Source organism: Hibiscus syriacus, unplaced genomic scaffold (genome assembly GCF_006381635.1).
Source record: "Hibiscus syriacus cultivar Baekdansim isolate YM2019G1 unplaced genomic scaffold, ASM638163v2 tig00110833_pilon, whole genome shotgun sequence".
In the NCBI taxonomy this organism is placed as follows: Eukaryota; Viridiplantae; Streptophyta; class Magnoliopsida; order Malvales; family Malvaceae; genus Hibiscus; species Hibiscus syriacus.
Window position 1 is genome coordinate 1,522,024 of NW_024062884.1, and position 113,722 is coordinate 1,635,745.

Here is a 113,722-nt window from a genome sequence, read left to right on the forward strand (position 1 = left end):
AATATGATGATGTACTTCATTCAAGCAAGTGACATGGGAGCATGGAATGTCGTAGAAGAATGATACTTCAAGCCTCTCACTCATCCAAGATTATGGAGTGAAGGAGAGACAAAAATGTTCCAGCTCAACTCCAAAGCCATCCATATCATATTTTATGCTCTTGGACTAGATGAATACGAAAGAGTTTCATCTTGTACAACCGCCAAAGAAATATGGGACAAACTTTAAGTCACTCATGAAGGTACAGATGAGGTAAAGAAATCTAAAATTAGTATTCTAACGCATAGCTATGAAAATTTCAGGATGAAACCAAATGAAGATATCAAAGCTATGACGGATAGATTCTCAACGATTGTCAATGGTCTCAAATCATATGGAGAGATCATTTCAAATGAAAAGCTTATGAGGAAGTTAGTCTACTCCTCTCAAAATCGTGGCAATCAAAGAAGACGGCAATCATCGAGTCTAAGGATCTAATGTCCTTAACTCTTGAAGAGCTAATCGGTTCACTCCTCACTCATGAAATGATGCTTGAAGATGAAGTGGACCTTGATAAGATTGAAGAGACACCAAAGGAGAAGGAGAAGAAGACGATGACGGGGAAATGACATTGTTTGCCAAACGGTTCAAAAAAATGATGAGACCTTACCGAGGAAGAAAATTCAAACGAAATGAAGGCCTCAAAAACGAACTAAAAGAGAAAGACCCGATCATTTGCTATGAATGCAAAAAGTCGGGGCATGTCAAATCAAAGAATAAGCACAAGGCTCATGTGGCTACATGGAGCGATGAAGAAGGTTCCGATGAAGAGGAAAAGAAGTAGCAAACTTGTGCTTGATGGCATTCGGGAAGATTCTAAGGTAACCTCTAACTCATCTGATTTTGATGATTTATCCTATGATGAGTTATTAGATGAATATAATAGGTTGGCTTCGGATTATAAGAAATTGTTTTTAAAATATAAAAATGATGTTTCAAAATTGAAAAATGAAAATAAACTCATATCCAAAACCAACAACGATCTTGAAAGTAAAATCAAAGATTTGCAAATCAAACTAGAAGAGTTTAAAAAGAAAATTTTGGATTTGCAAAATTTACTTTCAAATGTCAATGATGATCATCAAAAGAAAATTGATGATCTTAAAACTTCTTTTAATAAAGTTGGAACAAAATATTTTGAAAATGGAGAAAATTCAAAATCCAACTTTGTTAGAAAAAGTTTTAAAAACTACAATCATAGAGGTCCCCAAAGAACCTCTAATGGAAAAATCGTTAGAAGTATATGGGTTCCTAAAGAACTCATCACTACTAAAGATAAGGATATCCTACACAAATGGATACCTAAGGGGACTAGGATTTTGGAAACTAATGAATATGGACCCAAAAGAATTTGGGTACCAAAAATTATAAATTAATCTATGTTTGTAGGAAAAGGAGCATTGCTACAAGGCACGGGAAACAAATCCAAATTCATGGTACCTTGATAGTGGATGCTCGAGACACATGACCGGAGACAAAAACCGGTTAATTGAGCTTAACGCCAAAAATGGAGGAGAAGTGACTTTTGGTGATGATTCAAAAGGTCACATTGAAGGTATTGGTACTATTGGTAATACCTCTTCCATACAAATTAAGAATGCTTTATATGTGAATGGATTAAAGCATAATCTATTGAGTATTAGTCAATTTTGTGATAAGGGATTCAATGTCATGTTTGATATTAATGGTTGTAAAGTCATTGACATTGCATCTAATCGGATTATGCTTATTGGTCATAAAATAGGAAACATATACATGGTGCATTTAGATTCTATTGATATGACTAATTTGTGCCTAGTTGCTAAGGATGAACATGATAGTTGGTTATGGCATAGGATACTAGGATATGCTAGTATGAGTGTTTTGCAACGGCTAATTCGAGGTGATTTAGTTCGAGGGTTGCCTAAGCTTAAATTTGATAATGATAAAATCTATGATGCTTGTGCTAAAGGAAAACAAAAGCGAGTTTCTTTTAAATCCATTAATGACGTATCAACTAGTAGAGTATTACAATTGATCCATATAGAGCTTGGGTGGAAAACAATATGCATTTGTCTTGGTAGATGATTATTCTAGATATACTTGGGTTCTATTCTTAAGTACTAAAGATGAAGCATTAGAAAAATTCATCACATTTTCAAAAGTAATCCAAAACGATAAAGGTTACTCTATAACTAGTGTTTGGAGTGATCATGGCACTGAATTTGAAAATCTTGGATTTATTGAGTTTTGTAATTCTAATGGTATTAGTCACAATTTTTCAGCACCTAGAACCCATCAACAAAATGGAGTTGTTGAGAGGAAAAATATAACTTTAGAAGAAATGGCTAGAATCATGCTTTGTGAAAATAATTTGCCAAAATATTTTTGGGCGGAAGCCACAAATACCGCTTGTTATGTTGTAAATCGAGTAATGATTAGGCCAATTTTAAAGAAAACTCCATATGAAATTTTCAAAAATAAAAGCCTAACATTAGCTATTTTCATCCTTTTGGATGTAAATGTTTTGTTTTGAACAACGGTAAATAAAACCTTGGCAAATTTGATGCTAAAAGTGATGAAGGAATTTTTCTGGTTATTCCTTAAATTCTAAAGCTTATCGAGTATTTAATAAAAGAACTTTAGTTGTAGAAGAGTCTATACATGTTGTTTTCGATGATAATCCCCTTCCGAGGAAGGATTCTTGTGTTAACGATAATGTAGGGATTATAAATATAAATGACGTTGGAGAATCATCATCAAAGGAAAAAACGAAAGATGAGGAAACTCATGATTCCCTCGAGAATCCAACCATTGAAGAAAGGGAAGTATCTTATCCAAGAGAGTACAACTATGTCAATGATGGTGAGATTATAGGGGATTCATCCAAAGGGGTAACAACTCGATCTTCTCTTAGAAATATTTGTAATTATGTTGCATTTATTTCATGCATAGAGCCTAAGAATATTAAAGAAGCATTAAATGATGAACATTGGATTATGGTTATGCAAGAAGAATTAAATCAATTTGAGAGAAGTAAAGTATGGACATTAGTTGAAAGGCCTAGTAATAAATCTATTGTATGTACTAGATGGAAGCTTGATGAGAGTGGTAATATAGTGAGAAACAAGGCTAGACTTGTTGCTCAAGGGTATACTCAAGAAGAGGGCATAGACTATGATGAAACATACGCTCCCGTAGCTAGAATGGAAGCAATTAGAATGTTATTAGCATTTGCATGTTTTCATGAATTTAAATTATATCAAATGGATGTTAAAATTGCATTTTTAAATGGGTTTATAAATGAAGAAGTGTATGTGGAACAACCTCCAGGTTTTGAAGATTCAAAATTTCCGGATCATGTTCTTAAATTGACAAAAGCGCTTTATGGTTTAAAACAAGCTCCTAGAGCTTGGTATGAAAGATTGTCAAATTTTTTAATTGAAAAAGGTTTTTCAAAAGGGAAGGTTGACACTACATTGTTTTTAAAGCATAAAGGTAAAGATTTATTAGTAGTTCAAATTTATGTTGATGATATAATATTTGGTTCTACTAATGATGTTCTTTGCCAATAATTTTCTAAGCTAATGCAAAGTGAGTTTGAGATGAGCATGATGGGGGAGCTCTCATTTTTCTTGGGACTTCAAATCAAGCAAATAAGAGATGTCATCTTCATCAATCAAGCTAAGTACGTCAAAGATATGCTCAAAAAGTTTGGACTGGAAATGGCAAACCTCACGACACTCCAATGAGCTCTTCAACAAAGCTTGACTTAGATGAAGGAGGTAAATGTGTAGATGTTAAATTATATAGGTCAATGATTGACTCTTTGCTTTATCTAACTGCAAGTAGACCGGAAATTATGTTTAGTGTTTGCTTATGTGTTAGATTTCAATCATGCCCTAAGGAATCACATTTACTAGCTGTTAAGAGAATCTTTAGATACCTTAAGGACACTCCTAGTTTAGGACTTTGGTATCCTAGAGACTCTAGCTTTAGCTTGCATGCTTTTTTTGATGCGGATTATGGAGGATGCAAATTAGATAGGAAAAGCACCTCCGGTATTTGCCAATTCCTTGGAAATATGCTGATTTCTTGGTTTTCAAATAAACAAAATTGTGTTTCATTATCTACCACAGAAGCCGAATACATTTCAGCTGGTAGTTATTGTGCACAAGTTTTATGGATAAAACAACAACTTTTTGATTATGGAATTGAAGTTGGTACCATTCTTATCAAGTGTGACAATACTAGTGTTATTTGTCTCACTAAAAATCTCATCCAACACTCTAGAACTAAGCACATTGAAATAAGACATCACTTCATTAGAGACCATGTCACTAAGGAATATGTAGTTCTAGAATTTGTTAATACTTTGCACCAATTAGCGAATATCTTTACAAAACCTTTAGACAAGGAAAGATTTTGGACACTTAGGAGAGAATTAAGTTTGACCAACCTATCTTCACTTAGTGTTTAAAATAATTTTAGCACTTTTAAGACTAAATAAAAAAAAGCTAATTTTTATTGCATTCTTTGCTATTAGTTAGGGAGAGTTTATTATTCTTGATGAAAAATTAATTTTATGTTCAAATATCATTTAAAGATTAATTTGATTGTTTGGACATAATTAATTTTCAATATATGAGTTGCTAATACCACTAGAGAAAGTTAATTTAGCATTTTGTGTGTTTAAAATTGGATTTTAGCATTTTGGTACAGAGGGAATCGATACCCTCATGAGGGAACCGATTCCCCCTTTGAAGGGGAACCGATTCCCCCTAGGGGAATCGATACCCCCCTAGGGTTTTGGAATTTAACACAGGCAGAACACCCAAAAATCCTAAAACCCTCTTCTTTCCCTCATTGCCACCGTTCTTCCTCTCTACTCTCTCAAATCAACGTTTTTAATCAAAATTCACTTCAAATATCATCTTCTAAACCTGCTAGCATCATTAAAATCGTGCAAACAACATCAAAATCCACTCAATCTCATATTTCAAGGTAATTTTTTCTAAACTCTCTATTTAATTGATTTTGAACATAGAACTAGTTTTAATTAGTTCTAGATAGAAATAGTGATCGGGCATTGATTGTTTAGTGATTAGAAATTAGATATTACAACTAATTTCATCAAAAACACAAGAATTTTCCAAAAATTTAGAAATTTTCGAAAAAAAATGTTTTTCAAATTATTGTGTTTTAATTAATTATGTTGTTATGAAAACTATACATATATTGTTTTTCAAAATCTTATTTTTCAATAGTTTTCAAAAACTTTGCCCATTAGGATTGATTTAGAGAACCTTGAAATATTGAGGACTCAATTGAGTTTTGGGATTGATTGAATTGCATACATGTGTTTTCTAAATTACAGGTTATCCATTCTATTCCGATTTCCTAAACCATGTCTAATCCTAAACGTGCTGGGTCATCATCGAATCGCTCACACCATCAACCAAATCCACCTCATATTCCTGAAATTCCAATTCCTAATCCTAATCCAGTTGATCCCAATTTAACTATTCAAAATTCATGCTTCAATCATCCTGGTCCCAGAAATCATCATTTTTGGTATTATCAATATTTCTGCTCTTACAAAATTAGAGAAGAACGTATCCCTTCTCGTCAAGCTATGTTAGATATTAATTTTAAATATCTTCCTCTTTTACAAGAGTGGAAATTCGATAAACTTTGCGACCTTGAACCTATAGTTTACCATCAACTTGTTCGCATCTTTTATTCTAATGCCGTTTGTGTCAAAAACCAAGCTCAAATTGAGACCATAGAAGTTCGTTCCTACCTCCTAGGACAATTCTTACACATTAACTCGTCTTACATAGCCAAGGCATTAGGATTAGATAACGATGATATTTCAAATGAAAAATAAATTTTAGGTTCTCGTTATAAAAGAAGGGATAATGCGAGTGTCTTAGACCTTCATGAACGTTTTCTTCATCTAATGATTTCTTGGTGGTTTCGACCATCCGGAGGTCGTTATTCTACTCTTAGAGCCTTGGATCTTTGGTGGTTACATTGTTTCGAAAACAATATTAAAATAAACCTACCTCATATCATTTTTGCTGAAATTGTTGAAACCGTAAACCTTGTTTCTAACAAGAAACTTTGTTCATCTCTTGTTTACGGTTGCATTTTAAGTAATCTATTTTCTAAAACTGGGCTTAGAGTTGGTCTAGATGCTCCTTTCATCTAAAGAAACAAATTAATCTTCTTTCCTTAACGAGAGTGGGATGGATAAAGGATAAGGAAACCGGTGAATGGGTTCGATCTTCTGAAAATACTCCGGGAGCTAGTTCTTCACGAGCTCCACCAGAAGCTGACAACGATCCCGAGCTTGAACAATTAATGCGAGACATCGATGAAGCCAAAGATGAGCCTGAACAACCCGAGGAGCAGCCCGAGGAGCAAGCACAACAAACGTATCAAATGCCTCTATATTTTCAATCTTTTATGGAGACATTCGATTTCCGATATGCTACCATGGATTCGCGCTTTACTTCTATAGAGTCTCATTTATCCACAATGGGAGCTCAACAATTAGAAATGCTCCGAGAGATGCGCACAAACAACGCTTCGATGAATGAACGTATTGATGCACTCTCACATGAGATGGCCGCTATGTGAGCTCGTTTTCCTCCTCCCGATCCGGATATTTGATTCTGTGTTTAACTTTAGAACTTTGAACTAAAAGATTATTGTTTCAACATTTTGAATGTTTTGGAATGTTTGATTTTGTGGATTGTTAGACTTTGGATTTGTTTGGATGTTTGAACTTATATATTTGGTGTGGTTAAATTTATTCATTATTGCATCATTTACATCATGTTAAATATATGACCAATTTTGCCATGTCACATTAATTATGAATATTGATTATGAAACTAATGACTAACATTTCTCTTGATTGTGATCTTAGCAGCTTAAACTATATATATTCAAATTGGTTAAATGATTTGAAAACATTGTTTAAATTCTTTTAAACTGTCTTTTTGATTTAACAAAAAGGGGGAGAAATGTTAAATATTTTAAATGGGATAAGTGTTAAAGTAAGGGGGAGTAATTTCAAAACTTGATTTCAAAATCTTAAAATTACTAAAATGTTTTGTTATATCAAAAAGGGGGAGATTGTTGAAAACATTTTGATATTTCGATATAACAAATTAAGTTAAATGAATTTTAAGATTTTCCAAAATGATTTTCTAAGTATATTTGATATAATTATTCGAATATCAAAACATTACTCTAAATCTTTCAAAAGTCATTTTTAATCCTTACTCAAGTGTAAAATTAAGTTTTAATCTTAAAAAAATTTCAAAATAATTTTACAAAGTATTTTTAACCGTTTCAAAGCCAAAAATTCCAGATTGCTCAGAGGGAACCGATTTCTCCATGAATGGTTTGGCTCCGAGAATTCCAGTATGCTCGAAGGGAACCGATTTCCCCCAGGGGGTACCGATTCCCCTCACTGTTCAACGGCCGAAATATTTGAATTTTACACTTAGGGAATTCTATTCCCCTCGAGGGGTACCGATTCCCCCACGCTCCAAACTGTTTTATTAATTGATTTCACACTAAGATGGCTATATTATCTTCATTAATGATCCCCAACGTTCAGAAGTGATTCAAAGTGTATTTAAGCAAGCTTATAAGCCATTGATCAATAACAATAAAAATCAAGCAACTAAAATCAAGAGAGAATCAAAGAGAAAGCATCAAACCTCAAATTTGAGCATTTCAAGCCCATTTGTCATTCAATATTCATTTTGCTTTCAAGAACACTTATTGTGCTCAATTGTATTCATTTTTTAGTGTTCTTTTATTTGTTATAGAATTGTGCAAACAATCTACCTTGTGAGGATTTCCTTGTAAGTTTGCAAATTTGTATTGTTCTATTTGGGAGAGAGTGTTCTCAAGAATTTGGGGTATAATTATTGAGGGTTTGTAAGGTTACTCTTTGTCCTCAAAAGAAAGACAAATTAGTGAATTTGTGGAAAATCCTTAGTGTGGATAGCTAAGGTAGTGGACGTAGACTTTGGTTGAGAAAGTCGAACCACTCTAAATCGATGTGCAATTTCTTTCAATTTTCTGCAAAAGCTTCCACCAAATTTTTTATTGCCAATTCACTCCCTCTTGGCCGATTCCGTCAATCGATTAACTCAGCAGGGACATTGTATATCTTTTACATATTATATTCAAATAATGTTTAATGTCATTTTAAATATTTTTCTTAGAATTTATTAAAAAAATAGTTGTTTTCTTTGAGTTTACATAACTGAAATATTTGAAAATTTTCAAAAAAATTATTGAAATTATTAATTAAATACAATTTAATAATGAAAAATAAGTTTAGTCAAAGTATTAATTTTAGTTTCTCCGTATAATTATTTGCTAGTATAATTTATCAATAATATGAAAATTCTACACCACACGTTGTATCTTGTAACATACTACTAAAGCGCCGTACTGAAACGTACTATTAATAAAATTGTCCTTATTAAGTAAATATTAAAAAGATAAATTACAATTATGTACCTAAATTATTATTTTTGTTTAAATTTAGCATTTAAAATTTTATTTTTTAAAATCGTTGATGGTAATACTTATGTAGCATAAATGTCAAATTTTTTTATTTTTTTAATTACCTCACCACTTTTTTTATTTGTTAGTATTTTTTAATTAATTTTATTCAATCGATATGTCACCACCTAATGCAACTAGTATGAATTGATTCTGAGAATCTTACATGAGAAACAAATCACTCAACCATTGAGTTAAACTAGTCATTTAGGTAAATTTCACAACATTTTGAATTTAACTTATATAGCAATTAAAGTGAACTGGTGTTAATTTTCTCCGTTAAGTGAAACGTGTCACATTCTGGTAATTTTAAAAATTTTATTTAAAATTAAAAAATAAAAATTATATACTTTAAAAAAAACTAAAAAAAATAAGATAGCCCCAAAGCTTTGAAAACCTTCATTTCAACCCATAAACCTGCGCCGATCACCACCCTTTGCCGTAAACGAAGCTCCACTCGACCTTACATCCCCTACTGATTAATACCCATATGAAATCACAACTAATTGGCATCTAATCGATGTTTTATACCAGACGGAACCTATGATGAAAATCACGACCCAACGCAATTTTGACAGTCAATCGGCGATAATTATGGCTATGTATGATTAGCAAGATGGTATGGACTACATAGAGAACGATGGTCGTGACTAGAAAGGGCAACATTGATAGCGAGTTAGGGTTAGAATTTGGGGATTTTTGGGCTTTTTATAATTTAAGAGAAATTAAAGTTTTTTAATAAATATAATAATTTTTTATTTTTTTAAAAAATTCATAATTACCCAAATGTGACATGTGATGCGTGTCACTTAATAGAGGAAAATAACGTTGTTTACGGCCTAGACACCTAAAGTGATAACGTTAGGCACGAGATAATTCAAAAAGAATTTAGGCATATATTCGTAAACATTGTTATAGTTTGGGCATTTTTTTTATAATTAAGTCATTTAAAAACATTATTGGATTGGATGTTGGGTTAAAGGGCTTGTGCATTTTATTTTAGTCTTAATATAAAAATAAGTACCTAAACTATATCTCGAAAATGTTTTAGTGCCTAAAGAATTTTTCATTTAAAATAAGTATTCAACTTTTTATCAGTTATACTTTTATGTGTCCACATTTATTTTTTTTTACTTTTTTAGTATTAAAAATATTATTTTAAATTAAAAAGAAAAAAATTATTTTAAAAACTCAATTTTTTAAAATTATAAAAAACCCCTAAAAAACTAAAATTTCTCATTTTAACCCATTAAAAACGTCGTTGACCATCTCCGACCTCCATCATTATCGCTAAACTGACAAAAAATCTCTAAATCTAAAACCCCAAAATTCAAATCTCTAATTCTCAAATTCAATTTTCTAACCTAAAAGATCGTCGATCATATCCGACCGTCATCGTCAATGTCAAACGGTTGGGTTTTGATCGAAATTGCACGGTAGTTCAAATGATGGCTTGTGAACGCCAAAATCAACGAAAAACAATTACGGTATCTGATGAACCTTTGAACGCTTCTTCACTACAAACGGTGACATATTACGATAAAATGTCAATAGGAGTTTGATTGGAGGTCAACACCAGTTACGATTACGGTCACCACTAATTGACCGACAACTATGAGAATGGGGAAGGATGAAAGGGAAAGGGGCACTAAAGGTTCTGTTTTTTTTTCTACAAAAAATATTTTTATTTTTTTTAATTTATAAAAGATTCTCAAAATCACTATATCACACACGTGTTACTTAACGAAAATTTTTAATTATGGTTAATATCCTGACACATAAAAATATAATATTTTTAACATTAGACACATATTTTTAACGAAAATTTTTAAGTGTTAAAATATTTTTTGATGTATAGTTCGAGCAATTTTTTATATTAAACCAGTGCGGAATTTAGAAATAAAACTAAATTTGAAATAAAAATTATTTTTAAAAGTGTAAGGAAAAGCCCCTTCTTAAACCCTTACCTTCAACTTTCTCTCAGTCGCACTTCTCCTAGACGCCGCTCTCTCTATAACATATCGCCTTTTCCGTCTCCGTTTTGTTTCATCTCACAGCTGACCGGAAACATGGCTCAAATCACGGAGGTCTCTTTCTCTTCCTTTTCTGAATTTTTCATTCTTCCGAATACTTTTTGGTTAATAAATTTTTCTCGATTAATGTTAGTTTCTTTTCCAATATAAGATTAGCAAGGTTTTTTTTATGAAGTTTTCTGAGTCCATCTTTTTGTAATGAATTTTTACAGGGAGCTACGGATTCAGTGGATGCGATAAGGTTCGAATTCATGTCAACAGAAGAGGTTCGGAAACACAGCGTTTTGAAGGTCACCAACGCCAATTTGCTCGACTTCATGGACCGCCCTATGCCCGGTGGATTATACGATCCCGTTTTAGGCCCCCTTGAGGACCGAACTCCGTATGTTCTTTAACTTTTCCTCAAGAAAGAATTTCTCTGTGTAATTCGGTAAACATGTTGACTGCATTCTATATAGACCGTTTTGCTTCCAGAAACAACTGAATGCAACTTCATCAACTGTAGATTAAATTGCATTTGTTTTGTTTTGTTATGATGTTTATTTTTTATTTTATCGCAGTTGTAAAAGCTGTGGTCTCTTGAAATTAAATTGCCCAGGTCACTGTGGCCACGTTGATTTGGTGTCTCCAATTTATAATCCTTTACTCTTCAATTTTCTTCATACAATTATCCAAAGGGCTTGTTTCTTCTGCTATCATTTTAGGGCAGACAGGACTGAGGTAAATTGTTTTCTAATGTTCTTGGATTCTTTTGTTTACTTCTCTAATATATATTTTCTTTTGGATTTAAATTAATTTAAGGTTGAGAGATGTGTTTCTCAATTGAAACTCATTGGAAAAGGTGATATTGTTGGTGCCAAAAGGTTAGATTCAGACTCAAAAGATGCATCTTCATATCCAGAGAATAGGGAAGGGAGCCAAGATCTAGGTTCTAGACTGCATGATTCCGAGTCTGTAAAGGCGAAAGAATGGACATCTCTTCAGCTTACAGAGGCAATGTCGGTTTTAAATAATTTTCTGAAAGTGAGGTTCAAAAAATGTAAGAACTGTGATGCGAAGAATCCTGCTATTTCAAAGCCCACTTTTGGTTGGTTTCACACGGTATATCTCTTATTTTCCTTTTATATTTTCTCTTGAAAAAATAAAGTTAAATTTCCCACTATACAAATTAGTAAATGTTGAATCGATTGCCGAAACAATTTTGCTTCAGTATTAGTACATATACAACACTTTGGTTTTACTTTCGTTTATCCAATATAGTAGTTCATATATGTATATTCATGTCGCCTATTTCCAAAATTCCTAATAAAATATATATTATATGTTTAGAAAGATACCTCTACGTATATACTCGCATTTTCATATATAAATTTCAAAATTATAAATATTTAACATAACAAAATTAAAAATCAAATAAATAAAAATAGAATATGAGAATTTTGTAAACAATTTTAGTTAGGTTCAACTATCCAATTTAATGAAAATATTTGATTTTTAAATGAAATTGTGAAAAAAATAATTAAAAATGATCATGACTAAGAAAAGTTAATAAAGTAAAACGTGTGAAAAATAGAAAACATCTTGTACTGATAGTTACTAATCAATGTAGGCTGGTATGATCAGAACTAACCATTATGACAACTTAAACAGTGTGATATTAGTAGTATTTTGGTTTATCTCAAAACTGGCACTACTAGTTTTTACAAACACATTGATCGTAGCTCAAGGATTTATGTGTGTGCAGATGATGTATGTGGTTAATTATGTTTTTCTCTTCTGTTCTAGTTCCTTGTTTTGTGTATGCATTACTATAAATATTTCATTCAGGATGAACATGCAAAGCGATCCCATGGTGGTTTCATTTAATTTGTGTAATTGAGGTGGTTGCTGTAGTCTTCTTTTCCAACTTGGAGAACTTCTGGGCATCAGTGGTTCAATTCTTATATGTTCTTAAATTTCCTTGTTTCTAACTTCAGAATGGCATGTCTGGTTCGCAAATGAGGGAAAACGTTATCAGAGGGTGCAAAATGGCAGATGCTTTTTCTGGTGAAGCTGGATCTGAGATAGCAGATGGCAGCGATGCATCTGGCTCTGAGGATGGTGTTGAGATAACAAAAATGAGGACTTCTGAAACTGGAAAAGCTAGTAAAAAGAAGGATAAAGTACCTCTTGAGTTCATGAAGCAGAAGAATTTGTTTTCAGGACCGCTTTTGCCATCAGAGGTATGATTCTTATTTATGGAAAATTTTCTGGCATTGTTCTTGTACTTGATTTCATGAGTAAATTATTCATTTTAGAATTCTTAATCTGCTACAGGTTATAAAAGTTATAAAACTTTTATGGGAAAATGAGATTGAACTTTGCTTGTTGATCAATGATATCCAGCAGCAAGGGTTTGGAGAGAAAGTGGGTTATTCTATGTTCTTTTTGGACTCCATTCTTGTACCTCCTATTAAGTTTCGCGCTCCAACTAAGGGAGGTGATTCTGTAAGTATCTATATTTGATAGAATTTCCTTATTTCTTTTCAAGGGGGAGGGAGGTTTTGATAAAGCTTGGTTAGCTCATTGATCCTTATTACATGTTGATAAGGTGACTGATGGCTGGCTTTTGTTAAATTATACTAGTGCACGTAGAAGAACAGGAATGGAGAATTGGGATGGGTTGTTGGACATACATAAGATTGGAAATGGGATTTTTAATTATCTTTCATTTCCTTTCTTTTATTACTTTTAGCTATCCGAACAACCTTTCTATTCCTTTAATAACTTTAATCAAAACATAGCCTAGTATTCTGAGAGGCTCTTATAGATGCCATTTTTTCACTTTCAGTTAGCTTTGATTGTTGAATATTTGAAATTTATATTTTGGAATTTGGATTGCCTAGCTTTCTTTACAATTTTCTGTTTCTTTGCTATTGCTGTTGCATCACATGGAGTAGGGCTTTACTTTCAGGAATGAAAATCTGCTAACATCGTTTTCCATTCCCCACCCCCTGTAGGTGATGGAGCATCCTCAAACTGTTTTACTAAGTAAGGTGTTGCAGGCTAATATATCACTGGGAAATGCTTATAACAACAATTTGCAGAGTTCAAAGGTTATAATTAGACTATGGATGGATCTGCAACAATCAGTAAATTTATTGTTTGATAGCAAAACTGCAATGAGTAAGTACAGTTTCTTCCTGTGTCTCAAGGTTCACTTTTTTTAGGTGAGAAGATCTATATAAACTGCTAGTTGCTTGAACTTTATTAGCAAAGTGTATTGAACCTATAGTAGTTGATGCCGTACTGGTACCAGTGATAGTGGCTGGTATGTCTTTTTTTTAAGAAAAGAAAACTGTGTTAACATTGTAACATTTCAGATATTGTATCTGGCTGTATCAGTTTTACCGGTCCATACTAGCTTGTACCATCTTGTATTGGCCTATGCGGGTACATACTGATTTGAATTGTCGCTATAAGATTTATATTTATTTGTTTTTCAATTTTTTACTTATTTGATTCTTTTAACCAATTTCTTGTACGTTTCTAGTTGTTATAATTTTATTTTCATATTTTCTTTCAAAAAGAAGATATATTTAATTATTTAGACATTGAATCTAATTAATAATAAATATTATAGTTTTCAAATATTTATATACTTATTTTATTTATTTATCATTTAACTATTTAGATATCAAAGATTTTTATATTTGAAAATTTGTATTTGTATATAAATATATATTTTTATGTAGTTTAAATGTATGCCTGTGCATAAAAAATGTTGGAAAATTTGGAAATGAGCTATTTATCTCGGACAGGGTGCACTCAATTAGACTGATTCCAAGGGTGTGTAATGGGGAGACTGATAGTTTAGCAAAGATGGGAATTGGTTGATGTTTAGTCGTTTCCAGTGCATTGTATCGTTTGAGTTTAGGTTTTTGGTTGTCTGTTGAGTAGCTTAGTCTGTTGTGTTTTTTCAGTATGGTGTTTATGTTAAATCTTATGTAATTCGAAGGGTAATAAAGTTTCTAAGGCACTCTTTTCCTCCTTCTTTAATCAAGAAGGAGGTTTTTAAGGAGGCCTGTCATTCTTATCAAAAAAAAAAATTTATATATATGAAAAATATTTTAGAAATTCAGAAAACCGAAACAGTGTGCCAAAATGCATCGGGTGCTAATACCAAAAGAAAAAGGTTATGCTCACCGTTATAGTGCTGCCTAATTTGACTGACCATAGTGTTGGCTGGTGGGTCTCTTGAGGATGCTTTGAGCTGAAGTTTACTCTGCAATTGCGAGGTCTAAATGTAGGCTGGTGTATCAGTTTTGTTCATCTGGGAAAAGGGTTCATTGAAAGCTAATTTAGATTGTGAATTGGTATATATCCCTAGCTGTATGCTGCAATTGAAGACACATGACTGCACCGTCCTTTTGCTTCCGCTTCTTTTCATGTTGTACATCCATGGGAGAGGATGACTGAGGATATTCTGCTTGCATCTGAATTATGTGTGCAATACACGGCATGCACATGTGGCCTTTTGCTTTAGACTAATTATACTGCTGTTAGATTGAGATCTTTTATATCTTTTATATGTAGTTAGGATATATGTCACTTTTTTTTTGATAAGATTAGAAGGCCTCATTAAAAACCTCCTTCTTGATTAATGTAGTTAGGATATATGTCACTTAAGTAGTGAACTCTCTATTCTTTACGGCAGGTCAAAGGAGAGATGCGAGCTCAGGAATATGCCAGTTGCTGGAGAAGAAGGAAGGCATGTTCCGTCAGAAAATGATGGGGAAAAGAGTTAATTTTGCATGCCGATCTGTTATATCCCCTGACCCTTATCTGGCGGTTAACGAGATCGGTATTCCTCCGTATTTTGCTTTAAGGTTAACATATCCTGAGGTAAAATCATTGTACCATTTTAGTCCATCTTGTAGATTATTGTATATTTAGGATTTCTCTTAGAATTATAAATTATTGCAATGGAGTTTAATATGTGCAATTTAGATTATTAGGTTCCCTTTTTCATGTATTTTGCTTGGTCTTAAATCTTGAGATTGGCTCACGCTTGCCTATCAGAGATACTATAATTTTTTTTTTCTGTTAATCTTACAATGGCTGCTTTTCTTGTAGCCATTTACAACCTTTTGTTTAATATGAGCCTTATTTGATAGGAGAACTTTTGCAATCATAGGATAAGCTAGAAATTTTCAGTTTCCATTATTGTAGAGACAACTGTTATGCGAAGATAACGTGAGTAGATAACAAGAAGGCTTAATTAGGACATGAAACCAAATTATTGAACTTGTATGTCAGTTTTATGTGGAAAATGTTCATGGCTTGTAGCTCTGCATATGAAGATGTATATGTATTTTTGGACTGACAATAGGGGATTAACACCAGGTTAACCCAGTTTGATGTATGGAAGTTGCTCTAAATGAAAAAACAAGTATTTACTTCGAAACACCTTAAGACTTGTTAAGTTCCGGTCAAACTCTTTTGTCTATGCATTGTTGATAGACAAATGAAATACTTCTCTCTCTCTCTCTCTCTCTCGCTTGTAAAACATCAAAGAGAAGTAACTATTGTTCTTACAAAATCATGAATCATATTTACTGATTGTTTTCCAAATACATATAAAGAAGTCTTAAGGGTGGGGATTGTTTTCCAACCTTGATACTCTATAAAGAAGTCTTAAGGGTGGAGATTGTTTTCCAACCTTGATACTCTCTGGGCTAAAGTGATTTTAAACTTTAAATTGCCTTTGCTACCATTTAAAATGCACAATTGAATTATGCGTAGAATTTCCTATTAGTAGCCATGTTACCAAATTAAAATATTGGTAAGTTTATTTTGACAATGATGCTTAGTTTCAGATGTTTATGAAATTTCTCTGTACTGCTTTTCTGGTTTTGGAAGTAAATCCCCTTGGAAGTGTACTTGAAAACCATTGCATTCGGGTTTTTATTATTGCTTTCCCCCCCACTTTAACTGTTGATGTTTTTGCAGAGAGTGACTCCTTGGAATATTGTGAAGTTGAGGGAAGCAATTGTAAATGGCTCTGAAGTTCATCCTGGGGCTACACATTATGTTGATAAGTTGTCCACCCAAAGACTGCCACCTAAGAGAAAAGCACGTATTTCCATATCTAGAAAATTACCATCATCAAGAGGAGCTATTTCCCAACCTGGAAAGAATTTTGACTATGAATTTGAAGGAAAAATCGTTCTCCGGCACTTACAAGATGGAGATGTTGTGTTAGTTAACCGACAGGTACATGGACCTTATCAATTACTTTTAGTGCTGATCCATTCAGGTTGTCAGCTCTCTTAAAAATATTGAAATTTGCTTGGTGCAGTGAAAAATATAGGGAACTGGAATCCTCTGCATTTTTTCATGTTCATCTCTGAATATATGAGAAAAGAATATGCAAAATGATAATTGTAGTTCCATTTTAAATAAAAGACTTTCACCTGTTGTGGGAAAGTTTTGGTGTCCAATCCTCTCATGTAGTCCATCTTATTTTGTCCAAGGACTTTCCGTTCCCATTCTTCATTTTATTATCTCGCTCCTAATGTGCATCTGGTTAAAGGATAACATAAAATTTCTGGCAAGCATTTTTTTTATAGGAAGGGTAGGCCTCGTTAAAAACCCCCTTCATGATTAATGGATCACAAGGTGCTCCTTAATCAGCGGAAGGAGGAAAAGAGTGCCTTATAATTCATTAATAACCGAAAGTTACAAAATTCTTAAAAAAACAAACATACAGACTCCCTTTACAATGACCAACAAACAAAACACAAGAACATCCTTAGCAAGACAGTAGAACTAACCAATACCAGCCTTAGCTAAGCAATCAGTCTCAATATTGGCTTACCTAGCAACCCATCTAATAACACCCTCCAAATCCCTTAACCTAGCCACAATATCTTTCACTAGATCTATATATACATAGGGACAGCAATTGTTATTCTTAACCCAATCCACTGCTAGTTTACTGTCACTTTCCACAATATCTGGCAAGCATTTTGATATTAGCTTTTATAATATTTATTTTGCTTCGAAGGTTCTTAATCCCATTCAACATTTCTGGTTAGACACTAATCCTTGATAGACTTGTTTGTGGTCACTGCTTTTTATTTTTGGTCAATACTGTCTATTACTCCTAATTTACTGGCAGTAGGTGCACACACTAATGCCTGTTTTGGGACAGTGTTGCTGTTGTTTTTGGGTGTTGTACTCTGTAAAGAAATGAAATTAGACCTTTTATGTTGTGTAAGGTAATGTAGATCTTCATGAGCTAGTGGATCGTGGTGTTTAATTATTTCATAGCATACTAGTTGTGTTCTATCTTGTTAAACATCTTATTTATCTCCTTTGTGGCTTTATGTTTTAGTGTAATTTGCTCAAGAAAAAAGATATAACAATGTTCTATAAAATTGCAAAGTATTTGCATTTTATTGAATGAAGGATTGCACTTTTCTTTGAGGTTTTCTACATAGCGTGAATCACGTCTAATTAAATACATCTTTTGTTGCGTTGTTGTTCCTTGAGTTTGAGTTTGATTCGAACTTTTTTCTTGCAGCCTACGCTTCACAAGCCGAGTATAATGGCACATGTAGTTCGTGTGTTGAAAGGGGAGAAGACAATTCGTATGCATTATGCAAATTGCAGGTTGGTATTTTATGAATTATGAATGATACACGCATGTTTGAGTAAGAACTATAAGAGATGATAGCATATACATGCAGTACTCTATGTATATGAGGGGTGTGTGGACTCCGCACCCAGTATACCTGATCTATGTGGCTCACTCAAATGAGTTTGAGGTGTCTTTTTTGTTTGGCACAATGGTGCTATGCCACACTCCGGCACTCCTTAACATGGAGTACACCTACATGTACATTACATTCATGTAATTTGTTAGTAGTTAATGTTTTTCTAGTAGGACTAATGAATCATTTTTTTTCTTCTGATTTCAGTACGTACAATGCTGATTTTGATGGTGATGAAATAAATGTACATTTCCCACAAGATGAAATTTCTCGTGCTGAAGCATATAACCTCGTTAATGCAAATAACCAGTATGTCAGGCCCTCGAATGGCGAACCACTTAGAGCCTTAATTCAGGTTCTGGATGCATATATTGATTTTGCTTGACAATGACTTTTTTTGCTCCACCTCTTGATATATAATTGTTACCTCTCTTTATATTCTTATTTTTTTTTTTAAATTTAGGATCATATTGTAAGTGCTGTTCTTCTCACGAAGAGGGATACTTTCTTAAGCCGTGATGAGTTTAATCAGCTTTTGTATAGCTCTGGTGTTTCTGGTTTTACCCAAAGTTTCCTCTCTGGGAAACCCGGTCAGAAAGTATTAATTTCAAGTTCTGAAGAAGGGATGATGGACATTCTACCTGCAATATTGAAACCAAAACCTTTGTGGACAGGGAAACAGGTTGGTAAACAGGCTAGGAAGCTTTTTATCTATAACTTATTTTTCTGTGCATGAAACTAAAATTGTAGTAAATATTGCTGGGAGTTGGCGGATGTAAATTAGGGTTATATAGATGCATTTCCTTCATTTAAAGTTGAGAAATGAGTTAATATGTATAGATATATTACCCTTGGCATATGGTCCCTAACGTTTTAGTCTATGCTCTCTTTTCTATGGTATCAAGAAAATCTTACATTTGGCTACATATTACTGATTGTTTTTTTAGAAAAAGATTTCTATCCCTTTACCTTTTCCTCATTTCTTTTGACTATATTTATCCATTTTTCTAGGTCATAACTGCTGTGCTAAATCATATTACGAGTGGTTGCCCACCATTTACAGTGGAAAAAGCTGGGAAAACCCCACATGATTTTTTTAAGAACAGATCAAATGATAAACCAAACAATGGCGGAGCAAGCAAAGATGCTGGAAAAAAGTCAAAAAAAGAACCTGATGAAGAAAAGATATTGATTTTCAAAAATCACTTGGTTCGTGGTGTGATTGATAAGGCCCAGTTTGCTGATTTTGGTCTAGTTCATACAGTTCAGGAGCTATATGGCTCAAACACTGCAGGCTTTCTGCTGTCAGTATTCAGTCGTCTATTTACAGTTTTCTTGCAGGTAAGCTTGCTTTAATCTCTATGAGTGTGTTTGGATGAAGGATTTCAAGGGGGATATTTATTTTCATCAAGATATTTAACATCCCCACAATGATTTTTATTGTTTGGGTAAAGTTAATGGAGATTTTTAAAATTTACAATGATTTTAAAAGTGGATTTTGTTATCCCAAATCCTACCCAAAGAGGTGATTTTTTAAACTTCCCCCTAATTTTATTTCATTTAATGCATCGGGTCCCACTATGGAATAAAAAAAATAAACTTCAAAATACTATTTTTATGTTTTATATTATTATAATTATTTGTATATTTTTGCAAATATAAAGATATACATATTGCATATTTTTTATGTTATTTATTGTTAATATCATTACTTTTCTTTTATAATTATTTTTAAACATATATTTCTAATAGCCTAGTTTATCTAAGACAATTATTTGTCCAAACTAAATAATTATAAATGCTAGCATTCTAAATATCTCCAAAATTTTAAAATTCCTCATTGAAATGCACCCAAAAATTCAATGCTTAATATAACAGTATGTGGAATTTGTTGTTCAAACTTGCTTGATATAACATGGATGACGCAGATGCATGGTTTCACATGTGGAGTAGATGACCTTTTGATAATGAATGATAAAGACGTTGAAAGGAAAAAGCAACTTGAAGAATGTGAAAAGAAAGTAACAGAGGCACATTATGAGTTATGTGGAGTCAAGGTGGATACTGATATAGGTATGTTTAGATTTTGAATGCTTCTTAATGTATCCCGTTTTTGTTGTAGGTTAATGTCAAGTTTGTCCTATTTATGTAAAAGTTTAAATTTTGCCTTCGTTCGAGGTTAACTTTACTGAATTTTTGCTTTCATGTGTTTGTAATATTGAGTTTGGGTCTTTCTTAGATAGTCATATCTTCTTTTATTGGTTTAAGCAAATGATATTTGGGTTGGTGTAGCATTTTGGTGCTACATAGTAGCTTACAACAAGGAATTATTGAAAAAAGATCTTGCTCGACTTATTTAGGGGTTATTCTGAATGTTCGAGTTATAATTTTTTTGGTTGTAAATTTTTATATATTTACATTAGAGAACCTTTAAGAAATACTCTGCTGGTTCCTTAAATTTTTTGTTAATATAATAGATGTTCTATTTTGGGTGTATGTCTAATGGGGAGTGGGTGTGGGATTAATAACTAAGGAGGAATTTAATGGATAGTGAGTTTGAACATTGGATGGAAATGATGGTATTGTTGGATAATTTTCGTCCTCTGATGAAGGGTGAAGACCGTTTTGCGTGGAAAGGTAGTGGGGATGGTGTGTTCTCGGTTCAATCTTGCTCTAGATTATTTTCAAGTTTATCAGACTCAGATAATTCATGGTTGGAGATTGTGTGGAAGGGTTTAGTTCCACCAAAAGTGGAGATATTCCTTTGGCAAATTATTCATCAGAAGTTGGCTGTCAAAACTGTTTTACTGAGAAGAGGAGTCAAAGATATCGAAAACCCACTATGTGTGTTCTGTGGAGTGGAACCAGAATCAGTCAGTCATTTATTTTTTTCTTGCGTCCAGGTTTGACAGATTTGGGTCAAACTCCTCCGTCTGTGGAAAGTTATTTCAGTTCTACCTAATAATCCGAAAGGCTTCTTGCTTTCATGGTTGCAATTAAGACCTAACTCAGGTATTTGGAGATTTATTCCAGGAACTGTTTTGTGGTCTGTCTGGTTGTGCAGGAACCAGATTGTATTTGAGAAAGGCAAGATGGATAAAGCTAATCTGTTTTTTTGGTGAGGTATAGGGTGGCGTCATGGTTTTTAGCTAAAAACAAGGATGTGTCTATTCAAGTGGACAACCTTGTGGGAGATCTTGCTTTGGCGGATTTTTTTTTTGATAGGAATGAAAGGCCTCGTTAAAAACCCCCTTCTTAAATTAAAGACCTTGAAGAAAGGTCTTTAATCATAGGAAGGAGGAAAAGAGTGCCTTAGAATTTTTATTAATATTGAACATTACATAAAGGTTAAAAATAGCACTAAATTGCTTGACATAAGACTTAAACACTCCTCCTCCCACCATAAAAACCTACACACTTGGTCAAGAAAACCACAAATAGACTCTTACAATCAACCTATCCCGTTCTTTGCTAAGCTATCTGCCTCTCCGTTACACTCCCTTGGAATCAACCTTACTGAATAAACCTTTCCACAGATAAGACTCGAAATCTGATAAACAATAGGCGAGAAAAAAATAGGTGCCAGAGTCAGGGACTGAATCCATTCCACTGCAGACGAGCAATCACTTTCAACGATCAACCTACCAACTGAAGCCCACCGAGAATACAGAAAAATATCCATGCCTCTTTTTATAGCTTTTAATTCAGCAAGTGGGGGGATTGCTTGACCAATACTCTCTGAGAAAATCAAAAGAGTGCAACCATTCCAATCTCTTAATAAGCCTCCTATACCTCCACCCGAATCGTTCTGCCTAACAGCTCCATCGACATTCATCTTTAGGAAGTCTACTGGGGGGGTAACCACCGAAAGACAATACGATCTTTAACATTACAAGATGAAGCACCATCTGCAAGAGATGGATTACCAATCAGCACATCCTCTTGTATATTAATACCCGGAAATTTGGCATGGAACCATTTAGCAAGCCTGAATCTAACAATGAAGAACAGTGACACTCTGTCTAAAAGAATTCCTTCGAACACCATTGCGTTCCTATGTTTCCATATAGACCAGAAAATGACTCCCGGAATAAACTTCCAAATTGTAGATTTCTCCCTCAACTCACCCCAGGAACAATGCTTTGGCGGATATGAATAAGTCCCCCTCTAACTTTCGACTGTCAAGATTAAAATGGTGCCCTCCTCCTACCGGTTATTTTAAGATGAATGTTGATGGGGCTGTTAACTTTGACTGGAGAAGAAGAAGTGTTGGTGGAGTTCTTAAAGATGCTGATAATAATAAGATGGTTTCCTTCTCTAGAGCATTAGGACCTTGTTCTCCTATTCTTGTTGAGATTTTTGCGATCAAAGCGGGGTTAGCAGTGTTTTTTATTCAGTTTGGAGGGACAAAGGAATTCTGATTTTAGAAAGTGACTCGTTTCTTGCTGTGAAGTGGATCAACAGCCTGGAACTTTGCCCGGTTCACCTTCTTGATTTGATTACAGAAATTTAGAAGACAGTTGTGCATTCTAATGTTATTATTAGGCATATCAGCAGATGTATTAATGAGGAAGCTGATTGTCTAGCTAAGTCAGGAATTGGTTAGTGAGTGAGGTTCTTGCCCGATTCACCTTCTTGATTTGATTACAGAAATTTAGAAGACAGTTGTGCATTCTAATGTTATTATTAGGCATATCAGCAGATGTATTAATGAGGAAGCTGATTGTCTAGCTAAGTCAGGAATTGGTTAGTGAGTGAGGTTGTTGTTGTTATGAGTTGTGGTTCTGGTGTATTATTTTGGTTATGTTTCTATGTCAGGTAATTGTAACACCCCCAACCCGTACCCGACCCGGATACGAGTCTGAGGTGTCACATTGACTTTTCAAACTTTGACTCTTGACAAAATTCAAAGAAAATTTAAATATTTCATTAAAGTAAAAGCGGTTTAGTTACATAAATTGATCACAATACCCAAAATCAATCAGAGCATAACTAATTCAACCAATTAGTACTTGCCAACTATACTCAAAATAACCAAAAACATTTAAATTCTCTATTTTCTGATCTGAAATTTTGTAAGGGAGGTGCTGACCTGTCTTACTATTCTTCTATTCTCTTCTCGCTTCTGTAACCTACGTGTGAAACAATAACACGCTAAGTCGATGACTTAGTGAGGCATAAAAAAACACATATAATGAAATTCATACCCAATAATCATGCATGACTGCTTTATGCTATCAAATCATATAGCTCATTTACATATACATCAACATATATATGCACTTGTACCATGTCACGAGAAACACACATATCATTATATCAAAACATACATATTTATGTACAATCATATTATTATCAATTTGTATATTAGTCCTTATTTTTATACTCTTATCCATAATATCCTTAATTATCACATCATAGCACATATATCAGTTCACAACGAAATAAACATATAATCATACCAAGTTTATTATCTTATTATTTTTATAGCCCATGAACACATGTGAGAACTATAGATATGAGTCTATAGAGGTTGTGCACTAATGCTGTCACCACAGCTCGTATAAATGCACCGAAGTGCCACGTAGAATTGCACCGTAGTGCCGCGTAGAAATGCACCGAAGTGCCGCGTAGAAAAGCACCGAAGTGCCATATAATAATGTCCATAAGGACCACATATCATTCCTTAAGAATCATATATATATACTAGGGATCAAGTATGTGCCTCACAAGACTTCACACATGTTCCAAAGAATATATATATGTCCCGAAGGATCGCGTAGACCCTCGACTCTTGGCATGCCAACTATACTCCTAGCTCTCATGACACATAACATGGGCATTATCATTTATGTCATTTCACATGTTCAAATATTCATATTACCTGGGCACGTAGTCTCATAGTTTTTGAACATAACTCATTATCATATTTTCATATAATCACATAGTCACATAGTTCACTTACACATAGATCATTTCCATATAATTCACATGTTACATATCTCAGGTTCTTGTATTCATATAACATATAATCACATAGATTACTTTACATATACATGTTCTCTATAGTTTCTATCATTTCTCACACAATCACATTTATTCATGTATAGTATTTTTATCTAAACCGTATAATAATATACTCATCTCACCGAATAACTTCACCTGAATATCTTTTGTTCTTTCAATGCTTAAATCATATAACACATAAGTTTTCCTTATGTCATTTATGCTACTTATTCATATATCTTATGTTCTCTTAGGTAAATGCTACCTAACTTATCTCATTTTCCATTTATACCAGTTTAATCTATTTATTTAGTTAAATTTTACTTGAATCCTATACCATAATTCTCTTTAAATATACTTCTTCTCTATAACACTTATCTTATAGTTTGGCATCATCATTTATAATCAATTCCCTTCACTAATATATTATTCTCATATTACTCTATAGTCTAATCTTATTTAACTCATCACCCTTCTCCTGTAGTCATATAATCTATTATATTGATTCTTATAATTGATCACATTTACTATGTAACATGTATGATCACCTATCATATAACCTATTTCACATTCTCATGTAATCATATAGATCATTCATATTAATTCCTATAACTTATCACACTGCATGCATTCACACAAATCATTTAATACATACTATAATATATATATCACATATACCCAAATCAAACATATGCCTATGATCATACATTCAGGCCTTCTAATATAGGAAATAGACTTGTCGCAAGTCTTATTTCCGTTAAACATTATAAACATACTTGTATGCACTCACCTGGCCTCACTAGTCAATTTCAATCTCTTATCTTTCCCCTTGATCGATCTTACTTGTCAATGATTCCGGAACTTGATTAGGCTCTGAATCTACATAATTATACATTTTAAGACAATTATTAGATACCTACACCTTGTAATTTGATACTAACAACTTAAACGAACTTATTAACCAATATTCACACTTTTCATTTAGGGGGTTCCCTACTATGGGGGTATCGATTCCCTCATGACATTCTGGAAATTTTTGTTCGTTTGAAGGGGTATCGGTTCCCCTTGAATGGGTACCGATTCCCCTAGCCCAGAAATCATATTTTTAGCTCGAAAATCACTTCATTTTCAGCTCAACACTTCATACTTCACTCCCTTTAATATTCCTAACTTTCATACACATAATTAAACTCATTTCTACTCCATAATCACGGTTTAAACTCAAAATTCTATCATTTACATGGCATTCAGAATCACACTAATTTCCATGTTCTAAAACCCATTCTATTACTTCATATCTCTTAATTTAATCCTTGACAAGTCAAATTAAACTTCAAAATCTATTAACTCATTCTATTTCAAAAATTCACTTAAAAACTCATTTTTCTTAATTTCTCATAACTTGCTAAACTTTGAGTTTTAAGCCACCTAAAGCTTTCCTTAATCTTTCTTAACATCCCAAGAATCAAAACAAGTTTTAAAACGAAAGAATTAACCAATTGAAGACCCACTTACCTTATACAAGGCTTCACGGTGGAGAGGAGGAAGAAGAAGACTGAAGAATACTCTGGAGAAATTATCTCCTTTCCCACGTTTTTATATCCCTTAAAAAGAGAATAAAAATCTTCTCTTAGAAAAGACCATAATACCCTTGTTATTTCCAAATTTTACCATTAAATCCAACATCAACTTTCCTCAATTACAGAGGAATGATCATTTAATGAAGTTTGTGGACAACTTTCATAGAGGAATGAGTTGGGAGCATGGGGTCAACCATGCTTTCATTACTTTGATTCCTAAAAAACTCAACCCTGAAGTTATTGAAGATTACAGACCAATTAGTCTTGTTGGAAGTTTGTACAAAATTATCTCTAGAATCTTATCGAGGAGATTGGTTTCTGTTATTAAAGTTTTGATCAGCCTATTGCAATTCGCCTTATTTCGGGTAGGCAGCTCATTGATGCGCTTTTAGGCAAAGACTCAGTGGAATGGCCAATTATTTTGAGGTTATTGAAGATAATGGGTTTTGGAGACAAATGGATTTCTTGGATGGATTATTGTATCTTTTCTGCTTCAATTTCAGTCCTAATTAATGGTTCCCCTACTCAAGAATTTCAGATTGGCAAAGGGCTGAGACAAGGTTGTAGTCTATCTCCTGTTCTGTTTAATATTGTTGGTGAGCTATTGAGCTTAATGTTGAGTAAGGCTGCTACCCTTGGTCTTTTTGAAGGATTCAATATTGGTATTGAAGAGAATCTTTTTAAGTTGACTCATCTGCAGTTTGCAGACGACCTAATCTTATTTTGCAGAGATTCCTCAACTCAAATTCTGAATTTAAAGAGAGTATTGAGGGTATTCAGTTTAATTTCAGGGCTTCATCTTAATCTATCCAAGAGTAAATTGTTTGGTTGTTAATGTGGCAGAGGACAAATTAAAAGATTTAGCACTGGAAGCAGGTTGTGGGGTGAGATCTTTTCCTATGACTTATCTAGGTCTTCCGATAGGAACAAAGAAAAATTCAGAGTTATTGTGGGAACCAGTTTTACATAAAGTTTTCACCAGATTAGCAGGTTGGAAAGCTGCTTCTTTATCGTTGGCTAGAAGATTGGTGTTGATAAAATCGGTATTGTCCTCCTTACCTATTTTTTACCTCTCTATTTTCAAAATTCCGTTTAAGGTCAATCAGAAAATTAACTTAGTATTGGCAAGATTTCTTTGGGGTGAAGAATTTGACAAGAAGAGGGTTCATTGGGTGAATTGGAGTACGGTTTGTCAACCATTGGAAGAAGGAGGCTTAGGAGTATTGGACTTAAGTATGATTAATAGAGTTTGCTAGGGAAATGGGTTTGGAAGTATGCAATGACAAAGACTCTCAATGGAAAAAACTGATTTGTTGTATTCATAATGTCAGTATGGACTCTCTGTCTATAGGCAAGGTTGTTTCTCTTCAAGATTCATGGGTGTGGAGAGGTATTCGGAGTAACTATGAGAAAAAGGACGAGATTGGGGATTGTTTGAGATCCAATTCGAAGATCCAAGTGGGGAATGGTAGGTCAATTGATTTTTGGAATGATATTTGGGTTAATGGATCTACTCTTAAGATTCAATTTCCTAGAATCTATGCTCTGTCGACTAACAAAAGGGGAAAATTGGTTGAATTTGGTGGATTTGTAGCTAATGGTTGGGTTTGGAACATTCAGCTAAGGAGAAATTTGTGACTGAGAATTGGATCAGTGGCTTTCCTTAATGCTTTGATTGACAACATAACACCGAATGAATCAGTGGATGATTTTCTGGGGTGGTCGGGGAAAGGGGATGGTTGTTCTCGGTAAAATCTTGTAGAACTATCTCAAGCTGAACTGGAGGACATTTTCAATGGTAGAAATGGGTGTGGTCCGGATTAACTCCTCCTCGAGTGGAAACATTTCTATGGCAGTTTACTCATCAGAAATTGGCGGTTAGAGTGGAATTGAAGAAAAGAGGGGTCAATCTTGAAGATGTTTTGTGCCCTTTTTGCCACAAACATGAGGAATCAATTCGTCATCTGTTTTTTTCATGCTCGGTTGCAGAGGAGTTGTGGTATAGATTTTAAGGTTTGGGACATCTCTTCGGTCATGCCCCAAGATCCTCCTTCCTTTCTTTGCTCTTGGTCTTATCTAAGGGAGTGTTCTAATATTTGGAAGTTCATTCCAGGTGTTGTTCTATTGTCTATTTGGAAAGCTACGAATGCAGTGGTTTTTGAAAACTGGACATTAGATAATTCATCCCTATTCTTCATTTCCAGGTTTAGGTTGGCTAAATGGTTTTTAGCGAAATTTCCTCATGTTAATATTCAAGTTGACCTACTAGTAGGGGATCCATCGCTTGCAGACAATTTGCCTATAAAATCCTACAATAAGGAGAAGGTCTTAACTGGTCTCCGCCTCCTTCGAATTTCTTTAAATTCAATGTTGATGGAGCGTAAGAGGGTGATGGGCTGAGGGAGGTATTGGAGGAGTCTTGAAAGATTCGGAATGTTCTACTTTATACCTTTTCTTTTGCGGTGGGACCTGGTCCTCCTATGTTAGCTGAGCTAAAAGCTATTAAACAAGGGATTGATCTATTCATCGAATTTCTTTAAATTCAATGTTGATGGAGCGGTAAGAGGTGATGGGCTGCAGGGAGGTATTGGAGGAGTCTTGAAAGATTCGGAATGTTCTACTTTATATACCTTTTCTTTTGCGGTGGGACCTGGTCCTCCTATGTTAGTGAGCTAAAAGCTATTAAACAAGGGATTGATCTATTCATTTCTTCCGAATGGGCTCTGAAGGGAAGACTAATCCTTGAGACAGATTGTAAAATAGCAGTTGACTGGATTTTGATTCCATTTTCTGCCCCTACTTTTTTCAATACTTTAGTTGGGGAAATTGAGGCCTTAGTTTCTGCTAGGGGTATTATTGTTAGATGGATTCCTAGGACATGCAATTGGGAGGCTGATAAGCTAGCTAAAGAGGGTATTGGTTGATGTTTGAGCTTTATGGTTGTTTTGGTTTGTATTTTATTTCGGACAGTTTATTTAGTAAGCTGTAATCTTATGTAAACATGGTTTTTTAATATAATGAGGTACTCTTTTCCTCCTTCCGCTAGTTGCCTCTTTCACAAGAGCCAACTATGAGGGAGGTTTTTAATGAGACCTCCTTTTCCTATAAAAAAAATGAACTTTTAACTTATTTCGAAATCGAGCACATAGTTTTTAAAATTTGCAATTTAGTCACTGACCCTGATTTGGGATGTTACAGTAATCTTATGTAATGTTTGGTAATCTTATGTAATTATGGGTTATTAATATATTAAGGCACTCTTTTCCTCCTTCTGCTATTTGTCTCCACACAAGAGGCAACTATGAGGGAGGTTTTTAATGAGGCCTTCTATTCCTATCAAAAAAAAATATGGTGCGATATATTGTATGTTTTGAAGCCTGAAAGTTCCTGTTCAACTTCCCTTTTTGTTCTGAAATTTGAAATCATTCGTGTGATGCCATTGTGGGTAAAGTCTTAAAGAGATAATCCATTGGTGAAACACCAATGCAAGCTAAACAGTTGAGAAGTTCTCTGAACGAAGACCTAGAGTAGGATCAAGAAACATTCTTTTCCATGAATACAAAAGCAAACCTGGCACTTGCTCCTGACTACGAACATTTCTCAATTTGATCATTTACAGAGAACAATAAATTTGAAAGAGTTTATCACTCAGACTAAGATACTAATGTGAGCACTAACTTTAGTGTGTAAGGTGGAGTCCAAGCCAATATTTTGATACAATTGGAGGTTTCTAGTAATGGCATCACAATAGATAAATCATTTGTACAAGAATTAGATGGGTATCTGGAAAATCTGTTTACTCTTTGAGCTGGTGGTTAACTTTGATTGAAAGTGAGGTTGGGAAAGGGAAAGATGAGTATGAATGTCAACAGATGTTAATTGGAAACAATGATTTTAGAGGAGAGAAATCTGCTTTCTTATAAGATGGGTAAAGTGAAAGTGAACCAAGGAGAAACTAAATATCAAACTTATGCTGTGGCTGCAAGTCCTTTTTGGACGGAAACAAAAAATGATAAAATCTTTACACCATTTGATTTTTTTCTTTTTCTCATTTATGACAGAAATCTTTCTAATGCATGGAAGGTTATAAAAGTCTGTGCGGCCCTTTTATGTTTCTTTGATAGAATAATGGTTCGTTGTCTTTAATTTTTTCATATAATAGTGAATCACATTCAGGGAGTCACAGCCTTTTTAACAACAGTTATAATTTGTGTGGTTGATCCCTTTCATCTTTCTTGACTTCTTCATATGTCAGCAGTTGCATATGCATGCTAGTTTCGATTAATATCGTAACAAATATGTAATGTGTTGATGTGTTTCAGCTCTAATGGAATTGCAATTGAAAATTGAGAAAATGATACGTAGAGATGGAGAGGCTGCACTCGCAGCCTTGGATAGAAAGATGATTAGCGTGCTTAACAAGAACTCAAGCCAAGGTGTTCTTACTGACCTGTTGTCTGAAGGTTTAGTAAAACCTATGGGAAAGAACTGTATTTCTCTAATGACTACAACTGGGGCTAAAGGTAGCAAGGTAATTTTCTTCTTTTGACATAGTACTGGCTTTATCATATATTTTTTTGGTATCACTGACTTTTTCATGGTTGTTGTAGCACAATATGGTATTCTATGCACATGCATGTGTTCAGTAAGTAGCAGAGTTCTGTAGGAATCATTCACTGGCATCTGTCGCCAAGATTGGAATTTATCTTTGACTAGTTCTATGAATCCTCTGCGTACTTTAGTTGTTTGAGTTCAGGCCTGCATTCATAAGTGCACGTGGTTTTAACTTTATATTTATTTTCTATAAAATTATAAAGACTTTAATTGTACATACATTTATGAATATTATAAATGCCACATTTGGATCCTAGGACCTTCAAATTGTTTCCGGCTTTTAATTATGTTGTTCGATTGTGAAGATTTTAGAATTTCTGGCAGATGCTAAAGTTATTGGTGATTATATAGGAATTCATTATGGATAAGGTGTCCAAAGATAATTGTTGTAAAGCAAACGAAGTGTAACCTCATTCTATTGTCAAAAGAGGATAGCAAAGAGAACTTGTTGGTTGACTAACTATTTGCATTATGCTCCAAACAGGTTAATTTTCAGCAAATTTCATCTTTCCTTGGTCAACAAGAATTAGAAGGGAAGCGAGTACCGCGGATGGTTTCTGGGAAAACGTTGCCCTGTTTCCATCCGTGGGATTGGGCAGCTAGAGCTGGTGGGTTCATAAGTGATCGTTTTCTTAGTGGTCTTCGGCCGCAAGAATATTATTTCCATTGTATGGCTGGACGTGAAGGGTAAACCAAACTTGTTCTTCTATTTATCTTTGTTTCTTTTAGTGGGATAAATGCTTTTTCTTTTCTTTAAACTAATATTGAAATTTTACTAAAATTGTTAATTTGTGCTTGTTATGATCATATGTTGATTTGAAGTAAAGGTGGTACCTGAATATATTTATCTTATGTCATTAGAAGTCTTAGCTTTGATGGAAACTGGCTTTTAATTATTTTGACAAGTTCTTTATTTGACCCAGTGTAACATCTATTTAAGAGGCCAACTTGGAGGAAATAAACAAACTTTTACAGGATTTAAAATTCTCTTTAGCACGCCTAAGGTCTAAAAGTCGTTCGACAGGTTCCACTATCAATCTCCAAATACACAATCATTACAATTTAGTACAATTACATGGTTGAAGGTTTATTGTCATAAAGTTGTTTGGAATTTTCAATTTTGCTTCATGTATGAGGAGGCCAACTTGGAGGAAATAAACAAACTTTTACAGGATTTAAAAATTCTCTTTAGCACGTCTAAGGTCTGAAAGTCCGTTCGACAGGTTCCACTACCAATCTCCAAATAGACAATCGTTACAATTTGATACAATTGTTACATGGTTGAAGGTTTATTGTCATAAAGTTGTTTGGAATTTTCAATTTTGCCTCATGTATGAGGATCTTCTGTTTTATCATAGAGGTTGTGTTCCTGTTATTGTGCATAACTTTTATCTTTTGTTTTACAGTCTAGTTGATACAGCAGTCAAAACATCTCGCAGTGGGTACCTTCAGAGATGCCTCATAAAGAATCTGGAGTGTTTGAAAATCAGTTATGATCATACTGTTCGTGATGCTGATGGCTCAATTGTTCAATTTAACTATGGGGAAGATGGTATTGATGTCCATCAGACCAGCTTCGTTGAAAAGTTCGAAGCACTGGCATTAGTGAGAACTTCTACCTGATTTTTGTGTCTGAAGTGAACTCTAGTTAAAACTAGTTTCTTAGTGTCTTTCACTCTCCTTGTTTTCAGAATCGTGATGTGATGTCAGAAAAGCTTAGTTCTCAGCTTGGTGAACCTGATGATTCTGGAAAAATATTGCCTGATGGTCTTAAAGACAAAGCTGTGCAGTTTATAAAGAATAATCGGCACATGAAGATAAAGACCAAAAACTTCTTAAAATTATTGAATCTTAAATTTCTTTCTAGTCTTGCCCAGCCAGGAGAACCTGTTGGTGTGCTTGCCGCTCAATCTGTTGGAGAACCTTCAACACAGATGACGTAAGATTCTTTTTTTTTTAACTTCCAGGAAAACAGAAGTGAATGCTTTATTTGATATAGTGTAGTATAAATGACTTTATTATCAGTATGATAGTCAAGTGATGGCCATGGCACTAATGCTTGTATTTCTGAAGTTGTTTCTGATTGATAAGATGACACTAGTATGGGAAATTTTGCAACTGAGCTGAGGCATGCTTGCCATCGTCACTATTTTCCATAAATTTTAACATTGAAACAATTTGTCGTGCTAGTTCATGTTCTTCCTTAAGTAATTAAGTTTATTCCTCTTATAGTCCTTTGTTTAATAGCACGATTTTTCTGAAGCAAACTTCTTTATATTCTTGCATGCTACGTTTTTTTCACTTGGCGTGAGGATATATGCATCACACAAGAGTTTACTTTTATTTTTTAGGTTAAGCATGCATTATATGCTATTTGTGTATTTTCCTTCTTTTTCTTTGTCGATTACCTTTGGATATACTGTTCTTAGGCTGAATACTTTCCATCTTGCGGGGAGAGGTGAAATGAATGTTACACTGGGTATTCCACGTTTACAAGAGATCTTAATGACTGCTTCAGTTGATATCAAGACTCCAGTAATGACGTGCCCTTTGCATAAGGGGAAAACAAAGTAAGTTCCCAGGCACTTGCAATTTAAGTATCTCTTGATCATTTTTATAAATTGCTAGTAAGTTGAGCCTTGGTTGACCAATATTTATGAAGATTCCTGGGCTACTTATGAACCTACTAGAACCAGGATGCATAAGATCATTAGAAACCGGACTAAGACTGAGGTTCCCTAAAACCGTTAACCACCTGAAGATCCTAATAGCTCAAGTCAATTCAGACATTCACCTTCAGCTCTTGGCTGGACTGAGATATTCACTTTTATTAATTTAGTTAATTGGAATGAAGTTTGGGTTCAAATACAAGTTATCTGAAACTCAAGTTGTAATGAAAATAAAAGCACAAATCAATGCCCCTATTCCTTTTCCTTTCTTTTCCACCATTTCCTTCACAATTACATCTTCTCTTTCCCTTCACAATTGCTGCGATTAAGGAGAAAAGAACTTCGGGGGGTTTTGACTGTATGTGTATACCTTCAAATCCCAAAAGAAATTGTTTCCTAAACGAGGGATTGGAGATTGTACCTTTCTCCCTCGTTCCCCTTCCATGAATCCAATTTTCCCCCTCTTTACTGTAGTATTATGGTGTCTTTCAGGTGCTCTTTCTGCACCAGCTGCTAAGTTTCCCGGCTTTAGAGTAATAACTTCTTCAATGTATTTTGCATGTATAGGGAGGATGCCTTGCGTCTTGCTGATAAGATGAAGAAAATCACAGTAGCAGATATGTTGGAGAGTATGGGAGTATCTGTCACACCATTTGCTCTTGAAAATGGTGATGTTTGTAGTATCTATAAACTCAAAATGAGGCTTGGCAAACCCGATCGATATTTTAAGAACAATGATATAAAAACGAGCGATTGTCAGCACATCTTAGGGGTAGTGTTTTTGAGGGAGTTAGAGGATGCCATACAGAACCATCTGGCTTTGCTGTCCAGAATTTGTGGTATAAAAAATTTTGTGCCAGATTCACGACCGAATGCTTCAAATGAAACCGATGAAGACGTTCCTGAAAGCACTCGTGGGACTGAGAACGATGATACCGATGACGAGGAAAGGGCTGAGGATCTTGGTCTGGATGCACAAAAACAGAAACAACAAGTGACAGATGAGATGGATTATGAAGATGGTTCCGATGAGGAACAAAACGAAGGGCCCACTTTGGCTGGGTTGGAAAGTGAAATCGATATGTCCGAGGATGATAATGGAACTATTGAGAACGATGTGAATGGATCAGATAATGAAAAGGATGAGATTCCTGAAAACAGATCAAAGGAGGAAAAGACCAAATCAGAACCCAAAAGAAGAAAGTTTGTTAGGAAGGAGACCGACAGGGCGATATTTAGTGAGACAAAAGGATTGCACTTAGAGGTCCATTTTAAGTTTTCAAATGAACCTCACATTTTACTGGCTCAGGTGCTTCACTTTTTCCGAGTCGTTCATCGCAGCATTGTTTCATGTGTATATAATTGTATTAAGACCATTGCTTCTAGAAAATATACCGATTCGGGTTAAATATTATCTTTTCTTGCATTCTATTTCCTATCCTTGCACAAAGTTTAGTATTCGTTTAACTGATGCACACTTTTGGGTCTTCTGGTATAATCTTCTGCAGATAGCTGAGAAAACTGCAAAGAAGGTTTACATCCAGAGGTTCGGAAAGATCGACCAATGTCGAGTGACGGACTGTAGTGAGAATCAAGTGTTTTACTACGGTGAAGATCCGAAACGCAGGAAGAGTCTGTCCGACAAGGGAAACATACCAGCTCTTCACACAGCCGGAGTGGATTTCGGTGCTCTTTGGAAGATGGAAGATCACCTTGATGTTAGGTATTTATATTCCAACAACATCCATGCAATGCTCAATACGTATGGAGTGGAAGCTGCCAGAGAAACCATTATTAGCGAGATCAGTAACGTTTTCACGTCTTACGGGATAGCCGTGAATATCCGCCACCTAACGCTCATCGCTGATTTTATGACCCATTCCGGAAGGTATCGACCTATGAGCCGGCTCGGTGGTATAGCGGAATCTATATCACCTTTCAGCAAGATGACTTTCGAGACCGCCTCGAGATTTATCGTCGAGGCGGCAAGACACGGGCTGGTGGACAACCTGGAGACACCATCCTCCAGAATATGCCTCGGACTGCCTGTGAAAATGGGCACTGGATCCTTTGGTTTGATGCAGAAAGTGGACATCTGATATATTAAAAGCAGGGGAAATGTTTTTCATGTCCCGACTCAGTGAGTTGTTTATTAGGCCTGTAAGTTAAGAGCATTTGTAAGGTACCACATTAAATTTCTGGTTACTAGAGGCTTAAATTTTGAGGAAACGAATTATTTATTTAAATATTTTATTTTTATGGTTCGTGTTTATTCATTCATGGTGGAATTTATATCTCGGGTGTAGGGCCGTAAACTAGTCGAGTTGAACTCGAGTGTAGTTGAGTTTGACTCGATTTAAAAGTTTGAGTTTAAAACTATTTTGATCCGAACTTGAAATCAAATATCGAAACAAAAACAACATTAAACAAACAATGAGTGATGGAAGCTAATTGCCATCTCCATTTTCTCCCTTAGTTCTAAAAACTCGAAATTTTTAATAATTAGTAAATTGATTTTTAAACTTGGTTAGAGTTTTTCGATTTTGTAGGATATATGTAAATTACATATGAAAAAAATATTAAAAAAATAATTTAAATTGGAATCAAATTAGATTATAATATTAAAATATTTACAATTAAAATCGAATAGAAACTTGAAAATTCGACTCTGTTCAACTTGAAATTTATAAACTTGACTTGGAAAAATTTTAAGTCAACTTCGAATTGTAAAATAGGATTCGTCAATTCAATTAACTCGAAATCTTTTAACTCAACTCGATCGAATATTCACCTCTTATAAGAGCCAGCGGAACTTTTAAATTAGGCCTTTGGGTTGGCTTTTGTGTACTTGGGAAGCCCCACTTTCTCCACGTCATCATCATCTGTGGGCCCAAATGTCTCTGGCGTGGGATCAATTATAAGCCCAAACCCTAATCTCAGCCCCAAAATTAAATTATATATTTTATTTTTCCATTCTAATGAACTCTTTAAGGATAAGTATTCCATTAACTCGATTACATTTTAAAAAATTTAAATTATTATATATTTTAATTTTTTATAGTTTTTATATAATTTATTTTTACCTCTTTAGGATTTTATATGTTCACCCTTTTAAATTTTAGAAGTTCACTCATGACATAAGATCATAAATTAAAGTGACTACTAAAAATTATAAAAAAAGAAGCATTAATGAACCGTTCGTAAACTTATCAAGTCAAGTTGAGTTTTATTCGACTCAACTTGTTAAGATCTCGAATCGAGTCAATCCCAGTCAAATATTAATTGAGTTTTGATCGAGTCGAGTTTAAAAAACTCACAAATTGCTCAACTTATTAAAAACTCGTAGGCAGAGCTTTTAACTCTACAAGCAGGGCACAAACTAAGAGACCTTAATAGTTAAAAGATGAGAAAATAACTTCAGTGACCAAAAACCTCAGATAATATACGATTTTGACCAACTTTTTTTGGATTTGCGAAAATGACCAACAAAATCGCAATTCGATTTCTAATTCGCATTGCGATTTCCAGTATCGCAAATTCGCGTTGCATTTCGCGTTGCGATAGTTGGAAATCGCGTTGCGATTTTTCATTTCGCGTTGCGATAGTTGAAAATCGCGTTGCGATTTTCCATTTCGCGTTGCTATAGTTGCAAATCGCGTTGCGATTTTTTATTTCGCATTGCGATAGTCTACAATGTCGTTGCGATTTTCCAAATTCGTTGCGATAGTCTACAGTTGTTGTTGCGAAAGTCTACAGTTTTCGTTGCGATTTTTCAAATTCGTTGCGATAGTTAAAAAAAAAGATTTTGTTTCTTAAGAATTTTCTCTAAAAAGATAGTATCCGCGCGGACGTGTCGAAGACACGTATTACCACGACCACGACCACGACCACGACCCGACCCGACCCGAGACGGACGGACGGCGGCGGCAGCGCGCGAGAGTCTCCCTTATTCTCTATCACTCAACAAGAAAGTGGGAAAACCAAGCCTTAAATACCATTCTCAATAGTGTTTCCAATACTATGTACGATTTGAGCATTACCAACACTTGTTCCCAATACTATGTGGGATTGAGCCTTAAATAGTGATATTATTTTTGAATGTTTTGCTTAAAATTGCAATAATCGCGATTAATTGTAGATTGACTTTTAATTATGACATATTTAATCGTATAATACTAATGCAATTGGTTGCTGATTCAGTTGTTTTAAGGTGCATGATTGTTAATTGTTTCCTGAATAATCACATTGTATTGGAAACAAGTGTTGGTAATGCTCAATCCCACATAGTATTGGAAACACTATTGAGAATGGTATTTAAGGCTTGGCTTTCCCACTTCCTTGTTGAGTGATAGAGAACAAGGGAGACTCTTGCGCGCCGTCGCCGCCGTCCGTCTCGGGTCGTGGTCGTGGTAATACGTGTCTTCGACACGTCCGCGCGGATACTATCTTTTTAGAGAAAATTCTTAAGAAACAAAATCTTTTTTTTAACTATCATAACGAATTTGGAAAATCGCAACGATAACTATAGACTATTGCAATGAACGACAACTGTAGACTATCGCAACGCGATTTTCAACTATCGCAACGCGAACTGGAAAATCGCAACGAATTTGGAAAATCGCAACGACAACTGTAGACTATCGCAACGCGAACTGGAAAATCGCAACGCGAAATGGAAAATCGCAACGCGATTTTCAACTACCGCAACGCGATTTTCAATTATCGCAACGCGAAATGCAACGCGAATTTGCGATAGTGGAGATCGCAATGCGAATTAGAGATCGCATTGCGATTTTGTTGGTCATTTTCGTAAATCCAAAAAAAGTTGATCAAAATCGTATATTATCTGGGATTTTTGGTCACTGAGGTTATTTTCTCTTAAAAGATTTGTTGTTATCTTTTGAGGTCCTTAGTTCGAACACCGTATATGCAGATGCAACAGAGAGATTATAAAATTGGGTAAATAGATGTGATATCTCAAATTCATCGTGAGTTTTCATCGAACTTTAGATACCATATTAATCAAATTGACATTATAAAATGGGATAAATTACGTATTTAATACCTAAACTATCAATTTTGATTCATTTTAGTACTTAAACTTTCAATTTTTTCAGACTCATACTTAACGTTTAGTTTTCTATTCATTTTATTATCCCGCCGTTAAAAACTTAATGCGTTTAGCACCTAAATTATATATTTTGGTCCGTTTTAGTACCTAAACTTTTAGTTTTTTTTCAAAACTTAATGTTAAATTTTGAACAGGAGTACTAAAATGAAACAAAATTAAATTTCAATTATAATTTTTAAAAAATTAAAAGTTTATGTACTAAAACGAACCAAATCTAATAGTATATGTACTAAATGCGCAATCTACCCTATAAAATCTCACATTTAAACTAAAACTTTCACTACAAACAAAACACATACTGGTCAACTAATTATACTTCAAAAATCAACTAAATTTATTTTTGAAACACACTTATATTTTAGAATTAAATATTAATATTGGATAATCGGGTGTCAATATTATTCTTTGAGAAATTAAAATCAGACATCAAATTTCAGTAACAAAAAATAGTATTGATATATCTTGTTCGTATCGATACTTGTATGTTGATATCGATATTCGATAGCGAATATTGAAACTTTCCATCCACTTATCCGTACTTGTTCTTATGATATCGATACTTAAATCTAGAATCTTATATTTAAATATAAATTTTAGAGTAAAATAACTCTAAACTATTCCTAATATACTCTAAAATACCTCTAAACACTTATTAACATAATGAAATAATATCATCGTTCATTCTATTAGGGCGATAAACAAGCTGAGTTACTGAATTCGACTCAACTCAAAAACTATAAAATAAAGCTTAACTTAAACTCAAAATCATAAATTAAAACTTGACAAAACTCGTAACGAAAAAAAAATCTTAAATTTAACTTGACTAATCCTCAAACTTGACCTGAACCTTAAATACATGAAAAACCTTATATTATGTTTAAAAAAAATCAACACATAGATGATAATATTATTAATAATTTATTTTTAAAAAAATAAAATCTTAATGTCATATTTTTGAGTTGTTGACGAGCTTTTCAAGTCAAGTATCAAGTAGCATGTTTCGATTCGTTAAGAACTCAAATCAAGCTCGAACTCGAGTATTTATCGAACATTGATTGAATCGATCTCGAGTAACTCACGATCTGTCTCGTTTACAATCCTATATTTTATGTTATCTGAATGAAAATGTTGGGATAATTATGGATTAATAGATTGTGCAAAAGGTAATAAAAAAAGTGTTTTCTTCCCCAAAAAAATAACAATAAATGCATAGGAATACTCTCATTTACAGTAAGACTATGCTTTCAGTAGAAACAAAATTGAATCACGAAATGATGAAAGCCAAGAAATCACCATAATACTCATTTATTTGCTTCAATGAATTCTCTGTATTCGCTCTTCATTTTCACCCCGGATACGGTCCTGCAAAATCGACAAAAGATGTAAGCAGGGGTGTATCGAGGGGATGTCAAATTCTCGTATAGTTTAGATATTTTCTATCGATAATCTGTTTTCGCCCATAACGTAAAATTTTGCTGCATCGTAAAGTAAGGACCTTTTGCAACACAAGTTTGTTTTGCATATACATGAAAAGAACCAAGTTTAGCCAACCTGAGCATCTCTTTATTTTTGAAAAACTGCACACATGGGGTACCCATAATTCCGGCAGCTTCGGCAATCTCCGGATCTTCCTCGATATCTATTTCGATAAAATGTACATTCTGATCGAATTCTTCAATCACCTGCATATGCACCAAATCAGCAAAATCAAAGTCATTTTTATATGACATAATCTACAACATAGAAAAGATAAGCTGTCACGATACATTAAACACGACCGATATATACATTAAGCATGCTCCCTACTCGTCCCAGGGCTATCGGTCGACCTGGAAGAGAATGTTTTCTAGTTGCCTTTTAAAATGCAAATGAGATATTGAATCTTTGTACTCAGCAGCATCCGCTTTCTGGTTTCACCGTATTTTCCTTGACAGCTGGGGATGCATGCCGAGCTTTTAGTGAAGAAATATGATATAATTTTTAACTACCAGCATAATCGCATTATAAACGATTCGAATGAGATTTAAACAAGCTTAGAAGTCTAATCTATGTGAGCTTGTATCACACAAAATCACTAACAAATCGCCGTTGAAGATTTCACCAAGTCTAACAGCATGAAGTGTCGAGCCGATTAGAACTAATATACCTTGCTAAGAATTGGCTTCAAAGTCCGACACGGACCGCAAGTTGGTGAAGTGTATAATACACATATAAGCCTCGGGCTCCCATGATACAACTTTCTCAAAGAATACTGAAATAAGGAGGGGGGGAAACCGGGTTTAGAGGTGCGATTATACCGAAAACCGAAAACAAAATTAAATCTAAGCAGATAATGTACAAACCTGGCCCTTATGTTTTGTGAGTGTAATGTCAAAGCCTTCTTGAACATCTCTATCAGACAGTTCTTTCTTGACCTCTTCAGTTTGAGGCTGTAAGATATATGATCATGATAAAGATTAATAAAAGCATCTGTGATATAAATGGCAGATGATCGAGTATGGTATACAAGCACTTGCAAAATATAAACAAGAACGACAGAGTCGGCATTTTTTAGAAGAAAAAAAAATACCTGATGAAACTCTACAAGAAGATCGTTTCTAACAAGGTATCGTTCAACGGATAAAGCTGCAATGCATCCAGATCCAGCAGCAGTTACAGCTTGTCTCCACTCATGATCCTGTTAATGAAATAAACCAATGGAGTTGCATGACAAATTCGTTATAATACGGACTTCTTCACAGATGTGAAGCCAGATGATAGTTTGTATTTACCAGGCAACTCGAGCACCATCATTTTCAGGAAGAGAATGCAGTAAGCTTTCAAGAACTCATTAATGTTCTTTTTCATGCATGAAAACCATCAAAAGAAAATATGTAATCTTCCATGGTTATATGTATGTTTATTTGAATCATCACTCATCAGTAAGATCACGTGTCGTACGGGCATACCCATACTAGACACCACAAAGTGAATATGGATGAATGGGAGGGAGGCTGACTCCAAACATAAGGGAAAAACTTGGGAAATAGGAACATGCTCATGTCGGACAAATGTCCGTGCACAACATTTATCCTAACATAAATATAGATTATGAATTATCTGTCCCACAACATATATTAACAGAAGCAACATCCTACACCGAAAAACACTATTTCTGAATCTAATACTTTGTACACTGATATACATGTCAGATGGAACCCCTTAGAAAGAACTTTATACTATAAATAATCACCCAGATTGATAGTATTTGTCTAGGATCAATCCAAATAAATCATAATTCTTTATTATAAAAATTAGAACTATACGTTATTGTTTTCACAATTCCGAAATCTAAAAGCAGCATATGAGAGCACTGCATTATCATTTTCCTTGATCCTATATTGTACCTACTTCAACTGATGATGCTAGAGCTATTCTTAGACTATTTAGATGCTCGTACGAAGGTATTACGAATTACTCCAAAAAAAAGAATTTATGTTGTCTGAATAATATACTTTTGAAATTATAATTTGAACATGCCATAAATTATGGCATTGCTGACACACATTTCAAGGTTTTGAGGAGACGAGATATTTGCTAACTGGTCCCAAACAAATATGATATCAGAGAAAGATTACCTGCACATCTCCGGCCGCAAAGACACCTTCAACCGAAGTTTTAGCAGTGCCCTCCTCAACTAGCACATATCCTGAGCTATCAAGTTTTACTTGACCTTGCAAAAGCTGGCTATTCGGTGAATGTCCTATACCATAAAACAAGCCCTTTGCCTCCAGCACAGATTCCTCCCCCGTATCAATTCTTCTGGTTCGTATGCCTGACATTTGACCTTTCGTATTGCTAACAACATCCACAGCCTCTGTATTGAAGTGCAAGGTGATATTTGGATTGTTGTAAACTCTGAAACATTCGCGATAATTAACCTGTTAAACAAACATTCAGGGAGTTGAAAACTCGACAAACAAACAGTTCATTAGTACACAATGCACCACAATCAAGGTAGCAATTAGAATGACCACGAGAAATTTCAGCTAACATTAAGCAACTGACTTCATTTAAATATAAGAACAAAAGGTGATGTAAAAATCAGTCACGACAAATTCCATTAAATCATAGACTTAAGGTTTTAGATAATTCACTCTTGAAAAATTTCAAATAGTATAAAATGAGATACATAAACTTCTATGATGATGATAATGATTATAAAACGATAGAAGCAGCTTCCTTGTATTAGCTAGCATTTCCCCACCAAATTAGCATAACAAGCCATGATCCTATTTTGTGAGTTTGTTTACTTGCTAAACATCACCGATCTCTTTTCCAACAAAAAGAAAATCAATATTCTACTCCATTCAATTTGATTCATTCAGACATATTGGGTAGATTTTTTTTTTCGTAGAATTTCTTGGGTTCAAAACATGTCAGATATAGAATGGGAAGGAAAAATGTCAGGTGTCAAGAATACCACCACCTTCCACAAACATTACACATACAAATCAAAGCAACTTCGGAAACCAATCATTTAACTACAATGTAAAACATTGTCCATAAAATTTTAAACATAATACGAGTTTGTAAAGCTCACCTATCTTGCATTGCTCTTGATGATCTTAGTTGGTCCTTACGAACAAGCAAGTGAACATGACGAGCGTATTTAGTTAAATATATTGCTTCTTCAGTAGCTGTATCACCTCCTCCAACCACAGCAAGTACTTGTCCTTTAAACAATGGTGATGCTCCATCACAAATTGCACAAGCACTAATCCCCCTACTCCAAAATTCATCTTCACGAGGTAATCTGAGCCTTTTTGCTGTGGCTCCAGTAGCAAAAATCACGCTATGACACTTAAACTGGAATACAAATGTAGGGAACAAATATGATAAAGTGAATAAGCATCATAATAATGTTGTTTAAGGACTAATGATAATTGAGTTCCAAATGTTCAAGGGAAGAAAGAAAATGTTAAACAAATAAACATTGAAAAACTTATCTTATGGTCACCATAACAAGAAAGTACAAGTTTCCAACTCCAAATGGTTTTCCAAAGAAAAAATCCGATATCACATTCACATCAACTAACATGGCACTCAAGCAGAAAATTAATTAGACGAGTTCGACAAAAGGGCCATTACCAAGCATAATGACGCAATTCAAGTTATAGATCATAATTGAATATGTCCGATAACCCATTATAGTAAAAATTTAACCACGTCAACAAAACAACAAAAAAGTAGCCAACAGAAAATTGTATCACCTCGCGTTCACTACTTCGTATTGTAAAAGGATTGCTTTTAACATCAATGTGCTCCACATCTTCTAGGAACAATTCCGCTCCCCAACGCTCAGCTTGCCGTCGCATCCTAGCCAAAGCACAATCAAGACTCTAATTATACAATTTTAGTTGAAAGTGTGTCGATACAATCAACAAACAAGAAAGACAGACTTCTATTTTCTTTCAAATACCTATCCATCAAATCTGGACCAGTTATTCCATCAGGAAAACCAGGGAAGTTTTCGACTTCAGTGGTAGTCATCAACTGGCCACCAGGAACACCACCAACCTGATATCCCTCAAACACTACAGGCTTCAAATTAGCACGAGCTGCATATATTGCTGCCGTATATCCAGCAGGACCAGAACCTATGATCACCACATTCTCGACTGATTTACCTGCAAGAAGAAAAACAAAACCATTACTCATGCCCCCAAAAGTAATTTGGTTATAAAGATGAAGAAAAACATAAACTTGCCCTGAATGTACACTTTTGCAATTCATATAATGCCAACGGCTGATAATGAAGACACCATTCACAAATTATATGCGTCGTAAACTTAAGTTCCATCCGATTGCTAGTCTCACTAATTGCTTTTGCTTTCTTAGGTTCCGGTTGGTATTTTTGCTTCTCTTTTTTATTATTCATCTTTTTTTTCCCGTTCTTTTTGTATTTCGCTTTCATATCATTTTTCAACGACGGATCATGAAACTCGAGCTTTGGGGAGATTAAATATATTTCCAAAGCAAGAGCATGGCTCATAAATCAACTAATCAAAAGCTTAAAGCTATGAACGAAATACACATATAACTAAGTATATATTCAAGGCGTTTTCACTTTCTATTGAGAAATGAAAAGACAAATAGCAAAGCATCAACCAGAAGGAGCCTTAAAAATTACAAAAAGAAAATATTAAAAAGTAAAGCTACATTTATTTCATATACAGTAAGTAAATGGTACACATTCAAATATATATATATATATAAAGATGACATATTTGGCTACTCATAAGTCATAAAACTATTTTTAAATTTATAAAAAAGAACCATTTCCATTTATCCGAACACTTGAATAATTTTTTGCTTACATTTTCTATTGAGAAATGACAAGGAAAATGATAATGGAAATCAAGTACTAGAATACCACAGCTTTGTCTCCACATTCTACAAGCACCTTCACTTGCTTGTTAGAATCTATTTGAAAAGAAGAATAAAATCTGCAGTATTTTCATTTTAGCTTAGAGTTCAAAATTCCTAACTAGACATACACATAAGCAAAGTAAACAAAAAAAAGCTGTAAGTGAGTCACGACCCGAAGCGGCGGAGGGTTCGGCGGAGGCCCTGGGGCGGAGAGAGAGAAGACGGGGGCGCGTGGGGGGAGAGTGGAAACGGAGAGAGCGCAGGGGGGAGGAGTAGAAGAAGAAGAAGAAAGGGTAGGAGAGGGTGGACATGGGGAGGCGGTGGTGGTGGGCGGAGTAGGGGATTGGGGTCCCGATTCGGAGGTTGGGGGAAATAGCCATCGGAATTCAGACCGTACAAGAGAGACCAAAGCCCGTTGTCTTAACAACTGAAGTTCACTCCCAATTTATCTCTCTATAGCCTCATGCCTTCCAGATAAGGACCCTACTTTATTTTCTTTTCTTCTTTATATGTCATTATTTTATAACGTAAACTACGATTTAGTATTTAAACTATTAATTTTAATTCTTTTTAGTATTTAAGCTTTTTATTTTTTTTAAATCATATATAAAATTTAGTTTCTTTTTCATTTTAGTATCATCCATTAAAAACTTTAATTTTTATTCATTTTAGAACACATTTCAAAATTTAATGTTAAGTTTTGAAAATACTGAAAGTTTGGATACTAAAACGGATTAAAAATGATTGTTTAGGTACTAATTGCGTTAAGTTTTTAACAACGGTTACTAAAATGAACTGAAAACTAAACGTTAGGTATGATTTAAAAAATTGAAAGTTTAGGTACTAAAACGGATCGAAACTAATAATTTAGGTACTAGATGTGTAGTTTACCATTATTTTAGAATAAATTTTGAACTATTAAATGAAACAAAAACTCAATTTTACGTATAATTTTAAAAAAATTAAAAATTTAGGTACTAAAATAAATTAAAACTAATAGTTTAAGTATTAAATATATAATTTACCCAAATATATAATCATCTAATTTTTTTCTCTTAAGGATACATTATGTATCTAATATTTTTTATGCAATTCGGCATTTAACTTTTTGATGCAATTAAATACTAAATATTTTTATATAATTAGATATCTAATATTTTTATATAAATATAGAGTGAATACAATATAATATTTGTTTGAAGACTCTTGATCAATTGATAATAAATGCTCATATTCTCATCGATGCTCGAATTCGAAACTTCTAAAGAGAAATAATAATTCTCTTAACCAATAAAATCGTTTGGTTCGTGCCTAATATCTTTTAAATTATGTGTCCATACTTTGATTTTTAACTCTAATTTTTGAATATATAACACGTTATCATTTTGGTTAAACTATGCTTTTAGTCACCAACTATCAATTTGATTGTTCTGTCACTCAATTATTTTTTTCAAAATCATACCTAATGTTATATTTTAATTCTGTTTTGGTCACCTGCTATTAAAAAATGAATAAAACTACTTACGTGGTCATTTTTTTTTATTTTTTTCATCAATGACTTGACATTATCTTACGGTAGCATATCAACATCGCCATTAATTTTTTAATAGTGAGTAACTTTAGGTATATTTTTGAAAAAAAATAATATATTTTAACGTGGGTTATTAAAACGAAACCAAAACTATATGTTAGGTTTAATTTTGAAAAAATAAATAATTAGATAACCAAAACGGAATAAAAACGATAGTTAGGATACTAAATGTATAGTTTACCGTACTTTCCTATTGTCATGGAGAAATGAGAATCACTGAACCAAAAAATGTCCCACGTACATGAAAATGAAATGGGGAACATGCCTTCTGGAACAAAGCTTGCTGAGAATGTTAGTCGTACCATATGGGGTCGAAAAGTGAGAAACGACGAAAATGACTACAGTTCTACGACTCCGAGCCCGATCTTGATGAGTCTTCGACTTCCCTCGATGATATCCGATGACTAAAAGGTGGTGGAGGAAGATCAACGGGAAGGGTGCCTTCCAACAACTTCACTACCTCTCCCATCAAAGGTTTCACACATTCATCCGTTTGAAGGCACCAAAACGCAATTCTCAATGTTTGTTCCACTTCGTCGGAATCTGCTTCATCCTTCAGTCTTTTATCGACTACGTTCTCCGGACGACCTTCCACACATTCCTTGTAAGCCCAATCGAGAACATCGTCCACTTCTTTAATACCACTAACTAATGTCAAAACCATCTTGCCAAAATCTTCGACATCTTTTTGTGTCGAAGCCCGATGGGAGGATGCTTCGCCATAAAACGTCCCCGACCCGAACTCATTCACTCTGGCCTCAAAGTTTTCATTAAGTAGTACATTTTCGCATTTCAAGTTTCCATGGCATAAAAATTCTCTACACTCTGTGTGCAAATAAAGTATGGCCTTACCAACGCTTAAGCTAATCTCCTTTCTTCTTCTCCAAGTAAGTCTCTCGGCTAGTGTCGGATTTTCTATGTATTTCTCCAAAGAGCCATTCTCAGCGTATTCATAAACTAGATACCTGTGATCGAACTCGCAACAATAGCCCTCGAGCTTGACGAGACCTTTGTGATAAATGCTTCCGACCTTTGATACGGCAGCTCGGAATTTTCTTGCTTCAATAGTTGCTTCAAGTTCTTTGACTGCTACTGGTTGTTTATCAGGCAAGGCACCTTTGAACATTTTCGGCCCGAGTTGTTCGCTGAAATTCCCAGTAAGCTCCTTGATCTCGGAGAAGGATAACATGATTAAACATTTCGAACTAGGACTCGAATAAGCTAAAGAAGACAGACTCGAGTAAGAGTTTCTTCTTTTGTAAAGATAAAACCCCATTCCCAACTGAGTCAGAATAAACACGAAAATAGTGCCCGAGGCTGCTCCAACCAGACAAGGAATACAAATATTATAAGACTTCTTACGTGCTCGTGGTGATGACTTCAATGGGAAGACGAGATCAGTGGCTAAGGAGCCCGAACACCTCTTAACAAACGAGGTCGCCCTAAGAGACGGATCTGAATAACCGCTGACATACCGAGTTCTCATCGTCCTGCATTTTGCACTTCCATCGTTCGTGAAGGTTACTGCAGTGCAACTTGGGTCACTTAGGCACAAGCTCTTGCATTTGTCTTGACTTGTTAGGGAGATAAAATCATGAACCGGGTAAATTCCATAAAGAAACATGTTTGCGTGCTCGATCATGACGGATCCCGACTTGCATTCATGCTGATATGAAACCAGGCATTTTGAATTCGGCTGCACCGTGTGATGAAATGGGCAAGCACAAACACGGGTGCCGGACACATTAAACACGCAGATGCCTTGCTGATCGCAAGTTGCGAAGACATTACACTGATTCTCAACGGCTTGCCAAACTGATCTCCATGTTTGCAAACCCTCCATCCACGAATATAACCGCAAATTACCATCGACATCAAGCCGGAGGAATCTAAACCGCACGGTATCATTATGATCTTCTCCGAACACGGACCAAACAGGCCTTGAATTAGGGGCCTGAAGTTGCAGGCTTCCATCAGAAGTAACAACAACACTGAGATTTAAATGAGAAAGCCTTTCAGTACTCCAATAGATTATACTGCTTTCCCACCTTAGCTGCAGCTGACCAGAAACATTCATGTAGAGGCTATATAAACTCGAAACATAATTCCGACTAGCAGCTCGCAATGTTTTAAAAGTAGAAAGTCTCTGGCCAGGAAGGAGCGTATCCATCGGATTATCGAAGCTCTGCCAAATGACATCTTTCTTCTCATTCAGTAACACTAGATTGCCGTCGTCGCGAAGAACAGAAAACGCCACGGATAACCGGCTCGTCTTGCTGGTCCACACTTGTTGACCCTGCAATCCATCAAAAAGAACCAACTCCCCATTCTCCTGAAGCTGGAAATAGGAATTGTTACCAACGGTAACATCACCTCCGGCAACCCAAACCACCGTCCGTTTATCGACCGGAATCGACTCCGAATCGAAACGAATGCCAACACTAAACTGTTTTGGCTGATCAGGACAGTTATAGAATCCGATTGCAAAATCACCATTAGAAGAAAACCATGAATCATTCTTCCCTGCAGAAAGTTTGACCCAATGGAATCTCTGAAACAGCAATCCCAAATAGCAAAGACCCAAGAGAGATACATAGCACAAGTTCAAGCATATTGCACATGCTTTAAAGATTCAACATAAGATAATCAGTAAAACAAGCACCAAAAGAAGGCACTATAAACTGCCATTTAATCTCATTTAGCATATAATTAGGCTATGATAAAGGAGGAAAGTACGCAAAGTACATCATTTTCAAGACCATAATGCAGCTCATAGAAAACTATACACATAAGAGGTCCTTCTACTTTTGGAAAAAAAAAATCAATGTTTTGAAAATAATCTCTCAATATAGCCCTTTGACCCACGTTTTTTCATATTTGACTGTTAAAGTACCGATATGACAGTATAAGGTGATAGATTAACGTGACAGATGACATAATAAATTAACTAAATTAATAACTTAAATACGACGGATGTATCGTTATGTCACATTTCAATGTTTATTAGGTATAGCATCTATGTTCAGTCAAAGCTAAGGAAACCGCATTTCAATGTTTATTACGTAAAAGCCGGCTGAAAACCTAACATTTCAATGGATTAGCAACAAAAAATCAAACAAAAACAGAAACTTTAACAGCTTATTACCTTCAAAGGATAAGTGAAGAGCGAAGAAATTCAAATGGCTGGCATAAAATCCCACCTTGAATTGACCATAACCCCCAAAAGGGAAGAATTCGAGGGTACCCTTTTGGGGCCCTTATCAACGAATGAACCCTAAAAATTTGACAAAAACAACAAGAATTGGGGAGTGGTTGAATGAATATCAGAATAATAGAAAAGAATGGCTTAATAATCAAAAACTATTAATTTTGATCTATTTTAATATATATATATATATATTTTTGAATTATATTTAAAATTTAATTTTTATTTTATTTTAATATTAATTTTTGGAGGTTTGAGTATAAATTTGATAACTTAACTCTTTCTCATACTTCACTCGTTGTATTTTAAATATTTTCAATTTTTTCACTGAATTTAATACGTTAAGTTTTTTTATCACTCAATCATTTCTTCACTAGGTTTTATAACGATTTATTTTATTTTATTTTTTGATAGGTAAATTATAATTTTAGTTATTAAACTTTATTATCTTTCTTATTTTACTCATTATACTTTTAATCTTTTCAATTTAACCACCGAATATATGCATTGGATTTTTGTCACTTCTGTGATAACAACAAAAAAGCCACGTCATAACGCTGTCAGTGAGAAAACGACTGAGTGACTAAAAAACTCAATATATTAAGTACAATGAGGAAATTAAAAATATCTAAAATATAGTGAGTGGAATGTGAGAGAAAGTAAAGTTCAGTTATTAAATTTGTAGTTTGTTTAATTTTGAAAAAATTAAAAGTTTAGGTACTAATCAAAATTGATAGTTTAAGTATTAAATGCGTTATTAAAATAAAATAATGACTAAACATTAAGTATGATTTTTTTTTAAAATAAAAATTTAAGTACTAATTTAAACTTATAATTAATATATTAAATACATAATTCACTCTTTTTTTAGCTTAATTTTTTTTTGGGAGGGGAGAGACATTTGAAAACAAGTAAATGTAGTCAAAGTTGAAATAGGTTAAGTTGTGATATTGATTTTTGAGTTAGACATGTAAAAAAAAAAAAGGAAAAGGAAAATATTTTTTTTTCATGGAAAAAATACAATAGAAAATTATAAAGGATATATGTGACATGCCAAAAAAAAAATTGCAATAGAAAATTATAAAGGGTATATGTTTTTTTATTAATCAAAATTCATCGTAAAAAATTATTAAAGATATTGTTAAATTTTCGTTTACAATTTTCTCTGTCATTTTTTCCGAAGATCAAACAAAAAGTTGATTTTACTTTCGAACGGAAATATCATTGATGCATAAATATTATACATAGACGGGCCTATACAAAAAATCATAAATTTTTATCCCTCTATTGGTTGAGTTTTGTTCAGAGCAGGGCGATGAACTCAATGATGACGATCGTGTAACGTACGACTAACTACAGTTTTCAGAATTGTCGGAAACCAATGAAGGAAAACTTAGAAAACTTATGATCGTTCGCGACGCTTTTCACGACTATTGATTCAGTTTCACAGTAGGTGGTGGTCTTATTTTAGTCATGGTGGCTAAAAGATTCTGATGGCATCGACGGTGACGGCCACATACCGACGGTGACTTATCAATAATGAAATTTTGAGTTTTTTTATTTTTATTTTTAATTCTAATATTAACTTTTTAAAAATATTTTTTTTAAATTTTATATGCGTGACACGTGTCAAAAAACGGTAAAATTTAACAGTCATTACGATCTAAGAACCCAAAACGTTTACACTAGGGGTGTATTCGGTTCGGTTCGGTTCGGTTTTTTACCAAAAATTGAACCGAACCGAAATAAACGGTTTTTCAATATTTAAATCGAAACCGAATAGTTAAAAAACCAAAAAAACTGAAACCGGTTTTATCGGTTCGGTTTGGTTTTTTTAACGGTTCGGGTTTTTCGGTTCGGTTCGGTTTTTCGGTTTTTCAATAAAAAAATCACTTGAAACTATAATTTTTTTTACAAAAATTGCCTATTCGGTTCAATATGGAACAAATGAGTTCCATATGGAAAACCCGAACCGAACCGAATCAAAAAAATAAAGCCTTTAAACCGAACCGAAAATTGAACCGTTTAAAGCCAAACCGAACCAAACCGAACTATTTTACTCGATTCGTGTCGGTTTTTCAATTTTCTCAATTTCGTTGTTCAGCCCTAGTTTACACCCTTAATTATCCTAGTACTTGAAATCGAAAAATCAAAATTTCAAAGAATAATAATTCTTTACTACTGACATCACTTAGTTAGTTCGTGTTAAAAAAAAATTCAATAAACTTTCAGATTTGTAATATAAATCTCTCTGCCCCCCCCCCCTCACAATTCAAACAACGTCGTTCATTCTCGAAGATCTGCAAAACAAAACTCATATTGGAAAAAAAAGGCTATCCTCCTCTCTTTGTAAACCAAAGCGATGAGCAACCCCATTGAACCAGCAACGTCAACGAGCGACCCGAATTCGGCTCCGAGCCCGACCATTCTCCTCCATCCGCGGCGCGAGCCTTTCGAGCACGGCCTCCTACCCATCCAGAAGCTTGTATTCACCGACCCGGTTCAAGCCCTAACACCTCTCAAGCAACGGTTCTCATCCTCCTCAACTCCCCGAGTCGGCTTGGCGGTCCTCTCCGACGCACTTCATATCTCAACCGACCATGCGCGTCTCATCCTCGAAACTCTCTCCTCGGTTCTCCACTCTGAATCCGACCCGCTCGTTACTGCCAGCCCCGACGATGTCGACTCCGTTGGTGCCGACTTGCGTGATCTGATATTGTTTTTGTACATTCAATCCTATAAGAGACTTTTGCCTCGCTCGCACAAGGACTTTGCTGCGGTTGCCGATGTTTGGCCTTCGACGTCGGCTTTCGACGGTTTCTTGTCAGCCCTTTCGCCTTTGCAGGTAAGGATTTTGTTCAATTCGCCATCCTCCTTGATGAAATGTGTGTGTGTGTGTTTTAATGGATTTGTGATTGTTTAAAGTTCGGTGGTTAATTGGTTATGATTTAATTTCAATTATCATTTGAACAATTGCATCAGATTCATGGCTACTTTTAGGAAAAATGAACATCTTCATTGCCGGGTTGATAAAATTCACTGGCAATTAACTCTTGATTGGCATCTGGGAGAGAATCATATGCTTCTGTTCATGTTTTTTTAATATTGGACGATGTTTTTTTAGGAGGATTGTGTTAATCTTTTTTATAATTGAGGCTATTTTCTTGGCGTTCTTCATTTTACTCATTTGATTTTGGAAATGTAGCGTAAATGTATTTTATGATACAAAAGCCAAGAATATTGTTGAAGAATTAAAAGCTTAGTCTTTAACTGGTCAATACCAAAAATGCAAGATTATACTTTTATATAAACAATTGTGTTGGAGTACATGTTATATTTTAACAAAATATAATATTGCCCTATTTTTGGGAGAATATTTCTAATATTATTTATTTAGTTGTTTTGCTCCTTGAATTTTTTTATTAAAGGCGGAAAGGACAAAAATGAAATAGCGCATCTAAGAAAAAAGCCATATACAAAAAAGAAAAAAAAACCTACCATACAATTCTTTTGGAATACCAAATGCATGATTACAAGTTTTTACTATTACATTTTAATCAGCATTGGTGTTACTGGCGTATTTTAGTTTTCTACTCTTTTTAATCAATTTTTATTTTTGTTTCAATTATTTAATCTCCCCTTTCTATTAACTGTTTAGGAGGTAGAAAGAAAATAACATAGATATGCCATTTAATTTTGCCTACTGCTTTAAGATGGCTGTCAAATGTGATTAATGCCGCTGGCACATGTTATTTGGGATATTGTAAAATTTTATGATGTCATTTAACTTCAATATCTTAGACAACAGGATTTTCTATCATAATTCATTCTTGTCCCACCTTTTTCTTTTGCTAAGTATCTCTTTGATATGGATTTAACCTTGTGTATGATCATTTACGATTATTATGGTTCTATTTGCTGTTAGAAGTTAGTGACTGGAGTCTTTTAGTTTATGTGAGCACTTGGGCTTAACCTTTGCACTCATTGCAGCTTGTCCGCAGCAACACCCGCCGGTTTATGCCATCACAGGCTGATGAAGAGGCCCACCAATTGTCATATCTACAAAAGCACTTGGCTAACATCCTTTCTCTTTTGTCAGAGCCTGTGGAAGGGGAAGGCGAAGAGTCTATGGTTTGTTTCTTGCTATCTGAACTCTTATTATGTTTGATGGAGTGTTCTTTTTCTGTTTTGGGGTTTTGTTTTGTTTTTCTTAATTCAAGAAAAACCAAAAATTTGAAAACTCAATGATTTCCATTTTCTTTGTTTCTCGGTTGTTTTTTGTTTTATTTTGATTATTTGTGTTTTTTGTTGTTCATTTATGAAATGTAATATTGTTAACTCCATATCTGATAACTTATGTTTTAAAAGGTAAAAGAACAGATGAATTATTTCAGTGAGTAGATCCAAATATTGATACTGAATGCTAATGAGCTGAGATGTAAATCTTGTTGTCTATAAAATGTCTTCACATGATTTATATTCTAGTATTTGAAGGCATAACCTGGTTCATCTTAATAGATAACTTGACAAGACCATTTGTTTGGATAGTTAAAATTAGTTAGGGAAAGTAATGTAAAGGAATTTTCACAAACTTTGTTTGGCTAAACAGTTGAAAGGAAAGGAAAGGAAATGATTTATTTTAATGACTTTATCTTTTTATATCCTTTTTTTAAATGATTTATGTAAAAGATTTAGGGATAAAAAATATTTCACATTTATTTTAAGAAGTTACTTTCCTTTCCCTAGCTTTCCCCCCAATTTGGGGTAAATAAAATCTGTTTTTAAGGGAAAGCAACGGATATTCAGCTCCATTTCCTTTCCCTTTAAATAAAAAATATTATCCAAACAAGGGAAGGGTTATTATTTTCCTTTACTTTCCGTTCCTTTCCCTTATTTTGGTACAATCCAAACATGAGGTTAGGAAACAATGGAGTCATCATTGTGTACTTTATCTTGTGCATTTTTAGCTTTGGATTGGTTTGCAACCAAAAATTAGGTTTTTAGTGCTAAACAGGGTTTTACCTTGGAGGAAAAATCAGTGGCATCATTTGCATGACTAAAATAACTAGTATGAGCACTTTTTACCAAAGGAGGGCAAAAGAACTCATTGCCAGCTTTTCAGCAATTAATCACTGATTTTTAGCTGAAATTTTCTATGTAAAAGTTCAGAATATAGATTGGAGATTTTATGAACATTTTGTTATCATTTTAATCTATCTCTCCAATCTTGTGTGAATTTCCTTTGATTTGTTCTGTTCTGTTCTCTTTATCGTTCTTTTATCTGCCAGACGATCATCACTCTTACTATTCATTCTTGATTGTTCTTTCTAGCCATTGTATATGCAACTCAGTTTTTTTTGCGCTCGTGTGTCTGCGCGTGCGTGCTTGCCATTCACTTCTATGGCTTGGTTTGCTTATGTAAGTGCAATTCCTTCAGGTTTTAACCATGGAAGGATTTGAACACCTTGGATTTCTGATTCAGTTTGGTGATAAGGGATCTGAAGGAGTTCCTTTAAGCCAAGCTTCTCCATTTTTTGCTAATTCAGATCCTGACATGCCTGCTGTTCCTGTTCCGTCATCACAAGTTCATGATTGGCTTCTAGAGATCATAGCTTCATCTTTGGAGCATGTTTCCGAAAAAAATTCTGCAAAAGAAAGTGATTCTGCAAGCAGCTCTGATCAGGATGTTGCTATGGATGACGCTAGTCCAAGTTCAGCCAAAGCCTCACAAAGTGCAAGAAGTCCTTTTTTCATTGAGGGAATCTCTAAATCATCTTATGTAAAGCAGGCATCAAATCTTAACAATTCTTCTGTGAAGGTTGGTTGGCATATATTTGCACTTAGATTTAATGAAACCTGGAAATGTATGGGTTATTTTTATGTGGTGCTTTTCATGATTCTCATTTAAATGCAGCAAGTAACCTGCACCTCTGAAGGTAGTTTACTGAATTCTTTTCTTAATCTCCATCTTATAGTGATTTGACTACCATATAGCATCCGTTGAGGGGGAAAAAAGAAAATAGAAACACATATTAGGTTATATCAATACGACCATCTTTAGATTGGGATGGATGTCTGTTGAGGGGGGGGGGGAAAGAAAATAGAAACACATATTAGGTTATATCAATGCAACCATCATTAGATTGGGATGGATGTCTCTTCAGTGCATGTTTTCTGGATGACATAAGATGAAGATGCCAGTTTAGGTTGGAATATTTTCTGTTGTGCTACTTATAATCCAATAATGGGAAGAATGAGAATAGTTTGTAAATTGTAGTTGATGTCGATTATCGATACTGTAATCCTTTTTCTATGTGTGGAATGATGTACATACGGAGAGAAGAAGTCATTATGGTGCAAGGCTTGACTGGTACTCTCTTACACTATCTTACTTTGAAGTACCCATCTCCAACTCATTCGTAGTTGGTAGGAGGGAATGATCATCCAAATACATGAAATAACTAAGAAATATTAACCATACCCGTGTAAGACACATACTTGTCTGGTTCTACTCCCAAGTTTGAAGTTCGAACAACACAAGTCTTATATAATATGACTTGAAACAAGAAAGATGAGGGTAGAGCATTTTTATTTTCATGTATGGTGCAATTAGTCCTATCTTTTTAGTGTCAACGACCTTGGGGGTTTTTGTATTGCAAAGTTCTCAGCATTTTATGATAAATTCTTCCTAGATTGACTATGTTTTAAACAGTTTTTCAGATGTTGTCTATAGTCTGCTTGAATTCCAATCATCATCTGCAATCTGATGAATATTAGCACTTCTTCAGAATTTGTGTTTTCTTGTAACCCACTAAGTAGGATAAGAGCCTTCACTTGCTTGAAGCTAAACACTTTTGTCCTTTTACATTTTGGCCACCTTCCTTTCAGTAAAGTTTTCCTTCTACCCATTATATTTTTCATAGAATAGGCACAAGAATATACGCACAAACAATAGCTTATCTTAGGAAACTTCTATGCTAGGTAAGTGGCCTATTCTAGGTAAGAACTAAATCCTTTAAAGTTAGGGATTGTAAGACAATCTATAAGATTCTACTTAATTACATAATCTTCCCTTAATTAAGATTCTACTTTTTGACACTCCTCCTCAAGCTGGGAATGGATATCCTCCATTTTCAACTTGCTTATTAATTTCTGGAAATACTTCCCAGGTCAATATGCTTCGTTTTATCGTGTTGAACTGGGTTATGTGCTATGTTGATGGCTGATTTATTATCACAGTATAACTTCATTGGGCCTTCCCACTTGATCTTCAAGTCTTCCAGAATTATTCTTAGCCATAATAGTTCACAAATTCTGAGAGCCATTGCTCTAGACTCAGCCTCTGCACTTGATCTAGCCACCACATTTTGTTTTTTGCTCCTCCAAGTCACAAGGTTTCCAGGTGCAATATCCAGAGGTTGACCTCCTTTGCACCATTGACCCTGCATAGTCAGCATCAATATAAGCTTCCAGAGTTAAATTTCCTCCTTTTTTAAAACATAATTCCTCTGCTTGGTGTGCCCTTTAAGTACTGCAGAATCTGATTAACAACCCTCAAGTGTGACTTTAGGATTGTGCATAAACTGGCTCACTACAACTGCATAGGCAATGTCTGGTCTGGCGTGTGACAAATATATAAGTTTTCCTATCAGTCTTTGATAGGAACCTAGGCAGATTCAACACCTGGTGGAGTCTGCATATACACTTCCTCCTCGAGATCTCCATGCAGGAAGACGTTTTTAATGTCAAATTGTTGAAGTTTCCACCCTTGATTGGCAGCTAAAGACTGCAGAATTCTCTTAGTATTCATTTTGGCAATTGGAGCAAACGTCTCGAGATAATCTATCCATACGTTTGAGAATACCCTTGGCTACCAACCTTGCTTTGTACCTTTCAAGTATACCATCTGATTTGTACTTCACTGTAAATACCCATCTACACCCATCTGTCTTCTTTCCTTTTGGCAATGTTACTAAGTCCCATGTCCTGTTTTTCTCAAGAGCTTCCTTCTCCACCTTCATGGCATTTTCCAATTCATCCTCTAACGTCTTTGATACATCTTTAGGAATGGTAATCGTGTTTAGGCTGGTAAGAAAAGTCTTGTGGTTATGAGAAAAATTCTAGTAAGACATGAATAGGTACATCGGGTTTTGTGTGCTGGCTCTTTTCCCTTTTCTAATTGCAATAGGAAACACGAAATCCCTTTGATCGGTAGGTTCATTAGAAGTTCCAGTAACAATATTTTGATCAAGTATGAGTTCTTTATTTACCTCACTTTGGATAGGAGGGGGGGTGATTGAACTTGCATTGGCGTCTTCGTCCTCGAGTAGATCAATAAGGGACGATTAGTATCTTGATCCCTTTGCTGAAGTGTATTAGGAGTAGTTTCAGTGGATTTTGTGGGACTGTTTTTGGGAGTATGTAGGGACGAAACAGAATCTGGCTGCTGGTTACTGTTTTGGGTGGCTGGAGTGGGAGAAGGAAGGTCAAGAAGTGGCTGGATAATGAACAAATCTTTGTCCTTATCTTCCTTGAAAGATATCTCCCCCTGAAGATAAGGATGAATAAAGTAGCTTTCATGTTCTACAAAGATAACATCGGAAAAAACGAAATACCTTCTTGTAGTCGGATGGTAGCATTTATATCCCTTTTGAGTAGAGGAGTAGTCCTTGTTGTTTGCTGCCTATTATCCTCATTTATTATCTGTTCTAAGCCAGATTTCCTCTCGGTTACAGCCCTTGTGACCTGTGTGAACTTTCCACTTGAGTGGTTTTGAGCATCACCCTCTTCTTCCTTCTTCAGCACATATGATTGCAATTACCTATTTAGTGTGGGCATATCCTCCTTTCCAAGAATTGGACTCTTACTGCATCAAACTCAATATTAGTCCAGCAAGGAAATCATACATACGATCTTTTTCTACAAACCTTTTTAAAATGGTTGCATCTTCACTGCATCTCATTTGGATACATTAATAGTGATCCATTTCTTGCCGTAGATTTTGCAATAAGTTGGAATATTCTGTGATTGATCTGTTTCCTTGCTTAGTAGACGAGATCTTGGTCTTGATTTCATAAACCTGGGCTGCATCTCGAACCTTTGAATATGTCTGTTTCACTGCCTCCATATCTCTTGTGCTGTGTTTAAGAACATGCACGTATCACTGACTTCTGGAATCATGGAATTCCACAACCATGACATTACAGGAGAATCTTGTTCATCCCAGCTTCGAACCTAGGATCTTTTGCCTTAGGTCCAGATCTAGTAGATGGCTTAACTTCCCTCTCCTTTTTGGGGACATTCGAATTAGTTGAGACCACTTAAGATAATTTTTTCATTTAGTCTATACGCTGATTTTATGTTCTGCAAGTCCCTTGTGAACTAGAGTAGTTCCCCTCATTCACCTGACTTCTTGAGCAGTTTCAAAACTGCTGGTGTCGACTACTTGCACCATTTCGTACTAGGTACTTAAAGGATTGTTTTGAGACAAATAGGAGGCTGCTAGGGAAAAAAAACAGTGCTTAGGATTGAACTACTTGCTCTGATACCATGTAAAAAATGGAGTAATTCCATTATATTTTTTCATAGAATAGGTACAAGAATATATACACAAACAATAGCTTATCTTAGGAAACTTCTATGGTAGGTAAATGGCCTATTCTAGGTAAGAACTAAATCCCATAAAGTTAGGGATTGTAAGACAATCTATAAGATCCTACTTAATTACATAATCTTCCCTTAATTAGGATTCTACTTTCTGACACCATCATTTGGTGAATACCTAGCTTGCTTTTATACTAAAACATAATCATATTGGGGTATGCCAAAAACTTCCGATTCTTATTATGTTTGTATTTATGTATTTAGTGGCTTAAAATACCTCAAACTTTACATGATTTATAATTTCAGGTCATTAATTGCCATGATTCAGTCGTTTATGTTCTAGCACCTTTAAGATATGCCACCATTTATGGATGCTCTGATGCTACCATAGTTCTTGGAGCTGTTGGCAAGGTATTTGCCTTTATGCTGAAAATTTTGGATTAGTGGAACTACTAAAATGTGGAATTTTGACACAAAGTTGTTTTCTATCTTTTAACTTTGTATGATGCACGCAATTGCTGAAAACATTCTTTGATATTTAGAATTGCATCCTGGAAGTAGATTTATTTTGATGTCTCTTCATCTCTATTCCATTTCCTGGCAATGCCAAAATTACTAAAAGAATTGTATGAAAAATATGGCCATTCATTGTGCAAATCAGTTTCTATTGCTAAGGTTGTTAAATCAGCTGTAGATGTTTTCCTGCCCTACATGATATTTGTTATTTTAACTTTGTGTTAAGTCGTTTATTAAATCTTGACTTTGGTTCCGCTTAGTGTTTTCCATCTTGTATTCTTGTTTGCTATAGTTCTTTCGTTATGGAAATGGTTTATCTGCTCCTCTACAGATACTCGTAAAACAATCAACCTAATGCTTTTACCCCTTAACAAATGGTCCATTTTCTAATTCAATTAATGATTTGCTATTGCCAACAAACATAATATGATTTTTTGGTTGTCATTATTGCAGGCAGTAAGAGTTGAACACTGTGAACGAGTTCATGTGATTATAGCTTCAAAACGAGTTTGCATTGTCAATTGCCGTGAGTGTCTATTCTATTTGGGAGTGAACCAACGACCTCTTATTGTTGGCGATAACCACAAGCTACAGGTGAGTGATCCTCAAGCATCCCTTTTGGGCAGTGCAATGAGAATTTAATGTGATTACATAGTGACACTTGAGTTTGAGATGAGATTGGTAGAGAACCTGTTTCTATGTAAATGCCAACTAGTCTTAGTATTAAAGAAGAGATAATTGACAGGGGAAAGGAATTCAACATAGTGTTCGAGCTTAGCTTGATTTTATACGTCAAATTATTATTATTATTATTATTATTATTATTATTATTATTATTATTATTATTATTATTATTATTTTACGAAGATATTTGTTTCTTATTATTAGGATCAGTTTATTATTTTATTAGAAGTATTTGGAGATTTTATTTGAGTATTTTATATCTCTAAGAGTCATTTCTATTATGTTTATCTTTTAGCTTAATTCATTTATTTGAGGTAAACTATATAACCTCTATTTAAAGAGGCTAATTGGCATGAATAATAGTTAATATTTTATCAAAACCCTAAAAATCTTGGTCTCTCTTCTAATGATTCATAAAGGCTTCAATCTCCATTTGACAAGCTGAGTTATCAAACATATTATGTTGTTCCAAGAATTCAGGAAGGCAACTACATCTAGTGTTCTTTTTTTTTTATAAGAATAGTAGGCCTCATTAAAAACCCCCTTCATGATTAGAGGAACTTGATAACAGTTCCTTAATCAGTGGAAGGAGGAAAAGAGTGCCTTGGGATTTCATTAACCTCAAATAATTATATAGGAATACAAGACTTAAACTCCCTTAAGGAGATAGAAGACCAAAAAGAAACAGCCCGTAACAGAACAAAATGATCAACCAATTCCAGCCTTAGCTAGGGCGTCCTCCTCTATATTAGATGTCCTGTTAACCCATCTAATAAGACCTTCACAATCTCGAAGCTTATGAATAATGTCTTTAACAATTTGAACATAAACAACAGGACATAAAACAACATCCTTAACCCAATCAACTGCCACCCTACTATCACTCTCAATAATCAAACGATCCATAAATCTATGACGAATAGATTCAAAAAAATCTAAACTCTTTAGGATAGCTTTCAATTCCATCATTGTTGGAGGCCCCGGACCAGCAGCCTCTTTGAAAGAGCCAAGGATCGAACCAGACATGTTCTTTAGAACACCACCTAATCCACTCCTCTTCCAATCACAAGAAATAGCAGCATCCACATTGAGTTTAATAAAGCCCTTTGGAGGAGGGGACCATGGAAACTTAGTTACAACCAGATTAGAATGGGGCGAGTAAGAATCCCCTAAGGAAGGGTCAGCAATAAGAGCATCCTTGTCGATAGAAACCCGAGTTTTCTTAGCTAAAAACCACTAGAAAGAAGATTTCAGCTCGATCAAGCTTCCCTCCTTCAAACACAATAGAATTCCTAGTTTTCCAAACTGTCCATAAAACCACTCCAGGAATAAGTGTCCATAAAACTACATCTAGTGTTCTCATTTGTCGCCCGGGGAATAGATCACAAACAAGGGGCCATAAGACTCGGCTATGTTAGCTAACCTCCAAGCTGAAGGCAAGCTTTATCGAGCTTCAATCAGAAGTCATAGATTCCTTAAAGGCTTAAATCATAAACTATGATGGTCTTAAAGATATACTTGAAGGCAAAATCCACTAAGCTCTATAAAATAGGCCATTTTTATCCCAATGGCTATTAACTTGGGCTCTGCGTGTGATAATGTGCATAGATGATTGCAAAAGGAGACAACTTACAGGGTATCAACAGACTATATCCCTTCCCTGCCTTGCTTATTTGAGTGATGTCGGATTCTAGTAAAACACTGAAACAAAAAATTTCTTCTCCTGCTTACATTGTTTATTTCCACTTTTAGGGACATAAAAAATCTATCTATTTGTGTTTTTAAAAAAAATATTATGTAAGATTTTTCAACATATTTTGTGTACTTTCTCAATAATATCAAGATTTTTACGAAGAAGAGGAAAAGTTACTTTCTTGATAGTCATCAATTAGTATGGTAGGTAAGCATATATGCACAAGTAGTGAGGTTTAGGGAGAAAACAGCAGTAATTTAATAGAACTGAGGATGAAAACAAGATGGAAGTTGGAACTCTAAACATACATGGGTTATAGAAACCTTTAGTTTTTGAAGCCTATTAATTAAGTAAAAACAATAAAGTTAGCAGTAAATATATTTAATAGCATACCAGGGTTTAGGGGATTTTGTTCTGGTTATTTTAGTTCAAATTGCTGCTATCACTATTTAATTAGACAGTATAGAACATTAGGGTTTTCAATGTGTAGTTCATCTAAGGTTTTATTTATCATATTTAATATTCTAATTGTGCTGCTAAATAGAATATGCACTCTTCCGGACCGTTACAGATCATTGATTAAATCTTTAGTTACAGATTTAACTTTCTAGACCCTTCTCGCTATTGTTTTTAGTTGGTTTTGAGTAGTATCACAGTTATGAACTTCAACAGTCAGGAAGACTGGCAGTTGAGAAATTCTTTTGAGTTGATTTTGGGGTTTTCTCTGTTATGAACTTTAACACTCAGGTAGAACAGTGGGAAATTCTTTTCTTAACATCAGGTGGCACCATATAATACATTCTATTCTCAGTTGGAGGAACACATGACTGAAGTCGGCATTGTGGCAACTATCAATAGATGGGATGAACATTTGGCACTTGGAGTGGTTGATCCGCATGATTCATTATCTCATCCGGCTGGAGTTGCTGATGCTCAGACCGAGCCTGCTACACGCCTAGATCCTGATCAGTTCACAAATTTCTGGTATGTTTTATGTATCTAGTAGCTTAGCTTGGGATATTTTATATTTTCCTTCTCTGTTACCTTTTTATAATTTGTTCATGTTGTACTTGACATAGATTTCTCAATGCACAGATTCCAAAATGGTTTGAAGGTGAACTAACTGGGTCAACAAGGAATAATCCGTTCCCCTTACCTGATCCATATTTCACATCTCAACAGAGAAATGCAAGTACACTAAGCCCATCTTACGAATACAAAGTTTGACTTTATACGCTGAACTGGTTATATCTGCATGATAGAAACAATGTTGTGTATTTAGAACTACTGGTTGGTTTTATTGATCTTTCTTGTATTGAATTAACTGAAAATTTGTTTTTCTTCCTATCGATTCCTATTGTTATCAACAGCAAAAGAATTTAGGTGAGATACAGCAAATACTGAGGGAAGCTCCTCTTGAAGAAAATCGAAAAAGAGAATTATCATGTGCTCTTCATGTATACTTCAAAGACTGGTTATATGGTAATCCATCATTTCTAACCTTTTTGTTTTGTTCTTTTATTTCTGTAAGTGGTGATTTTCATTAGGGGTCCAGATTTTTTTCATGATATGATGCCGTCTGGCATTGTTATATGGTCCTTTCTTACTGAACTCAAGATTTTTGTTACCGAAGATTACCGATTCCAGATGAATAATGGTTAAATTCCTCTTTGGTTTTAGTATATTCCCATACATTCCCAAATTAGGAGATCAATAAATGATGGGATTGAACTGTCAACTCTCTATACTGTATGCTATGATCTTAAGAGACCCTTTTAGTGAATGGTTGAATTACGTAAATCTCGTTTTCTTTTTCTGTGATACGATTTCAGCTTCGGGAAATATCCGTCAGCTGTACTGCCTACAAGGCGAGTGATACCTCAAGGTAAATCTGCATATTAGAGGATAGAAGAATGGTTATGGCTTTCTTTCAGTTTCAAACCCTTTGCCACTTGGCTCAAGGTCATTTCTGTGGGTATAGCCGAGAATCGCCCTTTGTAATTCGGATCGGCATTGCAATCGATAATATGCATCTGCCAATCCCATTGTAATTTTTTTGTTGGATGAAAGGAAAATAATGTTATTGTAGTATTTGGTAGCCTAGGTCTACGGTGTGAATTTTTCTCATCCCATGGTCTGGCCATGGTTTTTTGGTTCCCTGTTTGAGTTATAATCTTCAATATTTATGGCCTCTCCATGTAATGTTGGTCAATTATGTAAGGTTGATTACGTGGTTCAAAGCATTTAATTTGTGTGCTTGGATTTGGACATAAGAGTTATTAGGGATTATTATTTGGCATTGTCTGTGAAAGTTATGTCAAAATGTCTCTTGCATTTATTATAAACAAATAAATAAATGGAACTTTGATTTTAATTATGGATTTTTTATTGACAAAATTAGGGTTAAATTTTTGAATTTTATTTTGAGGATCTAATTGAAGGTTTTTTTTAACCCAAGATGTGATTTCTGGAATGTTTTGGGATCTTTGTGTAATGCTCTTTTTCCCTTGTGAGAAAAATGAGGGTAAATTATAAATTTTAATATTTCGCTTATTGTACCTTAAATCTTTTTAAAATGAGGATAAATATTTATAGTTATAATCGTAAATTAAGCATGAAATTAAAATAATTTTTTAATATCATTGAAATAAAACTAGTACTTTTTTTTTTTTGAAAAATCGGATCTCATTAAAATCTCCTTTTACCAACACAAGATTAGGATCTAATAAGGGAAAAAGAGTGTCCACCAATCCATTAATAAAAAAAACACTTCTCATTTTATATATCAGCCTTTATGAAATCGAGATAATCAATATCAAAGAAGAAAGCAACATGATGTAAGAGAGCTCACCTAGCTAAGACATGAGCCACTCTGTTGGCTTCCCTACACACATAAACCACCCTGCAACTAATGAAGTGATTACATTGATATTGAATAGATCGTAGAAAGACTCCGATAGTAGACTCATCCAACTCTGTATTATTAAACTTATTAATAACTATAATCGAATCAAGCTCAAAATGCACATTTTCTGTCCGTGTTCCAGTGCCATGTTGACCGCAGTCCCGTTCCCATGCAACTCAGCCAAACCCTGATCAAAGCACCCAGGCGAAGTAGTAGCGAGACCACCCCGCACTAGTCCCCTCTTATCATGTGCCACAACTCCTACGGCAGCAGTCCTAGAAACCGGATCATACGAACCATCAGCATTCACCTTGATTGTTCCTCTAGGCGGCAGTATCCACTGCTTCTTGGTGTTGGAGCTTCCCCTCGGAGAATTGGTGGGGGCATGGGCGGCAAGAGTCTCGATGAAGGAGCCTAGAGCTTGCTACCAATAACCAAGACGGTTGAAAACACCCATCATGCACCAAAACATTCCGTGCAGTCCATGTATTCCATAACAGCATTAACAGTTCCACAAAACCATCCACGCAAAGAGCAGCCATAGTCGATTCCAACCACTGCAAAGGAGACAGACACCAAGATAACAGTCGCGCACAACATGAATAGCCATTTCGATCTCAAAATGACAAAACGGGCAGGAACCTTCACCTATCCTTGCATCCCAAACTCTAGAGCCTACAGGTATAAAGTATCTTCAGTTTTACCATAAACTTCCAAAGTTTGGTACCCTTCATGTGTGTGGGAATCGTTTCATAAGAATCATACAAAAAAAAAATAATTACAAATAAATATGTCTAAATCGATAAATAAATCACAAAAAAAATAACGGCGTAGCGTAAATAAGGCTCTAGCACATTTTGTGTCTTATTTTCATGACCCGCGAAAGCAAAAGCCCATGATTGGGCTCTAGGAAAGCTCATGGAGATGGGTTCGGGCTCTTTGATTGAGTCAGGAGGTTCTTCCACCAACTCTTCCGCTGAGTCACTCGACGGCTTCAACTTCGGGAAGATCTCCTTTGCCGCCGCCGCCACTGCAGGTGCAAGCATGGGGACAGCATCCAAGTCCGGTGCAGGGTCTTCAAGCTCATCCGGGTCGGGAAGGAAGGGCAGGGCTAGTGGAATGTTGCAAGGGGCTCAGCCTCCGAGGTGTCAAGTAGAAGGGTGTAAAGTGGATCTAAGCGATGCTAAGGCTTACTATTCGAGGCATAAGGTTTGCTGTATGCACTCTAAGTCATCTAAAGTCCTTGTCGCCGGCCTTGAGCAAAGATTTTGTCAGCAGTGTAGCAGGTCCGCCCTCCAAATACCTCCTAATTTTTTTTGCCTTGATTGGCCTTTCTAGCAGTTTATCAAGTAATTTTGTTAATTATCTGTTCCAATGATTGATTTTTTTAGTTGTATAGAACTTGAATTTTTAAAATACAAAGGGCCAATTTGAACATATAAAATTTTCAGGGGGCGAAAATAGTTTTTCAATGAAAAATACAAATAAAAAAATCTAAAATATAAGCTAATTCCGCCCATCGGTCCATCCCTGATTGTCCTATCTAATTGAATCAGTATTGGTGGCTTTCTGTACAATGTTCACAAAGCTTGTTACTTTCTGCTATTTATTAGTCTCGAGTTTCTCTGTTTAGTGGGAAGGGACGTAGTGGCTTGAGGCAGGGATTTAAATTGCGATTGCGTTTCCGGTTGCATTGCGTTTATTACGATTGCGAGCGGTCGACTGTCGTACAAAAACAGCCGCTAATGGCACGCTACCGCTGTATAACGGCGGCTATTTAAATCCTTGGCTTGAGTTATGAGCCTATTTTTGTGCTTGTGGATTAGGATGGTGTTTAGGTTAGTCCGTGCTTGTTTGCGTGGATGGACGTATGATTTCATGTTAGGCCCTAAATTTATAAAATTTTAACGGTGAAAACAGATTATTCATAGGAAATATAAAAAATATCTAAAATATACGAGAATTTGAAATTTTAAGGGGTCGACAGCACCCCCTCCGGTCTATCCCTGCTAGTCTGAGCTTAATTGAATTCTGTTTAAATTACTTTAGACTTAACTACTCTAATTATCTTGTCCTTTTTATGGTTAGAGGAGCATAGGTTTGTTGTATATCAATGGTACACATACCATTGAAATACTTCCCTTGTCTTCTTTACACCTTCGGTACCTTGTTCCGCGCTCATGCGCCGTAGTTCCATGCGGAAACTCGGAAATGATGATATGAATGTAGGACCTTGACAAGCTGAGCAGTCTTACTGAATGTGAGAACTGATAGTCAGATAGATGCAATACATGTCATGTAAAAACTGTTTTGAATATGCATACATTGTGCTTATCGAGGTAGACCGACTTTTCGGTGACCGAAAGAAGTTCGAAACGGACAACATTAGTGATTATGATACTGTGGCATCTTCCTTCTCAATTTAGTTTATGTCTGAGATTCTGAACTGTAATCATCTGTTGTTGTATTGCCATCGATTTTTTATTGTCGGGTTTGATTTCCTCTATGCAAGTAAATTCGGAATCTCCTCTTTGTATCATCGTTAGCATCATCGATTGTAGTCTCTGTCCAGATTTCATCAGCTTTCGGAATTCGATAAAGGGAAACGGAGTTGCCGTAGACGGCTTGCGGGTCACAATGAGCGACGTCGGAAACCACCCTCTGGATCATTATTTTCCTCTCCATATGGTGGGATCTCATCATCTACTATTGGTTGGATTGTGATTACTGCTTGTTTTTAAAAAAATTTCTTTGTTTATTAACTGCAACAAGGGAATGACTTGTGTTACTACCGTGTAATAAATACTCTGGCTGCCGTGGTACAGGAAACTTCGTCTTGGATTTCTCGGCGTACCCAGGACGTTCTGGCTTCCAGGGGTGGCCAACAGGTAGCTCATCAGAGTGCATACCCGGACACCGAAACACGGCTACTGAACGTCTTTTCCACATCCATGGCAAAACAACTCCAACAATCCTCCTAAAGGCCTTCTCCTGCAAGGCTCGCCGCACGGGACTAGTTTATCCGGCACTGCGATTCCTCCGGGAGAATGCTTCACGGGGTCTGGTGACTCAAGCCGTGCTCTCTCTTCTGTCAAATCGAACATGGGGCTCCAGAAACCAGGCTTCGAGTTTTGGTGTAAGTGGCGTGATAAGCACTGAAGGGTCCTCTGCGGCTCAACCAACACCACCTCATGGTGTGATTGTGAACCCCTATTCAAACACCTCTTGGGGTTTCAATAGCAACGGCTCTGCTCGCAGTTCTCATGAGATCCCGCCTCACGTAGATTCGGGTCGTAGCTCGGATCCCGTTAACTGTCAATTCTCTAGCAGCCTCGATTTGTCTCAACAAAGCCAGACACCATATTCAGAACTTGAGCAGTCCGGGGTGCCATATGACGACTCCATGCATCATATTCACTGGTCGCTCTGAGCTCACGACGGTCGTCGTCGGTCGTACCCCACTTTGTGTCATGTATGGCTAATGATGTTTTCAGGCATCTGATTTATGGTTCATTAATTCCGAGTCCGATAAACCCGAACTATTGCCGAGCTGTGTTCCCTTGGCCGTACTAATTAGCTGTTGAACTGCCCAGCAAGGTCATAAATTTGCATTAAATAAAATCCTGTTCTTAGCAAATTATAATTGGACCTTTGAATTTTAGATAGAATATTAATTTGATTCTAAATTTTGTATAAAATATGAATGCAATCTTTGCCTTTTGAGTTTAGTTAAATCTCTCGTCGTCGGTCGTTGTTCATCACCGTTATCGGTCATCGTCATCCTACTACTCACAATCAAATGGCAGTGCATGTTTAATCATATCAAGTCGATCCTACTTAAAAATCAAATCAAATGATAATACATGTTTGTGGTTGATCAGTAGAGCAGAGGAGTCCATTGAAGAGGAGAAGCGATACAAGGAACATAGCAGCCGTGGCGCATGTTGATCATGGAAAGACTGGTTTGGTTGATGCGATGTTGAAACAATATGAGGCGAGTAGGGGTGAGTAAAACTTGATTCGATTCGAATTAATTTCGAGTCGTAATTTCATAAACTCGGCTCGAAAAAATTTGAAGTTCAAATCAAGTTGTAAAATATAACTCGAACAGTAGGTTGAATAATTCAAAATAAATCCACTATTTACTAAAAATGTCAAGTTATTCAAGTTGGATTTTCTAATTCAACTCGAATTTAAAATTGTTTCGAGTCAAATTTATAAAATTTCAAATCAAGTCAACTCAAAACGATATTTTTAACATCTAGTCAAGTTAAAAAAATCGATCTTCGAATCAAATCAAATATTTTTCACCCATACTCCCCATAAACTCCCAAAAAAACCCAAATCTCATCTAAAACTCCAACTCAACTATCAACTCATTTTCATGAAGATCCACCTCTTGATTTGAAGCTTGCAAAATGGACAACATAAATTTTACCTTAGAACTCTAAACTATTGGGTCAAAATGTAGATTTTTATTTGAAAAAGGGCTATTTACTCTTAAGATCCTCTTCTATTTCTCCCACTTCAAGACTTCTTGGCCTAATGGGGCAGCTCTAAAAGAATTTTGCAAAATATAGCACACATATTTTTATTTTGGAATCTACGACATTTTCTACAGTGCATAGAATTCCTCATCTTGAGGCGACGAGTTCTAATAAAAATATTTTTATTCAAACTTTTTACTTCGATGTGATAAATTTTAATAAAAATCATATTTTATTAGAACTTGTCACTTTAACGTGATGAGTTTGAATAAAAAATATTTTTTATTGTAACTCGTCATCTTGACGTGACGAACTTCATTAACACTGTAGAAAATGTCGTAGATCTCAAAACAAACTTTTACCTACCTTATTTTCCCAAATAATTTACTTGTTTGTCCTATTACGCCAATAAACCCTCTTCAAAGACACCATAAGGTAACCTATTGGCTCCATTCCAACATTAACAAGGCCCATTATCAATATTAATTAGCCCAAGTTATCTAATCTTACCCCTTGCTAAGAATAACCCTAATTGTTAACTCAATTTTCAAGTTAGACACGAATCAAGTGACTTAGGTAGTAAAAAATTATTATTATTTCTTGAGGTCTCGGGTTCAAGCATCAGGAATGTCAGGGGTGTGAGCGTCTAATGTTAAATGGTTGAGAGTTATCCGTGAGCAACTAATGCCTTGTAATTATCCTAGATTAATTAAAAAAATAGAGAGAATTTTCAAGTATTAAAATGGATCAAAATTGATAATTTAGATACTAAACGTATAATTTATCCTATTTTTTAACACTGCTAATAAGGGTATTTCTGGAATTAAAATGTTTTCGGCTGCCTTCTAGATGGCCTCAGTTGAAATTATGAATCACTTATTCATGCGGAATGGCTTGCAAATTGAAAACTTATCCACCAAAACATTTTTTTAGGGTAAACTATACATTTAGTACCTCAAATATCACTTTTGTTCCATTTTAATAATCCAACTATTATATTTTTAAAATTATATTAAATGTTTAGCTTAGTTTTATTTTGGTCAATCGTCGTGAGAAATTAATAGTGACGTTGATGTTTCACCATATCAATCATCGTTGAAAATAAAAATAAAAAGTGTAACGTAAGTTTTGTTAATCTTTTAACGATGAGTAACCAAAATGAAATCACAGCGTAACATTCAATATGATTTTTAAAAAAAAATAGATGATCAAAATAGAATAAAAATAATAGTTTGAGTATTAAACTTGTAATTTATCCTTTTTAACTTCTAGAATAAATATGCTCATATCAATCAATAATTGACACGTACACAAACTGTTTTACATTTTTTTTTATTTTTTGCTATTTTATTTTAAAGATACATAAAAACCTGCTAAGCCTGAATTAGATCTCCTAAATAAAAATATGTTTTGGATTTTGTTAAAGATTTTCGGAAATGATTGTAAGGGCTAATAGGGGGTAAAATAATTGTTAAATTAATTAAGGGTGTTAAAATCTTGGGTCAATTACACAAATGGTCCCTGCCTATAGGATGTTGTTTTGTTGAGTCATTTAACTATTAAAAGTTATAAAATGATATCTCAACTACAGGGCAGTATTTTGTTGAGTCCTCCTATTATTAAAAATTATAAAATGCTCATTGGACTATTCATATGTTCAAAACTCGTTATTTTTTTGTTAAAAATTTGGCCGCAATATGAGCTTAATGTTAATATGTTGACTGAGATATGATAAAATACGATCTCAAAACCGTTTGAGTTGTATTTTATGGATTGACTCTCCATTTGTAGTGGAGTTAGTGCTTGAAAAGTTATATCATTGTGTCAGTGCTTGAAAGTAACGACGATGCCAATAAACATCATCAAAATATAATTTTATTATATCTCAATAAGTAAGTTAACATTTAACTCAAATGTTCTTCAATTTTTTAACATAAAATGATAATTTTGGAATATATGTATAGTTATATGACTATTTTGTAACTTTTAATAGCCTATGGACTTAACAAATCAACACCCTATTAAGGATCATCTGTGTACTTTACCCTAGATGTTTTAGGGTAAATTATGTGTTTAGTATCAAAAAATATCAGTTTCGATCCATTTTAGTACCTAAACTTTCAAAATTTTCAAAACCATACCTAAAGTTTAATTTTTGTTTGATATTAGTGCCCGCCTTTAAAAACTTTAGTTTTTGTTTCATTTTAGTATCCCGTTCAAAATTTAACGTTAAATTTAAAAAAGAATTCAAAGTTTATGTATTAAAATATACCATAACTGATAGTTTAGGTGTTAAACGCGTGAATGGATACTAATATGAAATGAAAACTAAACATTAGGTATGATTTTGAAAAATTGAAAGTTTAGATACTAAAATGAATCAAAACTGATAATTTATATACTAAATACGTAATTTATCCTTTTTTTGTATTTTTTTTGGAAGAGGCTGTAAAGTCAAATAAGAAGAAAAGCATGAATTTGTTTTTTCTTAATCCAAAGTGTGTGAAATTTAACTTATTTTTCAAGGAAAAAAAAAGTTGAAAGAAAGAGGCTATGAAGGAAGTCTCTCAGAAATAGATCAAGTTTGAACCTCTTCGGGTAGTTGCCTCTTTCCTCTTCTTCTCAATCTTAACACGCTTTTGATTAATATCCATAAAAGAAAGTTCTTCTTCCTCTTTATATCCTTAGCTCTTCATTTCATTGCTTGGATCTTTAAAAGCAAAGCTCTTTCTCCCCCCCCCTTTTTTTTTTGCTCAGAAAGATCCAAGATTTTGAGTTTTTGTTTACTGTTTTGGGTTTAAAAGAAAGCTTGGATCTTTATGGGAAATTGTTGTGTGACTCCATCAACACCATCTCATGGGAAGAAAGAGAAGAAAGGGAAGAAGAAGCAAAACCCATTTTCTACAGATCATGGTCAACGCGGACAGGGCAACGGAGGGCATGAACTCATCGTTTTGAGTGAGCCAACCGGGAGGGAAATTGAGCAGAGATATGAACTCGGGCGTGAACTCGGGCGTGGTGAATTCGGGATCACATATCTTTGTACAGACAAAGAAACGGGGGACTCTTTTGCGTGCAAGTCGATATCGAAGAAGAAGCTGAGGAAAGCCGTTGACATTGAGGATGTGAGAAGGGAAGTTGAGATCATGAAGCATTTGCCTCACCACCCAAATATTGTGACCTTGAAAGACACCTATGAGGATGACCACGCGGTCCATTTGGTCATGGAGTTGTGTGAAGGTGGTGAGCTGTTTGACAGGATTGCTGTAAGAGGTCATTATACTGAGAGAGCTGCTGCTGCTGTCACCAAGACCATTGTTGAAGTTGTTCAGGTATTTTGTTTCTTTTTATCATTTGGTTTTGGGGGGTTTTTTTGTTGGATTTCTCTAATGGAATTTGATTAACTTAGGTTCTGAGTTTTTGATGAGATACTTGCACTTTTGTGTTTCTTTTTAAAAGCTTTGTTTGATCTTGAAATTTTTTCCCTTGCAAATGTACAACTTTAGGTTTCCAAATGATTTTCTGAACTTGTTGCTTGAAGTGATTAAGCTAAGATGCTGCACAAAATTTTGGGTTTCAATTGCTTTCTAGGACCTAAGTTCTAGGGTATTCAATTCTTAGATTTTGCATTTTCTACTAGTATGTGTTCTATCTTGAGGCAGACCTACGGCGTAACAGTGCCATCCGAAACCGTTATTGCACGAATGTGATACCCGCAACGCGGCTGCAACCGCAATATAAATCCCTATAAGCCGTTGGTAGCTCTACCATTATGTTGTACATGCTCTTGGAAACATAATAGAATGTCTTGCAATGTTTCTTTGCACAACTGCTGTTAAAGAAAAATCTCGTTTCGCTGTGCCTTTAATTATGATCTTAAGTTAATATCAGTGTCTTTTTTTGTTACAGATGTGCCACAAACATGGGGTGATGCATAGGGATCTAAAACCCGAGAACTTTCTCTTTGCTAATAAAAAGAGACAGCGGCTTTGAAGTCGATTGACTTTGGTTTGTCAGTGTTGTTTAAACCAGGTATTCATAAACATGATATTAATAACTTTGTACCCTCTGGATTAAGTTTTCACCTTCTATGTTTGTTTGTTCTGTTGTTGAAGTTTGAATCTTTCCCGTGGCAGGTGAAATATTTACCGAGATAGTTGGAAGTCCTTATTACATGGCTCCTGAGGTCCTGAAGAGAAATTATGGCCCTGAAGTTGATGTTTGGAGTGCTGGTGTGATCCTTTACATCTTACTTTGCGGTGTCCCACCTTTCTGGGCAGGTTTGTATTGATTCGGTTAACGATAATCGCTGTTTGAGTAATGAGAATTATATATTCCCATGCATTCGTGTTTAGGAACTGCAAATAAACAATGGTTACTATTATTATCCTCCTTCCCTTCCTATTTGAAGTCGGTCGTAACACGATTTTTCCTCGACTTCCTCAATTAGTCCTGTTTCAACCTTATGTTCACTTCCCTCTTACATTTTATTTCATCTCTTTTTCCTCTCTAACTTTCCTTATTTGTATGCAGAAACTGAACAAGGAGTTGCGCGGGCTATTATTCGCTCTGTTATAGATTTTAGGAGGGATCCTTGGCCTAAAGTTTCTGAGAATGCGAAAGACCTTGTGAGGAAGATGCTCAGTCCTGACCCTAAGCGGCGACTTACAGCTCAGGAAGTACTAGGTAAGTTTCTGTTCTAATGATATAGGTTTTCCGGTCACGGAAGTTCTATTAGCCTCCAATAAAGTTTCTAAGCAAAATTTTGTTTCTATTTGGATATGAATCTTGAACCGAGTCGTTTCTTGTCTTTTAAATTCAGATCATCCCTGGTTGCAAAACGCGAAGAAGGCTCCAAATGTTTCCTTGGGAGAAACTGTGAAGGCAAGGCTCAAGCAGTTCTCTGTAATGAACAAGCTCAAGAAAAGAGCTCTCCGGGTAATGCTTCTTGCTTTTTCAAAGCCATTGGAACCTAAATAAAGCTTTTCAAGTCATTTCTTATTAACCTTTTTCCCATTTTCTTTTCGGGAAATTGTATACCGACAGGTAATAGCTGAGCATCTCTCGATCGAGGAAGTTGCAGGCATAAAAGAGGGATTCGAATTGATGGATACTACCAATAGAGGCAAGATTAACATTGATGAGCTAAGGGCTGGGTTGCATAAACTTGAGCATACTATTCCTGATTCAGATCTTCAAATACTAATGGATGCTGTAAGTTCGACCCAAAGTTCGCATTATGTTTTGTTTTCTCGTCGACATTTGGCGGTGCACGCTTGAAAATGAGTCGCCATTAGTTTGTTCCTGCAATCAGTTTGCATAGATGATCTAAACATGTGCCGCTTTTGCAAGAGAAGTAACTAAAAATTTATTATTTTTTCGTCACAGGGTGATGTAGATAAAGATGGATATCTGGACTACGGAGAGTTTGTTGCCATCTCGGTTCACCTGAGGAAGATGGGCAACGACGAGCACCTTAAAAAGGCATTCGAGTTTTTCGATAGAAACCAAAGTGGCTATATTGAGATTGAGGAACTAAGAGATGCCTTATCCGATGAAGTTGAAACAAACAGTGAGGATGTCATCGGCGCCATCATGCACGATGTCGACACGGACAAGGTTAGAGAGATTTTCCCTCTTTCTGCTCTCTTGGCAGTTTATTCCGAGATGTTATAACTGGGAGAAGTCGAAAAGAAATCATTTTGGCCTTGAAGCTTTATTAGTATTTTTCTTCGAAACTTGAGTACTGTAAATCGATTTCAATGCATATGTTGAAATCATGCTGATATTGTGTTTGCTGAATCTACTGCAGGATGGGAGAATAAGTTACGATGAGTTTGCGGCGATGATGAAGGCCGGTACGGATTGGCGAAAAGCGTCGAGACAATATTCGCGAGAGAGGTTTAACAATCTCAGCCTGAAGTTGATGAAGGATGGATCATTGCAAATGAACAATGAGCCTAGATGACCCAACAGCACATACAAAAGTTCCATTAATGAAAGTGGCTGTTGATTTCAGAGCATTCTTTTAGCTACTATTTTTTTTATCTGTAAGAAAAAACTTAGGGTTTACCAGGATTGAGCCATGCCAAGGTTTGTCTATACAAGGAAATTTCCATTTGTTGTGGATATAGATACTTGTTCCAATTTTTTGCTTACACTATCTTCATTAAAATAACAGATCTTTTCGTTGTCCGATTGAGACGTTTCAAGATGTGTTAGATGTGTAACTAAAAGATAGTTCATACGAAAAAAGGCAACTCAACTCAGAAATATCCGGATCTAATCCAAAAATTCGTCACAATTCAACTGATATTTCAGGCTTCAAAAACTTTGGATACGCACATGAAGATCAAATGCGTCCCTGAAAATCTCTTCGACACATCCAACTAATTCTAGCCATACCCCTTTAATGAGTATATCATAAAGAATTCTATCATCCCTAAATACAAAACCATACCAATTGTAGGAAGGTTGGTCATTTACATGCATCCATCATTCAAGTAAAACTTGAAAGGTGTGTCGAATAGCTTTACAAAGCATCAATATATCTATGGACTACTAGGTTATGAAACATGTTATTATGAAATGGATCAGAGATGTGGTCAACTAGGTTCTCTACAGGACCTTTACCTGTCAAAGCTGCTTGTAAATAAAAGCCTAACCAAGCCACCATGGCTAGCCTCCCATTTTTGATCTCCTTCACCTTCAGCTCCTCGAAAGCTACAGGGTCGTTTGAAAGCTTCAATGGGTCAAATAGAACTCCACCTGGATAATTAATGTCGCCCGGCAAGTATATCCCGAGCGGTTCCAATGCCTCGATCCCGCAATATCTTGCATATTCTGGTCCAACCTATATGTTATCACACAAAAATGAACCTCAAACAAGAAGTGAAAAAGTTTCACATCTTTCCCAGAATGCAAAGCATGAATATTGAGATCGGTTACCATGAGGAGGGCCTGACAGATAGCAATGACAATCACTCCTTGCCCTCCGGCTAAGTGTAGACCTGGGATGCCAAGGTAGTCCAGCGTTTCTCCCTAATGAAAATTAATAACAGATAAGGTGTAATACTATCACTGGTAAATATACCTAAATCTTTTTCCATAATGGTTTTCAGTATTGTTGTACTTCCGCCAAAGGTTCTCCGCATAAACTGTTTTCGCGCCTCATAGTCGTTGGACCCTAAACCACCTACGACTCTCCAGAGGACAGAGAGAGAATGTCTAATTTCTTTGAGGAAGGATTTCAAAGATCTAAATATTGGGAAACCGCAACTTATTGACACGACTTCTAACAAGTCTATTTAACCCACCAAATCCACCGCCATCTGGCCATATCCACTTAACTGATCCTAAGACTGACACATGCATTAGGGGTTACTATATATCCTCTCAACCAAGACCGAATGAAAGGATGTGACCTTAATGAAGCCACCTCACTCTTATTCTCCTCTGTTCTACTTCCTCATGGAGGCATGACACTTTGACACCAGCCAACAGCTGTTCTACCATCAACTGCGGCTTTCCATCAAAATCAAAATGGGTGAACTGCCTAATGTCACCACAACCCGTTTAGGCCGTCTTTTATATATATATAAGAACAAACAAATAGCATTCCAGACTAAAATCGGAAGGTAGTTAATGAAGTGATGCAAATTAAGAACCTGAAGTTTGGAATAGCCCACTCGCCACCAAACGGGTTCAGCAAAGTGAGAGATACCGAGCATATCTAATATTTCTGGAACCACAACACCAAGGGCTGCAAGCATTGCCCAACGAGCATGAAGTATTTCGAAACTGCATTTCCCAGATTGCGTATCATCATTTAATAAATGTCTTAAACAGGCATGAGTTTAGAAGAAATTGAATTGACATAAATGTGGACGTACTTGAAGTATTTCTGGAAATCCACAGGATCCTTGCCTAGACCTGCAATATCAAAACCATAATCCCCAGGCAGTTCTCCGGTCAGGTATTCAGGATAGTCATACGGGATGGGGCCAAGCCATCTAGGGCGGTCTTCTCCGTACCAGAAGCTGAAAAACAGAGGCATGTGATATAAAATACATATTTACTTAATATGAATATAAATAATGTCTTCAAGGAGCTTACATGCAACTCAATCTCTAAATGACACATGCAGACATAGTTTTATCATTCTAATTCAATAGATTTATGGGTAAATTACTTGCTTAGTACCTAAACTATCAATTATGATCCGTTTTAGTACCTAAACTTCCCTTTTTATTTCCAAAAACATACCTAAAGTATAATTTTTGTTTCATTCTAGTACACATCGTTAAAAACTTTAGTTTTTTTTTTCCATTTTAATACTCCGTTCAAAATTTAACGTTGAGTTCTGAAAAGATAGAAAGTTTAGGTACTAAAACAGACCAAAACTGATAATTTAACAGTCAAATATTGAAATGAAATGAAAACTAAATGCGTAGTTTACCCTAGATTTAAATACATATTTGGTACATCGAGTGGACACTCATCTTAAAGTTGGAAATTAAAGAACTTTTACTCCAAAGCTGATAATATAATTTTTCTCTCAAATGAGTACATAATTTTGTTTTTATTTCCAAGTTGACGCTTCAACTTTAATTCCGTCTATTGTTTTATATTTTTATTAATAAGTTACCTTTTGATGGCGTGATAGCATAAAATTATACCACGTGTCAATAAAAAATCTTTAAAACTTGTAAAAATATATTAAAAATTTAAAAATGGAAAATAAAAATATAGTTTTTAATAAAAAAAATTAAAATCTCAAATCCCAACAATTTAATGACTAAAACGCTCAAAATTCCATTCTTCCTATGAATAGTAAAAATCTAAAATTTGGATATGGGATTAAAGCTTTATGATAGAAGACTGTTATCATAAAGTAAAGTCATTAATAATGTTTTATCAATTTAAAATCTTATTTCAACGATATATATACATTTATACGAGTAGCTATAAGAAATTTCAATTTAACTACTCAACTATCAAATTGCTTCTATTTTAATCACCGTAATTTAATTTATTAATAATTTTGGTGAGATGGCATTTTATTATTTTTATTTTATTAATATATAATTAAAAATAAAAAATAAATTTGAAAGTTAGAGTGATTTGAGAGTTAAGTAATTAAGTTAAAAAAACTAAACTTTAGTGATTAAAATAGGAATGAAAAGATGTTTGAGTGATGACTAATGTAATTTACTCATAAAAAAGTTGTCACGTTCGAACCACCCATTAAATTTTTAACGACGTTGTACTAAAACGAAACAAAAACTAGATGCTAGGTACGATTTTGAAAAAGTTAAAAATTTAAATACTAAAATAGACCAAAACTGATAATTTAAATACTAAACAAGAACTTACCCTATAATTGAACATTATACCATACAAGGAGTAAGTCACATTTTAGCCTAAACTACTACATTTTCCCTACATGTGCACCTAATCTTTTTAGGTCCACATTAGTACATAAACTTATATATCCTTATCCCCTCCTTTATCTACATGTTTTGTGCGTAGATTTTTTAATTTAATTTAAAGCTCGCACGGCCAGACCACATAATCATATGATTCAAGGGTAAATTACACATTTAGTATCTAAATTATTAATTTTAATCCATTTTAATACCTAAATTTTTATTTTTTTTCAAAATCATACCTAAAGTTTAATTTTTGTTTCATTTTAACCCAATTAAAAACTTTAGTTTTTGTTTCATTTTAATACATTGCCGTTAAAAACTTTAACTTTAGTTTCATTTTAGTATTCGTTCAAAATTTAACATTAAATTTCGAAAAAAATTAAAAATTTAGATATTAAAACCGACCAAAATTAATAGTTAAAATACTAAACGACTTCATTTCTTTTACGGCAGGTATTAAAATAAAGTGAAAACTACACACGAGATATAATTCTAAAAAAATTGAAAGACTTATTTGTAAGAAAGGTTAGGTACTAAAGGTTTAGATTAATAGCTTAGGTACTAAATGTTTAGTTTACCCTATGACGAAAGGCTTATTTGTAAGAAAGCAGAATATTACCTCTCATTTCTTGCTTTCCGAGCTAAAGCCTGGAACCTTGAGGAATTATCACGAGCTTCTTTCTTCCTCTTCAACAATTGCTTTCGCAGGGAGTGGCCTAGAGGGCTATTAGCGATGGCTTTGACCGCCGTGAAAGGAATCGCCGAAAACACCAACACTCCCGCCAGCTGAAAACAAGCATAACCTAATATTATGTATTTCGATAAGAACAAATCCAAACAAATTGAAAATCGAAAAAGAAGAACGGCGAGACACCTCCTGCCATGAAGCTCTGCAAGGAGTAAACGAAGTGGACTTAGGGTTGGCAAGTTTAGTAGGGGGCATGGAAGATAATACGGCGGAGAGGGAGCGTCGGACTCCTCCTCCTCCGCCGTTGATGAAAAATGAAGAAGATGTGGAAGAGAGACGAAGCTGCGCTGTGATTTCAGCCATTCGATTTTAAGGGCCATTGCTTATTCTAAAACTAATAAATCTCTTTTACTCAGTTTTGAAATATTTTAATATTTTAATTTTTTTAAATTATATATAAAATTTAATATTTGTTTCATTTTAGTACTCTGTCATTAAAAATTTTAGCTTTTGTTTTATTTTAGTATCCCGTTCAAAATTCAACATTCGGTTTTAAAAAAATTGAAAGTTTAGGTACTAAAATAGACCAAAACCGATAGCTCAGGTACTAAACACATTAAGTTTTTAACGACCGGTTCTAAAATGAAATGAAACTAAACGTTAGGTATGATTCTGGAAAAAAAATTTAAAAGTTTATATACCAAAATTGACAACAACTGATAGTTTAGGTAATAAATGCGTAGTTTACCCAAAAATTTATTATATTGTAAATTTAATTGAATTAACATTCCTACTAAATAGATTTTTTAATTAATATAAAATAAGTATAAGATATTATTTGGTCAAAAATAACTTAATCATATGACATTAAACGCTTATATTCATAATATTTTTAGTACTTGAAGCCGATGCCTCAAAGAATAACAATAATTCTTTTATTATCGAAATTGTTTAATTTAAGTCTAAATAATTCTTTTAACACCAAACTGACTTGGTTTTGTTGGGTGCAACATTAATGTCATTAGATATTTTTTTATCAAGTAAAATTCATAAATGACCACCTAACTATAGGGTGTTATTTTATTGAGTCTTTCAACTATTAACATTTATAAAATAGTTTATCGAATATAAAGTGTTACTTTGTTGAGTCCCTTGATTATTAAAAGTAACAAAATTGTCTCCTAACTATTTATATGTTCTAAACTCATCATTTTTCATTAAAAAAATGACGACAGTCTGAGTTGGACATTAACTGGTGACTAAGATATGATAAAAATTAATCTAAAAATCTCAAACGACTATCATATCTTAGTTAGCATGTTACCGTCCAACTAAGACAACTGTCAATTTTTAACGGAAAATGATAAGCTTGGAACATATGAATAGTCAATTGATCATTTTGTAACTTTTAATAGTTGAGTGACTCAACAAATCAAAACCGTATAGTCAACAAAGCAACTCCCTATAATTGAATGATCATTTTATAACTTTTAATAATCGATGAACTCAACAAAATAGTACCCTATAATCAAAGGACTATTTGGGTACTTTACCCATTTTATTTATTAATATTTTTTAAATCAATGGTCAATTATGTCCTAAATTGCGAACCGGTTAAAAATTGTAATTGAAATATTTTTACACTTAGTATATGTTTGTTTAAAGTAAAACATTTTATGAAAAATGTTTTACCATTTTCCAGTAATTGGATGGTTGATCAACATAAAATATTTTCCTGATCAATATAATTTTTTTTTATTTTTTTGTAAAATGACTTAGGGTTCGATTTTCTATAAATTATTTTCTAAATTTTTCACTTCAAAGAATAAATACCGAAAATAATTTTATTTTATGAATTTAATATTAATATAATATTTTAAGATCATTTTAATTAAAATATTAATTATTAAAATAGTTAAAATATATTTAGTAATATTTCTAATAATTTATTATTATATATTTTAAATATTATTTTAATAAACTCAATTATATTATAATAATATAATATAAGATATTATATTATATTTTAATAATATATAATAATTATTAATAAAATTTATATTATTTATTAATTTCATAGAAATAGTATTATTAAATTATTAATAATAAACAATATTATTTATATATTTAATATAATAATCTAATAACATTTTAATAAAGATAATTAAGATATATTAACTAATACTTTTTAAAATAAACTTTAATACATAATTAATATAATTTATGAATATTTTTATTTCAATAAAATGTGCTAATCTAAATATTTTTATTAATAAAATTGTAGAAATATTATTTTAATAATAAATAAATAAATTATTCTAATATTTTAAAATTAATAATGTTAAGTTTTTATGATAAATAATATTATTTATTGTACTCAATATTTATAATAAATAATTTTAAAAAATTCATCAACTAGTAGAAAATGTTTTACAGAACATCTCCTAAACAACGTAAAATGTTTTCTAAAAAATGCAATTCATTTTACGGAAAAAATTTTCTATAAGACATTTTCAGTGAAACAAGCGAACACTTATTTTAATAGCATTGAACTCATTAAGTGAATTTAGTGAATTTTGTTTTTTCGATGTTTTGGGTTTGAAAAGTTGCATCTATAAGGTATGTGTCGTAATAGTTAAAAAATATTATGAATAAATATTATCTTATAATCACTTCAGACTATTCGAAAAAATGAATAGTATAGATCAATTATAATGATTATTTGAGCATACTCGGATATATGGTACGTATATAGTTATATGCGTGTAATTATATTCAAATTCAAATCTAATTAATTAATGAGTTAGTCGTATCACTTATCCTCAAAGTATGACCTTTATTACAAATTGATCTCTAATCTTTTAAATATTTCAATTTCATCCTTAAATTATGTTAATAATTCTAAATTAGTCATCAAACTTTTGAATATTTCAATTTCATTTCCAAACTATGACCTTCATTCCAAAATAGTCTCCAAACTTTTTGAACATTTCAATTTCATCCCAAACTAAATACATATACTAATCACACCCTTTGTTAATAAAATCATTACTCTAAGTTATATTATCATATGCTTGGAGGGGAAACAAATTTTATGTTAAACTATGATGAAACTAATTACATATTTGAATGAATTTGAGGGTGAAATTGAAATATTCAAAAGTTTGGGGACCAAATTTGAAAGATTGTCAAAGTGTAGGTATGAAATAGAATATTCAAAAGTTTAAAGACTTATTTAGATTGAGAGTCACAGTTTGGGGATCAAATTATTCAAAAGTTTAATGACCAATTTAAAAAAAAGGTTCTAGATTGAGGACCAAAAATCATAGTAACACATTGGGAAATCGAATGCTTTTGATTCTCCTGGATATTACGTGTTTTTACTCTTAAAGATTCCAAATTGAATCAGGTTGTTGATCAGTTTTGCCTTATTTCTTGAAGCATCTCCACCACCTTCTTCATCTTCGGTCGTTTCGCCGGCGTACTGTCCGTGCAGAGTAGAGCCACCTTCAGAGCAGCCAGCATTTCTCTCCTCCAACAGAACGATACGGTGCTTAGCTTCGCGTCGAGGATCTGTTCCGGGGTTTCGCCTCTCGCCGGAGCACCGTGAACCCATTTCACCAAGTCTACTCCTTCACCGAAATCCTCGTCGACGGGTAACCGGCTGGTGAGTATCTCGAGCAACATGACACCGTAGCTGTATACGTTTCCTGGTGCAGTGACTTGCATTGTGTAGGCATATTCTGTAAGATCATGCAGAACTGTGAGTTATGGTAGTTTTAAACCGTATGATACGGGTGAGTTATGGTGATTACCTGGAGGGATGTAGCCAAAGGAGCCTGCAACAGCACTAATACTTGCAGTACCTTTGGATGGATCTAAGAGCTTTGATATTTCGATCTCTCCGAGCAACGGCTTGAAGTTTGCGTCTAAAAGTACATTACCTGAAGAGATATCGAGGTGGATAACCGCCACGTGATGAAGGAAAGCCAATCCTTCAGCTACTCCAACAGCGATCGATAGTCTTCGGGGCCAGTCAGGCTGATACTCCGGCAGCTTTGAGGACTCGTGAAGGAGTTGAGCTAGTGTGCCATTGGGTAAATATTGATGCAGCAGAAGAGCAACATCTTCATAGATGACGAAACCGATAGGTCGAACCAGATTATCGTGATAGAGCTTGCTTAGTCTTTCGAGCTCCCTGATCATCTTGTTTTGGTGATGAATTATGGTTCTGTCCATTGATTTCAGTCTCTTCACCGACAAAACCAGTCCCGAAGGCATGACCGCCTTGTAAATGACGCTGAAAGTCCCGTTGTTGATTTTATTTGAGTCCTTTAAAGTGGCTTTGATTACAGCATCGAGATCTACCGCCTGCCTGAGATTCTCAACAAACACGTTCCCTGCTATTATCGTCGGTCGGCTACTGGTTGCTTTGTCTATTATGTCTACACTTTTTGATGCCTTCTCTTGTCTCTCCCTCATCATAAAGAGCAAAACCACTATTGTGACCGATATGAACACCACAAGACCAGAACCGATAACCGCCAGTATAATCCTGTAAGATACCCTGTGGTAGTTTGCCTGGTCGGAACCGATAGAGTCTGCACATAAGAAACTCAATGGCTCCCCACAGAGCCCTTTGTTTCCTTGAAAGCTAGAATTTGTACTCTTTTGGAACGGTACAAACGTCGGTATCGGGCCAGCAAGCAGATTATTAGAGAAATTGACCTCTATCAAGCTCAACATACCCTTAAATTCTGGCGGAATATCACTGGAAAGCTGGTTACTGGAGACATCAAGAGAAACCAACTTGTCTAGTTTCCCTAATTCCCGGGGCAGTTCACCATGAAGATGATTGAAGCTCAAATTTAAAGCTATCTGCAAGTTTCGAATATGACCAATCTCAGGAGGTATACTTCCGGTTAAATAGTTGCTTCCAAGCTGCAACTCAAGCAGTTTCACACAATTTCCGATGTCACTGGGTATTTCTCCTTCGATCGAATTCTGTCCCAAGAGCAAGTACTGCAATTTTTTCATATTGCAAATTTTGTTTGGTATAGTACCGTTAAATCCGTTGTTGCTTAAATCGAGCTTGTTAAGATTCTTGCACCCGATAATTGATCTTGGGATATCTCCAAACAGAGTGTTCCCAGAAAGAATAAGCTCTTGAAGATTCGCAAGTTGTCCGATCTCCGGAGGGATTTCACCAGTGAACCCATTATAGGCCAAATTAAGGAGTGTAAGGTTAGTACACAGAGCAAACTCCGATACGATTTCACCGGAGAGATTGTTGTTATCCGCTTCAAAATAGGTGAGGCTACTAACATTCCCGATCGTCCTGGGAACGACACCGACGAGTTTGTTATTCCCTATTCGAATACTGGAAAGGCCCCTGCAGTTACCAATTGCTTCAGGAAGATCACCAGTGAGTCCAGTCTGGGTGAGAACCAAAACTTCCAGCTTCCCCATGGCGAAAACGCTCTTAGGTATCGGCCCATCGAACCGGTTCGAATGAAGGTTCAGCAATCTGAGTTCAGAAACCAAGCCTAGATTATCAGGAATCTCACCACCTAAATTGTTCTCATAGGCTGTAAAGACTCTCAAATTGGTCAGCTGCCCCACCCAATGTGGGATAGAACCACTCAATCTATTGCTAGAAACCTGAATGTCCTCCAACTTCTCAAGCACCCTAAATGCTAGGGGTATCTGTCCTACCAGCAAGTTGTTTGACAGGTTCAAAGATCTAAGATTTACAAGACCAGCTAACTCCAAGGGAATGGAACCTTCAAACTTATTCAATGACAAATCCAGATACTCAAGCTCAGATAAGTTCCCAAAAGCTGAAGGGATGGGTCCATTGAAGTTATTGTAAGAAAGATCAAGATGCTTCAAGGCCTTAAGATTAGAGATTAGGGTCACGTTACCTCTAAGCATACGCCTAGAAAGATCAAGCCTTTCAACAAATGAATGGTTCAAGCCACAATGAATCCCCTCCCAGCTGCAGTAATCAGTGCCGTTTTCACCCCAACCAGATACAACACCAAGCTCCTCTCTAATGGATGACAATGTGGCTTGGTCATTGATCAGCTGGAGCTGAGCATCAAGAAGAAAGGGTTTTGATAGAACCCCAACCAGCAACAATGACAAGTACAAAAACCCCATTATTTGAGACTCAAAATAACATCACCATACTTTTTCTTGGTTGGTGTCTCCAAGTATCAAAAAGAAGTGAGCTTGGGAATAAAGGCAGCAACTTTCTTGGTGATGATCAAAGCATCAAATTTCCCAGAGATTGAAAACCCAGAAAAGGATGAACATTTCAAAGAAATCCCATCAGAGAACATGCAGTGAAGGAGAAGGAAGCAACCCCATAGTTCTCTATACAGAATGATGAGAGAGAGAGAGAGAGAGAGAGAGAGAGAGAGACAGTGTTAGGGAAGTGATTTTCTGCATAAACAAATCAAAGAAAAAGAGGGGGTAGACGGAAAAGGGGGGGGGGGGAGAGAGAAAGGTGTGTACTAGGTTAGGGAACAGGAAGCAGCGTTAATGGAGATAGAGAGGATTGGAACGATTTCAAAAACAAAGGGTAAAGTATACATATGGTCCCCTAACTATAACATAATTTTTATTAAGTCTTTTAACTATTAAAATTTATAAAAGGATCCTCTAACTATAGTGTATTGATTTGTTTAGTCCATCGACTATTAAAAGTTACAAAATGATCACCAACTATTTATTATGATCTAAACTCATCCTTTTTCGTTAAAAAATTGACGGTATTCTGAGTTGAAAGTTAATATACTGACTGTGATATGATAAAATCTAATCTTAGATCTCAAATGACTATCATATCCTAGTCATCAAGTTAACATCTAATTAACTCAACCGCTTTTTAATGGAAAAGGATGAGTTTGGAACATAATGAATAGTCAGATAATCATTTTGTAACTTTTAATATCTGAAAGATTTAATAAAGCAACATTTGATTATCATTTTGTAACTTTTAATAGTCGAAGAACTTAATAAAATAATATCTAATAGTCAAATGACCATTTGTATATTTTACCCAAAAACAAAATAATAGTTAGTCACCAAGTATTTTTTATGGGTAAAGTACACAAATTGTCTTCCGATTATAAAATATTATTTTATTAAGTCCTTCAACTATTAAAAGTTACAAAATGGTCTTTAGACTATAGAGTGTTGCTTCGTTGAGTCCCTCGACTATTAAAAGATACAAAATGATCACTAGACTATTCATTATGTTCCAAACTCGTCATTTTTTATTAAAATTGATAGCGATTTGAGCTGGACGTTAATATGTTGATTGTGATATGATAGTCGATTGCGATTATGAGATAATATTATATCAAATATTAGTCAACAGGATAACGTCCAACTCAAATTGTCATTATTTTTTAAAGAAAAAAATGATAAGTTTGAAACATAATGAATAGTTAGGTGATTATTTTGTAACTTTTAATAGTCAGTTGACTAAAAAAGCAACATCTTATTGTTAATGGATCATTTTGTAACTTTTAATTGTTATAGGACTTGAAAAAATAATACCCTATAGTCTGGGGACCATTTATGTACTTTACTACTTTTTTATTTTCACGAGAAATTGGCAGTGTTGAGTTGATAAAGGCTGAATTGCATGTCTCTCACAGACAAGAGGGGACTGAAAGCTGAAAAGTGTCGTGGACATTATATAACCCTACATTTTCTTTCTCCTTCTTTTTACTCAACTATAGTAATTGTTTTTTTTTTTCAAAATAAATATCGTAATACTAATAATAACCTATACAACCATTAGGGGTGTTCGGTTTAAAGATTGTGGGATTCTCATGGGATGAGATTCCTATGAGATGAGAATCCCACATTCTCGTGTTTGGTTGGCCGGGAATCTCATTTCCGGTAATATTTTATTACCAATAGTAGATTTTTTAGGGTATATTACCGGGAATGTCATTACCTCCCTTCTCTTAGGTATTGTAACATTACCGCCGTTTTGGACTAAAATGCCCTTAAATTTTTATTTTTTTTTCAAATATATCCTTCTTATGTCATTAAATAATAAAAATTCTACGAATGTTAAATTACAAATTTATCCTTAAATTATTTTAGATTTAAAAAAAAAATTATAATTAAAATTTTATATGAAATTCAGGGGTTAAATTTTTTTTATCCTTTCATTAAACATTTTTTATATTTTTAATTTTGTAAAAAAAATATATAAATATTATGAATTTAATTTTTTAAAGAAAATATATAAATATTTTACAATTTGTAATATTATACAAATATATAATAAGGATAATTTGGTCAAATATACATTCCAATAATCTTTTATTCCTTTAACCAAACATGGTAATCTTACATTCCTGCTAAACCAACCAAACACAAAATGCAACATTCTCAGTAATCTTATTCCCTAGTAATCTTTTATTCCCACTGGTAATCTTACATTCCAACCAAACGCACTCTTAATGTAATAAGATTATAATATAAAATTATCTCATATAAGACGTTGTTACAAAATGCAATAAGATTATATTCCTGCTAAACCAACCAAACACAAAATGCAACATTCCCAGTAATCCTATTCCCTGGTAATCTTTTATTCACACTGGTAATCTTACATTCCAACCAAACGCACTCTTAATGTAATAAGATTATAATATAAAATTATCTCATATAAGACGTTGTTACAATTATTATTGTTATTTTTTCTCTTCAGCTTCAAGATTTCGCTTTAATTAATTTAGACCAATTTGATATTACAATTAATTTTTTTTATTAATGTGAATGTTACATTATATTAACAGACACTTGGATGATACATTGATTTTGAGAATATGTTTGGATGACGTGATAACTTCTTTAAGATGCTTTCATATTTGAAAACTGATAATGTTATAATCTTTTTAGATTCGTCAAATGATTTGTACTTCTTATTAGGGGCGTTTGGTTCAGGGTATCTCATATTACTGGGAAATGGAATATCATTTCCTCGTTTGGTTGACAAATATTTTCACCCCCCGGTAGTAAGTTACTTCCAACAGTGATATTTTGGGGGTATATTATCGGGAATGTGATTACCTCATTTCTTTAGGTATTGTTACATTCTCGACGTTTTGGATTAAAATGTCTTTAATTTTTTTTCTTCAAAATATCATTCTTCTATAGTTGAATAAAAAAATCTACAAAGGTTAAATTATAAATTTATCATTAAACTATTTTAGATTTAAAAAAAAGTCCATAATTAGAATTTTATATGAAGTTTAGGGGTTAAAATAAAATTTTACCCTTTCATTAAACTTATTTATCTTTTTAATTTTGTAAAAAAATTATATAAATTTTATGAATTTAAAATTTTTAAAGAAAATATATAAATTAATTATAGTAGAATTCAACTTGTTAAAAATATATAACAAGGACAATTTGGTAAAATATACATTCTAATAATTTTTTATTCTTTTAACCAAACATTGTAATCTTATCTTCCTGCTAAACGAACCAAACACAAAATACAACATTCCTAGTAATCTTATTCCCGCTGGTAATCTTATTTCTACCGATAATCTTACATTCCGTGAACCAAACGCACTCTTGAAGTCATCATGTTATACGGGTATCTTTCGATATATGTTCTAACATTTGCCATAGATATAAAAAAAGGTAACTTTTTAACACTTTATATGATATTTTTTTGGTACATAGGGCAAAACGACCGCGTTTAGTGGTCTACCATCTGAGAAAAGCAATCTCTTTGCTACCGGTTTGGGTCATTTGATTCGTGCAAACCGTCGATTCTTCCTAGGGTCATTTTTGCCAATCGAACCGCTCCTCTGTTTTCTTTCCTCTATACGACATTTTTTTCTTCATATTATGTAACTAATTTTACAAGATAATACAATCTTTTATTTATAAAAAGATAATATAATATATTAATAATATGTAACGAAAATATTATATTTTATATTTTATAATTAAAATTTTAAATTATTAATCAATTAATTCGTTAAATATAAATTTATAGATTTATCATAGGATAACTCTCTCAATCCAATTTATTATATTTACAGTGTTAGGATTATAATCTCTGATATACTTAAAGATTTCATGTCTCATGATTATCGGTAAATTAAATATCTTTGAATAATATGATAATTAATATTTTAGTCTAGGGACCAATACTTAATTTTGATTTTGAATTATAATTAAAATTAGTTTATTATTTTTAATGATAATTATGAAAATTATAAAACTATTTTTTTTAAAATAATTTTAAAAAAGTACAAATTATTTTTTTTAATTTTTTTACAAAATTATATATTATAAAATACAATATAAAATTCTGTAATTTATTTTTAAAATTATTTTTTAAGAAATTTGCATAACTTAAGAAGATGGTTCTAAATTTATACTTTAATTAATATAATAAAATAATAATTGAATTTTGTAACATTTTTTTAAATATGTTGTCACTTTTAATTAGGGATGGCAGAAAAACTCGAATCTGACGGGGAAAATCGAAAACCGAATTAAACGGGTCGGGTTCAGGGATGATAAACGGGGACGGAGAAAAATCATTTATGCTAAACGGGGACGGGTTTAGTAATCCCCGCCCCGATTACCCGGCCTGATAAATATAAAAAAATAATAATTATATATATATATATATAATATTAATAAATTTAATTTAAATTAAAATATATATATATATAATATTTATATATTTCATTTAAATATATATATACCCGGCCCGATACCCATTTATGCTAAACAGAGATACCTGTTTCCCAGCGATTTTCCCCGATTACCCGATGGGGATCCCCGTTTAAATCCCAACGATTTTTTAAACGGGGACGAGTACGGGTTTTTTAAACGGGGACGAAGACTGGGACGGGAGACCAATACCCAGCCGTTGTCATCCCTACTTTGAATGTAGTAATCATGTAATTCTTTATTAAAAATTAATTCATAGAAATATAAGATAATATTTGTTTAAACACTCTTAACCATTTGACATTTAAAGCTCGTACATAAGGTTGTAAATGATACGAGACAGATTGCGAACTACTCGAAATTGACTCGGTCAAAGATCGATCAACACTCGAATTGAATAGATTCTACTCGAGCTCAAACTCGACTCAAATTTTAAACGAACTAAAGAAATAATGTATTACTATAATTTTAGATTTTTAAAAATTAAATTATTAATAATATTAGTATTTGTATGTTTATTTTTTTAAAATATAATATTTTATATATACTTAAGGTTCGAGTTCAAGTCGAGTTTCACAATTTTAAGTTAGCGAGTTTTCGAGTTCTGTAAAACTCGATAATATTCGAGCTCGACTTGACTCGTTTACAACCCTGCTCATACATTCTTAGATATATAATGCTCGAAATTGAGATCTCAAAATTTACATAGTTTAGTTTGTGCTAATGTCATTCTTCAATCACTTAATTATTTAAAAAATTTAATATTTAAATTGAAACAAAATAACAATTAGTAATTACAATAAAAAGATCAATCATGTGTTGTGGCATTATGATTGCCTTGCCTTATTCTTTAATTATGTGGTTGAAGTTCCATTTTTATCCTTACAAATAAAATATATTTTATGATGATTTAATTATCACCTTGGAGAATAATTGACACATGAGGATTGATCATTGTTAAAAATATTTAATTTGAATAAAAAATATATTTTTTTCTTTTTATAAAAATTCCCTAATTATAGAGATTTAATTAATTTATAAAAAAAGTTGGAGAATATATTGAAGATGATTGAATTATATTCAAATAAAAAAATTGATAATTAAGCTTCTAAAAATTATAAAAAAATTTATTAAACTTTTGTAAAATGATCGTTATAATGTTAAAAGTGAACAGTTTTTCAGTAAGTTTAATAGTTATTTTATAATATTTTAATAAAGTATAATAATTTTTTTTATAATAATTTGATAAAATTTAATTATCAAAGTATATTTTTAAAATTTAATACCTAATTTGATTGTTTAAATTAATTCAATTATTTTTAGCATGTTTAAATTATTTTTTTGGTGAAGTACGTATTTAGTACATCTAATTATCACTTTTATTTTATTTTGGTCATTTAACTATTTTAAATATATATATATACATATAATTACGTTTTGATTTTATTTTGTTATTCATCTAAAAAACAAACATAACCAGTGATGTGATTAGGGGTGTGCAAAAATGATCCGAACCGATCAATTCGATCCGTTGATTCGGTGATCTGATCCGAAAATTCGGATATTCAATCCGTTTTTTTATTTTTGGATAATTCGGATCGAATATCTAAAAAAAATTCGGATAATCAGATATGAATCAAATAAAATCCACTTTTGGATTATCCGAAAAAATTGGGCTTTTAAATTTTAGATATATTTAGCCCAATAAATGAGTAACCCACGAATCTATTAATGCTCAAACTCAATAAAAATTAGAGTATTTAATTATTTATTGTGTGCAGTAATTATATATAATAGTAGAAGAATTGAATATATAACATTAAATCACAAAATTTGAAATTTTAAAATTATTTTGGATTTAGATATTCAGATTTCCAATATGAAAAAAATCGGATACCTTAATTTCAGATATTCGATTTTTTCGGATAGGATACGGATCACTATTTTAGGTATTCGAAATTTTTGGATATCTATATTTTCGGATAGGATCAGATATGATTTTTGGTTTTGCACACCTCTAGATGTGACATATTTAATTTTTATTTATGACATAACATTAACTTATGATGATATATCAACGTCATCGTTAATTTTTTAACGTTGAGTGACTCAAATGAAACCAAAACTAAATTTTATGTATGCTTTTGAAAAAAATAGTTGGATGACCTAAAGTTTAGTTTAGTTGCATTTTAGTGCCTCACTATTAAAAAAATTAATTTTTGTTTCATTTTAGTATCTCGTTTAAAATTTCATGTTGAGTTTTGAAAAAATAATAAAGTTTAGATATTAAAACATACCAATAATATAGTTTTGGTACTAAACACATTAAATTTTCAATGGCGTGTACTAAAATAAAATAAAAACTAAACGTTATATGTGATTTTGAAAAAATTAAAAATTAATATATTAAAATATATCAAAATTAATAATTTAAATACTAAATACATAATTTTTCCCATCTTAAAAGCTCCTCTGGAAAAGCACAGTTTGTCCTTTAATTGTTCTTTTCAAAACTGTCATTCTCCCCATTAATTAAGCCATCTTATTATATTAGTTAACAGTATGTTTTTTCTGACAGACTGTTCACTAAAAACATGGAAAATAAATTATTTATGTTTAATTGTCAAAGCAAATTATAGGGATATATTAGGTACTATAAAATTAATATACGGTTAAATAAAGACGTTACCGAAAATATTAATATTTTCTTATTATTTTCGTTAAAACGTTATCTAAAGCATTATTTTTTCTACCGAAAATGTTAGTGGACGCTATCTAAAATGTTTAATATTTTCGGTAAAACGTTACCTAAAATATTATTTTTATATCGTAAATGTTAATATTGAGTTTTATCGGAAATTAATTAGCGAAATTAACATTTTTTGTAAAAAATAATTTTTTTAGGTAGCGCTTTACTATAAATATAATAATGAATCGATTTATCTAAGTAATTAAAATAACCGTTGTAGTTCCTAGAGGTCACAGGTTCGAGCAACAACAATTGCAGCAAGGTGATTGAGCGTTCATTGTCAAATGGTTAATAGTATTTATAATATATACCACTATATAATCATCTTAGTTTAATAAAAAATCATGTATATATTATGTAATTTTAATTTAATTTTAAATATTAACTCTTAATTAAATTATACACATTGAATAAAAAAATGTCTAATATAATACATATGTCTAGAATATAAATACATAAACCTAAATATTTATGTATTTATATCGTATTAGCATTATAATTATGTTTAACATGCTTTATAATAATAAATGTATTAAGTGGTAAGATTCGAACAGTTGTGTCTGTATGGTGCGCGTATTCTCAATGATTAAAAAATATTATAAACAGATGTTATCTTGTAATTACCGTGTTTAATATAAATAGATCAAAATTCAATTCAAAAGGAATTATAGTGATCCCCCCCCCCCCCAAAAAAAAAGAATAATAATAATAGATTGGCAGCTAGAAATTGGTTAATATGCTTTTTTTTCCCCTAGTTTGTGAATTAATGATGTGCTAATTGTCTCCTATAAAATAAAGGGTAAATTATGTCTTTAGTATCTAAATTATTATTTTTGATCTATTTTAGTAGTCAAACTTTTATTTTTTTTAAATATATCTAAAGTTTAGTTTTTATTCATTTTAGTACCCTAATTCAAAATTCAACGTTAAGTTTTGATTTTTTTTGAAAGTTTAGGTGTTATAACATATCAAAACTGATAGTTTAGGTATTAAACGTGTTAAGGTTTTAACGAATATATACTAAAAATGAAACAAAAACTAAACATTAGGTATGTTTTTAAAAAAAAATAAAAGTTTAGGTATTCAAATGGGTTAAACTAATAGTTTAGATACTAAATATGTAATTTACCCTAAAATAAATAAACTTATAAGGGAGAAACCTAGGCGAGTCATTTCATATGAAAAATGGAACTATATATGGATTTTAAATTGATGTATCTCGTACGAACCAAATTATTTCGATAGTTAAGGGATTATTGTTAATCTAAGGGAAGACCTAGGTGGTTAGATCTACTGCTGGTCTTTATTATTTTTAATGCTTTCGAGGTCGTCTTGTTAAGCTTGATTGTTTTGTCGAGTTTATCTTGTGGTTTTTTCTGTATTTCCTATCATGGGTATTCTTTTTTCCTAAGTAGGTTTAGGGTTTTTTTAACGAGGCATATGGTAATAGTCCCCTTTTATAAAAAAATGGTTAAAAACTTTTAAAATAAATATTATTTTATATTCACTCTGTTTGGTCACCTTACATCACATGCAATACCGATGAATTGATATGCTATGGACAAAGCAAATTTGTGGCAGAGTACAATCGATTCATCAGTAGGATCTCGTCGCAAAATTCTAAACATGAATCAAGAATAAAACAAAACGATTAATAATGTGAAAGAAATATTATATTAAATAATCTAATAGAGTATAAAAATAAACAATTGGAATAGGCTTGAGGCTTGCAACTACGCAGTTTCCTTAAGACAAATTTTCGGCCACTTATATGGTGCTTGAGATCATTGGTCGTCTGTCTCCCACGATACAACAACTAGATGATAAACTACAGTCGCACTTCTATAAAGATCACGAACTATTCCCTTGCCTTCATCTATCACCAAAAACTAGAGAAAATAGTTCGTTTGAATTGTTTTTTAGTTGTTTTAATTGTGTTTAACCTAACGGATTTATAGGGTATTTATAAGGATTTCACTTTGTGAACTATTGGAAATCTGAACAAACAAAGCATTAATGAGAATCAAGCAATTTCCAAATTTATTGTTTTGATTAAATGAACATTTTAATATTTATCATTTTAATTTCAAAACAGGATTTTGTAAAGATATGTTCTATTTGAGGAAAAAATATTTTAAACTTGGGTTAAAATATTTGTAAGCCCACAAATATCTCGACCGGTTCGGACATTCACGTTACACACATCGTGCACGTCTACACATGTACGAATCAACAATTGATTCCACATTTTTCCTCAACAATGTTTGGATCAATTACTCATTCAAATCTCTAAAATTATCAATTTTTTCTAACAAACTCTTATACGAGATAAGAGAAAATACGATATGATATATTTCTTGGAGACCATAACCCCTTTATATAACTAATTTCTCATTCAAATCTCTAAAATTATCAATTTTTTCTAACAAACTCCTCTACGAGATAAGAGAAAATACGATATGATATATTTCTTTGAGACCATACCCCCTTTATATAACTAATTTAAGAATCAATCTTCTCTAAAATTATCAATGTTTGGATTGTTACTTTAGTTGTAATTTATTGTTTCGGCGTATTTATGGATTGTTTTTTTAGAGTTTAGACTATTTCACACACTATTTTCATCATTTTTCTTAAATTAATCAATTTATTTCTATATTAATCAATATATAGTATTATTAGGTTTTATATAACATTTAAAAAACATGATGAAAATTCTCATGAACTTAATTATTAACAAGGCGGGTTGAGTAACAAAATTTTTTAATGAGTACAAATCGAATAAAATTTTATCGAGTATCAAATTGAATATACCAATTTTAGAATCAAGTCGAGTATTACTCAACTCATTCATGATCGATTCACTCGATAATCACTCCTTCTTAAAAGGCAAACAACATTGAGATCAATGGGAAAACAAAGAGCTGCCTTTAGCTTTAATTAAATTTTCTACATACTAATCATTGTTATTAACTTTATGCTGCTTTTTATTACTCGCTTTTCTACGTAATAATCACGACATTAATCAAATCAAATACTAATAAAATATTTAAACGCATTTTCGGCCGTAAATTCTGCAACATTGAGGGGTTCTTTATAAAAGAATTATATATTTTAAAATTAAATTTTAAATTTACTAAATTGTTTTTTTTCCGGTTAATATGGATAAATAAAAGGTAATATCTTCCGCAACTCACAATCATTTGACATTAAACGCTCACACCCTGACATTCCTGTTATTCGAACCCGAGACTTCAAGGAATAACAACAATTTTTTTATCACTGAGGTCGTTTGTTAAAAAAACATTGGTGGTCGTTGAAGCTGAACGTTAACTAGTTGATTATGATATGATAAAAAATGTCACGTCAGAGGTTCTATTCATTTTTTTATAGTATGTGACAAAAATGAAACTAAAACGTAATATTATGTATGATTTTGCAAAATTAATAGTTAGGTGATCAAAATGAAACAAAAGTGATAGTTGGGGAACTAAACTTGTAGTTTACCCTTATTATCATTGGTTGAAATTTTGAAGGACGTAACACCACCGTCGACAGCCCTAAAGGAAAGGTTGGAAGACATGTGCATGTAGAAAGTAGGGGTGTGCAAAATTATCCGATCCGGTTGATCCGACCCGTCGATCCGGAATTAAAAAATCGGGTAATTCTCTAAAAAAAATACCCGGTCGGGTCGGGTACCCGGCCCGACATTTCTCGGGTCGGGCATGGGTCACAAAATCTAGTTTTTCCGGGTAGTTTTTATTTTTTATTTTTTATATATATTATATAAAATATAATGATATATATTATGATATTATGAATTATTATATTTTGTATTTCGAACTTTTAAATTTTATGTTCGGATATTAGAGTATGTAATTTGAAATTTCGAACATTTAAATTTATGTATATTTTTTTAAAATTAATAATTTGAAAATGAAAAATAAAAAAATCGGGTAGCGGGTACCCGACTACCGGGTACCCGTAACATCCGGGTCGAGACACGAGCCGATAAATCGCCGACCCGGAAGTTTCGGGTACCCGAAAATCCGGGTACCCGGATTTGCACACCCCTAGTAGAAAGGAGTGATGGGTTGTGGGGGTAATTCCCCCAACTTTTGGTGATTTATTGTCAACACAAAAAATAAGTCACTCCCAAAGAGCAGCAAAAGAAAAAGGGGAACATATGGCAAGATTAGGGTTTCACGGTCAATAATCTCCATCTCCTATGCATTGAAAATTAATTGAGGCTCTCCCTTTACAAGACAACCATCATGGCTTTGTATCATGGTTTGTCTCACTTAGGTATGGGCATGAGATTCGAATTCGATCGATTTCAATTTGACCCGGTCTTATTTGATGTATTTTTTTTTTAAAAAGTTCGGGTTTGGATTGGGTCATGTCCAGATTTGTAGAGATTATATTCGAGTTGGGTCGAGTATGGTTTAAGATAAAAATATCCGACTCCCTAACTCAAAAAAAAATATAATTTTACCTTATATTTTATGAGTAATTGTAATAAGATCCCTCTACATATTATTTTTTTCCAATTAAATCCCTATTTTTAGTGAATAAAAGTAATATTTTTTAATAAATATATTATTTCAAATCAGATAATATTAGATTGAATCAAGTTTTATCTCAAAAGAGCAGGTCGGGCTCGGATGGTGAAAGGTATATAATTTTCAAATCAAACCCGAATCAAGTAGAAAATTTATAATTTTTGAATCGGAACAAATCGACCAAAAGCCAAACTGACTAATGCCCATCCTAATCTCACCTCTATGGGGGCAACCCACTCTCCACCTCCTCTTTGCTTTGTCTCCATTTTAGATTACATCACCTTCGTACGTAGAAATTAAATTAAACGATTTAAACACGAATAAAATGGTCTAAGTAGTTAAAGAATGATTGTTATTCTTAGGAGTTTCGGATTCGAGCACGATACTTACAAATGTATTTGAACATTCATTGTGAAATGATTGGGAGTCATTCGATCAAATACTACATTTCTTATAATCACCCCAAATTAATAAAATAATAAAATGATTTAAAATAAAACACGAGTGGTTAGTTTTTTTATTAATTATTTAATTAAATTTAAAAACGATAAAATACGTAAATATTCGTATGATTACGTACATTCTTATTGTATATTTTAGTTCTTTTGGTAATTTCACCAATTAATTAGCATTTCGTCAATTCCACATATCAAATTCAATCATAATTTTTATAATAATATAAATATATTTATTTATCTGTTTATCACTATCCAACACTAAAACAAGTTCATATTTGATATACAAAATACATATAATTAGATTTAATTAAATATCAATTAAATAATTGGTATAAATTCTAATGGAACCCATATGTTGCTCTACCCCTAAACAAGATCACACGTAGAATGCCAATTAGGCGGGGTGGATGTGGAATGCTCCGTTCACACTTTAACTATGCATTCGGTACCAAAATTATTAGTTTTGACATGCTTTAGTACTTAAATTTTTAATTTGTTTAAAATCATACACAACGTTTAATTTTTATTTCTTTTGTATACCATGCCGTTAAAAACTTAACACATTTAGTACTTAAACTATTAGTTTTGATCCGTTTTAGTACATAAACTTTTAATCTTTTCAAAACTTAACGCTCAATTTTGAATGTGGTACTAAAATGAAAAAAAAAACTAAAGTTTTTAGAGGAAGGCTACTAAAATGAAATAAAACTAGACTTTAGGGTTTTTTGATAAAATATAAAGTTTAGGTATTAAAACTAACCAAAACTTATAGTTTGTGTACTAAAAACATAATTTACCGTTTTTATTTTTATCATGTCTTTACGATTTATTACGAGTATAAATTTTAACTAAATGGTTTCTTTTATTAATCTAGATAAGTATAAGATAATATTTGTTCAAACATAACTCTTAATTATTTGACATTGAACGTTCATGCCCCTGTGATTTTTTTGTACCGAATACGAGACCTCAAGGAATAACAACGATTCTTTTACTATCGAAGTCGTTTGGTTCTTATTCAAACCAAATGGTTAGTTTGGATATGGTGGGGGTTATGTATGGTTTAATTGGGCCTAGCTTAGGAAATTATTTTCAGTTTTTTGGCCCAATATGTCAAAACCCAAAAAAACTAGTCCAATAAGGCATGCGAAAGTTTATTTTGAGATATACGACATTTGCTACAGTGGCTTGAAACTCATCATATCGAAGTGACAAGTTTCAATAAAAAATATTTTTTATTCAAAATTTTCATCTCGATGTAGTAAAATTTAATAAAAAATTATATTTTATTGAAACTCGTCACCTCGACGTTGTAAGTTTGAATAAATTATTTTAATGAAACTCGACACATCGATGTGAAGAATTTCGTGAATACTATAAAAAAATATCGTAGATACCAAAATAAAAGGGTATGTTCCCTATTTTAAAAAGCCTCTCTTCCTCGACTCATGGGCTTTAAACTAAGATTTCCTTTTGATCACAATGACAAGTAACTCCCTCAATACTGCCGATCCATTTTCAATTACTTTTTACTAAGCGAAAGATATTATATTTTAAAATAAATCAGGATTTGAATTTATATAAAAATAATATGAATATCTTAAATCACTCGATAATTAATAATAACTATACAAATATGAGACAAACTAAATACGATACAAATACATAAACATGACAAACAAATTATAAATACATTATTTTTTATAGTAATATAATTATTCACCTGTATATAATATATTGACTGACTAATCAAGATCGGGTTTTACATAGGCCCATTATGAGGGCGACCCTTCTAACTCAGTTTGCTACATACGCAAACGTCATGATTCGAACTACTGACATTGCTTAAAGAATCTTGCGACTCTTGAGAAGTACTTCAAATTTTTTGGTTTAAGATTTAGTAGAGTGATTAAATTGTTGGGTAAAGTATACAAATGGCCTCCAACTATAGGGTACTGTTTTATTAAGTCATTCGACTATTGAAAGTTACAATAATCCTTCGACTATATAATGTTGCTTTATTAAGTCCTTCGACTATTAGAAATTATAAAATGTCACTTAACTACTCATTATGTTTCAAACTCATTATTTTTCGTTAAAAATTGAAAATTATCTAAGTTGAACATTAACATAATGACTGAGATATGATAGTCATTTGAGATTATGAGATCAAATTTTATCATTTCACAGATAGTAGGTTAACATTCAACTCATAATACCGTCAATTTAAGAAAAAGAAAAAAGGAATGTAATAAATAGTAAGATAATCATTTTGTAACTTTTAATAATCGATGGACTCAACAAATCAATACCATATAGTTAGGGGACCATTTGTGTGCTTAACCGTAAATTGTTTTAAAATTAAGATCAAATTGATTATCACATCACTAGCCATTAAAATTTTAACAAAAAAATAATCATTTTGTTATTTTCTAAGTCGAGTAACCATTTCATAATTTTTCATAGTTAGAGATTTAATAATAAAGAGTCATATAATCAGGGACTATTTATGTATTTTACCCTTAAAGAAAGTGATCGAGTAATTTCATCTGTTTTGAAAATCGGACCGGACCGGCCGGTTTAATCGGTTCAACCGAGAATCGTTGCTTAGTCCGGTTCAATCTAAACCGATTGAACCGCTATTAGTGAACCGGCCAGAACCGCTGAACCGTTCGAACCGGACCGGCTGAAAACCGAAAAAAAAACCGAGAAAAACCAGGATTTTTGTTTTTTTTAAAAAAATAAACCAAACAACGTCGTTTGTTAAACGAGCCAAGTCGAACTCGAGTATTACTGAGCTCAACTCGAACTTGAAAACTTTAAAATTAAGCTCAACTCAACTCAAACTCACAAGCTAAAAATTATCAAGTTCAACTCAAACTCGAAATATAATATTGAAACTTGAACTCAAAAATGCTTGAACTCAAAAAAATTTAAAAGCTCGATTTAAGCCTAAAATTCGAGCTTAATTAAAGTGAAAAAATAATTCACTCAATTCTCACCAAAAGGCTCCATGATTTTGAATGTCAAATTACCTCTATTATTTATAGAAGTTAGTTGTGATGCGTTTCTATATTTCTTAGCAATGTGAGATTGTATTGTTCTCATATTTTTACTCTTTAGACTTTTGGGATGCTCTTCTATGTTTCTTAGCCATGTGAGATTGTTTAAAAAAAAATTTTAACCAAACAATATCATTTTGTTATGATTTTTTTAACCCCAAATTTATTTTTTAATTATAGTTATATAATTATATTTATTATTTAATATGTTTTACCTTAAATATTATGTTGTAGTTAATTTGAATCATTTTGTTTCACTTGATTTTTTGGTTTTTAACTTATATATGTTATGATTTGCTTTGAATATGATTTGTGATATAAAAAATTATTTTTTATTAAATATTTTTGATATTTTTATTTAATTTTTTAAATAATTATGATATCATTCGATTCTTTCGACCGATCAAACCGATTCGATCGATTGAACCAATAAATCGGTACCGGTTCGCTAACCGGTCCGGTTATGAAATCCATGGTAATTTCAGCTGTTATACCCTGAAAGTGGCAATGAAGCTTTTCAAGCCATCAAGCCCTAAACCCTAGGACGAAGATACTGACCAAAAAAGTGTGTAATGGCGTGCAATTCGTCGACCTGCAGTTCATCCGGTTGCTACAAGGAGTACAAGGAAGAAGAACATCATAAGCCGAAGACGAGAGCGGCGGTAAATGGGGGCGACAGTCGCCAAAACCTCTGCGTGAAGTGCAAGTCCAGCGAATCCGTTTGCTGCGGGATCGGTGGCGAGGATTCCAGATTTTGTAAGGATTGCTTTAAGAACAATCTCTATGGAAAGTTCAAGCAGGCTGTTACTTATAACGCCATGATTACTCCTCCTGATAAAGTTCTCGTTGCTTTTTCTGGTGGACCATCCTCAAGGTTTCTCTTCTCTCGCTCTCTCTTTTAATGTGAACAACTTGGAAACTCTGCTGAAAGTGTTGGTTTATGTTGTGATTTTAGGGTACTTTTACAATTTGTTCATGAGATGCTATATAGAGCGCGGAAGAATTATGATGCTAGTAAAGATAAGTCATTGCCGGTCTTCGGCGTAGGAGTTGCATTTATTGATGAAAGTTCCATTCATTCATTTCCTTCTCAACAAATCGAGAAGGCAATTGGGGATATAAGATCGATTGTGTTGAATTTAGGCCCACCATCAAAAGAGTTGTTTGTTGTTCCGATTGAGAATATTTTCGCTTCGTTTGGTATTGATTGTAAGGAGAGATTGAAGAAGTTATTGGATGCTCTTGATGATGTTACTGGGAAAGAAGATCTTCTCATTCATTTACGGATGTTGTCCTTGCAAAAGGTTTGATACTAAATTTTACATTTGATTTAGAAAAAGAATATGGAAAATTGATTAATGATCCTGTTGTAGATTGCTTCTGAAAATGGGTACACTAGAGTTGTGCTAGGATCCTGCACTTCGAGGATTGCTTGCCATGTCATTTCTGCCACAGTAAAGGTCTGTCCTCGTTTGAACGTTGCTTGGAAAAGCTATTTCTATTTTCTATGGTGAACAAGTCTAACTCATTTTATCGGTAGAGTACTTTAGTTCAAGTTGTTAAGGGATTATCTGAAGGATCATTGAGGTTGGTCTGAGGTCTTATGTTACATGGGGTGTGTCTAATATAGGTATATGTCTAACATGGGGATGGGGTGGTTAGATTTTTCTAAGTTTTCCCATGTACGAGGAACCTTGGAGATCATATCCCCTTATCCTTGTGTTAGACATGAGTATTGAGTATGGATAGCTAAAAAGGAACCGAAGAGTTGGAGCAATCTAGAATTTGGAGCGGCAAATTGCTAGGCAGAATGGTAGATTAGAGGAGTTGCTCTAACTTGATGCAAATACTAACGTTATTAAGTGCAATCTTAAAACAAATTTGGCTATATATTTATATTGGAAATTGATTCTTTTTTTGGTTTTCAACATTGGTCATGAGTTGTCGTTGCTGGTTATAAGAAGTTAAAGCAAGAAACATGTATGAAATTGAGGTGGTTGTGCTCGGTGCTGCATTAAATTATAACTTGGAGATCTGTAAACGATCATTTTATATTCATAATAAACTAGTTTTATATTTTCTGGTTTGTAACAATAATACATCCGAAGTACCATTCTCCATGGGGTGAAATAGGCATGCTTGGGAGCAGTAGTCCCATGACCTCCTCCACCTGCACTGTTAACCTATATATTCATTCACAATTACTTGCTCTTTGAGTTTTCATTATAATTCACTACCTATTTGATTCGATCACTTTGCTATTTTCAGGGTCAGGGCTATTCTTTGTCAGCTGACATACAGTACGTCGATTCAAGATGGGAGATTCCTGTCGTGCTTCCACTTCGTGATTGTCCTGCACAAGAGCTCAACACCCTTTGCAGCCTTGATAGGTTTGAAACCTTGTACCTCATATTTGGTTTTCATTTTGGCATAAGAAAACTTCTATACAATTTTAGTTGGATGTTCTGTTTTAATAAGGTTTACCTCGTTTATCCTTTATGTGAAAATATGTCTACCTAACTAATCATCTAATTTATAACTGAATGGCTGGTCTAAACTCATTTTGGCCGGACAGTCTGAAGATAGTGGAGTTGCTTAACGGTCCATGCTCCGGCATCAATGGCTTGGTATCATCATTTGTTAAAGTGCTGCAGGTAGAGTCTTCTTGGGGGCATATTTTTTGCATAGAGTCTTTCTGTTCTGGTATGGAGGGCTTGTAAATTAGGCAGTGTGCCTTGCCTCATTGAGCAGTTCAATTTCATATCTCTCCTTGAACCCCAAAGGTGATTTTCTTCTACTGGATTAAGTTATGTGCGATCCAGGCACTTATTTTACATGGAAAAGGAAATTCCATTTGTAGTCGATCGTTTAATGTGTGACCAGTAGCAGTTAGTCTTCCTGGAAGTTTCTTTTAAGAGAACTAAACCAACGCGTGCCCAACTAAACTTCTGTTTTTTTTTTCAGGAAGAAAATCCTTCTCGAGAGTGCACAATTGTACGAACAGCTGGGAAGCTCACTCCATTTCACTTCAACGCGATTCCAGAAATCGATGACTCTAATGTTCCTTCGGCAACCCGTAGACATCACAGGAGACATGGTCTCAAATCGAATGCATCTCTTTCTTCAGAGTTGTTTTGCCCTATTTGCAATAGTCCGCTCAAAAAATCAAACTCGTCAAGTTTGACAAATGAAAGTCCACAAACTTCGGATCTTTTTGTTGCTGCTTGTTCAAGTTGCCAGTTTCAGATACTTCCTAAAGACCCCTCATTAACAGAGCAGTTTGTTTCCCTCTTACCTCAGCCAATTATTGCCAGAGCAAAGCATTGCGATAGAGGCAATGCCAGTTCGCTAAGGTGTAAAACTAAAATTTCATTAACACAACATTTCATAAAAATATAAGTTTATGATTCATCAACTTCAAACTAATGACTTTTCTGTTCTAGGTGCATATAAAAATAATTTATATGCTGCATAAGTTGTGATCTTGTAAAGTAGAAGTATCCTATCACCTCTTTAGATTTTATAACTTTCTTTTTCTGGATTCCTGTTTGTAGGGAGCAAATACAAGATTTTTTGCTGTCAGACGACGACGACGAAATTTAAATGAATCCTAGTCGTTCGTAGGGTTGTAACCATTTTTCTCTGTAGGTTCTTTACTGCTTTTTGGGTTACTATTGCAATTTGCATGGCTAGGAAGTCCGAAGAGGATTTAGCGGTTGCTGGCAAAAACCTCCGATAATGTTACTTGCTAGTTACTGCTGTATGGTTAGCCAGCATGTATTATGGTGCAAGGACAACCACGCCTGCATAATCGTTTGATGAGGTAAGAAGCTTGATTGATATTGCTATTTATTGTTTCTCGTATTTGACCGAATAAAAATGAACAGCGCATGTATTATTGGTAGATGGGCAAAGATAATCAAGCTTTTTCATGTTGCCCTACCTCACTACAACCTACATCAAAATTGATTTGAATTAATTCTAATACTTCTGCCTGGTATTCCTTGAATTTCCGAACATGAAATCGAAAGTCTTGGTTTTGCTTAAGCTTGCATCTTATGTGTGTATATATATATATATATATATATATATATATAAAGAGGTCGTGGTTTGGGAATAGGAGAATTGCTTACTGATTCAATTTTTGAACTTGTTGAATATTGTTTGCTTGGAATGCACGTGTGACTCAATTAAAATAATCTCTGGATATATGAATCAATCAACAGTGTGGAAGCTGATATATATATATATCATGTTTCCTGATCTATGCTCCTCCATAAAGGTGAGTATTCTATCATAACGTTTTTAAAATGAAATAATCGAATTAAAAATAATTATGAATTATTTTTTGGAAAATTGAAAATTTTGATAAATTTGATTTTTAATTTGAATTTGGAGTCGCCATCGACTTTTGGGATAGATCGAATATTTAAAAACGTCTTTTAAAATTAATACTAAAATATTTGACCTTCTAATGGTCCAATCTTCTTTGACGGTTGTTCGATGGGACTGATTTCAAGGTTTTCATGATAACTTCTCGTCGTTTAGACCGATGCAGATCTCTCATATCAATCAAATTCAAAGAAATTTTAATCCTTAAAATTTAGTGGATATATATGTTTATTTTTTTTAATTTTGTGAGTTTCAAATAGATTTTAAGGAAATCTAAATCAATAGAGGAATAGAGTTGATCGTCATCTAGAACGGTGACTTCTGGTTGCGATTAAAAATAAATGAAAGCCCAAAGTTTAATGAAAAATATTATAAGGTGAAAAAAAAGAAAGAAAGGGAAAATAACACGTCAAATAATAATGAATAATTTTTTTTTTTTGATCTTCACGTAAGTAAAAAATATCACATCATAAACTGTTAAAAAAATAATGTTGCAGTGTCCAGAAAAGCCAATTTGAAAAATTTTAATGTTATAATTGAAACTTTTTTTATAATCCGGTGGCCAAAACTAGACATCACCTAAAGTTCAAAAGCAAATGGTGTAATTTGTCCTATTAATTAATGTTACTATTGATGTGTTGAATTCAATTATATAGTTTAGATGAATAAATACTCTGAAATATATGATTATTCAAGTGGTAAATAATTTGATGAGTAAGTTTTGAGTTTGAGTTTTTATGTATACAGAAAATTTATGTCGGAAGACTCATCTTTCAAAACTAGGTGTGCGAGCCAAATTACTCGAAGTCCTAAAATCGTTAATTTAATAATCTAATAAATGATAAAATATATTTGTTAATATAATAGTTTTATATAATCATTGATTGATTAAATTGGATTGAATATTGTAAAAACTAGGGGTGTCCAAAAAACTCGAAACCGTTAACCGTAACTGTTAATCGGTATAACCGTTATATTTAACAGGTTAATTAATCGAACCGTTAATATTAAACGGTTTCGGTTAATCGAACCGCTAAAACTGATGGTTAACGGTTAAGGTTACGGTTAGGAATTTTGATAAACGGTGGACCAACGGTTAACCGTTAATAAATTATATTTATCATTCATTATATTTTTACACAAATAACTTGATATAAGTTTCTATTATTTATAATTTATATATATATATTTAATAAAATTTGTATAAAAATAACTTAATATATTTTTTTATTTTTTATTTCTTTGAAAATATAAAAACATACTTACACCAATATAGTAATATGTTTATTGTTAGGTACTAAGATTTTTGGACATGTACATACTTACACTGATGTAAGTATGTGTTAAGTATTACATTTTTTTGTAGTATGAATTATGAAAAAAAATTGACAAATAATTGTAATAAGCTGCTAACATACAATTAACCTGTAATTGAACCGTTAACAACAGTTAACCGTTTCTTAATAGTTAGGTTACGGTTAAAAAAATCTCATAACCGTTAAACGGTTAACCGACTGTTTAGACTACACGATACGGCTAACCGTCCATGAAAACCCTAGTAAAAACTTCTTATAGCAATTTTTTTTATCTCACCGATCAATCTACAAAGCGTTCTAATTTGAATCTTAAACATTATTTAAAATAATTATTTTCTAGATCAACCGATAATTATTCAATATAAAAGTTTTTAAAGTTTACAATCTAACTTTATACTATTATAATAATATAATAATTACAAATACATAAATATTAAGGTAAATTATATATTTAGTATCTAAATTATCAATTTTGATCCGTTTTAGTACCTAAATTTTTAATTTTTCAAAACCGTATCTAAAATTTAGTTTTTGTTTCATTTTAGTAAACCCCTGTTAAAAACTTTAGTTTTTGTTTCATTTTAATACACATTCAAGATTTAACGTTAGATATGGTTTTGAAAAAAATGAAAATTTAAGTACTAAAAATGACTAAAATTGATAATTTAGATATTAATTGCGTAGTTTACCCTAAATATTAAAAAATAATTTATTCTGTCATGGAGTTGCTTTTCGGACATCCATTTTTATTTGTTGATGACCACTTTGTTGGTCAAATTTATTGGACCGGTTGAAATATTTAAAAACTACAATAAATTATTATGAATCCAAAAATTAAACAATAAAAGAATATTATTATTTGATAATTAAACTTTACTCTCTTTTCTATTTTATTTATTATATTTTAAATCTTTTCAATTTTCTCACTGAACTTAATACATTGGTTTTTTTGGTCACCCGGCCTTTAAATAGTTAATAGCATTAAAATGGGCAGTTAAATAGATGCAAAACGACTTCGTTTTGGGGAATAATTTGTTTTTTTAAAGCATCATCCTTTTTAACGCTTAACGACAGAGTGACCAAAATATGAGAGAGAGTAAAGTTCAGTGATCCAAAAAACTCAATGTATTAAATTTGCTGAGGAAATTAAAAACTTTTAAAATTCAATGAACAAAATAAAAGAGGGGGTAAAATTCAATGATGGAATTTGTAAAGGTTAGGGAATTTAAAAATCATTAAATAAATATATTAATAAATACAACAGAAGATGTGACATTACTACATTGAGCCTATTTAGTACTACAAATTTTGAATGGAAAAATGTGTTGCTAAAACCACTTAATAATACAAAGTTTGACAACGAAAATTTTGTTTGTAAGCTTTTTTTTTTGCTTAGAGTAAAAATAAGTCCATAAATTATGTCAACCTTTTGTTTTAAGCCCCTAAACTATATTTCGGTCAAACTAAATACTTAAATTATTATACTTAATCATTTTAAGTCTTATCATATTTTCACTTAGCAAAAATGTTTTTCGGCCAGTAAGATGTTAACACATCACACAAAATTAGGTATTTATTTTGAAAAAAAAATAGTTTAAGGGTTTGAAGCAAAAAAGAGACATAGTTTAGGGACTTATTTTTGACCAAAAATAGTTTTGGTTCTTAAACTGGTTACATATAATATTTTAAGGACTTATTTTTAAAAAATAGTTTAGAGACTTAGAGCAAGAAAGGAGTATAATCTAAGGACTTTTTTTTTTAGTTTTAGCCTTTTTTTTTTGTTCTTACATAAGATGATAGCAATGCTGTCTTTTTCAAATATATTGATTAATGAAAAATTTAATTTAATTTAATTCATTTAACATAAAATGGACTAAAAGGAGTCTAACTTATTAAGATATGTCATAGTTTATGAAAAAGGATATTTAATATTTGTTAAAATTAGTTATTTTATTTTTCATTTTTTAGAATATTTTAGTCATAATATTTTATTTTAAGATAAAAAGGTCCATAAAATTTGATGAAATAATAACTTCAATTTTTTTAGAACATTTTACCCCTAACATTTCATTTTAAGATAAAAAACCTATTTGAAGCAATGACAGTTTGTCGACTAGTAGTTTATTTATAGATGGACTTTTTTGAACAAAAAATAAAATATTAAGGATCAAAATATTTCAAAAAGGCTCATAACATTGTACTATATAGTCACATTAACCCTTATTATTATTTTTAAACATTTTCCCCAAACATTTCATTTTATGATAAAAATTCCTATTTTAGAGCATCGATAATTTGTTATCTAAATACGAAACGAATTACCTCAGTGGTTAAGAGATAATTATTATCCTTAAGAGTTTTCTAGTTCGAACACGTCATTTGTAAAGCTGTTTGAGTATTTAGTGAGAGTCTTTTAAATATATATTACCTTATAATCACTCTAAATTAATAAAAAATAATTTATTAACTATCAAATTTTATCCACATGATAATCAAAATGACTAATTAATTGGACATATATATATATATATATTTATCATTATACATCTACAAAACGTGCATATGTTGTTGTCCAAATTTTATTTATTTATTTATTGTTCAAACAATTCTTCAAAAATATAAAAAGGTAAAAAGGCATGAGAGGTCCCCGTACTTTTGAAAAAAATCAATGTGGTTATCGTATTATTTTTTTTCTCAATGTAGCCCTCAACTCATAAAACAAACCTAATATGACTCTTTGACCAACGTTTTTCATAGTTTGACCGTAATGGCAGTTTACAGTACTGACGTGACGGTTCAATTTAGCCCATCTGTTATGTTATCTATCACGTTATCAATCATCGTGGACTGCCACATTAACATTGTGACGGTCAACAACAAAAAAACGTTGGTTAAAGGACCACATTGAACTTATTTTATGAGTTGAAGAGAAAAGTAATACGAGGGTCACATTAATTTTTTTTAAAGTATACGGACCTCTTATATATTTTTACCTTAAAAAAATTCCAACCTGGACGGTGCCTTCAGCCTCAAATAACTCCTTTGTCTGCTCCAAGCCTCCTTAAAAATGTGGGCTTGTCTCAGAAAAGGCGGGTTAATATACGGCGTTACCGGATACATTAAAAGATATTTAACAAATTCGGTTTAGCGCTACCGGAAATGTTGACTAATAATAATGTAGTAGGTCTAAGTCATGAAGAAATATTAAAAAATTGTGCAACCGACAAACTTAACTTGTCGATTCGTGTCGATCCAAATTAAAAATGTGTCGATCCAAAACGATATAACAGGTAAAACTATGACAAAACCGGTATTGAAATGATAAAACCGGTAAAGCGCTACCAGATACATTTAAAGTGTCGGTACTTTAATATAAGGATCGACACTTCGTGAATTTAAAAGAGAAGCAGTTTTAAATCCTATAAAGTGTCGATACTTTTAAAAAATGTATCGATCCAAAACGATATACCAGGTAAAAATATGATAAAACCGGTAAAACGTTACCGGATATATTGAAAGTGTCGATACTTTATATAAGGATCGACACTTTGTGAATTTAAAAGAGAAGCAGTTTTAGCGCCTATAATGTGTCGATACTTTAAAAAAATATATCGATCCACAACGATATAACAGGAAAAAATATGATAAAACCGGTATCAAAATGATAAAACCGATAAAATGAAAGTGTCGATACTTTCGTAAGTACATGTAATAAATTATCGACACTTTCAAAGAAATAGGTAATTATCTTTTCGAAAGTATCGACACCTGACATAAAAGTATCGACACTTTTGTATTTGTATCGATTAAATATAAATAACATATCCGATGAAAATATAAAGGTCATAGCTAAATATCCTCTGAAAATAGATAGAACGGACGAGTTTTTGAAATCAAAGCGTAATTGTTGCTGCATTTCAGAAGGCGTTTCTAAAGCGAAGTTTGTTTGTTTGTTGCTGCAGGCGAATCGAAAAGTATGTTGTCGAAACCCTAATTTTTTATTATTACAGTAATCACGATAGGGGTTTTATGTGTTGTTTGGGGTTTTGGAGTAAAGATGCATTTGGGACCGATTGCAGGTAGAAAGTGATATTCAAGGAAAAATATAAATGTCGATACTTTTATTAAATATTATAGGTAGAAAATGATATTATAGGTTGTATAAATGTGCCGACACATTTTGGTGTGGCCATTCAAATTCTTTTGAAGAAAATCGTTTTACCACAAGAGTAGTTATCTATATTTGTATATTGAATAAAGTGTATGTAACAAAATAATTTGATTTGCGTAAACTGATATATGAAGGAAAAATGGAGTCAATGGGTTGGAAAATTGTTGGTGGAGCAGATGACTTTGAAATTGAGGCTGAGACTCGAAAGCAACCAAAGGGTGGATATATGTACTTCTCGTAAGTATCAATGTCTTTTTGTTATTATTGTTGAAATGATAATTGGATTAAAGTATGGATAAACTTTAAATTGATTATAAATTTTAATTGTTGACAGTATGGTCGAATGCAAAAGGATGAAGGAAGATGGCACACAGAGCGGTTCGGTATGTAAAATGAAATTGACATTGAGTAGTATTTAATGTTAATGTATTGATTAAGAAACGTTTATGTTTAATATTAGGTGACAAAAGATGTGAGGTCCAAATGGAATTCAATGAGTGATGCTGAAAAGGAACCTTACATCACACAGTCAAGGAATGATAGTAAAGAATACAAAGAATGGAGGAAAGCATATGAAAATAAGGTATTCATTAAACTTGTAAATACGTTGATACAAAATATATAAGAACTATAACATTATATATTGTTAAAAAATGTAGGAAGTGTCGATAAGATGCAGCATTAAAAGGGTGAATTCATTAATTAAACACCTTAAGGAGAAGGGTCAGTTGAATGTGCTGGGAGAAATAGGTTTTGGATCGTTGGTAGGAGTAAGGGATCGACCTATTCAGAGGGAATTGTGTCGATCCTTGATGGCGCAATTTGATGTCAGACAATGTATTACTAAGTATGGTGATTTTTCATTTCCTCTCAGGATCCCATGTGCTGCAGCCGTATTGGGGGTAGAAAATGAAGGCAAAAGTGTTGTAGAAGTCTGTAAGAGTAAGGACTGGAAAGCACTTGCCTCCAAATATGGTTTGAAGCAGAAGGTGACACATGCTGAAATTGAAGAGAAAATAAAAAGTGGATCTTACGTTGGGGATGAGCTGAAGGCCAGAGTTCTATTATACCTTGTCAGTATCTTTCTTTGTCCAACGGGTAATACGTCAACGAACAAGGAACATATGAAGCTCATTTGCGATGAAAGCTTGAAGGGTGAATTCAATTGGGCTGAATATATCCATTCGAGATTGATTGAATCAATAATCACCTTTAAAAAGGGCAGCCAGAGATACCTCAAAGGGTGCATAGCAATCTTAGAGGTAAATGAGTTGAAGAATTTTTTTGTGTTTTTATATAAAAATATAAATTTTATTATAAATGCAGGTTGCACTGTTCGATTTTTGGTCAGACTGTGAGGCAGTGCCGGCTTATGAAAGAACCGGAGTGGCACGCATCCGTGCATGAGGGAAGGAAGATGTGGTTAGAGTGATGGTGAAGTTGAAGTTGGATAGAGCGAAGAAGCAATAAAGGATAATAAATGTAATTAAATAATATTAAGTATATAATCAATGTCTTAATATTGTAATTTAATTTTGAAGGTTATTGGCAAGGATGTAGAGGAGGCAGAGGAGAAGAAAGGAGAGATGGTTGTATTGGGGGATGACGGTGAGTGGGACGACGGTGAGGGAAAACATAGTAACTTCGACATTTTGATGTCTGAATTGGCTGATATCAAAAAAATTCAATTTGATATCATGCAAAGACAATCAAGAGTCGAAGAGAAACTTGATAGAGTCGAAGAGAAACTTGAGAGAGTCGAAGATACACTTGAGAGGCATAAGGGGGTAGTGGAAGGAAAAATAGATGGAGTGGTGAAAGAAGTAGATGTGTTGAGGGGTTAAGTGGTGAAAGAAGTTGGGGTGTTAAGGGGTGATATTAAGATGGTGACGGGTGAAAATTTTGAGGGAGTGGTGAAGGAGGTTGTGGAATTGAGGAGTGAACTTACGGGGGTGAAGAGGGTGATTGATAAATACTTGGATGAAGGAGATCAATTGAAGGGTGAAATAAAAGAGATGAAGAGCTATGTAGAAAAAAAATATGATGAACTGAAAAAATATGAAGAAGAAAAGAGGGAGGAGGAAGAAGAAGAGATGGAAGAAATGAGGAGGAAGGAAGTCGATGTTATTTATACACCGGAGAGTGTTTTAGCAGCAGATTTGGATTCGGAATGTCCTGCACCCCAGAAGAAGAAGCAGAAGGTAAGTTGAATAAAAGAAAACTTAATTTGATTTTTATTATGTTGTTGTGACAAAAATTTGTATGCAAAATTGTAGGTTGAAAAAACGGATATTCCAAGCGGAATTGATGACATCGAAGCTGCAATTTGTGATTATTTATGGAATAGTGAGTTAGAATCGGAGTAAGTGAAATATATTGGTTTGTGAGTTATATTTAAATATTTCATGACAACATATTAATCCTAATGATTCATACAGATATTCTGTAATCTCAATGGGAAATCAATTCGCTAGTGTATACGACGTTGCAATGTTGAAGCCTACGGAATGGGTTGGCGGTGTGGTAAGTGGAAAGTAGAAAATGTTAAAACTTATTGAATATGTTCTGATTGTGTAATTAATTTTGTTAGGTTATTGATTTGCTCGCCTGGACAGTATGCTACGATTCTCAGAAGTCACTCCGGAGGATTGGCTAACTTCC

At 33.5% G+C, this 113,722-nt stretch overlaps 6 protein-coding genes and 3 pseudogenes across 7 annotated transcripts; 5 read left to right on the plus strand and 4 right to left on the minus strand.

The window, feature by feature from the left end:
• The first annotated feature begins 10,602 nt into the window (after positions 1-10,602).
• Positions 10,603-35,458, plus strand: LOC120143177 (DNA-directed RNA polymerase I subunit 1-like). Its single transcript, XM_039157569.1, has 21 exons — positions 10,603-10,703; positions 10,862-11,031; positions 11,210-11,369; positions 11,451-11,750; positions 12,626-12,871; positions 12,966-13,136; positions 13,649-13,814; positions 15,346-15,533; positions 16,641-16,904; positions 18,217-18,305; positions 18,614-18,761; positions 18,870-19,088; positions 19,418-19,747; positions 20,335-20,479; positions 30,315-30,523; positions 31,091-31,293; positions 32,013-32,211; positions 32,298-32,545; positions 33,036-33,176; positions 33,843-34,584; positions 34,784-35,458. Exons 1-21 carry the CDS (start codon positions 10,686-10,688, stop codon positions 35,372-35,374), a joined length of 4,947 nt encoding a protein of 1,648 aa, XP_039013500.1. The 5' UTR covers positions 10,603-10,685; the 3' UTR covers positions 35,375-35,458.
• A 4,163-nt stretch (positions 35,459-39,621) lies between these two features.
• On the minus strand, positions 39,622-45,212 carry LOC120143180 (thioredoxin reductase NTRC-like). Its single transcript, XM_039157570.1, has 10 exons — positions 44,990-45,212; positions 43,868-44,075; positions 43,659-43,764; positions 42,989-43,254; positions 42,024-42,303; positions 40,976-41,083; positions 40,749-40,835; positions 40,553-40,657; positions 39,958-40,088; positions 39,622-39,768 (listed from the first exon to the last, which is right to left on the minus strand). The coding sequence occupies exons 1-10, from the start codon at positions 45,195-45,197 to the stop codon at positions 39,708-39,710; spliced, it is 1,560 nt and encodes a 519-aa protein (XP_039013501.1). The 5' UTR covers positions 45,198-45,212; the 3' UTR covers positions 39,622-39,707.
• Positions 45,213-46,614: 1,402 nt separating this feature from the next.
• LOC120143179 lies at positions 46,615-49,706 on the minus strand (annotated as a pseudogene).
• A 2,193-nt stretch (positions 49,707-51,899) lies between these two features.
• LOC120143181 (TBCC domain-containing protein 1-like) lies at positions 51,900-64,236 on the plus strand. Of its 2 annotated transcripts, none has more exons than XR_005517910.1 (9): positions 51,900-52,458; positions 53,604-53,744; positions 55,051-55,431; positions 59,523-59,627; positions 60,186-60,326; positions 62,891-63,093; positions 63,205-63,297; positions 63,480-63,591; positions 63,942-64,236. XR_005517910.1 is itself a non-coding variant. In XM_039157571.1 (9 exons), the coding sequence occupies exons 1-9, from the start codon at positions 51,976-51,978 to the stop codon at positions 63,983-63,985; spliced, it is 1,707 nt and encodes a 568-aa protein (XP_039013502.1). In that variant the 5' UTR covers positions 51,900-51,975; the 3' UTR covers positions 63,986-64,236. The 2 variants fall into 2 exon arrangements, 1 of the variants encoding a protein (XP_039013502.1); XM_039157571.1 differs by having other exon boundaries at positions 62,891-63,097.
• Positions 64,237-65,903: 1,667 nt separating this feature from the next.
• Positions 65,904-77,566, plus strand: LOC120142958 (annotated as a pseudogene).
• Positions 72,068-75,616, plus strand: LOC120142957 (annotated as a pseudogene).
• Positions 75,941-79,983, minus strand: LOC120142959 (chlorophyll a-b binding protein 7, chloroplastic-like). Its single transcript, XM_039157393.1, has 6 exons — positions 79,807-79,983; positions 79,552-79,718; positions 77,394-77,540; positions 77,169-77,301; positions 76,450-76,542; positions 75,941-76,354 (listed from the first exon to the last, which is right to left on the minus strand). The coding sequence occupies exons 1-6, from the start codon at positions 79,981-79,983 to the stop codon at positions 76,034-76,036; spliced, it is 1,038 nt and encodes a 345-aa protein (XP_039013324.1). The 3' UTR covers positions 75,941-76,033.
• Positions 79,984-82,884: 2,901 nt separating this feature from the next.
• Positions 82,885-86,078, minus strand: LOC120143043 (leucine-rich repeat receptor-like tyrosine-protein kinase PXC3). Its single transcript, XM_039157466.1, has 2 exons — positions 83,436-86,078; positions 82,885-83,363 (listed from the first exon to the last, which is right to left on the minus strand). Exons 1-2 carry the CDS (start codon positions 85,780-85,782, stop codon positions 83,038-83,040), a joined length of 2,673 nt encoding a protein of 890 aa, XP_039013397.1. The 5' UTR covers positions 85,783-86,078; the 3' UTR covers positions 82,885-83,037.
• Positions 86,079-101,663: 15,585 nt separating this feature from the next.
• LOC120142997 (cytoplasmic tRNA 2-thiolation protein 2) lies at positions 101,664-105,002 on the plus strand. Its single transcript, XM_039157429.1, has 7 exons — positions 101,664-102,056; positions 102,138-102,486; positions 102,556-102,642; positions 103,451-103,572; positions 103,758-103,836; positions 104,147-104,535; positions 104,737-105,002. Exons 1-7 carry the CDS (start codon positions 101,755-101,757, stop codon positions 104,783-104,785), a joined length of 1,377 nt encoding a protein of 458 aa, XP_039013360.1. The 5' UTR covers positions 101,664-101,754; the 3' UTR covers positions 104,786-105,002.
• Positions 105,003-113,722: the final 8,720 nt, after the last annotated feature.

What these genes read in the sequence shown, in the direction of transcription:
- LOC120143177 (XM_039157569.1), top strand. An exon ending in CCCCTTGAGGACCGAACTCC is followed by an intron (nt 11,032 to 11,209) that starts GTATGTTCTTTA and finishes ATTTTATCGCAG; the next exon opens with TTGTAAAAGCTGTGGTCTCT. An exon ending in TAAGGTTAACATATCCTGAG is followed by an intron (nt 15,534 to 16,640) that starts GTAAAATCATTG and finishes ATGTTTTTGCAG; the next exon opens with AGAGTGACTCCTTGGAATAT.
- LOC120143180 (XM_039157570.1), bottom strand. Translation starts at nt 45,197, where the DNA reads ATGGCTATTTCCCCCAACCTCCGAATCGGGACCCCAATCCCCTACTCC. An exon ending in TACGAAGTAGTGAACGCGAG is followed by an intron (nt 43,255 to 43,658) that starts GTGATACAATTT and finishes TTTGTATTCCAG; the next exon opens with TTTAAGTGTCATAGCGTGAT. An exon ending in TCACAAAACATAAGGGCCAG is followed by an intron (nt 40,658 to 40,748) that starts GTTTGTACATTA and finishes TCCTTATTTCAG; the next exon opens with TATTCTTTGAGAAAGTTGTA.
- LOC120143181 (XM_039157571.1), top strand. Translation starts at nt 51,976, where the DNA reads ATGAGCAACCCCATTGAACCAGCAACGTCAACGAGCGACCCGAATTCG. An exon ending in TTAACAATTCTTCTGTGAAG is followed by an intron (nt 55,432 to 59,522) that starts GTTGGTTGGCAT and finishes TTATAATTTCAG; the next exon opens with GTCATTAATTGCCATGATTC. An exon ending in TCACATCTCAACAGAGAAAT is followed by an intron (nt 63,298 to 63,479) that starts GCAAGTACACTA and finishes TGTTATCAACAG; the next exon opens with CAAAAGAATTTAGGTGAGAT.
- LOC120142959 (XM_039157393.1), bottom strand. Translation starts at nt 79,983, where the DNA reads ATGGCTGAAATCACAGCGCAGCTTCGTCTCTCTTCCACATCTTCTTCA. An exon ending in CGGAAAGCAAGAAATGAGAG is followed by an intron (nt 77,541 to 79,551) that starts GTAATATTCTGC and finishes TCTGTTTTTCAG; the next exon opens with CTTCTGGTACGGAGAAGACC. An exon ending in GATTTCCAGAAATACTTCAA is followed by an intron (nt 77,302 to 77,393) that starts GTACGTCCACAT and finishes TGGGAAATGCAG; the next exon opens with TTTCGAAATACTTCATGCTC.
- LOC120143043 (XM_039157466.1), bottom strand. Translation starts at nt 85,782, where the DNA reads ATGGGGTTTTTGTACTTGTCATTGTTGCTGGTTGGGGTTCTATCAAAA. An exon ending in CTTTGGCTACATCCCTCCAG is followed by an intron (nt 83,364 to 83,435) that starts GTAATCACCATA and finishes ATGATCTTACAG; the next exon opens with AATATGCCTACACAATGCAA.
- LOC120142997 (XM_039157429.1), top strand. Translation starts at nt 101,755, where the DNA reads ATGGCGTGCAATTCGTCGACCTGCAGTTCATCCGGTTGCTACAAGGAG. An exon ending in CATTTGTTAAAGTGCTGCAG is followed by an intron (nt 103,837 to 104,146) that starts GTAGAGTCTTCT and finishes TTTTTTTTTCAG; the next exon opens with GAAGAAAATCCTTCTCGAGA. An exon ending in GGCAATGCCAGTTCGCTAAG is followed by an intron (nt 104,536 to 104,736) that starts GTGTAAAACTAA and finishes TCCTGTTTGTAG; the next exon opens with GGAGCAAATACAAGATTTTT.